The sequence below is a fragment of the Aotus nancymaae genome, unplaced genomic scaffold (genome assembly GCF_030222135.1).
Source record: "Aotus nancymaae isolate 86718 unplaced genomic scaffold, 86718_ANA_hifiasm-v0.15.2.pri h1tg000002l, whole genome shotgun sequence".
Classification (NCBI taxonomy): Eukaryota; Metazoa; Chordata; class Mammalia; order Primates; family Aotidae; genus Aotus; species Aotus nancymaae.
In genome coordinates this window covers 9,077,017-9,184,768 of record NW_026988413.1, presented here as the reverse complement: position 1 = coordinate 9,184,768, position 107,752 = coordinate 9,077,017, and the positions used below count along the sequence as shown (strand labels likewise).

The 107,752-nt window shown below is 47.1% G+C and overlaps 3 protein-coding genes and 1 pseudogene across 4 annotated transcripts; 3 read left to right on the top strand and 1 right to left on the bottom strand.

Annotated features, from left to right (window-relative positions):
- The first annotated feature begins 4,679 nt into the window (after positions 1–4,679).
- On the top strand, positions 4,680–36,784 carry ZNF398 (zinc finger protein 398). Its single transcript, XM_021665239.2, has 6 exons — positions 4,680–4,727; positions 11,468–11,863; positions 23,665–23,791; positions 24,324–24,437; positions 30,419–30,532; positions 32,589–36,784. Exons 1-6 carry the CDS (start codon positions 4,704–4,706, stop codon positions 33,743–33,745), a joined length of 1,932 nt encoding a protein of 643 aa, XP_021520914.1. The 5' UTR covers positions 4,680–4,703; the 3' UTR covers positions 33,746–36,784.
- A 7,501-nt stretch (positions 36,785–44,285) lies between these two features.
- Positions 44,286–72,777, top strand: LOC105711294 (zinc finger protein 282). Its single transcript, XM_064372404.1, is given in 9 exon segments — positions 44,286–44,502; positions 47,099–47,518; positions 57,973–58,099; positions 58,631–58,750; positions 62,269–62,388; positions 64,500–64,613; positions 65,813–65,926; positions 71,947–72,190; positions 72,192–72,777. Coding segments are annotated over 9 exon segments (2,010 nt in total). The 5' UTR covers positions 44,286–44,337.
- Positions 72,778–86,518: 13,741 nt separating this feature from the next.
- On the top strand, positions 86,519–104,794 carry LOC105711072 (zinc finger protein 212). Of its 2 annotated transcripts, none has more exons than XM_012443665.2 (5): positions 86,519–86,667; positions 99,439–99,828; positions 99,962–100,088; positions 102,630–102,719; positions 103,479–104,794. In XM_012443665.2, exons 1-5 carry the CDS (start codon positions 86,644–86,646, stop codon positions 104,324–104,326), a joined length of 1,479 nt encoding a protein of 492 aa, XP_012299088.2. In that variant the 5' UTR covers positions 86,519–86,643; the 3' UTR covers positions 104,327–104,794. The 2 variants fall into 2 exon arrangements, with proteins under 2 accessions (XP_012299088.2, XP_012299091.2); XM_012443668.2 differs by having other exon boundaries at positions 86,579–86,667; positions 103,482–104,794.
- Positions 98,437–99,106, bottom strand: LOC105711090 (probable ribosome biogenesis protein RLP24; annotated as a pseudogene).
- Positions 104,795–107,752: the final 2,958 nt, after the last annotated feature.

The window sequence follows — 107,752 nt, the reverse complement described above, 5'->3', positions numbered from 1 at the left end:
TAGAGAACCTGAAGTCAGGAGTTCGAGACCAGCCTGGTCAATATGGCAAAACCCTGTCTCTATAAAAAGTACAAAAATTAGCCAGGTGCCCGTAATCCCAGCTACTCTATTAAAAATACAAAAAAAATTTTCTGGGCGTGGTGGCGGGGACCTGTAATCCCAGCTGAGGCAGGAGAATCGCTTGAACCCAGAGGCAGAGATTGCAGTGAGCCAAGATCGTGTCATTGCATTCCAGTCTAGGCAACAAGAGTGAAACTCCATCTCAAAAAACAAACAGCCAAGTGTGATGGGCTCGGGCTGGTAATCCCAGCACTTTGGGAGGCCAAGGTGGGTGGATCATGAGGTCAAGAGATAGAGACCATCCTGGCCAACATGGTGAAACCCTGTCTCTACTGAAAATACAAAAATTAGCTGGGCATGGTGGCGTGTGCCTGTAATCCCAGCTACTCGGGAGGCTGAGGCAGGGGAATCACTGGAACCTGGGAGGCAGAGGTTGTAGTTAGCCAAGATCTCGCCACTCCACTCCAGCTTGGCAACAGAGCAAGACACCATCTCAAAAAACAACAACAACAAACAATTAAATTGGTCCATAGTCACATTTTTAGATCCAAAGTTTTAGGACACTTTTTTCTCTAGTGATTATATATAGCGGCAAGAACAGACAAAAGTATTATAAATTAAAAATAAGTTAGTCCAATAACCTAAATCTTCTTCTGAAAATATTGTGCATCTTCTTTAAAGAGTACACAAACCCAGCACAGTGGCTCATGCCTATAATCCCAGCACTTTGGGAGGCTGAGGCAGGCGGATCACTGGAGGTCAGGAGTTTGAGACCAGCCTGACCAACATGGAGAAACCCAGTCTCTACTGAAAATACAAAATTAGCTGGATATGGTGGTACATGCCTGTAATCCCAGCCAGTTGGAAGGCTAAGGCGGGAGAATAGCTTGAATCCGGGAGGCAGAGGTTACAGGGAGCTGAGATTGCCCCATTGCACTCCAGCCTGGGCAACAAGAGTGAAACTCCGTCTCAAAAAAACAAAAAACAGTGCACAAAAAGCTCCAGTCAGTGAAATTGCTTAATGAAATGCCAGTACCATCCAAATAATTTTTAAGGCCAAGAATTAAATAGGAAGAAAGTCTTGTCTTAATAAGTTCCTATTCGAGGAAGGACCATTTAATAACTTGGTGGTAATATTACCATATTAAGGCAGAGGAAGGCTTGCTTCTCCATGGAGCTCAGTCGAAAGTGTCCTATTTAGTAATACAAATATCCCTGTTAAATGGCCATAGGAGCATCTAACAGAAATCTTCGTTCTTGCCTTATAACATCAAACTTGAAAACTTTACTACCTTTTTTTTTTAGAGATGGGATGTCAGTCTGTCACCCAGGCTGGAGTGCAGTGGTGTGATTATGGCTCACTGCAGCTTCAACCTCCCTGGCTCAAGTGATCTTCCTACCTCAGCCTGCAGAATAATTGGGTAGACAGGTGAGCACTACCCCTCCAGGATAATTTTTGTATTTTTTGTAGAGACAGGGTCCCACCACGTTGCCCTGACTGGTCTTGAATTCTTGGGCTCCAGCAATCTGCCCGCCTTGGCTTCCCACTGTGCTTGGCAACTACATTTTAAATAATAAAATTACACAACATAATTTTCTTTCCAAGAAAATTCAGATTATTATTAATTTTTTGTAACCTGGTCATATTGTGATTCAGAGAATGGCAATTTTAATCATTTATTGTTGGAAACGGGTTTATAACGTAGGGAAAAATCCTCACTGAGACAATGGATCACTCAGCAAGGCTAGTTTACTTCCTGCAGGAAGGGTGCAACACTCCGCAATCTTGCCCCGAGAGCACACCTGAACAAAGGAGGCAGGGACATTTATAACTTTCATAACTTGACACAATCGCCCTACTGTTGTGTCGTTTCCATTGGCCAGAATGGGACCACACATTCTATGCTTGACCCAATTGGCTAAAAACTTGGAAATTTTCTAAAGAGGTGAAGGCAGAGGAGAACAAAGAAAAAGAGGAAGTAACTTGAGGAATGCTTAGAGAAGCCATAACATTTCCAAATAAGGAAGGAGAATAAGCTGTGACCTAAGATTTGCCTGGGCTTGTTCGACATGTCAGGGCAAATACCTAGATTAAAGTGTAAGAACTAAGAACACGGGATGCACTTATTTCTTTATTATGACTAACGGCTACTTTAAGATTATTAGCAACAGCTTTAAAGTAAATTAGCCTTTGAAGAAACTGTTATTTGTTTGTAATGAACTAGGAGGAAAGCTTTGAAGAGGAACCTTTTATTTACTCTTATTTTCCATAATTACTAAACATTCACCATCTGACCAAATGTATATTCAGGTAAATCCCAAATTATGGACTACATATGGTAGCCACAGGTTAAAAGTAACTTAGTCTGCTCAAGAGCAGTTGCCCCAACAGGATGGTTCTCATACTTTTGTGATTTACATAGTTATACTGTTACGGGCATTAACTTGATTTATGTGTTGAAATACAGGTTTGGCAGGGTTTGATTCATACATGTTTGAAATGAAGACTTGCTGGAAAACCAGGGTCATGTGCTTATCCTATCACAACACACAAGAAACCATCCTACAGGGTTGACAAAAATTGCTTGCAGGTTCTGGACAGAAATATAGCTATAATTAAGCATTAATCAGGCTGCACTCAGCCCACTTCCTCGTTGCTAACAGTCACAGTGCACTAGATACTGACATTTGCATCTCCATTGTTCCTAAGGATAGGATTTCAGACATCAGGGCCATCAGACTAAGAACTGATTTGCATCCCTGTTCCTGTAGACAGGATCGCTGACATTAGAATCATAAGGCTTTTGTTTAAGAATCACTTAAGATGTTTCTCAGACTACGAATTCCAATGAAACACTTGATTTCAACCAGTTTGAAGACCCCCCACAGAGGAATGGGATGAGCATGAGAATGTAGTTTCTTCTTCTCCCAGTACCATGGCTGCACCCAGCACTCTCCTACCAATCAATCATCTCCATTACCCTTACAAACCCTAACCCTAAATTCCTAGGGGAGATGGAAGTGAGGTTCCTTCCTGTCTCCTCTTTAGGTGACCCTATGATTAGACATCTTTCTCTGTTGCAACCTGGTGTCGCAGCGTATAGACTTGCTGTGTGCATTGGGTAAGGAACCTATTGCAGTTACACACACTGTTGACCTGAAATACACAATCTCCCTAGATAACACTTTATTGTCACAGGTCCTTTAGCGCATACGCAGCAAACGGTAACCTCAAGCTCCATCTCTGCTGCTCTCAGGAATTCCACTTCCTCCAGCTTGGGCAACATAGCGAGATGCTTTCTACAGAAAACAATAAAAATAAAAATAAATAAAACATTAGCTGGGCTTGGTGGCCGCGCCTGTAGTTCCAGCTGCTCGGAAAGGCTGAGGGGAAGGATCCTTTGAGCCCAGGAGTTTAAGGCTGCAGTGAGCTTTGTTCGTGTCACTGCACTCCAGCCTGGACGACAAAGGGAGACTCTGTCTTTAAAGAAATAAATAAGGCCGGGCGCGGTAATCCCAGCTCTTTGGGAGGCCGAGGCGTGTGGATCATTTGAGGTCAGGAGTTACAGATCAGCCTGGTCAACATGGTGATACCCCGTCTCCACTAAAAATACAAATAATAATAAAATTATCTGGGCTAGTGGTACACGCCTGTAATCCCAGCTACTGGGGAGGCTAAGGCTGGAGAATCGCTTGAACCCGGGAGGCAGTTGCAATGAACCGAGATCGCGCCACTGCATTCCAGCCTGGGCAACCAAGTGAGAGTTCGTCTTTAAATAAATAAATAAAAATTAAGAACCCCATTTCCAGACCAGGCCTCAGAGAGTCAATAATCCGAGATGTGAAGGAGACCTTAAGAGTATTATTTCATCCCAACACCGGCCACCTGGGACGTGAACTGCCTCACCTTGGCAACCACATTTGTAATTTCCTCAAATGATCTATATCTTCTTCATCCCATAATTGTGCCTATCGGTCACTCACTCCACCCACAGGCTCCCTTCGGCCCCTTCCCGGTTACCCCGCACATTTCCACTTTTCTAAATAGGCTTGCCGTTCGGCAAAGCTGTTCCCTGCAGGCGGTGCCTGCCTATCGAGGCTCCGTGAAGAAAACCACTCCCCAGAATGAGCCCGGCTTTGCTTCAGGGTCCTAAACTGTGGTCTGCTGAACCTTCTCATGGGAATGTGAGAAAGCAGAACACACGTGGGCCCCAAATAACAACTCTCCCCCTCCGAAGCCCAGGAGCCGGGGAAGGGCGGAGGCGACGCGGGCGCCGCTGGCCGCCGGGACCGGCAGGGGGCGCGCTGGCCGCGGAGGGCGGGCGGCGCAAGCCTGCGGCGCGTCTAGGCCCGCGCGGTTCCCGGTGCACTCGCTGCCCACAAAGCGCCAGCTGGGGGGCCGCTGCGGGCGAAGTGCGGCGGAGCCTGTTTCGCGACCCCAGCTTGACCCGCCGCCTGCCGCCCCGTGCCTCTGCCGCGTCCCTGCGCTCCTGAGCCCCGACGGCCGCGTGAGTCCCGGCAGTGCGGGGAAGGCAGGGCCGGGTCGGCGCCGCCTGTGGAGAGGACCCAGCGGCGGGGCCTTCGTGGGGCCGCGCGCGGCGGCGGCGGCGACTCCCGAGGCTCGGATCAGACAGCGCAGGGCCATGGCTGAGGCGGCCCCGGCTCCGGTAAGGGCGGCCGCGCGCGAGTGTTGTGAGCTCCCGAGGGTATCAGCGACCCAGACCCCGAGAGAGGAAGGCGGGCGGGCGGGGAGCGGCCAGGCACAGGCGCCGTCCTCGGATCTCCGCGGCCACGTCGCCTGTCGCCCCGGGCTTGGCGGCTGCAGCCTCGTGTGAGAGGACTTGGCGGGTGGGTGTGAAGCCGCCCACCCGGGGACACCAGGCTGGGGCGGGGATCTGAGGAGACGCGCAGGCGGCTGTGAGGCCCGGGGCCCCGCAGTTGGGTTGAAGCCGAGGGGGTGCCCGCTGCGTGTCAGCCCCACGCCTGCCTGCCAGACGCTGGAAGCGGGATTGGGCTTGGGAGCCGTCAGCCATTCTCGCGGCTGCAGGAGCAGTCGTCACCAGCAACCTGAGAGGTGGCGCGGGCGGCATTCAGTGTGCGGAGGCGCCCTCTCGCCACGCTGTGTGTCGCCCGGGCTCCCGGACCCCAACATGGGACACGCGGGAGGCCCTCCGGAAATATCTGCCGAATGAATGACTGGTGCGGACCCCGAGGCCGGAGTGGCCTCGCGTGCGTGGCGGTTCATTCGCGGGTGTTTGCCAAGGCCTGAGGGGGGCCGGCAGCGGCCTGTTGCCTGGGCGACCGAGGCCACTGGGCCGCGCCTGTACGCAGCCCCGTAGAATGAGCAGGGAACGGTCAGGCGGCGGGGAAAGCACTCATCGCATTTGCCACCCAAGAGGCCTTTGGTCACCTCTAGCAAAGCCATTGTACTGGATCAGGAGCCACACTGGCTCACGCGGGGTGACTGGGAAAAGGAGGAAGCAGAGCAATGGGTGGGGGATAGAACAGAGGGGAGTGCCACCTCCACTCTTGGATCTGTTTTCCTTTTTTTCCAACATGTGTGTGTGTGTGTGTGTGTGTGTGTGTGTGTGTAGGTGGTATGGTAGATGATCCTGTGTCTCTGCTAGCTCTGGCCAATAAAAAAAGCTGCATACAAAACTCCAACTCAAGCTTGTCCAACCCACGGCCCCAGGCTGCATGTGGACCAAGACTGCTTTGAATGCTGCTTACAAATTCATAAACTTTCTTCAAACATTATGAGATTTATGCATGGACCGTTTGTTACCCAGGCTGGAGTGCAATGGCGTGATCTCGGCTCACCGCAACCTCCGCCTCCTAGGTTCAGGCAATTCTCCTGCCTCAGCCTCCTGAGTAGCTGGGATTACAGGCACACGCCACCACGCCCAGCTAATTTTTTGTATTTTTAGTAGAGACGGGGTTTCACCATGTTGACCAGGATGGTCTCGATCTCTTGACCTCGTGATCCACCCGCCTCGGCCTCCCAAAGTGCTGGGATTACAGGCGTGAGCCACCGCGCCCGGCCCATCGTTTGTTTTCTTTTTAAAGCTCATCAGCTATCCTTAGTGTATTTTATGTATGGCCCAAGACAGTTCTTCCAATGTGGCCCAGGGAAGCCAAAAGATTGGACATCCCTGCTTAAATTCTCTAGAAGTCACGTTTAAAAAGTAAAAAGCCGGGGCGTGGTGGCTCATGCCTGTAATCCCAGCACTTTGAGAGGCCAAGGCCGACGGATCGCGTGAAGTTGGGAGTTCAAGACCAGCCTGACCAACATGGAGAAACCCCATCTCTACTAAAAATACAGCCAGGCGTGGTGGCACCTGCCTGTAATCCCTGCTACTCAGGAGGCTGAGGCAGGAGAATCGCTTGATTCAATTGCTTGAATCCTCTGGGAGGCAGAGGTTGCGGTAAGCCAAGATTGTGCTGTTGCACTCCAGCCTGGGCAACAAGAGCGAAACTCTGTCTCAAAAAAGAAAAAGACAGTAAAAGCCAGGCACTGTGTTGTGCATGCCTGTAGTCACAGCTAGGCCAGGGGCTGAGGCAGAAGAATGGCTTGAGCCCAGGAGTTCCAGGCAGTCCACACCATGTCTCTAAAATTAAAAAAAAATACTTTTGAAAAGTTAAAAAAAAAATAGAAATAGGTCGCTGGGCATGGTGGCTCACGCCTGTAATCGCAGAACTTTGGGAGGCCGAGGTGGGTGGATCATGAGGTCAGAGGTTCAAGACCAGCCTGGCCAAGGTAGTGAAACCCCGTCTCTACTAAAAATACAAAAATTAGCTGGGCATGATGGTGGAACCTGTAATCCCAGCTACTTGGGAGGCTAAGGCAGAGAGTTGCTTGAACCTGGGAGGCAGAGGTTGCAGTGAGCCAAGATGGTGCCACTGCACTCCAACCTGGGTGACGGAGTGAGACTCTGTCCCACAAAATAAATAAATAAATAAAATAGGTGAAATTAATTTTAATGATATCTTTATTTAACTCAATATACGCACAACATTATTTCACCATGTAATCAATTTAAAACATTAATGGCCGGGCGTGGTGGTGGCTCAGGCCTGTTATTCCAAGCACATCAGGAGGCTGCTGTGGGAAGATGGCTTTACCCCAGGAGCTGAAGACTAGCCTGGGCAACCTAGGGAGACTCCATCTCTACAAAAAGACAATTTTTTTTTTTTTTTGAGACAGAGCCTCGCTCTGTCACCCAGGCTGGAGTGCAGTGACATGGTCTCGCTTACTGTAACTTCCTCCTCCCGGGTCAAGCCATTCTCCTGCCTCAGCCTCCCAAGTAGCTGGAATTACAGGCACCCACCATCACCAAGCTCAGCTAATTTTTGTATTTTTGGTAGAGACGGGGTTTCACTGTGTTGGCCAGGCTGGTCTCGAACTCCTGACCTTGTGATCTACCCACCTTGGCCTCTGAAAGTGTTGGGATTACAGGCGTGAGCCACTGCGCCTGGCCAAAAATAATTTTTTTTTTTTTTTTTTTGAGACGGAGTCTTGCTCTGTCACCCACTGGCGTGATCTCGGCTCACTGCAACCTCTGCCTCCCAGGTTCAAGCAATTCTCCTGCCTCAGCCCCCTGAGTAGCTGGGACTACAGGTGCATGCCACCACATCCAGGTAATTTTTGTATTTTTGGTAGACAGGATTTCACCATGTTGGCCAGGATGGTCTGGGTTTCTTGACCTTGTGATCCATCTGCATCAGCCTCCCAAAGTGCTGGGATTACAGGTGTGAGCCACTGTGCCCAGCCAAAAAAAATTTTTTAATTAGCCAGGCATGGTGGTACTACCTGTACTACCAGCTAGCTACTCAAGAGGGTGAGGTGGGAGGTGCTTGAGCCAAGGGGGTGAAGGCTGCAGTGAGCTGTGATCCTGCCACTACCCTCCAACCTGGGCAATAAAGTGAAACCCTGTCTCAAGCAAGTACACACACAAATAAATAAATAAATAAAAATTTTTTTCATCCTCAGTCTTCAAAATCTCATGTATTTTATACTCATAACACATCTCAGTTGAACTAATCACATTTCAGGTGCTCTGTGGCCACATGTAGGTAGTGGCTATGGTATTGAACAATGCCAGTATACCTTATGGAGAAAAATCAGGAAACAGATGGATACTAAAAAAAGAAAGTAATACCGGGCTTGGTGGCTCATGCCTGTAATTTCAGCACTTTGGAAGGCATAGGGGGCCAGATTGCCTGAGCTCAGGGGTTCGACACCAGCCTGGGCAACACGGTGAAACCCCGTCTCTACTAAAAAGACAAAAAATTATCTGGGTGTGGCATTGAGTGCCTGTAGTCCCAGCTACTACTTAGGAGGCTGAGGCAGGAGAATTGCTTGAACCTGGGAGGCGGAGGTTGAAGTGAGTGGAGATCATGCCACTGCACTCCCAGCCTGGGTGACAGAGCGAGACTTCGATTCAAAAAACAACAACAACCTACCCAAAAAGGTGGAAGGGGTTGGCATAAGTGAAGCAAATGTGGAGAGTTAAGATTTAAATAGGATGAAACTTTCTTAGGAAGTAAAGAATAAAGCTTAGATTAAGTTACTGATAAGTTTGAAGGGAGAAGGAATATGAAGAGAAAGTTGAATGAATTTAGGTCTGATTAATTTTCTTCTTAAAGTCAGAGGCTATGTCATCTGAGAGTGGGGGCTGCGGCTGACAAATCTTACTACTCAGTGTCAGCATCACCTGGGAGTTTGTTAAAAATACGGGTGTGAACCACTGTAGAATCTCAGGCTGTGAACTGTGGCTCATGCCTGGAGCACTTTGGGAGGCTGAGGCAGGCGGATCACTTGAACTCAGGAGTTTGAGACCAGCCTGGGCAACATGGTGAAACCCTGCCTCTACCAAAAATACAAAAATTAGTGGGGCATGGTGGTGTGTGCCTGTGGTCCCAGCTACTCAGGAGACTGAGGTGGGAGGATCGTTTGAGTCCATGAGATGGAGGTTACAGTGAGCTGAGATTGCACCACTGCACTCCAGCCTGGGTGACAGTGAGACCCCCATCTCAATAAAACAAAAACAAAACCCAACAGAATCTCAGTTTTCCTCACAGACCTACTGAATCAACATCTGTAGTTTGACAAGATCTCCAGGTGATTCTTATGCATGTTAGTTTGAAGACAACTGTACTAAAAGCTGAAGGACTGTGCTGAGGCTTTGCAGTAGCCACTTTATGGAATGGGACAAGCAGCACGGAGGGCACAAGTCAGTGTTGAGGTTCCCACTAAGCTTAGAAACCATTAGTGTGGGGTGACAGCAGTTTACCTGGTGATTTCTTCTAGTCACACTTACTTGTCTGCTTACTGGAATGGAGAAAGAATGATTGGACTGATTCAAGGCCAGAGATTAGCTGAGCAGGTGAGACAGAAAGACATTAGAGAAGAGGGGTTGGAAGTGATTGAAGTGATAACTGGTGAAAAAAAAAGAGGCCAGGAACAGGTAGATAAACCAGGAGTGAATGGAATGGTCAAAGGACTAGGTGAAATGAGAATAAGGTAGTGGGTGAGCTGGAAAGATGGGAGGTTGTGGTCAGAGAGTAGCTTATCAAGTTCATAGAATTAGAAGGCTTTGTATAGGTCATCCTAGTCCAACCTCCTATTTGTTGTAGGAATTTCTTCCCTTTATACTACCTTTGTTTCAAAGTAAATTATTTTAGAGCAGCCTTTTATTTTCTTGGAAAGATCAGGAGTTCTAGGTTACAGTGAGCTATGATCATGCCACTGCATTCCAGCCTGGGTGACCCTGTCTCTAAATATTAAAAAAAAAAAAATTAAGCTATAGAAGACAGCCCTGAAGTAGCTTGTTTACATGCAAGCCTATTTATTTATTCATTCGTTCAACAAAAATTTTCTTTTTTATTGAGATGGAGTCTCGTTCTGTTGCCTTGGCTGCAGTGCAGTGGCACAACCTTGGCTTACTGTAACTTCCGCCTCCTGGGTTCAAATGATAAGTGGATAATATTTAAACTGTCCCTCTTAGACTCTAAAATCATGTATAAAATAATGTGATTTCTCTTAAAGATTTTTTTGTTTGCTCTTGTTGCCCAGGCTGGAGTACAATGGCGAGATCTTGGCTCACTGCAACCACCACCTCCCAGGTTCAAGTGATTCTCCTGCCTCAGCCTCCTGAGTAACTGGGATTACAGGCATATGCCACCACCCCCTCCAGCTAATTTTGTATTTTTAGTAGAGACAGGGTTTCTCCATGTTGGTCAGGCTGGTCTCGAACTCCTGACCTCAGGTGATCTGCCCACCTTGGCCTTCCAAAGTGCTGAGATTACAGGCATAAGCCACTGCACCCGACCTCTTTTTTTTTTTTTGAGACAGAGTCTCCCTCTGTTGCCCAGGCTGCAGTGCAGTGATGCAGTCTTGGTTCACTGCAGCCTCCGCTTCCCAGGTCAAAGTGATTCTCCTGCCTCAGCCTCCCGAGTAGCTGGGATTACAGATGTGCACCACCATGCCCAGCTAATTTTTGTATTTTTAGTAGAGATGAGTTTCACCATGTTGTGCAGGCTGGTTTTGCACTCCCAACCTCAGGTGATTCACCTACCTTGGTCTCCCAAAGTGCTGGGATTACAGGCATGAGCCACCCTGCCTGGCCAGAATTTCTTTTTTTTTTAATAGTTCAATATTTATTAGTGGATCACAGTGGCACACACCTGTAGCCCCAGCTACCTGGGAGGTTGAGGCAGGAGGATTGCTTGAGCGAACAAGTCTGGGCAACATAATGAGACCCTGAGACCCCGTCTCTAAAAGGAAATCAAAAATGTATTTATTGTAGGCCAAAGTTTGCCTGCCTGAAAATTTCCTTATGTTGGTTCTAGTTCTGCCCTCTGGAGTAACATAGTATAAGATTAAATTAGACTGTTCTGCCTTCTGTTTTGTAATCCTCAACTATTTGAAAACAGCTCTGATGTTTTCTTCAGATTCAAGATTCTTTGTTTATTCAGCCATTACTGAATGGTGTGTTTGTGGTTTGTAAACAGGGTGATTGACGGGGCTGGAGCATAAGTCTATAATGGATTTATCAGAGGGCACTGGGTTAGTGAGGCCTGGAAAGGATCTTTGTGCACATTTGCCTTTAGAGGATGCTGCAGCTACCTAAGCTAGACCTTATATCGGAGGAAATATACCAGACTAGTTCAAGAGCCAATTTCATTAATTCACTGTCTTACCCAATCTATCCCTGAACCACCAAAGCAGGTCTCTTGGCTGTTGATGCCAGTGAGCTCCAGAAAGATGAGGCATACACAGGCAGTACTAAAACTATATTCAGATTAATCTCTGCTAGACAGTTAAGCAGTCCTTATCTGATTTTAGTTTGGAGTTAAGGTTCCTTCTAACGATCAATGTCTTGTTCCATCTTTCCACTGCATGCAGGCATCTGAATGGGACTCTGAGTGCCTTACATCCCTGCAGCCCCTTCAGCTTCCTACACCCCCAGCAGCAAATGAGGCACATCTGCAGACAGCAGCTATCTCTCTGTGGACAGTGGTGGCTGCCGTGCAGGCTATAGAGAGGAAGGTGGAGGTCCACAGCCGGCGACTCTTACACCTAGAAGGCCGGACAGGGACAGCAGAGAAGAAACTAGCCAGCTGTGAAAAGACAGTGACTGAGCTTGGGAACCAGCTGGAGGGCAAGTGGGCTGTGCTAGGAACCCTACTGCAGGAGTACGGGCTGCTGCAGAGGCGGCTGGAGAACTTGGAGAACCTGCTGCGCAACAGGAACTTCTGGATCCTGCGGCTCCCTCCAGGTATTAAGGGAGATATCCCAAAGGTAATACCTTCATTTCTAGATGTAAAGTGGTACTACCAGAACTTACACTAGTAGTAAGGGATAGTCTTGGTCATTCAGTTATTTTTATTTTCTTTTAAAATTTCTTTAAAATTTCTTAAAATGTCTTAGACTGAAAGAATCATGAAGTTGTTTTATGTTTATCTATTTGGGAAGCATTTTATGTTCAATTTAATACCCAATTAGAGTGCCAAGATTCAGATTGGAAACCTCTTTTCAGACCAAAGTTGGCTATTTGATAGATGGATTTTTTTCTCTTTAGCTTTCTCCTATCCATTACCTATGAACTGCTTCCTTCTTCATTAACTTGTGTGCCAGGATCTTGGTGAGGAAACTACATAAACGTCATTTAAATCAGTCAATTTGAGGCCAGGTGCAGTGACTCACATCTGTAGTCCCAGCACTTTGGGAGGCCAAGGCAGTTGGATCACCTGAGGTCAGGAGTTTGAGACCAGTCTGGCCTCAAACTCAGTAGAGACATGGTGAAACCCTGTCTCTACTGAAAATACAAAAATTAGCCAGGTGTGGTGCACATCTATAATCCCAGCTACTTGGGAGGCTGAGGCAGGAGAATCGCATGAACCCAGGAGTTGGAGGTTGGTGAGCCGAGGTCATGCCATTATACTCCAGCCTGGGCAACAAGAGCAAAACTCCTTCTCAAAAGAAAAAAAAAAGGATCTGGTGTGGTGGTTCACACCTGTAATCTCAGCACGTTGGGAGGCCGAGGCAGGTGGATCACCTGAGGTCAGGAGTTCGAAACCAGCTTGGCCAATGTGGTGAAACCCCATCTCTACTAAAAGTACTAAAAATTAGCTAGGCATGGTGGCCGGCGCCTGTAATTCCAGCTACTCGGGAGGCTGAGGCAGGAGAATCACTTGAACCTGGGAAGTGGAGTTTGTAGTTAGCCAAGATCGCATCATTGCACTCCAGCCTGGGCAACAAGAGTGAAACTGCCTCAAAAAAGAAAAAAGAAAAATGTTCTAAAGCTGTGAGGCCAGACGTAGCACACCTGGAATTCCAGCACTTTGGAGTCTTGCTCTGTCGCCAGACGCCAGGCCGGAGTGCAGTGGCGCAATCTCGGCTCACTGCAATCTCCACCTACTGGGTTCAAGCAATTCTCCTGCCTCAGCCTCCCGAGTAGCTGGGACTACAGGTGCGCGCTACCATGCTCAGCTAATTTTTGTATATTTTAGTAGAGATGGGGTTTCACTATGTTGGCCAGGATGGTCTCGATCTCTTGACCTTGTGATCTGCCCTCCTTGGCCTCCCAAAGTGCTGGGATTACAGGCGTGAGCCACTGGGCTCAGCCTGGTTTCATATTTTGAAAGAATCCCTTTGGCTGCTTTGTGGAGAATGGATCATGGGGGCAGAAACTGAAGAAGGGAGGAAATACTAAGACAGGGAGGGATGTAAGTGGCTTAGGTGAGGGTAGCAGTAGTAGACATGGAGGGAAATGGACAGATAGAGAATGTTTTGGTGGTAGAATTGACAATAAGACTTACTGATGGGAATTAGGAAATAAGGCATTAAGAATAATAATTATAGGCCGGGCGCAATCTCAATTTACTACAAACTCTGCCTCCTGGGTTCAAGCCATTCTCCTGCCTCAGCCTCCCCAGCAGCTGTGATTACAGGTGGCCACCACTGTGCCCAGCTAATTTTTGTATTTTTAGTAGAGAGGGGGTTTTGCCATGTTGGCCAGGCTGGTTTTGAACTCCTGAGCTCAAGTGATCCACCTGCCTTGGCCTCCCAAGTGCTGGGATTACAGGAGTGAGCCCCTGTGTCTGGCCTCATTGTGGCTTTTGTTTGTTTGTTTTGAGATGGAATCTTGCTCTGTAACCAGGCTGGAGTGCAGTGTCGCGATCTCAGCTCACTGCAACCTCTGCCTCCCAGGTTCAAGCGGTTCTCCTGCCTCAGCCTCCCGAGTAGCTGGGATTACAGGCGTGTGCCACCACGCCCAGGTAATTTTTGTATTTTTAGTAGAGATGGAGTTTCACCATGTTGGCCAGGCTGGTCTCGAACTCCTGACCTTGTGATCCGCCTGCCTTGGTCTCCCAAAGCGCTGGATTACAGGCATGAGCCACCGTGCCTGGCCTCATTGAAATTTTGATTTGAGTTTTCCTGATGATAAATGACATTGAACATTTTTCATATGCTTGTTGGCCATTTATATGTCTTCCTTTGAGGCATGTCTGTTCATTTGCTTATATTTTAATTGGGTTATTTGTGTTTGGCTATTAAATTGTTTGTTACTTGTATATTCTGGATATTTCTTTTTTAAAAAATATTTTTATTTTACTTTAAGTTCTGGGATACATGTGCCCTGGATATTAATTTCTTGTTGGATGTACAGTTTGCAAATGTTTTCTCCCATTCTGCAGATTGTCTCTGCACTTTTTTGATTGTTTCCTTTGCTATACTGAAGTTTTTTAGTTTGATATCTCATATGTCTATTTTTGTTAATTTTTATTTTAGCTATTATGCATTAGATTTTTAATATTTATGTTCTCCCATTTTTACATTTTTAAATTTTTTATTTCTTTCTGTGAACCTATAGATTATACTGAATTTTTGCTTCTAGTTTAAAGCAGCCTAAATATCTTTTTTTTTGGAAGGAATATCTGCTCAAATTTTGCTGAGAATATATATTAGAGGTTTGTTTGTGGTTTAGCTTATTTTCTTCCCCCCTCTGGTATTATTTGTAGTGTTTTTTCATCTTGCTTCTCTTAGTTTTTTTCAAATATTGAGTAATCCTTGGTGGTTTGATTATATTCACAACTGAAGAATTAGATTGATTAATAGTTAATTACAGGAAACTTGCATGTATGATTATTATAGGAAGCTGGTATGTGTCCTCTGCCACCATGCAGTTCTCTAACCGAAAGATCTTTCCTTTGCAAAAGAGGGCCAATCTCCATAGGTGCTCCATATAGATTCACTTCACTTTAAAGTGCCCTGGCATGGAGCAATTAGGCAGAACAAGGACCACCTAGAGGCCAGAAGTAGGGCAGTACTTTAAGTTCATCATCTTTGCTGGGCTTCCCTAGCATTAGTAGAGGGAAACCAGAAGTAGAACCAAGTCATCCTTCCTCTATAGAAGCCTTCCCTATTTCAGACAACTCTGAGCTTCCTATTGTACTTGCTCATTCAACAAACGTTTGCTGAGCACCTATGTGCCAAGCACCTGTGCTGAGAGCTGTGGAGGCTGACAGGATTCACACACGGTCCCTCCTTTCCACAACATCACATCCTGTGACTGTTTCTTGGTCTGGTCTCGTCTGTTGCTTCCTTCCCACTGCGGCTGCACCCAGTCAGTCAGGTAGGTCCTCACTGGCTCTTCCTTGGTCTCACTCGAAACCTTTTAACATACCCCATGCCCTAACCCCCCAAAAAATTACAGTATAATTCTTATTAGTATTCCCAAATCACACCTAGAATCAGATTACTCTTTTGCTCAAAATTCTTCAGCTCCCCATTACCAACTCAATAAAATCCAGACTCCTTGAAGCCTGACCCAATCCTAACACTCATTGCTCTCTTCTCACACCCCACCCTCCCCAAATTGGATGAACTCCTCTTCTGTACCTGCCCCATCATGTCTCCTGACTTGGTCATGTTGCGTCCATTTAGAATGTCCTTCCTCCCATCCTTAAAGGGCAATTCAAATACCACCTATCACAAAGCCTTCCCCAATGTCTGACATCTAAAATCATTGTTCTCTGAGTCCTTATAGCCTTTTACCCTCACTAATCTGAAGACATTACTATTCTATCCCTTTAGCAGCCTGTAAGTCCAAGAGCAAGATTTATCCTTGTACGCACCTCTGTAGAATTCTGCACAGGGAGGATACTCAGATATCTGTGAGTGAACAAACTCTAAGATAGAATGGAATACTGCTTCATTATAATGTTATGGGACCATCACTGTTGTATACATGGTCTGTCATTGACTCAAATGTTGTTATGTGGCAAATGACTATATATTGGTTATAAGGAGTCTTTTGTTCTCCCATTATCCTTTTTCCATAGCATCTTGTATGTATGTATGCATTTATTTATTTACTTTTTTGAGGCAGGGTCTTGCTCTGTCCCCAGGCTGGAGTGCAGTGGTGCGGTCTTGGCTCACTGCAACCTCTGCCTCCCGAGTTCAAGTGATTCTCCTGCCTCAGCCTCCCGAGTAGCTTGGATTATAGGCACATGCCACCACACCCAGCTAATTTTTTATGTTTTTAGTAGAGATAAGGTTTCACCATGTTAGCCAGAATGGTCTTGATCTCCTGACCTCGTGATCTGCCTGCCTCAGCCTCCCACAGTGCTGGGATTATAGGCATGAGCCACCATGCCCGGCTGTATCTTGTTTTTATTTTATGGGTGTAATGGCTTCTCAGATATTATGGGATTGCTAATTAGAGAATTTACTTTTTAAAAAATTCTATTCCCTAATTATTTTTGTTTTTTTTTGTGGTTATTTTTTTCCTCCTTTTATTTTAGTTTTTCTTGTTCGTATCACAGCCTTTCTCTAAATGGTCATGGATACTTGGTAGTTACTTCATATTCAAGAATCAAACTGTAGAAAGCTGCCAGGTGGGAGGAGGTAGAGCCGTTATGATAAACAACTTAAACACCATGATGAGGAAAGCTTTGTGTTATATGATAGTGTCCACACTGAGTACCCCTCCCCTCTCCTCCCCTCCCCTCCCCTTTCGCTCTTGTTACCCAGGCTGGAGTGCAACAGTGCAATCTCAGTTAACTGGAGCCTCAGCTTCTCAGATTCAAGCAATTCTTCTGCCTCCGCCTCCTGAGTAGCTGGGATTACAGGCTCCCACAACCATGCCCGGCTAGTTTTTGTATTTTTAGTAGAGATGGGGTTTCACCATGTTGGTCAGGCTGGTCTCAAACTCCTGACCTCAGTTGATCTGCCTGCCTCAGCCTCCCAAAGTGTTGGGATTACAGGCATGAGCCACCACACCCAGCCGAGTATCTTAATTTTTCTAGAAAACGCTTATATTTCTTCACAGAAGAACTTTTCCATTTTTGCCTAGGGATAAGCACCTAGCTTTAGACCAGTCTATTCTAGGAAGTGGGATTCTTTTCCACATATGGCCATTCCCTACATGCAGTCTTAACCCTAACTAGGCAGAATTTACAGTTTTCCTCTGAATGCACTCTTTAGTTTCCCTTGCTTGAATGTTTTCTCCATTCCCATTAGGGCTAGCCAAAGTTGCATCTCTTCTTTTTTTTTTTTTTTTTGAGATGGAGTTTTGCTCTTGTTGCCCAGGCTGGAGTCCAGTGGTGTGATCTCAGCTCACTGCAACCTCTGCCTCCTGAGTTCAAGCGATTCTCCTGCCTCAGCCTCCCTAGTAGCTGGGATTATAGGTGCCTGCCACCATGCCCGGCTAATTTTTTGTATTATTAGTAGAGACGAGGTTTCACTATGTTGGCCAGGCTGGTCTCAAACTCCTGATCTCAGACCATCCACCCGCCTTTGGTTCCCAAAGTGCTGTGGGATCACAGGCATGAGTTACCATCCCCGGCTTGTCACATTTTTTTTTTTTTTTTTTTTTTTTGAGATGGAGTTTTGCTTTCGTTGCCCAGGCTGGAGTGCAATGCCATAATCTTGGCTTACCGCAACATCCTCTACTGCATTCAAGTGATTCTCCTGCCTCAGCCTCCCAAGTAGCTGGGATTACAGGCATGTGCCAGCATGCCCAGCGAATTTTGTTAGTTAGTTAGTTAGTTAGTTTGTTTGTTTGAGATGGAGTCCTGCTCTGTTACCCACACTTGATCATGCAGTGGCATGATCTTGGCTCACTGAAACCTCTGCCTCCCAAGTTCAAGCAATTCCCCTCCTCCAGCATCTCAAGTAGCTGGGATTACAGGCATGCGCTACCATGCCTGGCTAATTTTTTTGTATTTTTAGTAGAGACGGGGTTTCACCATGCTGGCCAAGCTGGTCTTGAACTCCTGACCTTGTGATCTGCTCACCTTGGCCTCCCAAAGTGCTGGGATTACAGGCATGACCCACTGCGCCTGGCCTGTATATTTTTTTAGTAGATTGGGGTTTCTCCATGTTAGTTAGGCTGATCTCGAACTCCTGACCTCAGGTGATTGCCCGCCTTGGCCTCCCAAAATGCTGGGATTACATGTGTGAGCTACTGCGCCCAGCCTCGCAAGCCTTTTAGAGTCATGTCAGCCCTATTATAGATCTATTTCTAAAATGTCTTATCCATGTCATTAGTTTGTGGATAGTCATATTCCCCTTTGGGGCAGAAACCATATTTTAATTATCTTAATGCTTAGAGAAAACCTTGTATGTAGTGGATACTCAGAACGTTTTCTTTTGTGAATTAAATACTGCTTTGTGACTGGGTGTGGTGGCTCACTCTTGTAATCCCAGCACTTTGGGAGACCGAGGCAAGAGGATCACCTGAGGTCAGGAGTTTGAGACCAGCCTGACCAACATGGAGAAAACCCGTCTCTACAAAAAGTACAAAATTAGCTGGGTGTGTTGGTGCATGCCTGTAATCCCAGCTACTCAGGAGGCTGAGGCAGGAAAATTGCTTGAGCCTGGGAGGCAGAGGTTGCGGTGTGGCGCGGTCATGCCATTGCATTTCAGCCTGGGCAACGAGCGAAACTCCTTTTTCAGACTGGTCTCCAAAAAAAAAAAAAAATACTGCCTTGCATTTGTATCTAACTCTGAGTAACTTTAGAAGTACTGTCCTCCACTCTCCTGAAGCTCATAGCTTTAGAGTTTATCACCTTTATTCTTAAAAACATTGTGAACTCCTACAGGTTGGTCTGTGTCTTATTTTTTCTGTATCCTTTCAGTACCCCATAAAGTTTTTTGCAGTCAGTAGGCACTTAGTCAATAGTAAAGAATTTTTGACTGAGGGGGCTGGCGTGAGGGTGGGCTGCTGGCTGAGGTGGTGTCTCTGCCACGCATCCCAAGGAGGCCTGTCAGGAGGAGGTGGGCTTTCCCTAATGCTGCCCTCTTCACCTTTGGAGCTCTCCCTGGATTACTCAGATTTCCCCACTGCCCCTTCGGCACTGTGTCCCCTCCTCTTTGTCCTGCCTTCTCCCTGCCCCACCACCACCTCTTCACCCTGTCTCTCCTCTTCACCCTGTCTCTCTCCCCTTCTCACCATGTCTCTCCCTCTTCTTCATCCTATCTCTCCCTCCTCCTCTTTGTTCTGTCTCCTTGCCAACAGGACGCTTTCCCAACTTTTTTCTTTCCTAGTAGAGACAATGAGCTGACAAGTTCTCAATCTGACTTATAAAAAATATTAATTGATGGAAGGTAAAAACTAGTTTTTAGGCCAGGTGTGGTGACTCAAGCCTGAAATCCTAGAGCTTTGGAAGACTGAGGTTGGAGGATTGCTTGAGGCCAGGTATTGGACACCAGCCTGGGCAACATAGCCAGACACATCCCTACAAAAATTTTGTTTATAAAGATTGACTAGCCATAGTGGTGTGCGCCTGTGGTCCCAGCTACTCAGGAGGCTGAGATGGGAGGATCACCTGAGCTCAGGAGGTCAAGGCTATAGTGAGCCATGATCACATCACTACACCCTAATCTGGGTGACAGAGTGAGACCCTGTCTCAAAAAAAAAAAAAAAAAAAGAAAAGAAAAGAAAAAGAAAAACAACTAGTTACCAGATTCTGAATGCCTAACACACAAGCATACAAGGTGGCAGGATGAGTACATAAAGTTGCAAAAAGTGCTCAAGTGCCTATTAAATGAAAAACAAACATACCAGGAAAAATTTCAGCTCCTGCTTGAAGAACTAAGACGGGACTTAGTAGAAAAACTAAGGACTTAGAAGAAATGAAGCTGTAGGTATTAACTCCAAAAAAATAAATTGGAATTGTTAGGAGCCCAAATATAACAAGAATTAGAAACTCCAGTGTTTTTCCAATTGGGATGAAAAAGTAGAAAAGTATAGAGCTGTAAGCTTTGCTATAAACATGGATTTCTTAAGTCAGAATCCAAAACACTAGGAAGAAGAATTTGCATGTAGTTTAGGAAAAAACCTAAAATTTGAATCAGAGAGTTTTTTTGTTTGTTTGTTTTTGAGATAGGGTCTTGCTCTATCATCCAGGCTGGAGTGCAGTTGTGCTATCTTTACTCACTATAGCCTTAAGGCTCAAGTGAGCCTCTTGCCTCAGCCTCCTGAGTAGCTGGGACTACAGGTATGCAATACCACAGCTGGCAAATTTTTAAATTTCTTTGTACAGACAGGATCTCACTATGTTGTCCAGGCTGGTTTCACTCCTGAGCTCAAATGATCTTCCTGCCTTGGCCTCCCAAAGTGCTGAGATTACAGGCATGAGCCAGTACACCTGGTCTGAATTATAGATTGCAAACCTGGGGAAAGATGTAGAACTATATAACTAGCTGCTTAGTGTTGATCTCACAAAAGACAGCAAATAAGTGGAGGAAGAACTTGTTTGAGAAAAAGTCCATTTGTTTTAGAAATTAAAATATTCGGAGGCTGCAGTAGCAGATTTAAGGGCTGAAAAAGAGAATTCTGGTGCTCAGTTAGAAAATATCCTGAGAATACAAGTGTGGCAGTTGGCTGAGATGCAGACAGATCAGGTCCCAGGAGGCTGAAAAAGTCAGCTAACCTATAGGTTAAGTGCTTGGAAAAGAGCTACAATCGCCGGGCGCGGTGGCTCAAGCCTGTAATCCCAGCACCTTGGGAGGCCGAGGCGGGTGGATCACGAGGTCAAGAGATCGAGACCATCCTGGTCGACATGGTGAAACCCCGTCTCTACTAATACAAAAAAAATTAGCTGGGCACGGTGGCGCGTGCCTGTAATCCCAGCTACTCAGGAGGCTGAGGCAGGAGAATTGCCTGAACCCAGGAGGCGGAGGTTGCGGTGAGCCGAGATCGCGCCATTGCACTCCAGCCTGGGTATCAAGAGCGAAACTCCGTCTCAAAAAAAAAAAAAAAAAAAAAAAAAGAGCTACAATCAAGCAGTGAACAAAATATCTTTTTTTTTTTTTTTAGGTAGAGTTTCACTTTTGTCACCCAGGCTGGAGTGCAGTGGCACGATCTCAGCTCACTGCACCTTCGCCTCCTAGGTTCAAGCATTTCTCCTGTCTTAGCCTCTGAGTAGTGGGATTACAGGTGTGTACCACCACTCCCAGCTAATTCTTGTATTTTTAGTAGAGACGGGGTTTCACCGTGTTGCCCAGGCTGGTCTCAAACTCCTGACCTCAGGTGATCCACCTACCTTGGCCTCCCACAGTACTAAGATTACAGGTGTGAGTCACTGCGCCTGGCCAAAATACCTTTTTAATCATTAAAGGTTACATAAAACTGAACAAGAAAGAAATACACTGACCAGGCTGGGCACAGTGGCAGTGGCTCACACCTATAATCCCAGCACTTTAGGAGGCTGAGGTGGGTGAATCTTTGAGGTCAGGAGTTCAAGACCAACCTGACCAACACGGTGAAACCCTGTCTCTACTAAAAATAAAAAAAAATTAGCCAGGTGTGGTGGTGTGCACCTGTAATCCCAGCTACTTGGGAGGCTGAGGCAGGAGGATCACTTGAACTCAGGAGTCGGAGGTTGCAGTGAGCTGAGATAGCATCATTGCACTCTAGACTGAGTGACAGAGTAAGACTCCATCTCAAAAAAATAAAAAAAATAAAAAAAAGAAGAAAAAGAAAGAAATACAACTGACCAGTAAAGTCAAAGAACGAAACTTTCAAGCAAGCTAGAAATAACAACCATGAAACTAGAAGCAGCAAGAGTGAACTAGAAAGGGAAAGGACAAAGATTCAATGTGAACTGATGGTTTACAGTCAGACAATGAAATTCTCAGACCAGCTCCTGAACACTACAAAGTACCCTCAGTAAAAAAAGATCATGTATTAATATGTAAGGCACCTAATGCCAAGGAAGAAGGTTATAAAAGACTAGTGGTATTACAAGATGAAAAGCTAGAATTTGCTGGGCGCGGCGGCTCATGCCTGTAATCCCAGCACTTTGAGAGGCCGAGGCAGATGGATCACGAGGTCAAGAGATGGACACCATCCTAGTCAACATGGTGAAACCCCGTCTCTACTAAAAATACAAAAAATTAGCTGGGCACGGTGGCGCGTGCCTGTAATCCCAGCTACTCAGGAGGCTGAGGCAGGAGAATTGCCTGAACCCAGGAGGCAGAGATTGCAGTGAGCCGAGATCACGCCATTGCACTCCAGCCTGGGTAACAAGAGCGAAACTCCGTCAAAAAAAAAAAAAAAAGAAAAGCTAGAATTTGAGCACAAGTTAGCAGATAGAAAATGAAGGTGGGGCCGGGCATCATAGCTCATGCCTGTAATCCCAGCATTTTGGGAGTTGAAGGCGAGTGGATCACCTGAGGTTTAGAGTTCAAGACCAGCCTGGCCAACATGGCGAAACCCCATCTCTACTAAAAATACAAAATTAGCCAGGCATGGTGGTACACACCTGTAGTCCCAGCTACCTGGGAGGCTGAGGCAGGAGAATCGTTGGAACCCAGGAGGCAGGGTTTGCGGTGAGCTGAGATGGCGCCACTGCACCCCAGCCAGGGCAACAGAGCGAGACTCTATCTCAAAAAAAGAAAATGAAAGTGGAGCATGATATATGGAAGCAATCTGAAAAGTATCAATGTGAAAAGTAATTGTGGGCTTCACAGATTGTAGAGAGTCAGCTGGAAGGGAGCTTTCAGGCATTAGGTTCAAACTTCAACAACTAATTGGGAACATTGAAAATGCAGAGGAAGAATAAAATGAAAATTCTGACCTGGAATACTAAGTCAATAGTTTTCAGATCCAAGCAACCTCACTTGCAGAGTCAGACAATGACTTGCAGAGTTCAAACCAAATGCTGAAGGAAATAATGGAGACATTAAAACAGGAATGCTGAAATTTAAGAAATCAAGCTGAAAAAGTCTAACTAGAAGTTGAAAAGACATTGGAAAGGGAACAGAAAAGCGGTTAGAAGAAAAGCATAAACTTCATGAATGTATCACAGAAAATTGTATAGTGAAGCTAAAGAGAAATTGCAGTGAGCTGCAGTTGCCCAGAAAAAGAGAAAATCTTGCCGTGAAAACAGATCGAAGAGATTGCAGGACAAGGTATAAATCTTGGAGGCAGGTAGAGAAGAACTGGAAACAGAAAATTGGGTTTTAAATAAACAAAATGTTCTATTTGAAGACTATACAAAGCTTCAGAAAAGACTAAAGTTACACAGAGAAGAAATTATGAATTTTGAAGTTTAATTTTTTTCCTAACATGCCTCCAACATCAATCCTGTTAGCTTTCAGTCATCAACCGTGATATTATCCTTTCCTCCTCATATGCAGGATGAACAGCATCAAAGGGAACTCTGTACTTGGCAAAAGACTGGAGGAACTAGAAACAACACAAAGAAAACAAATAGAGGAATTTGGATCTCCTGGAGAGTGATGTTCTTAGAGAAAAGGCATTTTAAAAGAGGTGAAATCAAAGACTCAATAAAGGTTGAAGTTTTAACATATGCGGTACTTAGATATTTTATTACTGCCTGCCAAAATACTCTAATGTGCCTCAATAAAAGGTACCAGCTACATGCTGTATTGCATGAGTATTAGGATTTTAGGATTTACTAATGACAAGTGAAGCATTAAAAGAAAGAGTTTCAGAGATACTTAGAATATTTATTGACTACCCTATGAAAATGTAAAAAAAAAAAGGAACTAATTCAAAGTAAAGAGATTTATTGAAATGACTGAATTGTAATGGGAGGGACTAACCCATGTGATTGTAATTTTAGGTGCCTGTGGCATTTGATGATGTCTCCATCTACTTTTCCACTCCAGAGTGGGAAAAGTTAGAAGAATGGCAAAAGGAACTTTACAAGAATATCATGAAGGGCAACTACGAGTCTCTCATCTCCATGGGTGAGGCTGAGTTGACACCTTTTGAATGAAGTGACGTCAGCTCCGAGAAGGCTCAGAACAGTCCCTTTTCCTCCAGTGACCTCATTCTCACTCTCTATCTTCACACACTTTAGATTCTGATTTCAAGCCAAAGATGACCAATTCATGCTTGCTACTTAGAAATAATAATCTCTCCTTTTGCCAAATTGTAGGAGAGAGAATGAAGTTCAGGGTTATGGGTGTGACAACTGGTGGTTTCCATGGGTATCCTTCACTTGGCAAGGAACTTGACTTCTCCGCCTTTGAGGCACATTGTCACTCTGAATGAAAGCAGTGCTAACCTAGCACATGTGCTTTCCCCACACATTACCTCTCCACTGCCTGCTTTCCTGAATACCCACAGTTGAAGGTGGATAAATGGGAAGAAGTGATATGAAGTCTAAATGAAATTCCCTGAGACTGTGACCACAAAGCTTCAGCTTGGCCTTGATGACAATTAGTTGTTGTCCTCATATATCTCTTTGTCATACCCTCTTCCTTTTTCCTCTCCTAGATTATGCTATAAATCAACCTGATGTCTTATCTCAGATTCAGCCAGAAGGAGAACATAATACAGAGGCCCAGACAGGGCCAGAGGAAAGTGAGATTCCCACAGACCCCAGTGAAGGTAAGTGGGAGAAGAGATTATCTACTCCTCGTCTCCCTTTCCTGGTCAGAGATGGTGACTCAGAATTAAGCAGTGCTTATGCGCTTCTAGAGCCATTCATTGCTAAAGCAACTAGATTTTGAATGGGTCATCAGGCTCACTGTAACCTCTGCCTCCTGGGTTCAAGCCATTCTCCTGCCTTAGCTTCCAGAGTAGCTGGGATTACAGGTGCCCACCACCATGTCTGGCTAATTTTTGTATTTTTAGTAGAGATGGGGTTTTACCATGTTGGCCAGGCTGGTCTTGAACTCCTGACCTCAGGTGATTCACCTGCCTTGGCCTCCCAAAGTGCTGGGATTACAGACGTGAGCCAGCGCACCCTGCTGAAATATATTTCTTACATAGTAAGACTTCAAAGTAAAAATTACTCCTTGACCTGTGGGCTGTAGAATGGATGTTGTTTTAGCAAGGATGAAAACAACATTCAACTCCTTGTTCATCCACGTCAGAGCTTGTGGATGACCAGGTGCATTGTAAATGAGCACTAATATTTTGAAAGGAATCTTTTCTTCTGATCAGTAGTTCTCGACAGTGGGCTTAAAATAGTCAATAAACCATGCTGTAACTGATGTGCTGTCATCCAGGCTTTGTTGTTCCATTTCTAGTGCACAGGCAGAGTAGAAATAGTGTAATTCTTAAGAGCCGTAGGATTTTCAGAATACTAAAATGAACACTAGGTTGAAGTCACCAGCTGCATCAGCCTCTAACAAGAGAGTCAGCTTGTCATTTGAAGTTTTGAAGCCAGACATTGACTTCTCTCTAGCTGTGAAAGTCCTAGATGACAACTTCTTCCAATAGAAGACTATTTCTTATACATGAAAATCTGTTGTTTAGTGTAGCCACCTTCATCAAGTGATTGTAACTAGATCTTCTGGATAACTTGCTGCAGCTTCTCTATTAGCACTTGCCGCTTCACTTTGCACTTCCTTAAACCTTGTCAATCCCACTTCTGCTAGCTTCAGACTTATACGGCTTCCTCACCTCTACCAGCCTTTATAGAACGGAAAGATGTTAAGGCCTTACTCTGGATTAGACATTGACTTAAGGGAATGTTGTGGCTGATTTGATCTTTTATCTAGAGTACTCAAACTTTCATCATATCAACAATAAGGTTGTTTTGCATTCTTAGTCGTGTGTTTACTGGATTGGCACTGTTAATTTCTTTAAGAACTTTTCCTTTGCATTCACAACCTGGCTAACTGTTTGGTTCAAGAGACCTACCTTTCAGCCTATCTCCCGTTGGCTTTTGACATGCCTTCTTTGCTAACCTTAAGCATTCTAGCTTTTGATTTAAAGTGAGAGATGTGTAAACTCTTCCTTTCACTTAGAGGCCATTGTAAAGTTACTAACTGGCCTAATTTCAATATGGTTGTGTCTCAGGGAATAGGGAGGCCCTAGGAGAGGGAGGAAGAGAAGCAAGGGAACGGCCCAGTCATTGGACCAGTCAGAACAACACATAAAACATTTATTGGGGCTGGGCACGGTGGCTCACAGCTGTAATCCCAGCACTTTGGCAGGCCAAGGCAGGTGGATCATGAGGTCAGGTGTTCAAGACCAGCCTGGCCAACATGGCGAAACCCATCTCTACTAAAAATACAAAAATTAGCCAGGTGCAGTAGTAGGCGCCTGTAATCCCAGCTACTCGGGAGGCTGAGGCAGGAGAATCACTTGAACCCAGGAGGCAGAGAAGGTTGCAGTGAGCCAAGATTGTGCCAATGCACTCCAGCCTGGGCGACAGAGTGAGACTCCATCTCAAAAAGACAAACAAACAAACAAACAAAACATTTATTGGCTGGGCACGGTGGCTCATGCCTGTAATCCCAGCACTTGGGGAGGCGGAGGCAGGTGGATCATCTGAGGTTAGGAGTTCAAGACCAGCCTGGTCAACATGGTGAAACCCTATCTCTACTAAAAATATAAAAATTCACCAGGCAGGATTGTGGGCACCTGTAATCTCAGCTACTTGGGAGGCTAGGCAGGGAGAATCGCTTGAACCTGGGAGGTAGAGGTTGCAGTGAGCAGAGATCACACCATTGCACTTCAGCCTGGGCAACACAGCGAGACTCTGTCTCAAAACAAAACAAAACAAAAAAACAACCAAAAACATTTATTAAGTTAATCATCTTATATGGGTATGGTTTGTGGTGCCCCCAAAACAATTACAATAATTACATCAAAGATCACAGATCACAGGCCAGGAGGCATGGCCCATGTCTGTAATTCCAGTGCTTTGGGAGGCCAGGGTTAGAGGATTGCTTGAGCTAAGGAGTTGGAGACCAGCAGGGGCAAAATGGTGAAACCCTGTCTCTGCTAAAATAAAAAAAATTAGCTGGGCATGGTGGCACCTGCCTGTAGTCCCAGCTACTTGATAGACTGAGGCAGGAGAATCGCTTGAACGGGAAAGGCGGAGATTACAGTAAGCCAAGATCGCATCACTGCACTCCAGCTTGGGGGATAGAGCCAGACTTTGTCTCCAAAAGAAAAAAAAAAGACCACTGATCACAGATCACCATTATTTTATATCTATAAAACATATATAATGATAATGAAAAAAAGTTAGGAATATTATAAGAATTACCAAAATATGCCAGGCACGGTGGCTCACGCCTGTAATCCCACCACTTTGGGAGGTCGAGGCGGGCAGATCACAAAGTCAGGAGTTCGAGACTAGCCTGACTAACATGGTGAAACCCCGTCTCTACTAAAAATGCAAAAATTAGCCGGGTATGGAATCCCAACTACTCAGGAGGCTGAGGCAGGAGCATCGCTTGAGCCCGGGAGGCGGAGGTTGCAGTGAGTAAAGATTGCACCACTGCACTCCAGCCTGGGCAACAAAGTGAGACTCCATCTCAAAAAAAAAAAAAAAAAAAAAAAAAAAAATTACCAAAATGTGACACAGAGGTAAAAAAGGAGCACATGATGTTGCTGCTGATGGACTTGCCTCAGGAAGGGTGCTACCTCACCTGGCCAACATAGTTTTTAAAAATTAAATTTAAGGGCCGGGTATGGTGGCTCACATTTGTAATCACGGCACTTTGGGAGGCAAGGCAGGCAGATCATTTGAAGTCAGGAGTTCGAGAACAGCCTGGCCAACATGGTGAAAAACCGCATCTCTACTAAAGATACAAAAATTAGCCAGGCGTAGTGGCTTGCACCTGTAGTCCCAGGTACTCGGGAGGCTGAGGCAGGAGGATCACTTGAACTCAGGAAGTAAGACAAGATCATACCACTGCACTCCAGTCTGGGTGGCAGAAGGAGACTGTCTCAAAAAAAAAAAAAAATTAAGCTTAAAAACATCAACTAAACCTAACTGTGTATCAGTTGGTGACATAGATACATAGAGAAGATTGATTTCAAATTACTTTAAAACATAGTATTTAACGTAATTAAATATATCCTTAAGATATATATATCCTAAGGACTAAAAGAATCACACAAGGCCAGGCGCAGTGGCTCACTCCTGTAATCCCAGCACTTTGGGAGGCCGAGGAGGGTGGATCACCTGAGGTCAGGAGTTGGAGACCAGCCTGGCCGACATGGAGAAACCCTATCTCTATTAAAAATACAAAATTAGCTGGGTGTGGTGGTGCATGCCTGTAATCCCGGCTACTTGGGAGGCTGAGGCAGGAGAATGGCTTGAACCCGGGAGATGGAGGTAGCAGTGTGCTGAGGTCATGCCATTGCACCCCAGCCTGGGTAAGAAGAGTGAAACTCCATCTCAAAAAAAAAAGAACCACACAAAAAAACTTGAGTTCATATTTTTGTTGTTGGTGGTATTAATTGGAAACATACATTTAATTAAAGCAAAGATTATGTTAATGTGATTAAGAACCGAGATTTTCAGTGTAAGAGAGAAAAGATACAAAAATCTATAGATACAATAACTATAGAGAGCCTCAAGGTACTCTCTCGAGCCTGACGAGCTCTCTTGTCAGCTTGCCAGCTTGCCAGCTTGTTCATTTAGTTCAAAACAAAAAGCCCTATAGGCCTGGGTTGGAATAGCTAGCACAGCTCTTTTGGTACTGATCAGATGAGACATAGTCTGTGCAAAGCCTCTAGAGGCTGTGTGCTTTTTCTTTCAAAAAGAACCTCCAAGACTGGAAGGACTTGCAGATACTATATTCTTCTTCCTCCCAGCATTAGGAAACAATGACTTGTATCATTTAATAGACAAAGGTAATATATTAATATTTAATAGACAAAGAAGTTTGAAACCAGCCTGGCCAACATGGTGAAACCCCCATCTCTACTACAAATACAAAAAATTAGCCAGGTGTGCTGGCATGCTACTGTAATCCCAGTTACTTGGAGGCTGAGGCAGGAGGATCCCTTGAACCTGGGAGCTGGGAGGTGGAGGTTACAGTGAGCCCAGATCATGCCATTGCACTCCAGCCTGGAAGACAGAGCAAGATTCCATCTCCAAAAAAAAAAAAAAAAATTTTTTTTTTTTTTTTTTCTGTATTCTTGTTTCTTTTGGGTTTTTTAATTTGGATTTTTTTTTGTTTTTGTTTTTTGTGTTTTGAGAGAGTCTCACTCTGTCTCCCAAGCTGGAGTGCAGTGGAGCGATCTTAGCTCACTGCAACCTCCGCCTCCCCAGTTCAAGCAATTCTCCTACCTCAGCCTCCTGAGTAGCTGGGATTACAGGTGTGCATGACCATGCCTGGCTAATTTTTGTATTTTTTAGTAGAGACAGGGTTTCACCATCTTGGTCAGGCTGGTCTCGAACTGCTGACCTCGTGATCTACCCGCCTTAGCCTCCCAAAATTCTAGGATTAGAGGCGTGAGCCACCGAGCCTGGACTTTTGTTTTGGTTTGGTTTTTGTTTGGTTGGTTTTTTTTTTTCTTTTTTTTTTTGAGACGGAGTTTCACTCTTGTTGCCTAGGCTGGAGTGCAATAGCAAGATCTTGGCTCACCACAACCTCTGCCTCCCAGGTTCAGGCAATTCTCCTGAAGCCTCCGGAGTAGCTGGGAATACAGGCACAGGGTGCCACATGCCTTGCTAATTTTGTATTTTTAGTAGAAACAGGGTTTCTCCACGTTGGTCAGGCTGGTCTTGAATTATTGACCTCAGGTGATCCACCCTCCTCGGCTTCCCAAAGTGCTGGGATTACAGGCGTGAGCCACTATATCCGGCCTCTTTGGATGTATTTTAAAGTAAACCTTTGATAATATGGCGTTTCACTGTAAATCCTTCCTTATTGGCAATTTAATTTCTATAGGCCTCTCTACTTAAATGGAGAAAATATTTCTTACTTTGCTATTTCATAAACAAGCTGGGAGAGAAAAAAAGTGAAAATATTTTGAATGTAAGAGTGCTAATGAAACAAAATATACTGGTGATTGAAGATTATTTCAGGGAGTCATTGCCAATATAAAAACTGTGATTTGTTTTAAATGGGCTCACTAAAAATAGAGAATCAAACTGAGTATATCATATAAAACTACATAAATTTGTTTTCATTTTGAACTTGCTCCTCTAAAGTTTGTGTGCTTTCTTTTTTTTGAGATGGAGTCTTGAGGTGTCGCTCAGTCTGGAGTGCAGTGGGGCAATCTTGGCTAATTGAAGTCTCAGCCTCATGGGTTCAAGTGATTCTCCTGCCTCAGCCTCCCGAGTAGCTGGGATTACAGGCACCTGCCACCATGCCTGACTAATTTTTTGTATTTTTAGTAGAGATGGGGTTTTGCCATGTTGGCCAGGCTGGTCTCAAACTCCTGACTTCAGATGATCCACCCGCCTCAGCCTCCCAAAGTGCTGGGATTACAGGTGTAAGCCACCACACCCGGCCTATATGCATTTTTTAAAAGGCTAGTTCTGTGTTGTTGTTATAGTTATTTATAAATAAATATTTGGGCAAAATATAGCATTCAACAAACCAACATGATTATTTCACCTTCTCATTCAAGTTCCTGAATGCTGTTTTTTTTTTTCTCCCACAAATTAGAGCCTGGTATTTCAACATCAGATATTCTGTCTTGGATTAAACAAGAAGAAGAGCCTCAGGTTGGGGCCCCGCCGGAGTCCAAGGAAAGTGACGTTTACAAAAGTGCTTACGCTGGTGAGTAAGAAATTGAAAAGTTGTTCACGTTCAAATCCAGCTCATACCAGGACTGACTGAAGAAATAGCAGGTGAAATGGGTTTGTAGAGGCAAAGATGTGGGAGAAGAATGAGGGAAAGAAACAAAGACATGCTCAAATACATTATAAATGAAACCAAACAGTCACTAAGATTAATTTTAAGTGAGTGAGAAAATTTACATACAAAGACAAATGAGAATTGTCAGAGGAAGAAAAATAAGTGCATACAGACAAACCAAAATTATGGGAATGGGGAAAGACAGAAGAACATTTGAAAATCATGTAGAAAAGGTAGAAAAAGGGGGAGTGGGGTAGAGAGACAAGCCCCGGAGACAGAAATGGCATTGGAAAGCTGTAAATGGAAATTTAAGTAAGAGCCCTCCCTCAGTGAAAAGAAAATCAATGATGCGAGAAGAAACAGAAGTATCTAAGATACTTTTGTCATTTGTATTCTAGAAGAGAATCTCAAGATCAGAAGGATCTCAGTCATTTATACAATTTAATGCAGTCTGGTTTTTTTTTTAGTATTTTCTGTGCTCCGTGTTCTTTTAGACTGGGAAACACAAATGCAAAATAAGACAGTTTCAGCTCTTGAAGAAACTTACACTAGGCACATACATATTAGTACTAGGCAAGTCTGTTAAGTGTCAAGGATGATTAGAGTGGATGACTTATATAAATGAATGAGAAGTTTCAAGAATATGCATCAGGTTGGGCTTGGTGACTCATGCCTGTAAGCCCAGCATTTTGGGAGGAGGTTGAAGTAGGTGGATCACTCCCAGGAGTTTAAGACCAGTCTGGGTAACATAGGGAGACCCTGTCTCTAAAAAATAGAGAACATGCATCAGTTGTAGTTTAGGTATTTAAATAAGACCTCAAGAACGGCATACAACCAGAATTATGGCTTAAAAGATTGGTATGATATGGCTGGGTATAATTCAGGAAGGTGGAGAGAGGGGGGAAGCATTCTGCAAAAGCAAGGACAGAATAAGTAAAGATGCATAGCAGAAATGTGTACTCTGTTCTCAGGGGAAGTAGAGACAGCTGACCACTGAGACAGATTGATCTGATAGAATAGAGAGAAGTAGGAGTAGATAATTACATGATTTTAGGCTTTGTCATAACAGATAATAGAGAAAGTTCTTGAGCAGAGGTAAAACATAATGAAAGTAACATTGGGAAGATTGATGCCAAGGATTTTCTGTTTGTTAACAGATAGCATAGAAGAAGTACAATAGGCCGGATGTGGTGGCTTATGCCAGTAATCCCAGCACATTGGGGAGGCCGAGGCAGGCGAATCACAAGGTCAAGAGATTGAGACCATCCTGGCCAACATGGTGAAACCCCATCTCTACTAAAAATACAAAACTTAACTGGGTGTGATGGCACGCCTATAGTCCCAGCTACTCGGGAGGCTAAGGCAGGAGAATCACTTGAATCCGGGAGGTGGAGGTTGCAGTGAGCTGAGATCACACCACTGCACTCCAGAGTGAGACTCTGTCTTAAAAAAAAAGAAGAGGTACAATATTAAATTTTCACATGAGGGCTGGGTGCTGTGGCTCACGCCTGTAATCCCAGCACTTTGGGATGCTGAGGCAGGTGGATCACTCGGGGCCAGGAGTTTGAGACCCTTGGTCCACCATGGTGAAATCCTGTCTCTACTAAAAATACAAAAATTAGCTGGGCACTCTAGTGCATGCCTATAATCCTAGCTACTTGGAAGGCTTAGGCAGGAGAATTACTTGAACTCAGGAGGTGGAGGCTGCAGTGAGCCAAGGTCATGCTACTACACTCCAGTGTGGGTGACAGAATGAGACTCTGTCATAAAGTAAAATAAATATAAAATTTAATTTCATTTTTCTTATGATTTGCCACACAGACCACAGATGTCTTGGTTATTATTGCAGCCTTCTGCTGGGTTTCCAATCTGAGCCAGTTAAGAGCTTAGAGTGATTGGTTAGAGCTGGGTAGGAATGCATGAGAGTTGCTAGTGGGACAGTTATTGATGGGTATAACCCTGGAGTCTTTTCTTTCAGATGAAGAGCTTGTCATCAAAGCTGAAGGCCTTGCTAGATCCTCGTTGTGCCCTGAGGTTCCGGTCCCCTTCTCTTCTCCACCACCAGCAGCAGCAAAGGATGCTTTTTCAAATGTGGCTTTCAAAAGCCAGCAGTCTACATCCATGACACCTTTTGGACGTCCAGCCACTGACCTGCCTGAAGCCTCTGAGGGACAAGTGACTTTTACTCAGTTGGGTAGCTATCCCCTCCCACCTTCAGTTGGCGAGCAGGTGTTCTCATGCCACCACTGTGGCAAGAGTCTCAGCCAAGACATGTTGCTGACCCACCAATGTAGCCATGCTACTGAGCACCCCTTACCCTGTGCCCAGTGCCCTAAGCACTTTACTCCACAGGCGGACCTCAGCAGCACCTCCCAGGACCATGCCAGTGAGACGCCCCCCACCTGCCCACACTGTGCCAGGACTTTTACTCACCCATCAAGACTTACCTACCATCTTCGGGTCCATAACAGCACCGAGCGTCCTTTCCCCTGTCCTGATTGCCCCAAGCGCTTTGCTGACCAGGCTCGACTCACCAGCCACCGGAGAGCTCATGCAAGCGAAAGGCCCTTCCGCTGTGCCCAGTGCGGCAGGAGCTTCAGCTTGAAAATCAGCCTCCTGCTCCACCAGCGGGGTCACGCGCAAGAGCGCCCATTCTCCTGCCCTCAGTGTGGCATTGACTTCAATGGCCACTCGGCCCTGATCCGCCACCAGATGATCCATACGGGTGAGCGTCCTTACCCCTGCACTGACTGCAGTAAGAGCTTCATGCGCAAGGAGCACCTGCTGAACCACCGGCGGCTGCACACGGGTGAGCGGCCCTTCAGCTGTCCTCACTGCGGCAAGAGCTTCATCCGCAAGCACCACCTCATGAAACACCAGCGCATCCACACTGGGGAGCGGCCCTACCCCTGCTCCTATTGTGGCAGGAGCTTTCGCTACAAACAGACACTTAAGGACCACCTGCGTTCAGGCCACAATGGAGGCTGTGGAGGTGATAGTGACCCATCGGGTCAGCCACCCGACCCACCAGGTCCTCTCATAACTGGGCTTGAAACTTCTGGCCTGGGTGTCAACACTGAAGGTCTAGAGGCCAACCAGTGGTATGGGGAAGGGAGTGGAGGGGGAGTTTTGTAAATCCAAATCTCTGTGGCTTCATGGTTGTATATGCTCACAGCAGGGCACAAAATCCAAGAGAAAGCCTGTGAGCCTCATCTAACACCCATGGTAATTATTATCTGGCACATCAATGAATTTGGGGTCCTATACACTTGACTAGAGACATACTTGTGTTTTGGAACTTCACACCATTACAAGAATACCACATTTTGAAACCCAGAAAGACTTGGAAAGGAGCCCAGCATCTCCATCTTTTCAAAGATACAGCAAAAGCAGAAGTTACAAGAATATTGCAGAGAGGTTGGAGAACAGCAGGTTGATGGTAGATTATGTCTCTAGGTAGAGACAGGTACATGGGAAGAGCCTCCAAAACTGGAATCCCATTATGAGGCATGAAAATGTTTAAAGCCTTTTATTAACTCCTTGATAGGTAAGATGATTGTTGGAGAAAGTGGTTAAGCCACTGTTTATGTTGCTGCCTCCTCTCTCAAAACCAGCCAAGATCTGTTCACATGCCTCTGTGGCTGCCTTTCCCTGAAACTTGGTAATTCAAGACTGCCTTCCTATGTTTCTTAGATTAATTCTTGACATAAATTTTGTTTAATATTGGGTGAACAAGGAATCTGACTTTAAAAGATGATTAAGGAGAACATTCCTTAACTATACTGGCTTGATTTGAAACAGGCTCTTACTGGCATTTAAACTGCCAGAAACCTTTGCCAAGGTCCTGGTTAAAAAATTGGAAACAGTTTTCTCAGTCCCAGCTTTAAAAGCTACAGATCTCAGAGAAATAACTGGCTTAACAAAGACAGAACAGCCTAAAATTTGTGCCTCCACCATGTTCTTAGAGTCGTTCACATCAAATTCTTCCTTATCTTTCCCAAGCCAGTGAGTTGGCTTCTCCATTCCTGGTGTCTGATGTTCTTGATCATCATCAGCAACAAAGATCACAGCACTTTGCAGAAGCATGGAGCTTCAGAAAGTGCCAGTGAACTCTTGATCCTCAGTAGTGAGATGATAACAATGTTGTAATGCGCTTTCTTGAGCCATCAGAGAGAGTGTATGTTCACCATATCTGGCTCTATCTCATTGGCAGTGGACAGATTGAGCAACTTCCTAGATCACTGAGAGCTAAGCACAGCAAACTGACAATAGTTTCTTCCTGCTTGTATTGCTTTTAGGGACCTTGACTACCATGTGTTCTTTTCTTGGGATCATTTAATCACCTGGGAGTATCTGAGCCTGCTCCTAAGTGGCTTTGCACCTGGGCATAAGTTCCATTTCCTTTATGGATTTTCATCTGCAAAATGAGACTGTTGAAAAGAAAAAAAGAAAGCCTCTAGGAATTATTTTAAAAAAATTCCTGTGATACATTCCTTTTCCTGCCAAAATTCTGTCTCTGTCTTTGGCTTCTGTCCAGGCAAAGCTAAATAAGACAGCAAAGTCAATGCAGATAAATTCTTGCTGAAACTTGACTAAGATTTATTTGATTTGTTGTTTTACTCCTGCTTGGAAGCCTGAGGTAGAAGACAGAATGCAAAAGTCTTACATCTTGGGCAGAAAATTCTTTGTTTATTCCTATACTCTCTTGTTTCCTCTGCTTCTTCCTGAGGTGCCCAGAACAAGGTCTGGAAATGTTTAGACAGGACATTTTCTTAATGAAGTGATAAGGAAAGGACCATTTTTTCCTTATCACCTAGCCCAACCCTTACTCTCTAGTTATACATAACAACACTAGGAAAAGTATTGGCCAGCTAACTTTGCTTCTGGGAAGGCTGTGTCTGAACATGTTGCTTTGTAGGATAATCACACTTACAAAACATCTGCTCTGTGACATTCACAATACCAGGACCATGGGAGACACAAGAAATGTGTGTGAGACCTAGACTGCTGTCATAACTTATAGTGAAAAAGCCCAGTAATACAGAACAAGACATGATGGCCAGAATCCTAGCATATTGGTATTAAGAGCTTTCTAGCCAGAATCTGGACCTATACCATGGGAAAATTTAGGGGTTCTGGGAGTCCCAAAGCCAGGGTTCTGGCTTCATTGGCAACCCACTAGGAACTTGAGTTGAGATTCAGCTCTAGTTTGTACCTTGATTTCCCCAATGAAAAGGGAGAAGAGTCAAAGTCTTGTCTAGATGGTGAGTTCCCTTTTCTGAGTGGATTTCAAGCATTTACCAGGGTATGCTGGAGGGTATTTCTACAGTAGATGAGAAGTGGGACTAGGTAACACTTTAAATTCTTTTTTACTCAAAGATTTGCCAAGGACACAGCTTACTAATGAAAGAGACCTGTGGATTGAAATGTTGCAGATAGATCCCACAGTCCCTTCTGGAAGGAACTGTGTAGCCAGCAGGGACCTAAACTTTGGCAAAAAGTGAGCACAATTCAAATACAAGTGAAGCAAGAGCCATACCTCTGAATGAAAGGGGATGTATGAGGCCATCCCAGAAAGAAGGAAGCAGATGTGATCCTAATCCTCAGCCTGGTGTAAAGTAGAGGGTTCAACTATTATTTTCTTTCGTCAGTTCCCTATCAGGTAGAACTGCAGGCTAGCTCCAAGGAGTGTTTGCTGAAGATTCAAAATTGGTAACTAAAATAGATCAGTGGGAAGGATAAGGTGTCCAGTGGAAAGTGTGGAGGAGAAACTCAGCCCATCAAGTGCAACTGAGAGAAACCATGCATTTAACTCTGCAGTTAAAGAAATATGTGAGAACTGCCTGTCATGACCAGACAAGATAGGGAAGGGGAAACCCCAGAAACATGCTCTTCATCTGTCAGCCCTTTGGACCAAGAAGCTGTTATTATCACACACAGGCGCCATTCCCTTAGAGTGGATCCAGGTGTTGACTATAACCAGATTTACTCTTTGCTTACTAGGTTTTTCATTGTCACCATTGGATGAAACTCTGGTTTAGCCACAGTTGTGAAAATAAATGGAAGTTGGTTGATTGTCTAGAAAGTGAAAGACAATGACCCTGTTCCTTTTCTGCTGAACATTGGAAACTCCTACTTCCCTCTTCATTAATAATAAAGTGTGCAAGATTCCTATGGGGCGGGGGAGGTGCTGGGCTTCTCTGAAGCATATCTGAGAAATGATGTTCATGCCTATCTCAACCAGGACCAGACCCTGTGACTTACTAATTCATAACAGTCCACAAAAACCTCGTTGATAAAAGGATCTCATTCCAAATAGAAAGAGAATCCCAAATTTCTGCTCAAATTTTCTCTGAGGAGGGACAGACCACCCTCCCTTCCTTCCACGTCTTATCTTCTTAAACAATAAAAAGCATCCTCAGTTGCTGCCTGAGGGCAGTTCAGTAGCCATGAGCAAAAGCGTCTTATGGACAAGGACCTCTGATGTCACCAAATACGTTTTTTTGGTTTGTGCCTGATGGATACTTCTAACGTTGTTCTCTTTAGCCCTGTTTGTTTGTTTTTGTTGTTTTGTTTTTTCTGTTTGTTTGTTTTGAGACAGAGTCTCGTTCCGTCACCAGACTGGAGTGCAGTGGCATAATCTCAGCTCACTGCAACCTCCTCCTCCTGGGTTCAAGCAATTCTCCTGCCTCAGCCTCCTGAGTAGCTGGGATTACAGGTGCCTACCACCACGCCCGGCTAATTTTTGTATTTTTATAGAGATGAGGTTACACTATGTTGGTCAGGCTAGTCTTGAACTCCTGACCTCATGATCTGCTCCCCCTCAGCCTCCCAAAGGGCTGGGATTACAGGCGTGAGCCACTGCACCAGGCCTTTTTTTTTTTTTCTTAATTTTTTTTTTCTTTTTTTTTTTAGAGAAGTCTGTGTTGCTGTGTTGTTCAGGCTGGTGTTGAAGCAATCCTGCCAAGGCCTCCCAAAGAGCTGGGATTATAGGTGTGAGCCTCCTTGTCTGTCCTAGCTCCGGTTCTTTATCAGTAGCAAAGGAGTAGTCATTTCTCACAGGGTTTATATACAGAGGCCTGTTCTTTGTTTTAAAATATTTCAGACTCTTATGGGCAAAAGATACTTTTGCCAAATTAGATCAAATTGGTGGGGGCAGGGTGTGTGCAGGGCCTTAACAATGATGCATCGCGTATGTTAGTACAGCTTAATGGTTATGAACAAGGACTCTGGAGTCCTCAATTCAAGTCCTTACATAAGTAAACTAACTGATGTATTATTTAAACATCTTGAGACTTATGAGATGGGGATAGTAATACTTGTGTCTCAGAGGTGTTAAGGCTCAGGAGGAAACCTATGTAGTGTTTAACACAGGACCCTGACAGACAGGAGGTGTTCAGTACAATAGCTACCAGGAAAGATTTTGTAGGACCAATGGGGCGGGGAGATGGGGGAGTTCATAAAGCCAGGCTGAATTTGAAGTGAAAGTGCCAAGGATGGAGGCTGCTCTGCAGAAGCACATGGTCACCGGGACTCAGCTTGTTGCCACTGTCTTTTGCTTCCTTTTAACCTGTTTTATCTTTTCTGTACCTCCTAGCTCCCACAGGTTTCTGTGTGCCATGACGTCATCTGGCTCTGATTCTCTTGGCCTCTTCGTTCTGTTTCTATTTTTGAGACAGAGTTTCACTCTTGCCCAGGCTGGAATGCGGTGGCATGATCTCAGCTCACATCAACCTCTGCCTTCCAGGTTCAAGCGATTCTCCTGCCTCAGCCTCCCGAGTAGCTGGGATTACAGGCGCCCACCACCATGCCCAGCTAAGTTTTTGTTTTTTTTTAGCAGACATGGGATTTCACCATGTTGGCCCGGCTGATCTTGAACTCCTTACCTCAAGTGATCTGCCCACCTCTCTTGGTTTTTCTTACTTCAGATTCAACAGTGGGGAATCTGCCAGGCCACAGAAGTTTCTAGCCAACCCTTGCATTGGCTGCCCTGGGTTATGTGCTCATCCTGGTTCAGTCAGCTGGAGTTGGCAGGGGAAGGTCCTGCACCGGGATCTGTGGGCCTTGTAACTTGGGAATGGGCAAATGTGGCACAGTATATAGCATTTCTAGTGCTGTCAGGATAGAATCTCTCTTTCTACTTTGTAAGCAGTATCGGGGCCAGAGCATATTGTTTCTTGCGGAAAGCACCTGGAGGGTTCTGTGTATGTATGTTGCAGGAGTCATTTGTCACTTTCTAGGATGTTATTCCTCCCTTCTGGCCTTGTTTTAGTTTCTTTTTAAATGAGTAACTCTGGCCACAATCATATAATATATACACACATACACAATGACTTTTCTCAACTTGGTCAATTAAATTGCCTCTTCAAAAAAAAAAATTTCACCCTTAAAACCAATTCCCATCAAAGAAGACAGATAGTTATAGCCCAGAGATGCCTCAAAAACAGTGTGATGCAATGCTATCAAAAATTGCCAGGTTACAAAAATCGCCAGTTTTTTCAAATAAAATATTTGATAAAACCTCATTGAGTAGCTGGGCGCAGTGGCTCACGCCTGTAATCCCAACACTTTGAGAGGCTGAGGTGGGTGGATCACCTGAGGTCAATAGTTTGAGACTAGCCTGGTCAACATGGTGAAACCCCATCTATACTAAAAATACAAAAATTAGCCAAGCATGGTGGCAGGTGCCTGTAATCCCAGCTACTCAGGAGGCTGAGGCAGGATAATCACCTCATAAGAAGACTGCGTTTATGTAGTAGTTGCAGGAGAATTACTTTTTAGCTAGTTAAACAATATCCTGAGTCATATCGACGCTTCTCTTCATTCAAGACTGGGCAGAGGCTGGGTGTGATGGCTCAGTCAGTCATGTTATCCCACTACTTTGGGAGGCCGAGGCAGGAGCATCACTTGAGCCCAGGAGTTTGAGACTAGCCTGAGCAACATAGTGAGACCCCGTCTCTACCAAAAAATTAAAAAGTAAAAAGCTAGGTGTGATGGCACATGTCTATAGTCTCAGCTACTTGGAGACTGAGGTGGGAGAATCCCTTCAGCCCAGGAGGTTGAGGCTGCAATGAGCTGTGATTGTGCTACTGCACTTCAGCCTGGGTAACAGAATGAGACCTTGTTTCAAAAAAAAAAGCGCAGTAGTTTGTTTCCAGTTTGCCTGCCTGTGATGAAAAGCTAGCCCAATATTGCAATTTGGGGAATAATAGCAGAAGTGGAAGTATGCATGGAAAGAGATGAAAAATTCAATGCCAACAATATTAGGTTTACATGTATAGTATATTGAGTTCTATCAGCAACTTTTGTTAACCACTTTTTTGTATAGAAAGAATCATAACGTCAGGAAGACAAGATGTTACTGGAGAGAGTTGACTAAACCAGCAGGATTCAGAATTAAGGATGTACTTATGTACATCAGGTCAGTTCTTGACCTTGAGTTTATAATTTTAAAAAATTGTATAAGACAGTACCTACAAGCCACCCTCAGTGAGTAAAGAGCAGGATAAAAACAAGAATAATTACACCAATCATATTTATGTTATTAGCCAAGAAAGTAGTCATTTAGGATGTTTATTTTCCCAGATGATCTCGTGGGGCCAAGACAAGGAGATGAGTAGCAGGAAGATTCTGTTGCACTAGTTTCTTTTGTTTTTTTATTTTTTTATTTTTTTTTTGAGACAGAGTCTTGCTCTGTCGCCCAGGCTAGAGTGCAGTGGCACGATCTTGGCTCACTGCAACCTCCACCTCTTGGGTGCCCAGCTTGTTTTTGGCTGAACTTTTAGAATAACTTGGGGAGTGGCTGGGCATGCGGTGGCTCATGCCTGTAATCTCAGCACTTTGGGAGGCTAAGGTGGGCAGATCATGAGGTCAAGAGATCGAGACCATCCTGGCCAACAGGGTGAAACCCTATTTCTACTAAAAATACAAAAAATAGCTTGACGTGGTGGCACAAGCCTGTAGTCCCAGCTACTCGGGAGGCTGAGGCAGGAGAATTGCCTGAACCCGGGAGGCGGAGGTTGCAGTGGAGGTGGAAAGCTGTGACCAAGGACGTGCCAGTGGGGGAGGAAGCCTGAGCAGCGGAGCAGCCTTCCTTTCCCTATCCTGTTGACCACATTGGCAGTTTGTAGCCTGCTCATTAAATTAGGTATGGGGCAAAAAACCAAGATAGGAGTGCAAATTTGGTTGCCCTCTTCGCTTAGCTAACAGCAAGTCTAGATGTTTTGTTCCTCAAATAAAGCTTTATTGTAGTTGTTGAAAAGACGCAGAGCACCAGAAATCTTTAGGAAATAGTAGACATAAATGTTCTGGTGTTGATGCATCCCCTCTCCTGTATTCTTTAGTTCGGCATCCATCACTTCAAATATCCTGTCCAGAGCAGTAACAATAGAATTCTTAGGGGAGGGGATGAAAAGCAGTCAGTTCCCACCTGAAAGACTGAGGGGCCAGGCGCAGTCCTTCCCTAACAAGAAACGTGTATTAACTATGCTGTATACTTGGCATTTATAATCCACTTGATCCAGTTACTCATTCTGCTCCTCAGGATGTGAGATAACTGTCTCCTAGTTATCCAGTGATTTCTGGAAACCAGTCTTATGACTGGACACCTCTCCCAATGCAGGATCTCTCACTCTTGGGTATCTCTCTGTCTCATCAGCCCGTTGATCATGGGAGGACGTATAACTGGGCCCATAGCCTGTGCAGCTACAGCAGCTTCCTCCTCATTCCCTGCTTGTTTTCCTTCTGGGAAGTTCTCCTTAATCACTCCCTTCACTGCCCTCCTGCTGATAGCCACTATGGCCTTTTATAGCCTGTGGTTGCCAGGCTTGGTGGTTATAAAATAACGCTAGTACAAAAAGCCTGTGCATTTAAATTCTGTTTGAGTTAAGAAGCTTTGCTCATATATCTTAACAATGAGGCCAGTCACAGTGGCTCATGCCTGTAATCCCAGCACTTTGGGAAGCTGAGGCAGGCAGATTATGAGGTCAGGAGTTCGAGACCAATCTGGCTAACATAGTGAAATCCCATCTCTACTAAAAATACAAAAAATTAGCTGGGTATGGTAATGTGTGCCTGTAATCCCAGCTACTCGGGAAGCTGAGGCAGGAGAATTGTGTGAACCCAGGAGGGGGAGGTTGCAGTGAGCTGAGATGGTGCCATTGCACTCTAGTCTGGGCAACAGTGCGAGACTCTGTCTCAAAAACAAACAAAAAACAACGACGACAATGACAACAACAACAAACCATGAATGGGACCTCTAGCTCTGAGCTACTACTCTGGTCACAAAGCGTGAAAGTGTTGATGGCTGCATGAAAAGCCACCCTCTGTGAAGGAAAAATGTGAAGCAGACACACTACAGTGATGTCTTATTGTGTAACAAGGGACATCATTATAACTAAGTGCTTAGGAAGGGAAGTCATTTTAAAGGCTTTATACTGAAAAGATAGCATAAATGTTTGGGACTAACCTAGTCCTCCTTTTATCACTTCTAGGAAAAAGGAAAAAGAGTCAATAATCTATAGTGCAGAAGATGTGTTCTGCTGGAAATTAATTTGCCTAGAGCTTTTCAGACTGGACCTGCCTGGTTCCTCTAATAAAAGTGAATGTGTTATTTACAATCAGGGCCAGGAAACAGGGAAGGAAACCACTGACTTCTGGGAGCATGGCCTCTACCAGCCTGTAAGCTCCTGGAGGATAATCTTAAGTCTGTGAAGTACTCATTTCTGTATCCTAGAAGTGTACCTAGCAGATAACTGTTATTCTGAATATGGCCCTCGAAGCACATGTCTCACATAGGCCAATAATGTCCTTTATTTTACAAAATGCAGTGGAAATCAAAGGTACCAGCAGGTCTGCCTCTGCACGGGGTGATGAGCCTTAGAGATCTCTTCCTTAACAAGACAGGGACTGGTCCTTTAGAAAAACAAAGTAAATACTATTTTGAGAATAATTACAAAAACACCTTTTGGGGGGCAACTGTCTTTGCAGAATTGCTCACTATGTGCCAGGCACGATTCTCATCTAATTTTACAACATTAAAATAGAGTAGAGTTGGCATTATTTTTTTCATTTATATATGAATAGAATGACTGAGGCTCAGAGAAGCTAAATAAGTTGCTCAAAGTCATAGCTAGTGAGTGCTGATTTTGGGATTTTAAGCTCAGGTGTATGTACCTGCAAAGCTCACCCTTTTCCTAAACAGCACCTGGCACACAGTAGATGTTCTATAAATAAATTCAGAATGATTGAATGAATTTCCCCCTTCTTCATCTTCATCATCTTACACTGGCTTGTCCCTAGTTCCTCCTCTGACCTGGCCTGATGTTTCAAAGTGACATTGACTTGTCCTTAAAGGGTGTTGTTTGTAGAGAAGGGGTCTTGCTGTGTCACCCAGGCTGGTGATACAGCTGGTGAACTCCTGGCCTCAGCCTTGGCCTCCAAAATGTTGAGATTACAGGTGTGAGCCACCATGCCTGCCCAATTTAAAAGTTTATTTATTTGACACAGGATCTTTGCTATGTCATCCAAGCTGGAATGCAATGGTACAGTCATGGCTCACTACAACCTTCAACCTTAGCCTCCCAAGTAACTAGGACTACAGGCATGAGCCACCATGCCCGGCTAATTTTTATTTCTTATTTTATTTTATTTTTTTGACATGGAATCTTGCTCTGTCACCGAGGCTGGAGTGCACTGGTACAATCTTGGCTCACTGCAACCTCCGCCTCCCAGGTTGAAGTGCTTCTCCTGCCGCAGCCTCCAGATTAGCTGGGATTATAGGCCCACACCACTATGCCTGGCTAATTTTGTATTTTTAGTACAGACAGGGTTTCCCCATGGCCAGGCTGGTCTCGAACTCCTAACTTCAGGTGATCCACCTGCCTCAGCCTCCCAAAGTGCTGGGATTACAGACGTGAGCCATCGCGCCTGGCTGATTTTTATTTTTTGTAGGGACCAGGTGTCAATGTGTTGCTCAGGCTGGTCTCAAACTCCTGGGCTCAAGCCATCCTCCCGCATCAGCCTCTCAAAGTGCTCAAAGTGCTGAGATTACAGGTGTGAGGCACCACGTCCAACCTAATTTCAAGGTGTTTCAAGAGGCCACTGTTAAAATGCACTGAACCTTACTTGGGAGAAAGAGCTCAGCCCTCTTTCGACACCTTAGCACGAGTCACTTCTCTGTCATCCATAACAGTGCAAAAGCTTTAGGATGGGTCCAGGTAAATCTGGATTGGGAGGAAAGGGAGTCGCGGGTAAAGCCTGCAAAGGAGTGAGGGAAGGCAGAAGGCCAGAAGAATATGCCTGAAGACAGAATGACTCTTGCAAAATTTTCAAAAGGGTCAGGCACTGTTTTCTCCCGGGATGCCCAATACATTGGCAGAATTAACAGAAATCAAGCCCACAGTCCAGGTCCTCACGTAGTTTGGGACTTTAAGGTCGGCCATCCCAGACTGAGGGGGCCTGACCTTTGGGCCAAGCCGCCGCCTCTCAGCTTTGGGGCGGCGGCGGCCCCAGCCCGGGAGTGGCCCCGGCCGTTCCCCGCAGGCGGGCAGGAGCTCCGAGGCTATTGGCTGGCGCGCGGGCTGCGGAGGGGCGGGGAGCGCCGCCGAAGGGGACTGTTTGCTCCTACGGGCTGTAGATGGAGCTGTCCGGCCCCGGCGAGGGGGAAGGCGCCTGGAAAACGTTCTTCTTCTCCCTGGCCGGCCCGAGCGGGGAACAGCACTCCCAGGATGCAGTTTGTGTCAACACGGCCGCAGCCTCAGCAACTGGGCATCCAGGGCCTGGGGCTGGACAGCGGGAGCTGGAGCTGGGCCCAGGCTCTGCCCCCGGAGGAGGTCTGCCACCAGGAGCCGGCGCTGCGCGGGGAAATGGCCGAGGGAATGCCGCCCATGCAGGTGGGAGAGCCCCGCCGGCGCCATGGCCGCGCTGCCGTGGGGGCGGGGCGCGGGCTGGGCCGCGGGACCGGGCCGCACCGTCCTCCGGGAGCCTCGCGGCGCCCTCCCCGCGCCCGCGCCCGCGCCCAGACGAGGCCCGAGGCGGGCGGGGCAGGGCCGGGCTGCGCGGCAGGCAGGGCGGAGCGGGCCCGACGCAGGCCCGGAGCGGCAGGCCTGGCCCGCGCGGCGCGGAGCAGCGATCGCCGGGCCCGAGTGCGGAGGCCCCGAGTGTGGGGCGGGGGCCGGGACCGCCCTTTCCGGGACCCGGCGGAGCCCTGACCCCCGTCGCCGAGCCGGGGCCCGGGGCTCCCTTCGCGCCCGCCTGGCGGAGGGCTTCGCGGGCTGTGCTTCTGCCCGGCCGCAGGAGTGAATGCCTCGTCCGTGTTTACACGGTGGCCAGTTAGACGAAGAGATTTTTAAAATGTTTGATTGCCACCTTTCACCAAGTGTAGTGAGTAATTCACTTTCCTCCTGCATCGAGTGTGAGCCAGGAAGGGGGCCTTGGAGAGGTGACCGTGGGGTCTTTCCTGTGGTTGGCAAACTTGGCCGCAGGTTGGAATGGCCTGGGCAGCTTTTAAGACTCCTGAGTCCTCGCCTCGTCCAAGAGCTCAGGGTCTCTACCGGGTGAGAGTAGCACAGGCTCCATCCATGATCTCCGTGGGCAGAACCAGTGCTCCAGAATTGGGTATAAAACCAGGGGAGGTGGATCCTCAGAGAGGCCTGAGAGCTTCCCCAGGGAAGAGCCTGGGCCGACCCTGGGCCAGGGCTCCTCAGGAGCCCCTCTGCTCACCACCGGCCTCTCAGCTGGGTGCTAACGAAGGAGCCAGGGGCTGCTGTGCTGTGTTTGATAATTTTCAGAGTTAGGTCTTCAAACCTGAGAAAACTAAACTGGTCCCTGGACTTTCTTAACTTCAACTGTCGACTCTGTCCCCTTCTGTGGGCTAGGGTGGAGTGGAGCCTCCCTGATGGAGGAATGGATGCTTTTGATGGAAATACCAGCACCTCTTACTCAGCAGGGCCTGGCGATCCTAGGACCCTGCTCTCCACTCTGCTCTTCACTCTGCCCTGTCCCAGAGCAGGTCTCAGGAAGCTGGGACTGTGTGGCTGTTGCTGCTGCTCTGAGTCAGAGAGGGGGGCTGGCCTGTCCAGATTGCCTCAAGCAGCAGGCCTCCCCTTTTACCAGCCCAAGGGGCCTCTTCAGCAGCCATCGGGAGGACAGAAGATGACACCTCCTCCTGTCCCAGGTGTGAAGGAGAGTTGGTTCCCAGCCCACGCAGTCCAGTGAGCCCTGAGTCAGACACCAGGTCCTAGATGACCAGTGAACTGTCTGTCACCACCCTCAACTGGTCCCCCTTAGCCATAGGGCTCAGCTCCCAATCTGCACCTATTAGCCTACCTTTCCAGGGTGAGGTCTCTACTGGAAGATAAAAGGGGGAGTCCCCAGGCCATGGGGTACCCCTTCCTCAGGAAGCAAAGAGGGGTCCTGGAGGAGTTTCTCTCTTAGTCCTCTTGGGCGTGAGGGACATCCCCTTTTCACCTCTAATGAGTGACCTTTTTCAGTGAACCTATTTTCATTTTGGAAAATATTTATGAAACAATGGTTGTATGTGGGGGAAGGGAGCTGCTTTTCTGCCCTAGCTTGGACTCTCTGGTCTTTCCTTTCACCGCAGCCCTGGTGGGAATGTGGTGGGGTTTTTTTTTGTTTGTTTGCTTGTTCTGAGACAGAGTCTTGCTCTGCCACCCAGACTGGAGTGCCGTGGTGCCATCTCAGCTCACTACCACCTCCACTTCCCAGGTTCAAGCAATTCTCCTGCCTCAGCCTCCTAGGTAGCTGGGATTACAGGAGCCTACCACCATGCCTGGCTAATTTTTGTGTTTTTAGTAGAGACAGGGTTTCACCATGTTGGCCAGGCTGGTCTTGAACTCCTGAGCTCAAGTGAGCTGCCTGCCTTGGCCTCCCAAAGTGCTGGGAAGGTGTGAGCCACCTCGCCCCACCAGGAATGTTTTTTGTTACCTGCAGCACCTGGAGTGCTTCAGCTGGCAGTGCAGGGAGGCGCTTCGGAGTGACCAGCCGCCTCCCTGTGCCTCAGTTTCATCATCTTTAAAGCAGAGATCATCATTCTTGCCCTAACCTGCTGAGAGATTGCTGGGAAGATTAGCGTCAGATAACTTACATCAAAGTTCTTGGAAACATAAAACACTAGGCAAATATGAAGGTCATCATTAAGCCTAGCCCTGGAAGAAATCAGTTGGTCTATTCAAAGAAAGAAAGTGGCCTGTGACATTTTAGGCAGGAGTCACAGCCGAAACTTGCTAATGGTCAAGGTAGGTGAACTAGTGACTGGACTGACTCACCTAGGCAGGAGATGGGAGAGTGGTGAGTTGGGTGGCTGGGTGGGTAGCTATTGCTGGGAGCATTAGTATAGCCCAAGGTACAGGGGCTTGGCAGAAGAAAGACACCATGTAGCATTTGATTACTTGACCCTTGTTCCCAGCTGACTTCCCCCACTCATACAAGGTCTCATCCTGGGTTATCACTTTCTCCCTCTGCATACAGGCTCAAGAATGGGACATGGACGCACGGCGGCCGATGCCTTTTCAGTTCCCACCCTTTCCAGATAGGGCACCTGTCTTCCCCGACCGCATGATGCGAGAGCCCCAGTTGCCCACAGCAGAGATCTCACTCTGGACCGTGGTGGCTGCCATCCAGGCTGTGGAGAGGAAGGTGGATGCCCAGGCCAGCCAACTGCTGAACCTGGAGGGGCGCACGGGGACAGCTGAGAAGAAGCTGGCGGACTGTGAAAAGACGGCTGTGGAATTTGGGAACCACATGGAGAGCAAGTGGGCCATGCTGGGGACCCTGCTGCAGGAGTACGGGCTGCTGCAGAGGCGGCTGGAGAACCTGGAGAACCTGCTGCGCAACAGGAACTTCTGGGTCCTGCGGCTGCCCCCGGGCAGCAAGGGGGAGGCCCCCAAGGTATGTGGCGGTCCCCAGGGCAGGGATGGAGGTGAGGAACAGTATAGGTGAATAAAATCCTTGATTTCATTTTGTCAACCCTTCTCATAAACTTCTCTGGCTCCCTGTCATCCAATTTCAGTGCCTTCTTTTTTTTTTGAGATGAAGTTTCGCTCTTATTGCCCAGGCTGGAGTGCAATGGCACGATCTAGGCTCACCGCAGCCTCTGCCTCCCGGGTTCAAGTGATTCCCCTGCCTCAGCCCCCCAAGTGGCTGGGATTACAGGCATGCACCACCACGCCCGGCTAATTTTGTATTTTTAGTAGAGAGGGGGTATCTCCATGTTGGTCAGGCTGGTCTTGAACTTCTGACCTCAGGTGATCTGCCCACCTCAGCCTCCCAAAGTGCTGGGATTACAGGCATGAGCTGCCCCACCCAGCCTCAGTGTCTTCTTAGGGCCTGTCTCCACTTAAACAACCTGGTGTTGAACATTCTACCCCAGCAAGGCTCACCTCCACTCATTCCCCAGAGTCTGCATTTCTGTCTTGGACCCTTTGCTCTTGTTCTTCCTAGACCCCTTTGAGTTGCCTGGTTGTCGGCAAGTTTCTGCACCTCTTCACTCCTTGGTTTTCCCACTTGACGCCTACCAGCGACCATGTGTCATTGGCTGTCTTGGTGTATGCCCACCTGAATGTGGCTGGAGTCACATCTCAAATCAGGCTGCCTGGGGCTGCTTTCAAGTCATGGTCACTGACCTCAGGGGGACCCTTCTTCAAGTTCAGAATCCACGCTCTGTTTCTTATTCTGTTTCCTCTCCTGCTTTCCCCTCGGATCCTCAATGCTGCTTTTCATTTCATTGAGAGAACGGAGTCACTCAGAAGAGGCGTCCACATGCAGCCAGCTTGTTCTTCCATCTGCTGCTCCGTGGCCACAGGTTCTGATTTCCCTTGTTCCTGTGGCTTGATGTCCCCTGCCCACCCCAGGAGCTCACCCCAGCATCTCTTTCTTTTCTCCTCTGAGTCATCAGCTCTCCCCTCTCTGCTGGGCCGTTCTCAGCGGCATGTGACTGTTCTGTCCCGCTCTCCATCTCTAACAGAAAACCTCCCTGGGCCCCGCATCCTCCTGTATTGGTGCCTCATTTCTCCACTCCTCTTTAGAGCAGGATCCCTTGAAAGTGTTGTCTGTACTTATCTCCAATTCCTTCTTCCCCATTTTCTCTCCTTCCCTCCCATTTCCCTTTCTCTTTATTATAAAATATTCAAAGAAAAGTAGATAGAATAGTATAATGGGCCCCCATGTACCCACCATCCGGCTTCATTAGCTGTCAATTCTTGGCCAATCTAGTTTCACCTAAATCCCTGTCCACTTCCCCATTCCCATTTTATTTTGAAGCAAACCCCAGAAATCAGTAATTTCCTTTGCAAATATTTCAGTATTAGCTTAAAAGGTAAGGAATTTTTTTAAAAAGTGATAACCTCAATGTTATTACCACCACTACCATAGGAAAAGCTTGAGCCTAGATCACTATCTAGACAATGATTAGATTTTTAGTTGTTTCCATTTTTTATTTTGTTTTCTTTTTTTATCCCCCTCCTTTTTTTTTTTGACAGTCTCACTCTGTCGCTCAGCCTGGAGTGCAGTGGCATGATCTTGGCTCACTGCTACCTCCACCTCCTGGGTTCAGGTGATTCTTCTGCCTCAGCCTCCCAAGTAGCTGGGACTACAGGCATGTGCCACCACGCCCAGCTAACTTTTTTTATTTTTCATATAGACGGGGTTTCACCATCTTGGCCAGGCTGGTCTCGAACTCCTGACCTCATCCACCTGCCTCGGCCTCCCAAAATGCTGGGATTACAGGTGTGAGCTACCATGCCTGGCCCTCCGTTTTTTAAAAAAAGATTTTTGTTTGAATTAGGATTTAAATAACATCCACACATTATGTTTGAGATGTCTCTTAAGTCTTTTTAAATCTGCAGGCGTCTCCTCCATCTTTTATTTTTCCTTTCAGTTTATCTGGAAGGAATTGGGCCATCTGTCCTGTTAAGCATCTCACTGTCTGGATTCTGCTGATTGCGTCCCCTGTGGTCTCATTTAACATGTTCCTCTATTCTCAGTATTCCAGCTGATTGGTAGCTGGATCTTTCTCTCTGGAATGCACTCTGATCAGGCCTTTGCTTACTCTTTTTTTTTTCTCTTTATTTCCCCCAAGTATGCCCTACATATTTACAAGGCCTTTGCTTACTAATGATGCTCGTGGGGTTACAGCCAGCGGTTGCCTCTTAGTCTTCATTTTCCCTGCCCAGTCAGCAGCATTGTGTGTAAGTGACCACTCTCTCCTTGAAACCCCTTGCCATGGCTTCTGGGACACCTCTCTCTCTTGATTCTTTTCCTACCTCACCAGCTTCTCTGTCTCACTGTTTGCCGATTTTGCCTCCTTTTGCCAACTTCCTAATGCATGGTGTGGGCCAGAGCTCCATCTTGGCCTTTTGCTCTTTATTCACTCTGCTTCTTCATGACTGCGTCCTATTTCACAGTCTTTTTTTTTGAGAAGGAGTCTTGTTCTTGTCGCCCAGGCTGGAGTGCAGTGGTGCTATCTTGGCTCACTGCAACCTCTGCCTCCTGGGTTCAAGTGATTCTCCTGCCTCAGCCTCCTGAGTAGTTGGGATTACAGGCACCCGCCACCATGCCTGGCTAATTTTTTGTATTTTTAGTAGAGACGGGGTTTTACCATGTTGGCCAGCCTTGTCTTGAACTCCTGACCTCAGGTGATCCTCCTGCTTTGGTCTCCCAAAGTGCTGGGATTACAGGTGTGAGCCACCACACCTAGCTGTTCTCACAGGATTGGAAGCAATCTGTATGCTGTCACCTCCCAAATAGATTCTTTTCCTCCCATGCCCCCTTTCTTTCTATATCTTGCCCAGCTTTCTTTCTGGAATGCCAGATTCACAGTCCTACCTATTAATTCATTTGGATGTCAGTAAATCTCTTAGATTTCACATGACCAAAGTGAACTGCGGATCTCTTGCCTGAGACCTGTTCTACCTGAAGTCCTCATCGCCGATGATGACGGATGGTTCCCTCCTTTCAAGTGCTCAGGCCGAAGCCTTGGAGTCATATTTGTCTCCCCTCTCTCTCATACTCTACATCTAATCTATTAGTAAATACCATCTGATTTTTCTTCAAAATGTATCCACAACCTGGCCATTCCTCGCCACCTCCACTCCCATGCCGTCGTCTGATCTTAGGCACCATCGTCTTTCATCTGATTTGTGCCATGGCCTCCTGCTGGTTGTCCTTGTCTTCATCCTTGTCCCCCCACCCATACAGTCTTCTCAACACTGCAGCCAGAGTGATCCTTTGAAAATGTGAAGCAGTCATATCACACTTCTGCTTAAACCTCCCGAATAGCCGGGCACAGTGGCTCATGCCCGTAACCCCAGCACTTTGGAAGAAGGCTGAGGCAGGCGGCTCACTTGAGGTCAGGAGTTCAAGACCAACCTAGCCAACATGGTGAAACCCCGTCTCTACTAATTAGCTGGTCTCTACAAAAATTAGCTGATCGTGGTGGTGGGCACCTGTAATCCCAGCTACTCAAGAGGCTGAGGCACGAGAATCTCTTGAACCTGGGAGGTGGAGGCTGCAGTGAGCTGAGATCATGCCACTACACTCCAGCCTGGATGACAGAGCAAGAATCTGTCTCAAAAAAACCAAAAAACACCTCCCAAATGGCTTCCTATCTGATTAGAATAAAAACCCATGTCTGTTTATGACCCGCACTCTCTTCCCCTGCCTCTCTGACCTCCTCTCCTCTCCATCTGCTCCTTCCTGCCTGCTCCCATCTGCACTGCTCTGCCTGCACACCACACATGCCCCCAGCTCAGGGACTCTCGACTGAGAAGTTCCTGCCCTGAATATCTGCATGGCTGTCTTCGCCCCCTCTTCCATCAGGGTCTGCTCAGGTGTGACTTCTTCAGCGTGCCCTTCCATGGCTATCCAATATAAAAGAATCACATCCCTCCAGCATGCTCTTCTCCCTGCCCCTACTCACATTTTCTCCAAAGCACTTTTGCCATTGGCATCTTAAATATTTAAAATGTTCTTTTTTTTTTTTTTTTAAATGAGACAGTTTCACTCTGTCACCCAGGCTGGAGTGCAGTGGTGCAATCTTGGCTCATTGCAACCTCTGCTTCCCAGGTTCAAGTGATTCTCCTGCCTCATCCTCCCGAGTAGTTGGGATTACAGACGTGCACCACCACGAGCAGCTAATTTTTGTATTTTTCTTTTTGAGACAGAGTCTCGTTCTGTTGCCAGGCTGGAGTGCAGTGGTGTGATATCTGCTCACTGCAACCTCTGCCTCCCGGGTTCAAGCAAATCTTCTGCCTCAGCCTCCTGAGTAACTGGAACTACAGGCGTGCGCCACCACGCTTGTCTACTTTTTGTATTTTTAGTAGAGACGGGGTTTCACCACATTGGCCAGGATGGTCTCAATCTCCTGACCTCATGATCCTCCTGCCTTGGCCTCCTAAAGTGCTGGGATTACAGGCATGAGCCACTGCACCCGGTCTAACTTTTGTATTTTTTAGTAGAGATGGGGTTTCACCATGTTGTCCAGGCTGGTCTCAAATTCCTGACCTCAAGTGATCCATGCACCTCAGCCTCCCAAAGTGTTGGGATTACAGGCGTGAGCCACTGTGCCTGGCTTTAAGATATTATTCTTGGCTGGGCGTGGTGGCTCATGCCTGTAATCCCAGCACTTTGGGAGGCCAAGGCGGGTGGATCCCAAGATCAGAAGTTTTAAGACAAGCCTGGCCAAGATGGTGAAACCCCGTCTCTACTAAAAATATGAAAAAATTAGCCAGGCGTGGTGGCGGGCACCTGTAATCCCAGCTACTCAGGAGGCTGAGGCAGGAGAATTGCTTGAACCCAGGAGGCAGAGGTTGCAGTGAGCTGAGATTGCACCCCTGCACTCCAGCCTGAGTGACAGAGCGAGACTCCATCTCAAAAAAAAAAAGATATTATTCTTAAATATAATATTCCTTTTTTGTCTTCTTGGTCGGTTTCCCCCAACCAGAGTGTAGATTCTGCTTGGTTATCTGCTGTATCCCTGTGCCTGGAACGGTAACTGGCTTTGGCTTGTATGCCAAAAATGTTTGTGGCTGTCTCTCTCCAACTGGAGAGCTAACAGCTTCCTGGCAGGGACCGGGTCTTGTATGTCTCTGTCTGCTGAGGCAACCAACCCAGTGACTTTGCCAGAGGAGTTGTTTGACATTACTTATGGAGGCTTCAGAGAACTTAGTTGTAACGGTGGCTCTGGCTCCTCTGCAAAACACTTCCTGGCACTACAGCCACAGAGGCTGGTTTTTAGGGTGGTCTTGCGTATGTCGCTTGTCTAGCACCATCAGCATCTTCGCACACACTGCCCTGTCTGTACTGTGTGTCTCAGCTCATATCTTTGTGGAGCACCGTGATGTGTTCTGTGCGTTGGATTAGGCGTTAGAGGAGACTTGACAAAGGCTCTTACGGAATAATGAAATGGTTTTAGGGTCTGGAATCAGAGAACTTGGATTTAAATCCTGACTTGGCTACATACTGGTTTTCTTTTTTAGTTTTTTGGGACGGTCTCACATTGTCGTCCAGGCTGGAGTACAGTTGTACAATCATGGCTCATACAGCCTTGAACGCCTGGGCTCAAGCAATTTTTCCACCTCAGTCTCTCAATCAGGACTACAGGCACATGCCACCACATCCAGTTAAGTTTTTGATTTATTTTTATTTTTTGTAGTGACAGGGTCTTGATATGTTGCTGAGGCTGGTCTTGAACTTCTGGGTTCAAGCTGTCTTCCTGCCTGGGCTTCCCAAAGTGCTGGGATTATAGGCTGAGCCACTGCATGAGGCCTGCTTATACTGATTTTCCTATCATTAGTCAAAAGTGTTTTTTGTTGTTTCTGAGCCTCCTCAATTCCTCTTTTGAAGAAAGTGAAGTATAAACAATTGAGTAAATTCCCAGCTGGTTTATCTGAATTTCAGGGTTATTATCAATAAAATGAAGATGATAATGTGCTTACTTCATGGAGTTGTGAGGATTAATTTTGTTTGTGGGAAAACATTATGTAGATTATTGTGTTAGTTACCTATTGCTATATGACTACCCCAAAACGTAGCAGCCTAGCCTAAAAAAATAACTATTTATCATCTCACTGTTTCTGTGGGTCACAAATTGGGGAGCCCCTTAGGTGAGTGGTTCTGGCTCAGAGCCCCGTAAGATTACACTCACACTGTTGAGTGGTGCAGCAGTTATCTGAAGGCTTGACTGGGGCTGGAAAGCCTGATTCCAGCATAGCTCACTCACTTGGCCATTGGTGGGAGGCCTCAGTTCCTCAGAATGTGGACCTCCCCCTAGGACTGCTTGAGCATCCTCATAGCTTAGCAGCCAGTGCTCCCCATAGGGAGTGAGTCAAGAGGGAGAGACCAAGATGGAAGCTGCAGTGTCTTTTATGACCTTGTTTCAGAAGGTCCACACTGTCACTTCTTCATTGATTTGTTAGAAGCAAGTCACAAATCTTGCCCACACTGAAGGGGAGAAGAATTAGGCTCTACCTATTGAAAAGACTTTCAGCCGGGCACAGTGGCTCATGTCTGTAATCCCAGCACTTTGGGAGGCTGAGGTGGGCTGATCACAAGGTCAGGAGTTCAAGATTATCCTGACCAAATGGTGAAACCCCGTCTCTACTGAAAATACAAAAATTAGCCAGGCATGGTGGTGGGTGCCTGTAATCCCAGCTACTCAGGAGGTTGAGGCAGGAGAATCACTTGAACCCGGGAGGCAGAGGTTACAGTGAGCCGAGATTGAGCCACTGCGCTCCAGCCTGGGTGACAGAGTGAGACTCCATCTCAAAAAAAAAAGAGACTGTCAAAGAATTTGTGGACATATTCTTCTACAATCCTTTTACCTCAGTCTCTCAATTAGTTAAGACTAGATCTAATTAAGGACCACCACAACCATAGAACACCACAAGAATGTAATTAATCTTGCTAGCAGAGCTATAATTCGTGCACTCTTGGGCAAGCTAGATGCATTCTCTTCATCTGTCAGACTGAAGGAAGCACAGTGTTCCAGATCCTTTGTGCCTGCTGGATTCTGTTGTATCTGTTGATTGATTGAGTCATAGCTAATTCGTGGATATTCTTTTCTATCCAGCTAGACCATAGGCTCCCTGCAGTCTCAGACTATATCACAGATTTCTGCTGCATCCTGTTACAGTGAAGTTTTTTTTTTTGAGATGGAGTCTTGCTCTGTCACTCAGGCTGGAGTGGTGCCATCTCGGCTCACTGCCACCTCCACCTCCTGGGTTCAAGCAATTCTCCTGCTTTAGCCTCAGCCTCCCAAGTACCTGGGACTACAGGTACCCACCACCACACCTGGCTAATTTTTGTATTTTTAGTAGCGAGGGGGTTTCACCATGTTGACTAGGCTGGTCTTGAACTCCTGATCTCAAATAATCCACTCATGCGCTTGAATTCCTGGCATGAGCCACTGCACGTGGCTCACAGTGAAGTTTTTTAAAAGTGGTGTCTGTTTGTAGTGGTAAGAATGTGATTCCAGAGTTTTACTCCTCTATAGAACTGGTGAAATGAGGGATAAGAGTTGGGATGTTGGAAAATATAATGGACCTGGGCCAGGCAAAGTGGCTCATGCCTGGATCTCAGTACTTAGGCAGCTGAAGCAAGAGAATTGCTTGAGCCCAAGAGTTTGAGACCAGCCTGGGCAACATGGCGGGACCCCCATCTCTATAAAAAATTTAAAAAATTAGCTGGGCACAATGGCCCACACCTGTAGCCCCAGATATTTGGGAGGCTGAGGTGGGAGGATCACTTGAGCCCAGGAGGTCCAGGCTGCAGTGAGCTGAGATCCTGCTACTGTAGTTGAGCCTGGGTGATAGAGGGAGACCCTGTCTCACAAAAAAAAAAAAAAAAAAAAAAAAAGATAGTGAACCTGGCTTTAAATGCATTTAGTCTGAGGTACTTAAAGATGATTAAATGGAGCTACTCTGAAGGCTGTGGAACTTTGAAGGGAGCAAGGAAAGTTGAACGGTGTCATTTGCAAAGTAATAACAGCTGAAGTGAAAGAATGAAATTGCCAAGGGAAAAGTGAAGAAACAGGAAAGGGTGAGGACAGAGTCTTGATCTTGGGGGAGGAAGAGGAAAAAGTAAAGAAGACATGTGCCAGATGGACAGGAGGCAACATAGTTACGGGAACCAGGCAAGAGAAAATTCTAGAAAGACGATCTGACCTTTCAAAGAGATCAGAAATGGTGAGGATTTCAACAGAAGGTCACTGATCATCTTCCAGGGTGTGGTTTCAGAGAATGGAGGGTACAGAGGCAGAGTCTAAGGGGGTAAAGAATAAGTAGATCATGAACAGGGAAAAACAGACTCTGGAAGTTCCCAGTGAAGTGGGATGGCAGGGTGAGCCGAAGGAGCAGCGTTGAGGGAAGGTTTTTCTGAGGTTGGAATGACCCTGAAGGGCCGGAGCTGGTGGAGAGGGAGAAACTGTCAATGTAGATGAGGAAGGATTGTTTGGATTAAGATTCACAGGCAGGGGGTGGAGGACAGGTGAAGACCACATACCAGCAGCCTTGGATTTGACAAGGAGAGGGGAAGGAAGGAGTTTGCTGGTGCCTACCTGAGATCAAAGACAGACAGATGTGGGAGGTCACTTACAGGTCTGGGAGAATGTAACGTTTGAAACAAGCCCCCCGGGGAACATAGCAAGGTGTCAGCAAGACACCAACAAGAAGCTTCTGAAGCAGCCGTGAGACAGCGGTATGAATTGGTGGTGGGTGTCTTCTGCGGAGTTCCAGCAACAGAGAATTCAAGTAAAGAAAGGGGGCTGGGTGCTGTGCCTCATGCCTGTAATCCCAGCACTTTGGGAGACTGAGGTGGGCGGATTACAAAGTCAGGAGACTGAGACCATCCTGGTCAACATGGTGAAACACTGTCTCTACTAAAATACAAATAAATAAATAAATAAATAACTGGGTGTGGTGGAACCCCATCTCTACTAAAAAAAACAAAAAACAAAAAAAACTGCTGGGTGTGATGGTGCATACCTGTAGTCCCAGCTACTTGGGAGGCTGAGGCAAGGGAATCACTTGAACCTGTTAGGCAGAGGTTGCAGTGGGCTAAGATCACACCATTGCAGTACAGCCTGGCGACAGAGCAAGACTCTGTCTCAAAAAATAAAATAAAATGAAGAACAGGATCTGTATTAATTTTTCCTGGTTGGGGCTTTGCCTGCATCTGATGGAAGGTCCAGGAATTACAGGTTCTAATTCTGATTGGAAAGGTGGATGGTGAGTCGTCAGTCCATACAGATGGGGCCATGGCGCTGAGGTTTAGGCATCGCACCTGCGCAGGGCACCCTCAGAGTTACAAGCACCTGGTAAAAGGGCTGACATTTCTCGGTGCTCCCCGCTCACCATGCTGAGTAGCGGTAGCCGTGCTCCTGACTGGGCTGGCTGTTTCTAATTCACCCCCAGGTACCATACAGGCCAGCTCTGGCCCTGTAAATGCAGATTTGTGATGATGGGATGGGGGAGGACTGAGGGGTTGGATTTCAGGGTGAGAGTGAAAGGCTGGTTTAGTCAGAATGCAAAAGTGGTAAGAGGGAAGCATGTGTGTCCACAGAAGGAAGTTTAGTTATCAAAGTCATGGAAGTGAAACGATTTTGGGCAATTCGGTCCAAGTTGAGGTCGTGCTGGCGAGTGGCTGAAGTGAGTGTGGATGCAGATCTTTGCAAACTGAAATCAGCTTTCTGTAACTGATCCCAACACACTTGTCATCAGTCTGACAAGTGACTGACACCACGCAATGACTCGGGCTGCAGTGGGGCTTCCTGGTATTGGCACTCACTGAACAGCACACTCGAGTTCTTATTGATTCTCTACTGTGTGCTCCTTGATGATCGAGTTAGAGCAGTGAATGAAGTTGACCCAGGTCCTGAACCTTAGCACAGGCCTTTAGATTTTACATGTGTTGCCTACAAAGAGGTAACTGTGTACACAGAGGTGACCTGACCTGAAATACAGGTTTGGTAACCAGGTTTTACTCTACCTGGCTCATGGATACCCACTCTGAGAACCTGCCACCCCTCTGTCACCCTGAATACCAAAAGAAGCACATTGACTGCTCTTTACCCTCAGGTATCCAGTTGTCCTAAAAGAGAAATAATAAAGGAGGCGGCTAAATGCTTTTTCTAAAATGGCAGAGTTGACCATCCATGTTATTGAAAGCACAAGAAGGTCTGGGACAGAGAGGACTGATTCCATTGAGATGGATGTTCAGAACTGGGGAACCACGGAGAGCAAAGGCCGGGCTCTGGCGGGGAGTGGGTCCTGTGGCCCGCAGGAGAAGAGGAGGGAGGTGGCGGGAAGGAGCAGGCAGGAGGCGCTAGATTAACCCGCTTGTTGACTCAGGTTCCAGTGACTTTTGTCGACATTGCTGTGTACTTCTCCGAGGACGAGTGGAAGAACCTGGACGAATGGCAGAAGGAGCTTTATAACAACCTTGTTAAGGAGAACTACAAAACCCTGATGTCCCTGGGTAAGGACACCCTCTCTTCGGTGAGCTGTCTCTGCAGAGAGTTGTGAAATGCTTGTCAGTCCACGTTAACACTGCCGGGGCAGGTTGTTTCATGTTTTTACGTAATGGAAACTCAGGAAACCTTTTGCTTACCATACTAGTAGGATAGAACAGTTTACAGTAGGATAAAAATGTAAAACCCAGTAACAGGGCCCATTGCCATAGAATTCAGCATTACGCCCCTACCATGCTGGATTACAGTAACACAGCACGTGCACCTCACCATGCACCACATCCCAGCAGCCCGGGGTAAGCCATAGTCGGTCTGTTGCTGGCTTCCAGAGACCAGGTCTTTCTACAGTAGAAACGTAGGAATCTGTCAAGTCATTTTCAAGGTTCTTTATAAGAGGTTACCCACCTAACTCGCATAACTGCTGAAGAGGGACACTCAGGTGGAGGGGGGTGTTGGGGTAGCGGAGAGTTCTCCCGTCCCCTTGCTGGACGCGTTGGTCAACTTCACACAGTCCTTCCCTCCCTCCTCCTCACTTCTAGATGCGGACGGCCCAGTCCCCAAGCCAGATGCTCCGGCCCAGGCTGAGCCCAGGGAAGAGCCGTGTGTGTGGGAGCAGCGCCACCCTGAAGAGAGAGAAATCCCAATGGATCCTGACGCAGGTGATGGCAGTGGAAGTAAGTGCGGGGTCCAGGGAAGGCAGGGAGAGGAGAGCCGGCTGCCCACATGCTGCTGTGGGAGGCACCCCTGTGTGTGCACCACGGGGCGAGGCTCTTGGGTGGCTCCCAGGGGCCAGTTCGGCTGGAATTGAAATTCAGTGGTCACTTACAGGGAGAGATCTCAGGGCTCAAAATAGCACCATGGATATTTGTCTTTGGGTTTGTTAAAGCCACGTAGCTCTGGACTCACAGGTAAGCTGAGTGGAGAGACAGGAAGGGCTTAGGCTAATGCTATCGCCCAGGCCTGATGTGGAACTGCAGAGAGAGGCCCCGGGCCTGGGCTCAGAGAGGCTGACAGAGGAGGTGAAAAGGAGTGTGAGGCAGATGCAGGGTTTCGCCCTGACCATTGCTTAATGCTTGGCCTAACATGCAGCATCATCACCTCATTCTTCGGCCAACACACGCGGCTCACCTGCAGGCTCACCTGGCAAGGCTCTGGCCTCACCGGAGAAGGAATCTTAGCCTGAGGAAATTGGGGCCCTGAGCACATCACACTTGATGAGCTTTTTTTTCTGAGATGGAGTCTTACTCTGTTGCCCAGGCTGGAGTGCAGTGGGGCGATCTCAGCTCACTGCAACCTCTGCCTCCTGGGTTCAAGCAATTCTCCTGCCTCAGCCTCCCGAGTAGCTGGGATTACAGGCGCGCGCCACCACGCCCAGGCTGGAGTGCAGTGGGGCGATCTCAGCTCACTGCAACCTCTGCCTCCTGGGTTCAAGCAATTCTCCTGCCTCAGCCTCCTGAGTAGCTGGGATTACAGGTGCGTGCCACCACACCCAGCTAATTTTTGTATTTTTATTTTAAATTTTGTATTTTTGGTAGAGACAGGGTTTTATCATGTTGGTCAGGCAGGTCTTGAACTCCTGATCTTGTGATCTGCCCACTTCCCAGAGTGCTGGGATTACAGGTGTGAGCCATCGTACCCAGCCACACACTTGAGCTCTTGCTGGGGTGGAAGGCACTAGGGTTCTAGGCCTGCCTCTGCCTTGGAGATCTTTCCTGGGGCCCTGTCCTCCTAAGCATTGTTGGACTAGGTGAAATCTGGTGCTCAAACTGTGTTCTCTGCCTCATTGGAGGAACTTTTGCCTGTCTGGGCCCTCTGTCCTCCCTTTTTTTTTTTTTTTTGTCTGTTTTTTGTTACTTTGAGATGGAGTCTTGCTCTGTCACCCAGACTGGAGTGCAGTGGTGGTGTGGTCTTGGCTCACTGCAACCTCCACCTCCTGGGTTCACGTGATTCTCCTGCCTCAGCCTCCTGAGTAGCTGGGATTACAGGCACCCACCACCATGCCTGGCTTATTTTTTGTATTTTTAGTAGAGATGAGGTTTCACCGTGGTTGCCAGGCTGGTCTTGAACTCCTGACCTCAAGTGATCCACCTGCCTTGGCCTTCCAAAGTGCTGGGATTACAGGTGTGAGCCACTGCACCTGACCGTGTCCTCCTTTGTTTTTTTTTTTGAGACAGAGTTTCTTTCTTGTTGCCCAGGCTGTAGTGCAATGGCACAGTCTTGGCTTACTGCAACTTCTGCCTCCTGGATTCAAGCGATTCTCCTGTCTCAGCTTCCGTAGTAGTTGGGATTACAGGTGCCTGCTACCACACCCAGCTAATTTTTGTATTTTTAGTAGAGATGGGGTTTCACTATGTTAGCCAGGCTCGAACTCCTGACATCAGGTGATCCACCCACTTCGGCCTCCCAAAGTGCTGGGATTTTAGGTGTGAGTCACCGCGCCCAGCCGTCGTCCTCTCTTGTTTTTAAGTGGAGAACATTTTCATGAAACTCACCTTAGAAAGCAGCTCTCAAGGCCACAGTCTCCCCCACAACCCCTGTTCCCAATCTTTCCTTTCTATTGAGATTTGATTTACAGACCATCACATTTACTGTTTTAAAGAATGCAATTCAGTGGCTCACAGAGTCATGCAACCAGAATCACTATCTAATTTCAGAACATTTCTATCATAAGAAATCCCGCACCTGGTCAGGCACAGTGGCTCACACCTGTAATCCTAGCACTTTGGGAGGCCAAGGTGGGCAGATTACGTGAGGTCGGGAGTTCAAGACCAGCCTGCTCAACATGGTGAAACCCCATCTCTACTGAAAAATATAAAAAAATTCGTAGGGTGTGGTGGTGTGCACCTGTAATCCCAGCTACTCAGGAGGCTGAGGCAGGAGAATCGCTTGAACCCAGGAGGCAGAGAGATTGCAGTGAGCCAAGATCGTGCCACTGCTCTCTAACCTGGGCTACAGAGGTAGATCTTATCTCAAAAAAAAAAAAAAAAAGAAGAAAGAAAGAAAAAAAAGAAACTCCACACCCATAAGCAGTTCCTCCCTGCTCCCCTCCCCACCAGCCCCTGGCAACCGCTAATCAACTGTCCGTGTCTATGGGCTTGCCTGTCCCGCACGTTTCCTCTCAATGGCTCCTTTCTTGTCTTCATAAAGCGCTGCAGAAGTTTCAGCTCAGCAGTGGTGGTGACAGCACCTAGTCTTATGTGGTAGCTTTTTACATCAGAAGCAGTGTAATCTCAACAGTTTCAGTTGGTTATCAAACCATCACTGAGCATGAGATAGACTAGGGATCACTGTGTCCTTTTTGTAGATGAAAAGAGTAGACCAGAACCCAGAGAGGTTGAATGACTCATCCACTGAGTTGGTGGCAGAGTTGAAACCAGGATCCCAGTCTTCAGAATCTTTGTCCTATCTCTTTCCTGGTGCCAGAGCCTCCTCTTGCAGCGGCCCTGTTTGTTGCATGCTGGGCTTCTGTGCAGAGGCTGCGTCATTGTCTTTTACGCACCGTGAGTCTTCACTTCATGTCATTGATGGGGTCTCTGAAACTGTGGCTTTGAAATGACATAAAACAACCAATTTTTCTTTCTTGTCAGTGTCATAACTAAACGCCACAGAAGGAAATGACGTTATTTGAGGATCTGCCATGTGTCATTTCATTTGAACTCAGTTTCCAAGAACCTGTTGGTGACTGTGAGACTGACTGTGTAAGGAGGCTGTGCATTCTCTCCAACAATAGAGCTTGGTTGTACCTTGTTGCCCTGCCTGGCTTCTTACAAATCATATATATATACACGTGTGTGTGTGCATCTGGCCTTAGCCTGGCCAGCTCTTTCTGATGGCGGTGACAAACAAGGACTAATTACTCCCACAGAGAGGTCCAACTTGTGGCCCAGTCCTGATTAGCACCCAGCTCGTTACACAGCTCTGGGTTATTCCTGAATCCTCTGTTCAGCCTCATCACCCCTCATTTTGCTGCTTGCCTAGCCCTTTTTCCTGAATGTTGGCTGTCTCTCTGCTCCTGAGATCTTCTGCTCCTCAGGGATCCCCCCTGGCTCTAGCAGGAATCTGAGACCCCCATACTCTCCCCTGGCAAGGGCTGTCAGCCATGTTCCTGAGCCCAGAATGTCCTGGTGACCAGCACGCAGAAAAAAAGACACAAAGCAATGTGATTCTCTGTCCCCAGGAGCAGAGCCCCTGGTTCCTGCACAGGATGCGTCCTCCCAGGTGAAGCGCGAGGAAGCCCTGTGTGTCCGGGGTCAGCGCAGCCTGGAGGAAAGAGCTATCCCCACGGAATCCATTACTGGTGAGTGAGCCAGGCAGCCGTCCACACCAGGGAGGGGCGGGGAGAGGGTTAGCATGGTCCGCCAGCCCCCAGAGTTAGCTGTCGTGTGTGCCAGGCCAGAGGGCTGAGCTCAAAATGGAAGGGCTGTGCATCCAGGACTGGGCTGAGCCAGGATTCCTCCAGGGACACAGACGTGGCAAACAGCATTGACAATTTGCTGGTATACCTAGGGTCAGCATGTTCTGTTTCCTCTCTTCCTCCTATTATCCATTTTTAACTATTCCATCTTCCTCTTTAGAAACAATATCCTGGCAGAAGTACTAAGTATAAGGCTTCATGGGTGGGGGAACAGGGAGGTCAGGAAGATCTGTTGTTCCCTGACCAGGAAGGCCTTTCATTTTTTTTTTTTTTTTTTTTGAGATAGACTTTGGCTCTTTTGCCCAGGCTGGAGGGCAGTGGCGTGATCTCAGCTCACTGCAACCTCCCCTTCCTGGGTTCAAGCAGTTCCCTGCCTCAGCCTCCCGTGTACCTGAGATTACAGGCACCCACCACCATGCCCAGCTAATTTTTGTACTTTTAGTAGAGATGGGGTTTCACTGTCTTGGCCAAGCTGGTCTTGAACTCCTGACCTTGTGATCCACCCACCTCAGCCTCCCAAAGTGCTGGGATTACAGGCATGAGCTGTAATTATGGGCTGCCACCTCTGTGCCAGGCACCCGCATACCTGCGGTCCTGTGAGGGAGCTCTCTTAGCTGGCATTGCAGCTAGACTCTGTTGTAGGTGAGAACTCTGTTAGAGCAGATGTGTGTATCAGAGTTCTCCAGAGAAACAGGACCCATAAGGGTGTGTGGTGTATGTGTGTGTAAAAGAGAGATTTATTTTATTTTAAGGAATTGACTCGTGATTGTGGAGGCTGGCAAGTCCAAAATTTACAGGGCAGGCCGGCAGGTTAGAGACCCAGGGAAGCGCTGTTGTGGCCGCTCGAGCCTGCAGGCGGGGAGAAGGTCCATCTTTTTCCTTAGGCCTTCAGCTGGTTGGATGAAGCCTGCCCATTTCATAGAGGGCAATCTGCTTGACTCGAAGTCCACTGACTTACATGTTCAATCTCAACCTTCATAGAAACTGCTAAATAATGTTTGACCAAATATCTAGGTACTGTGGCCGAGCCAAGCTGACACATAAAATCAGCAATCATGAGACATGTTAACATACTGTAGCCCTTTACTTATCCCCAGGTTAGAGCTCCACAAACCTCATCCCCCCTTAGTCAGAGCCTCACACCCACAGGTAAGTGATCACAGTGTCTGGGTAGAGGAAAGCCCATTCACTTGTCATCAGGCATGATCCTTGAAAGCATCACAGTATTAGGATCTTTAACGAGGTCTTTAAGAGATAAGAAGGCAGTAAAGGGTAAATTAGGTTTCAAAGACTCTGCAGAAGAAAGAAAACATAGGGTCTTTTTCTTACTTCTATACTCCATAAATATATACAACTATAGGCTGGACATGGTGGCTCACACCTGTGATCCTGGCATTTTGGGAAGCTGAGGCGGGTGGATCACCTGAGGTCGGGAGTTCGAGACCAGCCTGACCAACATGGAGAAACCCTGTCTCTACTAAAAATACAAAATCAGCCGGGCGTGGTGACACATGCCTGGAGTCCCAGCTACTCAGGAGGCTGAGGAAGGAGAATCGCTTGGACCCAGGAGGTGGAGGTTGTGGTGAGCCAAGATTGCACCATTGCACTCCAGCCTGGGCAACAGAGTGAGACTGTGTCTCAAAAAAAAAAAAAGGCTTTCTGGAACATGTCATCTTTCCAGAGGAAATACCTCTTTCCATTGTAGTCTTAGCATCAGAATGGGAACCTCGTTCTAAGGAGATTCGAGTTGCTGCAGCACAGAAAGACTCTTCCTTAAAGTCACTGTGATGTCACTCCCCTACAGTATCCTCTTATGTACAGCAAAAGCTCCATTAATTGGGGCCAAGCTGACTGCAACCTGCAGTTAATGAGACTTCCATAATTGTACCTGATGTTTAGGATAATTGCATGAAATCAGAGATTTACTCAAAACACAAACTTGCAGGCAATTTCGCATCTTCTAACACCTTTGCCGCTCTTGTTCCCACGACTAGACTCCCCAATTTCTGCCCAGGACCTCTTGTCTCGGATTAAACAGGAGGAGCATCAGTGTGTGTGGGATCAGCAGGATTTGGCAGACAGAGATATTCCCACAGATCCCAATTCAGGTGAGAACAAGGCCAGAATGAATACTGAGATCAACCAGCATTTTTTCAAAAGGAATCATTAAATTAATAATTTGTCATGTCTATGCAACTGATACTAAAATCACTGGTTTTTTGAGATGGAGTCTTGCTCTGTTCAGGCTGGAGTGCAGTGGTGCAATCTCAGCTCACTGCAACCTCCACCTCCTAGGTTTAAGTGATTCTTAAACCTCAGCTTCCTGAGTAGCTGAAATTACAGGTGTGCGCTACCACACCCTGCTAATTTTTTGTATTTTTGGTAGAGTTGGGGTTTCACCATGTTGGACAGGCTGGCCTCAAACTCCTGACCTCAAATGATCTGCCCGCCTCAGCCTCTGAAAGTGCTGGGATTACAGGCATGAGCCACCGCACCCAGCCATTCAACACTGATTTTTGAACAATAAAAACAACCAAAAAACATCTAGAAGCTGTGTTTCTGTGTCGGAAAATTATTTACATTTTCTGGAATTTCTCTTGAGTGAATACTAGTTAGAAGCTTCCCAAGAAAGTTGGGAGGGTCCAGGCATTCAGGGAGGCATAAGAAAACGGAAGCTCCACTTGCCCGTGGCCTGTGTGTGTCTGTGTGTTTGCGGAGCTGAGAAGTCCAGTGTCATCGCCTGGTAGTTAGGACACAAGTCTCATCCTACGCACCATACCAGGGAGAGAGGATGAGAAGCTGAATCTAGGATTCCTTATACTTTGTCAACTTCACCATAGAGAAATTGAGGGGACCCAGAGCAGAGGGAGTGTGGGGCCTTCCTGCTTCACTATGGTTCTTATCCATGACCTCTGGTTGCGGCCTCTGCCATCGCTGATTTCTGAGTCATACCCGTTAGCCATGGCCCTGTGGGCTGTTATCTGGGACTTTCCTCTGGCCTGTCCCAGCCCCATGTCTTCCTCTGGGGTTAAGTGGCAGAGTCAGGAGATCTGGGTTTTAATCCTGGCCCTCGCACTGCACAGACCTTGGGCTGAGCCTGCTTTTGGCCAACTCGAAATGCAGCGAGGAGCGGAGTCCATTTAGGAAGGGACTTAACGAGGGTAAGGAGGATGGCCTGGAAGTGCAACACCGATCCCAAAACATGCCCTGCAGGCTGCAGCTGCTGCGTGGGAGGGTTTTCAGACCTTTGATGGGCGGCCCAGTAGGAATGACAAAATCTAAGACTGCCTTCTTTCTATGACAACAGAGTCTCTCATCTCAGCACATGACATTTTGTCATGGATCAAGCAGGAGGAACAGCCGTACCCATGGGGACCACGCGACTCAATGGACGGGGAGCTCGGATTAGACTCTGGCCCTAGTGAGTATCGTGCCCACCTGGACCCCAGGGTTTCTCCTCGAGTGGAACAGCTGAGGCCTGGACGAAGGCTGGTGCTTTTCTTAGCTTACTCCTCGCAGGGTGATGTTCTGTTGATGGCAACCTTTCAGAGTTCTGCACCAAAGTGCCCCGGTTCTTTTTTTTTTTGGAGACAGAGTTTCGCTCTTGTTACCCAGGCTGGAGTGCAATGGTGCGATCTCAGTTCACCACAACCTCCGTCTCCTGGGTTCAGGCAATTCTCCTGCCTCAGCCTCCTGAGTAGCTAGGATTACAGGCACGCACCACCATGCCCAGCTAATTTTTTGTATTTTTTAGTAGAGACGGGGTTTCACCATGTTGACCAGGATGGTCTCGATCTCTTGACCTCGTGATCCACCCGCCTCGGCCTCCCAAAGTGCTGGGATTACAGGCGTGAGCCACCGCGCCCGGCACCCCCGGTTCTTTTTGGAGTGTGATATTGTATTAGTTCCCAAGGGCTGTCATAACAAAGTGCCACAGGCTGGGCAGCTTAAACATAGAAACGTATTCTTTCACAGTTGCACAGGTCAAAAGTCCAAAATCAAGGGGTGGGCCAGGCCCTGCTCCCTCTGACGTCTGCAGGGGAGTCCTTCCTCGCCCCTCCCAGTTTCTGGTGGGTGCCAGCAACCTCTGGTGCTCCTTGGCTTGTAGATGTGTTTCTCCAAGACCCCATTGTCACATGGCATTGCCTTGTGTCTGTTCTCACATGCGATCTTTTTTTTTTTTTTTTTTTTTTTAGACAGAGTCTTGCTCTGTCGCCCAGACTGGAGTGCATTGGCATGATCTTGGCTCACTGCAACCTCCGCCTCCCAGGGTCAAGCAATTCTTCCACCTCAGCCTCCCGAGTAGCTGAGATTACAGGCGTGTGCCACCATGCCCAACTAATTTTTGAATTTTTAGTAGAGATGGGCTTTCACTGTGTTGGCCAGGCTGGTCTTGAACTCCTGACCTCAGGTGATCCACCCACCTCAGCTTCCCAAAGTGCTGGGATCGCGCGCCCAGTCCTGACATCTTGAAAGTGCTTAAAATCCACTTAGGAGAAGAGGGACATGGGTTGTTTCTGGTTCTGAACAGCCATTTCAAACTCAGGCAAGCAGATCACACTCTCTGTAAGACAAACTTAGTTCTGGAAGAGCCAGTGTGGGCCTGGAGGAATTGGCAAGAATGAGTTAGGAACAACGGATGTCTCTATTTCAAATAGAATTGAAGCGATCCTCTTTGTAACTGCTGGCTTGGTGGGATGAGAGGGGGAAGCCAGGAGGCTGGCGGTGAGTACCAGGAAAAAGCCGGGTCCACCTCTTCCTCCATAGCTGGTAGGCTACCATTGCTAGCTCTGGCCCTGACGGCATAGGAACTAGAGCCTCTAACCTGGGGCCAGGAAATTCTGGCCAAACCCTTTTTTGTCCCTCAGTGCTATCTTCTGATTCTTCTAAGTTGGCTAGGAGTGTGTGGGCCTGGAGGAGCCTTTTCTTGGGGACCTGTGCTGTGTGGAAAGCAGTCTAGGAAGGCCCATGGAAAACTTGCAAGGATTTGCAAAGGACCCAACCATTTTCCTTCTTAAGTTTGGATATGATGGCTCCTGGAATGATTTGCTTCGTCGTCGTCGTTGTTGTTTGTTTGTTTAAGACAGGGCCTCACTCTGCTGCTCAGGCTGGAGTGCAGTAGTGTGATCATGGCTCACTGCAGCCTCGGTCTCCTGGGCTCAAGTGATCCTCCTGCCTCAGCTTCCCAAATAGCTGGGACTACAGGCATGTACCACTGTGCCTCACTAATTTGTTTAAATGTTTTATAGAGACAGGGTCTTGCTATATTACCCATGCTGGTCTGAACTCCTGGCCTCAAGCAATCCTTCCACCTTGGCCTCCCAAAGCTCTGGGATTACAGGCAGGAGCCACCAGGCCCAGCCCATGTTATTTTATCTTTGGGAGGCCTTTGAACTGTAGCATTTGGGAGGAAATGCACAGAATTTGGGAGATAGGAGTATCTAGAAATGGTCCTCTTGCCTGCCCAGTCACAAAAGCCTCTTGCCAGAACCTCTGTTCTTTCTCCCAAAGTGAGCCTGCTTCCTACTTATCAGTGTTGAAATTTGACACTGGCATCTCATCTGTGGTTTCTTTGAGGTTTAAAACTAACCCTAGTATTGTGGTTGCCAGGGATAGCTGGATGATAGACCTGATATTACGTGCAAGAGTCTTCTGGAAAGGGAATGGAGGGGAGAAGAGTTGGGGTACAGAACTCAGTGCAGACCCTGCCGACTTCCTTCTCCACCCTGGGATATGTAAGAAGGAAAGAACTGGTATCTGTTTGACTCGAAGGCAGACCTCAACCCGATTGGATATTACATTCATGTGAAAGGGACTCCTGCATTTATTTATTAATGAGTGTGTACTGAGCGTCTGCTCTCAGCCAGTTAGTGTAAGACAAGAAGATTCAGTTTTCCCAAAGTTAATGTGCATCAGTGCCTCCACTGAAGCAGGAAGTGTGTCTAGGCTCTGGAGTCCAGTGGCTAACAGGTGCTTCTGGAGTGAGAGGTGGTCAAGATCCTGAAGCTGGCCACCCTTCCCAGGTGCCAGCGCCCACAGAATATGACGTGGAAGCACCCTCTTGAAATTCCCAAATTATTCACTGCATTAGGTTAAAACAGTGGTTCCAACCTTTCATAGTTTCTATATTTTTAGCAGGTATTTACTTAGTGCCTGTTGTGTGCTATACAGTATTGTAAGCACTTAGAATCAGCAGTGAAGGGCCGGGCGTGGTGGCTCAGGCCTATAATCCCAGCACTTTGGGAGGCCAAGGCGGGTGGATCACCTGACGTAGGAGTTCAAGACCAGCCTGGCCAACAGGGTGAAACTCCATCTCTATTAAAAATACAAAAACTAGCCAGGCGTGGTGGTGGGTGCCTATAATTCCAGCTACTTGGGAGGCTGAGGCAGGAGAATTGCTTAAACCTGGGAGGTGGAGGTTGCAGTGAGCCGAGATTGTGCCACTGCACTTTAGCCTCGGTGACAGAGCAAGACTCAGTCTCAAAAATTAAAAGTTTTTCAGTGGAATGGCAAGGGTGCATGCCTCATTGGAATAATCTGAAAAGAATGGCAGGTGAAGAAGTGGTAAGGGCAGGTGCGATGCTGTTGATGAATCTTGCTATGAAAGGGAATGGACATGAGATGAGAGGAGCTGGGGCAGGGGCCACACGGGCTAGGGAGGGGGTTCTTTTAAGATGGGAGATAACTAGACCATCGTCTCTGGTCGGATGCTTTCAACTACTTTAGAACCCGGATTCGAACTGCCTTAAAGAATAGAGAAATTTCTTCTCTTACCTAACTAGAAGTCCTAAGGTAGGTCAGGTTCAGGCTGATTCAAGGACTCAGCATGTTTGCAAGGACCCAGGTTCTTTCCAGCTCCTTGCCTGGCCATCGTTGGTGTGGCTTCATCCCCAGGCTGGTAGCACGGCAGCTGCAGCTGCTCCAAGGGTCACATCCAGACATGAGTGCACAGGAAAGGCCACTCTAAGGAGTAAGGAAATCTTTCCAGAAGTCTCCCGGCAAACTTCTCATACACCACTGAGCATAGCTAGGTTACCTGCTTGCATATGAATCACTTACCAGCAGGGACTGGAAGGGAGAAGCCCTCCTGGCCATGCCTGGGGTGGGGTGGGGCGGGGTAGAGGAGGAAGGATGATGTAATCATTCCAGAGTGGAAAAGTAAAACCCACTAGAGACAGGGCCAGGTTGCCAGGCTGTGTGGAGGCCCCTCGAGGGTTTTTTTTTTTTTTTTTTTTTGAGACAAGGTCTCACTCTGTCACCCAGGCCGGAGTACAGTGGTGCAATCACCACTCACTGAAATAAATGATCCTCCCACATCAGTCTTCTGAGTAGTTGGGACCACAGGTGTGTGTCACAATGCCTGGCTAATTTTTAAATGTTTCTTGTAGAGATGGGGTCTCCCTAGGTTGCCTAGGCTGTTCTCAAACTCCTGGGCTCAAGCAAACCTCCTGCCGTGGCCTCCCTGCATGCCAGGATTATGGGCATGAGCCACTGTGCCTGGCCAGCTTGTGTGGTTTTTCAGCCACCTGAGTACAGTCACAGGACTGAAGTTCTCCAGGCAGGCACAGCAGAGGAGCAAAGGCAATCACGGTGCTCTAGCAAGCGCCTGTGTGACCGGGCCTGGGGAGCCAGGTTGGGTCAGGCAGACAGAAAAATGTTGGAGGTTGAAAATGTGGATTGAGGCTCATACTGGGCTGGAAGAATGATCAGAGTAGGACGGTCTGTGGTTGGTTTCCTGGGAAACAGCCCCTGGGAGTTTATGTGCATATGGTTTCTTTGCAAGTCCTCTGGGAATACACCTGGGAAGGAGTGAGAGTAGCAGGACTGGGTAGAGGGAGAAGCAAAGGCCCTCGTGCCATGCCCACAGAGGCCACAGCGATCTCCTGGGATGCCCTGGAGCTTGGATACCCCTTCCCAGGCATCCCGCACTGAGGTGATGAGAATTCTTTTGGCCTCTGCACCTGGCCAGTATCCTGCAGAGATGGTTCTCTGCCAGGTCGATTTTGCTTGAGACAAAGAGGGAGGGCTGGGCCCAGTCTATTTAAGAGTATCGCATAAGGACAGGTCTCAGTCAAACAGCAATGAATATAGGAGGATTGGGTGGAAGCATGGCAGATGCAGCCTGAGAAGTGGCCCAGGAAGCAGCTGGACCCTGGGCAGAGGGGTGTGACCACGGAGAAGAGAAAAGGATGCTGAGAAGAAGTGGGAGGGTCACAAACCCCTTCTTGAGAGCTCTTCCGCAGGCTTTCCCTAAACTGGGAGCAGGGCTCCTCTAAGGAGGAAAGAATTCCAAATGAAGACCAGGGAGGTGATGGAGTGTGAGGCCTAAGAACCACTGCGGGCTGGCCACTGGGCCGGGGTGGGGAGGAAGGACTGGGTCTGACGTCACTGTTCTGATGCTCAGAGCCTGGGCTTTGTCTCCTGCCACCCTAGATGGTGGAGAGCTCCAGGCACTCATGGCCTGGAGGACTTAGAATGCAAGGAAATGGGGCAAGAACCATTTCCTTGGGGTGCTAGGCTGGGCGGCCACTGCCTCGGGTGAAAGGAGAGCCTGTCATGGTGCTGCCAAGGTCCAGGTGGGTCAGGTGCAAGGGTGGGACTCACATGTCCCAGCTGCCCACACCACCCTGCCCAATCAGATGCCCACATGCTTAGTGGAAACATGGCTGCCAATCCGTGTGATGCTTGTTTCCAGCTCCCTGCATTCCATTCCTGTGGGCCTCTAGATGCTTTTCACCTTGGATAAAATTCTTCCTTCCCATTGAGAGACTTGCCTGAGATAAAAGTTAGCATTGTCAATGTGTGTGGTGGCTCACATCTGTAACCCCAGCACTTTGGGAGGTCAAGGTGGGAGGGTTGCTTGATCCCAGGAGTTGGAGACCAGCTTGGGCTACGTAGTGAGACCCTGTCTCACAAAAAAAAATTTTTTTAATTAGTTGGGCCTGGTGGCGCATGCTTATAGTCCCAGCTACTTGGGAGGCTACGGTGGGAGGATCACTTGAGCCTAGGACATCAAGGCTACAGTGAGCCATGATCTTTCCAGTGCACCACAGCCTGGAGGACAGAGCGAGACCCTGTCTGGAAAAACAAACACACAGAAAACATTGTCCATCAGACTGCAATTAAGTCTTGTTGTTTCTGGGCAATTTTACTTTCCAAAATGACTTCTGGACAGCAGGTCCCCTACCCCTTAGCCCTCAGCATTCCGGAGGGACTTCCTGTCCTTGCCGTGTGCCACCTGCTTGACCGTTTCTGGGCTCCACAGCAGGGCAGCTTCGGGCAGGTGGAAGGGCCATGTAGATCGTGGCCCAGCACCTTGTGCAGTCCCTCGTAGTTAGTGGAACTGAGGCTCAGAGCGCACGCTCCCTGACCCTTCCGGGAGCAGCGTAGGGTCCCGGCTGAGAGCCCCTTTCCACCTGTCACTTCTTCCTGTCTCCCCAGGTGACAGCCTGCTGATGGTGAAGAACCCACCCTCGGCCCCGCCGCAGCCTCAGCCCCAGCCCCAGCCCCAGCCGCCGCAGCCGCAGTCGCAGCCCCAGCCGCAGAGCCTGGCCCCGATAGCGGTGGCCGAGAACCCTAGCGGGCCCCCGACCCGTGGGCTGCTGGACGACGGCTTCCCCGCGCTGCCCGGGGAGCGTGGCTCGGGCGAGGCGCCGCCGGGCGGGGACCGCAGCACCGGGGGCGGCGGGGGGCGATGGGGGCGGCGGGGGCGGCGGCGCGGGGACTGGGGCGGGTGGCGGCTGCGGCAGCTGCTGCCCGGGCGGGCTGCGGCGGAGCCTCCTCCTGCACGGCGCCCGCAGCAAGCCCTACTCGTGCCCAGAGTGCGGCAAGAGCTTCGGCGTGCGCAAGAGCCTCATCATCCACCACCGCAGCCACACCAAGGAGCGGCCCTACGAGTGCGCCGAGTGCGAGAAGAGCTTCAACTGCCACTCGGGCCTCATCCGCCACCAGATGACGCACCGCGGCGAGCGGCCCTACAAGTGCTCGGAGTGCGAGAAGACCTACAGCCGCAAGGAGCACCTGCAGAACCACCAGCGGCTGCACACGGGCGAGCGGCCCTTCCAGTGCGCGCTGTGCGGCAAGAGCTTCATCCGCAAGCAGAACCTGCTCAAGCACCAGCGCATCCACACGGGCGAGCGGCCCTACACGTGCGGCGAGTGCGGCAAGAGCTTCCGCTACAAGGAATCGCTCAAGGACCACCTGCGCGTGCACAGCGGCGGCCCGGGCCCCGGCGCCCCACGGCCGCCCCCGCCGCCGCCCGAGCGAGACTAGGGCCGGGCTGGGGGAGGGCAGGGCTGGACGGAGAGGGCCGGGGGGGCAGCCCAAGCACCGACCACCCTGCCCGGTGTCCTCGGCCACCGACTGGAAATTGGCAACAGGCATTGCACTCCCTCCCGGGTGGGGCAGGGGTCCCCCAGATCTGTCTGGTCTAAATGGACGCCCAGCTTGTCTCTAGGGTGGACCCACGGGCCAGGGAAGGCCCCGGGGGACTGCGAGGAGCTGAGCGTGCTCGGGCACCGCCCTCACACCCTCTCGGGTGCCCTGGGGCCACCGGGCCACAGATGGTCATCAGGGGAAGCCACCAAGGAGTCCCGAAGCCCTTCCAACATCAGGAAATCAGGTCCCAAGGTTAGGAGATGCCCTGAAAAAAAGCGAAGGCTGAGGGATGTGCTGGGTAACGCCTTCATCATGACAACACTGCCTCGCGTTTCAATAGCGCTTTATACTTTTTTAGAAGTGTTTTCTATCCGTTATCCAGTTCACCCTTGGCCTATCCCTCTGAGATAGGTGGGGTAGGATTTTCTTGGTGACTGAGGAAAGTGAGACGCAGGTGAGATGGTTCATCCAATCACATGGGAAGAGGTGTGCGCGGCCCCACCACGCTTACCGCCTACCTCCGCTGCCAGGGAGGCCGCCGGCCTGGCCCTCCTGGTCTCCCTTTCCTCTCTCTCACCCACCAACAAAATCAGAAGCGACAGGAGGCCAGCTACTGGGGTTCCTGGGAGCGGAGAACAGATTGGCTACGAAACACCCCGGGATGTGCTTCCAGAGGGCTCTTCCTCCGTGGGAGCTCCTGGTGCCCCCTCCCCGCCAGCCTGTCTCTCCCGCCTCCAGCCCCTCAATCTGGTGCAGTAGCATCTTGACACTGCACGACAGTGGCCTGATCCCCCACAGGCAGCTGGGGCCCCAGGTCAGTCCTCACCGTGATGATTTGTTCCAGTTTTCCCAGGGCAAAGGGGCGAGGGAGAGGCTTTTGCTGAGAGAGCAGTCGACACGTGTCTCTTCCCCGGAGCTCCGGGCAAGTGGGTGCTAGAGTCTGAGCCTCAGGCTCTCCTGCCCTGGGCCTCCCAATTGGTGCTATCTGTTACTGCCCGTGCTCACGGACATGGACACAGACCCTGCTATGCTCCACACCCTGCAGGCGCCTCGGGAAGCGCCCAAAGGACTCCCCTTCACGTTGGTGCACCTGCTCCATGGCTCCGGGCGCTGCGACCCGAGGGGCCACAGTCTCCATTTCAGCGTCTTGCATGGCCAGGCACCGGGTGGGGTGGCATGCACCAGGACCCTTGTTTGTGTCAAAATTGACTTCCCCTGCCCCTGCCGTGGGTCCCGCATCCCTCCCAGCTGGGAGTGCAGTGGGCAGCCGGCACCTGGCACCACTTTGGTGAGCACCCTGCTTCCGCCCTCGCCCTCATCTACGCTGCTCCGCTTTCCTCAGACCCCTTTTTGCCGAGCAAAGGGAATTCTTGAAATTAAATAAAAGGTATCCAGATTGCAGACTGCATGTTCACAGAGCTGGAGGGTTCTCCAGCTCAGCCTACAGTAAAGCCTCAATGAACTGGAATCCAATTCACTGGGGTATATATATTTTTTCTTCATTCTGCTTTTTGAAGGAGACAAATCTTAAGAAAGCAAATTGAGATGAGAAATTAGGGTTCAGTAGAGTTTTGTTAGAGCAGAAGGGACCCTCCAGTGCTCAGTTGCTGAGGGAGGGGGTAGTGTGCCACTTTTCAAAGCATGTGCAGGACGTTTTCCTAATCTAGATCATGGGAAGGTCAAAATGTTTTTTGGTTGTTGGGAGGGTGAGGAAAGGGGAGATGTCACTGTTGAAACATGGGTTTAAAACGCCTGAACACGAGGCTCAGGCTGATCCCTTTATTTTACCCTCAAGGGGCTGATTCCCAAGGAGGCCTAGTGACTGAGCTAGTGAGATCCAAGCCTGTCTGCTTTCCTGGATTCTAGGCTGGTGGATGCCACTGCACCAAGCACCGCTCAGCTACACCATGAGTCGTCCCAAGCCCTGGCACAGGTTGCTGGAGAGTCCCATAGTGAGCCTGATCCCCAGAGCTGATCAGAGATGGTGATACTCAGGATGTTGCCCCCGCTGGCTCCCAGGCAGCAGGGATCCTCAGCGTAGACCCTGGAGTCCACACCCCGAAGCAGGACAGGGGTCTTGCTTTGGGGGTGGATTTTAATTTTCCTTCTGAGAAAATGTAATTTGTGTATTTTTATTTTATTTTGAGACGGAGTTTTGCTCTTGTTGCCCAGGCTGGAGTGCAATGCCGCTAACTCTGCTCACCGCAACCTCCACCTCCCAGGTTCAAGCAATTCTCCTGCCTCAGCCTCCTGAGTAGCTGGGATTACAGGCATGTGCCACCACACCTGGCTAATTTTGTATTTTTAGTAGAGATGGGGTTTCTCCATGTTGGTTAGACTGTCTTGAACTCCCAACGTCAGCTGATCCGTCCACCTTGGCCTCCCAAAGTGCTGGGATTAACAGGCGTGAGCCACCGCGCCTGGCCCAGTTTGCGTATTTATTTAGAAAGAAGGTCTTGCTCTGTCATGCAGGCTGAGTGCAGTAGTGCAGTCTTGGCTTACTGCAGTCTCTACCCCTGGAGCTGAAGCAATCCGGTTGGGCATGGTGGCTTATTCATGTAATCCCAGCACTTTGGGAGGCTAAGGTGGGAGGATTGCTTGAGAACAGGAGTTTGAGATCACCCTACCAACATAGGCCCCTGTCTCTAGAATAAAGAAAAATAAAAGCAGAATGTGGGCATGGTGGCTCACGCCTGTAGTCCCAGCACTTTGGGAGGCCAAGGCAGGTGGATTGCCTGAGCCCAGGAGTTCGAGACCAGCCTGGGCAACAGTGAAACCCCATCTCCACTAAAATAGGAAAAATTAGTCAGTCATGGTGGTGTGCACCTGTAATCCCAGCTACTTGGGAGGCTGAGGCAGGAGAATTGCTTGAACCTGGGAGGTGGAGGTTGCAGTGAGCTGAGATGGTGCCACTGCACTCCATCCTGGGCAACAGAGTGAGACTCCATCTCACAAAGAAAAAAAAGACAGGGTTTCACTCTTGTCCAGGCTGAAGTGCAGTGATTCAATCATGGCTCATTGCAGCCATGAACTCCTGGGCTCAGGCAGTCTCTTGCCTCAGCCTCCCCAGTAGCTGGGACTACAGGCATGCATGCATCACCACACCTGGCTATTTTTTTTTTAAACTTTGTAGAGATAGAATCTTGCTGTGTTGCCCAGGCTGGGCTTAAACTCCTGAGCACAAGTGATCCTTCCACCTCAGCCTCCCAAAGTGCTGAGATTACAGGTGCGAACTGCTGCACTCGGCCTATTTTATTTATTTATTTATTTTTATTTTTGAGATGGAGTCTAGCTCTGTTGGCCAGTTTACAGTGCAGTGGTGCCATTTCATCTCATTGCAACCTCTGCCTCCTGGGTTCAAGTGATTCTCCTGCCTCAGCCTCCCAAGTAGCTGGGATTGTAGGCACCCACCACCATGCCCGGCTAGTTTTTGTATTGTTAGTAAAGACAGGGTTTTGCTGTGTTGGCCAGGCTGGTCTCAAACTCCAGACCTCAAGTGATCTGCCCACCTTGGCCTCCCAAAATGCTGGGATTACACCATGCCCAGCCCAGGCCTATTTTTTAAAATTAACTTTTTTTTTTTTTTTTTTGAGCCGGAGTCTTGCTCTGTCTCCAGGCTGGAGTGCAGTGGCACAATCTCGACTCACTGCAACCTCTGCCTCCTGGGTTTAAGCAATTCTTCTGCCTCAGCCCCCCAAGTAGCTGGGACCACAGGCACGGGCCACCACGCCTGGCTAATTTTTTTGTATTTTTAGTAGAAACGGGGTTTCACCATGTTGACTAGGATGGTCTTGATCTCTTGACCTCGTGATCCCCCTGCCTCAGCCTCCCAAAGTGCTGGGATTACAGACATGAGCCACCGCACCCGGCCTAAAATTAACTTTTAAAAATTAATATGGCTGGGCATGCTGGCTCACGCCCGTAATCCCAACACTTTGGGAGGCTGAGGTGGGCAGATCACTTGAGTTCAGGAGTTCAAGACCAGCCTGGCCAACATGGTGAAACGCTGTCTCTACTAAAAATTCAAACATTAGCCAGGTGTGGTAGGCACCTATAATCCCAGCTACTTGGGAGGCCAAGACAGGAAAATCACTTGAACCAGGGAGTCGGAGTTTGCAGTGAGCCCAGATTGTGCCACTGCACTCCAACCTGGGCAACAGAGTAAGACTCTGTTTCAAAAAAAAAAGAGTAAACAGTGAAACCTTTCCTATCAGACTTCTGTTGAGAAGTATCCACTGCCGAGAGCTGCATCTGTGTCCTTCCAGACCTGTGTTCAACTTCCCAGACATTCAAATTACTTCCTCACTTCAGGATATGCTTTTCTGGGCTTTCTGTCCTCATCAGCCTAGGAAGTTCTAACATTGACATCTGGATTGTAGCGTTCCTTCCTCAGCACTGTACCAGATGATCAGGTACAAGCTGTACCTGTAAAGGTTGCTGCTCCGAAAAGCTCAGCGAGGTGGAGCAGATCCTGAGGGGTGGACAGCTCAGGGAACGTCATGCTTAGGGTCTCAGTTTGTGCCTTACTTTACGGAAAGGGGAAGGCAGGGACAATGAGATTGAGGATGGATGGGTGGCTGCATTGTTACTGTTTCGTGAACACCTACTAGGGAAAAATGACGTGTAAGACCTAGTCCTTGCCTTCTGGGAGCCTGATGTCTAATAGGAGGAGAGAAGGTATTTGTGGGAACAAAACTACTAGAAAGCCTATGACTGCATGAGGGTGGGGGCTTGTGAAATACACGCCTGATCTCCTCCTGGAAGGCTCGCTGCAGGACATCTCGCCGGGAATTTCGGAAGTACTGGTCTATAGAAGCCATACTGAGCTGGTGATGGCCAAGGCTGAGCCTCCGGTTTACTGGGTCCTGGGCTGGGGGCTCTACTAGTGCCCCTCAGCTATACCATGAGTCACGCCAGTCCCCAGCTCAGGCCCTAGGAGAGTCCCATAGGGAGCTCTAACCCCAGAGCTGATCAAAGATGGTGACACTCAGGATGTGGGCCTCTGCACTTTGTTCACTTAGGTACCTCTTTAGTATTTAGCACGTGTCTAGCCAGGATGGGCACTATAGGGGGTACAAATGATTGGAGGTGGGAGGGAGACGTGAAGAGGAAACTGGTAATCTAAGGCAGTCCAGTTGCTTGACAGCAGAGTTGATGCGAGGAGTTGGAGCTCACGATATGATAAACATGGATGAACCTTCATGGAGAAGTCAGGGATTGAAGGATGAATTGGATGGGGCAGAGGGGAAGGAGGGAGGAGGCAATGTGGAGTGAAGGTAAAACACATTGGGGAGACGGGAACTGGGATTGTCAGGCAGGAGACTGGCGTAGCCAGAGGCCGTGGACCAGCTGCCGGTGGTCTGGGCCCCACACAGCTGAAGCCCCTTTAGAACTCAGGAGCAGGGAATGCATAGCGCTTAAAGGAGGCGAGAGAGGATGAAATGGAAGTCTCAAGAAGGCAGCTTGAAGCCAGGCATCACCAAAAATGGAAACATCCCAACCCCCACAGGTAAAGGCGGTTATCTTATAATCAAGGATTTGGGCACCATGACCAGCCCTCTGGCATCTGGGCCCTGAGTATTGGGTATTGGCAGGGAGTAAAGGGGAAAAGCAGGAAACTTCATACCAGGCCCAAGCTTAGCCAGCCTGTGCTTATAATTTCACAGCATTGGTCCATCTAGCTGCTATTGTAAACATGTGAAATAGAGAAGCCTAGAGGCCCAAGTCCTGTTTTGGTAGAGCATAGGACAGCTTGGGGGAGGCCATGGCTATCATTCCGTCCCACACTGGCTCCTAGGGAGTCATTAAGGCAGCATATCTCTCTTTCTTTCTTTCTTTTGTTCTTTCTTTCTTTTCTTTACTTTTCTTCTTTTTTTTTAAGACAAGCTTTTTCTCTGTTGCTCAGGCTGGAGTGCAGTGGCATGATTTTGACTCACTGCAACCTCTGCCTCCCAGGTTCAAGCGATTTTCCTGACTCAGCCTCCTGAGTAGCTGGGATTACAGATGTGCACCACCATGCCCAGCTACTTTTGGTATTTTTAGTAGAGATGGGTTTTCACCGTGTTGGCCAGGCTGGTCTCGAACTCCTGGCCTCATGTGATCTACTCACCTCAGCTTTCTACAGTGCTGGGATTACAGGTGTGAGTCACCACACCTGGCCAGGGCGGCATATCTCTAAACTGGTAATTCTTGAGATGAGAGGTCCTGGATATCTGTCAGAATCATATACAGCCCCCAGCCCACCCTGGGAAGGGTCCCAGATGTCTCCTTCCATAAGAATCACTCTCTAGTGAGATGCTGGCACTGTATTTCAAAGGTTGGGAACCTCTGTTCAAGCTTCTTTAGATGTATTTTATTTTAAATTTAATTTAATGTGTTAATTTTTGAGATAAGGTCTCGCTCTGTCACTCACTCTAGAGGGCAATGGTGGGATCATGGCTCATTGCAGCCTTGAACTCCTGGGCTCAAGCGATCCTCCTGCCTTGGCCTCTCAAAGTGCTGAGATTACGGGTGTGAGCCACTGTGCCTGGCCTAGACATATTTTAAATCTATATCACCCCTCAGCATGATAATTTCTATAGGTTTACCAGAAGACTCTCTCTGTTATAAAAGACTACCTTTGATGTCTCCCATTCAAGGTTCAAGTCCTGTATCTAGTATTAGAGGTGTAAGCCAGTGTTGACTACTGGGTGTCTCAACACCTTTCATTCTGATGATGTCAATATCCGTTAACTGAAAAGTATCCTACATATAATGTCAAAGCCAGTGCCCCTGCCCCACACTTCAAGTATTTGGGGATGAGGAGTGGTTCATTTTCTTTTGCTAATTCATGCTTCACTTTCCTGCTTTCCGGATTCTGGAATTCACACATCTTCCTTCATGCCGTGGTCTCTGCCCTCTGCTCTGCATTAACTCAGATAGGGGAGCTCGGTGTGTTCTCTTTGTCTGATTTCTCCCTATAAGATGCTCATGTGTAGGAGACATTTATACTTCAGAGGTTACAGGAAGGATCTCATCTTAGGCTAGGATGCCAAATGACCCAAAAATTAGACCTAAAATATTAGCCACCCTATTCGTAAAAAGATTGTGAGCCATCTCACCGTTGGGAATTTCTCAGAATTTGCTGTGTCCCCTGCTCGAGCTTGTATCTTTCCTGCCTCTAAACAGAAACTTTCCTCCCCCATTCTACACCCAGAGAAATCCCCACATTCTAAGTTATTATGGAGAGCAATTTCCTGTTATCTCTGTTCATCTCTGCCTTCCAAGCCATGCTCCTAGACCTCTTTTTCCACAATTAACGTGGCTCTTGCTAAACGAAACACTGTTCTCTCCCTCGGATGAATTCTGCCCAGCTTATTTATTTACTTGAGACAGGGTTGTGCTGTCTCATCCTGGCTGGAGTAAAGCGGCATGATCAAGTGTCACTGCAGCCTCAACCTCCAGGGCGCAAGCTATCCTCCCACCTCAGCCTCCTGAGTAGCTGGGATTACAGGAGCGCCATACACCTGGCTAATTAAAAAAAAAAATTTTTTTTTGTAGAGGTGGGTACTGCTATATTACCCAACATAATGCACCAGCTTTTAATCAATTAATTAATGAAGTTTTGAATAGATTTTGCATTAGTACATTCAAAATTCAAAATTTATTAAAGGATACACAGTAAAACATCTCCTTGTTGGCTGGGTGCAGTGGCTCACGCCTGTAATCCCAGCACTTTGGGAGGCAAAGGCAGGCAGATCACAAGGTTAAGAGATCGAGACCATCCTAGCCAACATGGTGAAACCCCGTCTGCACTAAAAATACAGAAATTAGCTGGGTGTGGAGGCATGCACCTGTAGTCCCAGCTACTTGGGAGGCTGAGGCAGGAGAATCACTTGAACCCAGGAGGCAGAGGTTGCAGCGAGTCAAGAAGGTACCACTGCACTCCAGCCTGGCGACAGAACGAGACTCCGACTCGGGAAAAAAAAAAAATCTCTTTGTCACTCAGTCACCAGGTTCCCCAATGTGAAAGCATCCCAGCTATCAGTTCTTGTATATACTTGTAGACTATACAAACAAATACATATAAATATTCTCATTATCCCTCCTTTTGCTTTGCAGAAATAGTACAATACTGTGTACTTTGTTCTTCACTTTGCTTTCTTTGTAAATGAGAGATCGTTTTGATCAGTACATAAAAACTTCCCCTTTCTTTTGCCAGCTTTGTAGTTTTCATTGACTGGACCTAATTTATTTCACCAGGTCCCCACTGATTGCCTTCAGTTTTGAACAGAGCATTTCTTTCTTTACACTGCACCTATGATGGCAGCACAGACATTTAGCCCGTCAGTGGACGCTCCTTCTGCTCTACTGCCTACTACACAAACTTGCCCAGCTGTGCTCAACCAGGCCTGCCTTTCCCTCCCTCCCTCCCTCCCTCCTTCCCTCTCTCCCTCTCCCTCTTTCTTTTCTTTTTTCCAGGCTTTTGCTCTGTCACCCAGGCTGGAGGACTGGAGTGCAGTGGTGCAATCATAGCTCACTGCAGCCTCGACCACCCAGGCCCAGGCAATCCTCCCACCTCAGCCTCCCAAGTAGCTGGGACCACAGATGTGTGCCACTATGCCTGGCAAATTTTTAAATTTTATGTGGAGATGAGGTCTTCTTATGTTGCCCAGGCTGGCCTCAAGCTCCTGGGCTCAAGGGATCCTCCTATGTCAGCCTCTCAGGGTGCTGAGATTACAGGCTTGTTTCTTGACCACTTCCAAACCATGCCCTGTTTTTTCCCACTTTTGTTCTCCAGGGGTCCTGGGCAGGGGAGCTGTGTCCAAGTCCTGGTCTCTCAAGCCCCAGCTCTGGTTCCACTTTGTCCCTGAAGACTGCTTCACCACTCTAGGTCACACCCTCCCCTGACTTCCCACAGAGCTTTTAGAAGTATCTCCAGGTCCAAGAAACTGTGCGGCTGAGAAAGACACAAAGGATGGGAGGTGCTCCTTGCCCTCCGGACCTTCCATTCGGTTTGGGTAGACAGAGAGCCATCCTTCCTTCACTAGTCAGTGTGCTTCCGGTTGCAATCAACAGAAGCTGATTGAGAGAAAGGGGAACATTCTGGAAGGAACCTGGAATCATTCACAGACTCAAAGAAACAATTGAAGAACCAATCTTGGATACTGAGAAAAAATGTGTCTCTCATTTCTGTTTGTTTCACTGTATTGGGATCATTCTTTCAAACCAATTTACTCTAAATAAATGCAGAATGGCCGGGCATGGTGGCTCATGCCTGTAATCCCAGCACTTTGGGAGGCCGAGGTGGGTGGATGAATTTGAGGTCAGGAGTTTGAGACCTGGCTAACGTGGTGAAACCCCCGTCTCTACTAAAAATCCAAAAATTAGCGAGCCATGGTGGCGCATACCTGTAGATCCAGCTACTTGGGAGGCTGAGGCAGGAGGATCACTTGAACCTCGTGGCTCACTCGGTTGCAGTGAGCCAAGATCGCGCCACTGCACTCCAGCCTGGGCAACAGAGCGAGACTCCGTCTCAAAAAAACAAAAAAGTTTTTAAAAACGGGCTATGTCAAGATTTGAATGTCAGTGGGAAAAAAACATGTGTAGCTTCTAAGAGACACAATGAAGCCACATTTATCCTGCTGAATTCATTGCAATACAAGGCTTGGACCTTGCGAAAGTAAATCAGGAAGAAGAAATTGCCTGTTATGGAGTGCTCGCTGTATGCCAGGCACTTGACTACATACGCACTTTACATCAATTATTTCTTTGAGTTCCATCAGCAACCTTAGGTTGAGGTGTTCACATTCTCGGCAGAAGACAAGGACACTAAGGCAGCGTGAGCATAAGCCAAGCACTTAGTAAGTGAAGAAGCTGGAACTAAATGACAGTAATGACCATGAGTACTCCTTGAGCTCTTACTCTGGGCCAGGTACTGTTGTAAGTACTTGACTTGAATTCACTCATTTAGTTCACACAACTCTGTGAGCTAAGTACTGTTATCTATTCACCAATAATAACGAGGAAACAAGTACTAAGAAGTTAAAGACCCGACCAAGATTCACATCAGTAAGTGGCTGTGATGGTTAATACTGAGTGTCAACTTGATCGTATTGAAGGATGCAAAGTACTGGTCCTGGGTGTGTCTGTGAGGGTGTTGTCAAAGGAGATTAATATTTGAGTCAGTGGGCTGGGAAGGCAGACACACCCTTCATCTGGTGGGTGCCATCTAATCAGCTGCCAGCGCAGCTAGAATAGAAAATAAAGCAGGCAGAAAAACCTGAAAAGACTAGACCGGCCTAGCCTCCCAACCTACATCTTTCTCCTGTGCTGGGCCCTTCCTGCCCTTGAATATCAGACTCCAATTCTTCAGTTTTGGGACTTGGACTGGCTTTCCTTGCTCCTTAGCTTGTAGATGGCCTATTGTGGGACGTTTTGATAGTGTGAGTTAATACTCAATAAACTCCCCTTCATATATAATATATATATATATCTCCTATTAGTCTTCTCTCTAGAGAACCCTGACTAATATAGTGGCAGTGCTGGGCTAGGGACCCAGATGGTCTCACTCCTCAGCCCCACTTAGCAAATCACTGTGCCACACACCAGCCCAGGGGCCTGCAAGCCTGGTGCCTGGTGCTGCCTCCTTTGCAGGCTGGAAATTTGATCTGAACCTTTTTCCAGACTTCCAGGCTCAGAGTCTGAGATGCTGACTCATGATCATTTTCAAGAGACTGAGGTATAAGCCAGAGTGTGGACCTATGCATCAGCCTCACCTGCCTGTTGCCTCCCAGAAGCTACCTGGGAACATGCAGCGTCAGAAGGTTGCCTCGTGAGTACAGAAGCAGAATAGCGGGAATGAGTTCTGTGACTGAACTGTTTAATGACCTCAGCATCCTGTGTTCTGACGTTGTGCCTGTGAAAAATAATTTTTTTTATTATTATTTTTTGAGATGGAGTCTTGCTCTGTCACCAGGCTAGAGTGCAGTGACACGATCTTGGCTCACTGAAACCTCTACCTCCTGGGTTCAAGTGATTCTCCTGCCTCAGTCTCCCGAGTAACTGGGACTACAGGCACGCGCCACCATGCCCGGCTAACTTTTGTATTTTAAGTAGAGACAGAGTTTCACCATGTTGGCTAGGATGGTCTCCATCTCTTGACCTTGTGATCCGCCTGCCTCAGCCTCCCAAAGTGCTGGGATTACAGGCATGAGCCACTGCGCTGGCCACATTTTTATTTTATTTTATATTATTTTTGAGATGGAGTTTGGCTCTTGTTGCCCAGGCTGGAGTGCAATGGTGTGATCTCGGCTCACTACAACCTCCACCTCCTGGGATCAAGCAATTGTCCTGCCTTAGCCTCCCGAGTAGCTAGGATTACAGGCATGTGCCACCATGCCCGCCTAATTTTTTGTATTTTTTGTAGAGACAGGGTTTCTCCATGTTAGTCAGGCTGGTCTCAAACTCCTAACCTCATGATCTGCCCACCTTGGCCTCCCAAGGTGCTGGGATTACAGGCATGAGCCACTGCGCCTGGCCTTTATTTTTATTTTTTAGACTGAGTTTCACTATTGTTGCCCAGGCTGGAGTGCAATGGCATGATCTTGGCTGACCACAACCTCTGACTCCCAGGTTCAAGTGATTCTTCTGCCTCAGCCTCTCGAGGAGCTGGGATTATAGGCATGTGCCACCTTGCCTGGCTAATTTGCATTTTTTTTAGTAGAGACGGGGTTTCTCCGTCTTGGTCAGGCTGGGCTTGTACTCCCGACCTCAGGTGATCCACCCACCTTGGCCTCCCGAAGTGCTGGGATTACAGGTGTGAATCACCGCTACTGGCCCATTTTTATTTTATTTTTAAATACAGGGTCTTAGTCTGTTACCTAGGCTGGAGTGCAATGGTGCAATCATGTCTCACTGCAGCTTTGAACTACTGGGTTCAAACGATCCTTCCACCTCAACCTCTTGAGTAGCTGAGACTACAGGTGTGCACCACTACTCCCGGCTCATTTTATTTTTGATTTTAATTTTGTAGACACAGGGTCTGGCTACATTGCTTAGGTTGGTCTCAAACTCCAGTGATCCTCCTGCCTCGCCCTCCCAAAGTGCTAGGATTACAGGCATGAGCCACCTCACCCACGACACATTTTTTTTTTCTGTATCTGACACCAAATGTTTGTTGTTCTAGAGAGTAGGTCAGACCCTCTGGACAGGATCTCCCTGACTGATTGGTTTCTTCAGGCTGGCCCATTCTGTCTCTAGATTTATTAATGATTTAGTGAAGTGCCTGTCGATCTAGTTGCCCTGGAAATCATGCCTTCTGTTTGAGATGACATTTCATATCCTTACTCTCTGATTCACCATTCAATCATTTACAAATATGAACACTTCTGTGCACAATGAATGGAGGATACAGTAGACAGACGTTTCAGTGGAAGAGATACAGATATTAACATGTAAATGAGTGAAAAAATGAGATTACTTCAGATGGTGATAAATGCTATGAAGTTTCCGGCAGGGTAACGAGACTGAGTATGAGATGGAGGATGGTGTGGGGCTGTCGGAAGGGTGGGCTGGGGATGTCTCTCTGAGGATGGAGAATCTGAACTGAGCCCTGCATGTGAGGAACGAGCCAGTCATGGTCTTAAGAGTTTGTTCTCGGCCGGGCGCGGTGGCTCAAGCCTGTAATCCCAGCACTTTGGGAGGCCAAGGCGGGTGGATCACGAGGTCAAGAGATCGAGACCATCCTGGTCAACATGGTGAAACCCCGTCTCTACTAAACATACAAAAAATTAGCTGGGCATGGTGATGCGTGCCTGTAATCCCAGCTACTCAGGAGGCTGAGGCAGGAGAATTGCCTGAACCCAGGAGGCGGAGGTTGCGGTGAGCCGAGATCGTGCCATTGCACTCCAGCCTGGGTAACGAGCGAAACTCTTGTCTCAAAAAAAAAAAAAAAAAAAAAAAAGTTTGTTCTCAGAGGAAGGAACTCTTCCACTCACGCACCTTGCGAAGTGGAAATTCATTGCTTGTCTCCAGAAAGACAATGGTATCAATTAGGCAGGAATGGTTGCTGTGGCGTTGCGGGTATTGGGGCTTAAGTATATGACGATTAAATGGTAATGTGGCTGTGTTTCCAACAAAAATTCCCAACACATCGTCTTACAGGTAGCGTGAGGACTGGAAATATTTGAAATCAGGGTTATCTTGGACTTTCCAAGGCACGTGATTACCGTAATTAACAGGCTACAGAGGGTTGGCCTGAGCCCACATTGTTGGTATGGAAACTGCTCCCAGTTCCTAAAAAGCCAAAACAGGTGAACTTCTGGAATAAAATTACTTGCCCTTTGGAACCAAATTTCTTTTCCCCAACAACATTACATGTTCTTTCCTCAGCAAAAAGTCTGGGTTTTCACATTTTTGAAGCCCTCAAAGCATTTAGCAGTCTTGGGTATACAGAAGACAGCAGGGTCCAGTGGCTCTGCCTGAAACGCGGAACCCGGTCTTGACTTTTGAGTGACTCAGCCCTCTTGGTGTCGCACTCTGGCCGGGCCTGCCAAGCGGCGGTTCTCCCTCCCGCCGCACGGGGGCGCAATGGGAAGCCGGCGCAGTGAGGAAGAGAGGCTGGAGCCGGTCTTGCGCCGGGAAGGGCGCCGCTCCCAGAATGCATCTGGCATCAACACGGCGGCGGCGGTTGCTTCTAGCAGGCTTCGGGGCGCCCAGCGGACTGGCACGCAGCCCGGGGACTCTGACGCGGGGTGCAGGTGTTGAGGGGCGACTGGAGCCATGGCGGAGTCGGCGCCTGCTCGGGTAAGAGGCTCCGGCGCGCGGGCTCGAAGGCGCGTTGGGGAAGGCGGAGCCCCCTACCCGGGGCGGAGCTTCGCGGTTTGGACGCAGCCGGGGTTTTGGTTTCCCCCGGCTGCCGCTGACGCGGGTGAACGCGGACCCTCCTCCCCGCGACCCAAGTGTTCTGCCCTTTTTTTTCCCTCCGCTTCCTTCTGCGGAGGGATTGGAGCCTCAGCGCCGTGCGCCTTTGCCCAGAAACTTCTTCGAAGCTTGTTTTATGTTGTCGGATTTGTGACCCTGCCCACACATTTTCTCTTTCGTGCCAAAAGAGATCCCTTTCCCAGGTTGGAGCAGTGACGCAGGTTGGAAACGGTCTCCGTCGCCACGAGTGAGCTCTCCAGCTGCCCCAGAGACCCCTGGACTTGCCTCTCTGCGACCACTCCTGGTTGGTCCGATGTATTGCCCGTTTCTCTCGTGCCGCGGATTGCTCTCCTGGAGTTGCGGCCACAGGTTGAAGTCAACCTGGGCTTCCTCTCTTTAGGGACGGGTGTTACCTACAGTGTAGTTGCTGCATTTTGTTTGTAGACCTGTCCAAACTCTCCTTCACTCTCCCTTCTCCGGACCTTCCCCATTCTGGGAATGTCAAGATACGGAGCTTGTCGTGGGGAGATTCCTAGCTGTGGAGTCACGAAGCGAGTTCAGCCGTAATTCAGCTCTCAGCTATCGATTTGGGTGATTTTAGGCAACCGTGTTTGCCTCCCTGGGTCTCTGTTTTGTTCTCCTAACTGTAAATCGGGAGTGTTGGAGTAGTTGCTAGATGATCTCTAAGGTTCCTTCCAGCTCTGACATTCTCATACTTTTCCAAAGTAGTGGTTAATTTAATCACACAAGAAGGTTTGCAAGGCAAAGGGCAGCTGGAACTGAATTGATTTTTAGTGAAGTGTTCCTTGGTCCAGAAAAACTTTGAGAATCATGTTAGATCTTTGTGTGAATGGAGGGCTAAGGAGAGTCTGTGGTGAAAACTTTACCGTGACCAGGATGCACTGTATTTGATTCTTGTAGCAAGTGGGTAAAGAACTAAAAACGGAGGGATTGGAAGACTTAGAGAACACAGTGTTTGCTTTCAAGGAAGTTAAGAGTTGAATTGAGAAGACAAGACACAAAGGTTTACAATATTTACTTTGTCTGACTCCTGTAAGCTAGACTGAGCGAGTCAAAGACCTGGCTTTTCCACAAGGTCTAGTTCGTGTTAGAGTCAGGCAAGAGGACTCTGCCATAGTTCTTCCTGCCAGGTCACTCCACAGTTACCTACATGTCATCAGTAGACCTTGTTAGGAAGAAGCTTTAAAGGTCCATCACAATCCAAACTATGCCTTAAATAATGTGAATTTGTCGTAGTAGAACTTACTCAAATTGTTCTGGAGCCTATTTCTATTCTCAGACGTCTCTTCAGGTGAGGATTCTGTGCCTCTCATTTGACAGGCCGAGTAGGTGCCCTGAAAACACAAGTAAAAATGCTGGAAAAACCCCCACATAAATGCATTTGAAATGTATGTTAGTAAAGAATACTTGGAGCCCCAAAACTAAGTGAAAGAGGGAACTGGAAAGTGATAGAGTTCTGAAGCCAACTTTGAGGGCAAAGTTGCTGAACATTCATCTTTGGTGTTTCTGACTCAAGGGACCTACAAAATAGAACACAAATCTTAAGAGCCTAAGACGGAAAGTCTAAGAAGCTCCCTAACCCAATCCTATGAAGCAGAGACTTCAAAGGGCAACATTCTGTGTAAGGGTGAACTGAAAGTTAAGGTCTGACCTCCAGATGATTGCAAAAAAAACCTGTTAAACCTTGGCAGTGAGAGATGGATATGAGGTGCCCCTTGAGAATTCATAGTTACCCTTATGTGAGTTTGTTACTGAATTCATACTACTTGGATGGTTCAAGGAACCTGAAGCCAAGAGTTTAAAGTAGAGCCCTCAGCTCTCTATCCAAAATAAACACTAATCTTTTCTGGAGGAATCTACATGTAACTCAGGCTTCTCATAGATAATGTGAGTTCATGATAAAAAATTACTGGCCGGGCACAGTGGCTCATGCCTGTAATTCCAGCACGTAGGGAGGCCTAGGCAAGTGGATCACTTGAGGTAAGGAGACGAGCCTGGTCAGTATGGTGAAACCCCATCTCTACTAAAAAAAGAAAAATTAGCTGGATGTGGTAGCGCACGCCTGTAATACCAGCTACTCAGGAGGCTGAGGCAGGAGAATCTTATGAACCCAGGAGGCAAATGTTGCCGTGAGCCAAGATCATGCCACTGTGCTCCAGCCTGGGCGACAGAGCAAGACTCTTGTCTCAGTAAAAATAAAATAAATAATGGACAACTCTCAACGTTTCAGATATTAGAGTTATTGGACACAGAATATAAAATAACCATGTTTAGTATATTTAAAGATTAAAAAAGGGAGGGAAAATATGAATAAAGGCAAAGAGACTATAAAGATGACCAAACAGATTTGAAAAAGAATCAAATAGAGTATCTAAGAATGGAAAATATAAGGCCGGGCGCGGTGGCTCAAGCCTGTAATCCCAGCACTTTGGGAGGCCGAGGCGGGTGGATCACGAGGTCGAGAGATCGCAACCATCCTGGTCAACATGGTGAAACCCCATCTCTACTAAAAATACAAAAAATTAGCTGGGCATGGTGGCGCGTGCCTGTAGTCCCAGCTACTCAGGAAGCTGAGGCAGGAGAATTGCCTGAACCCAGGAGGCAGAGGTTGCGGTGAGCCGAGATCACGCCATTGCACTCCAGCCTGGGTAATAAGAGTGAAACTCTGTCTCAAAAAAAAAAAAAAAAGAATGGAAAATATAATTAACATTGAGAAATCAGTAGTAAGCTTTAGTTAGCATGTTAGACATATAAAAAGGGAAATGGGCAACTGGGGTGGTGGAGCTAAATAAATTATCCAGAAAGCAGCACAGAGTTTAAAAAATGGAAAAGAAAGTAAGAGATAAGGAAGATGGAATGAGAAAGTCTAATAGTCATCTAATTAAAATTCCAGAGGGAAAACACACAGTCTGGAGTCTATATTTCTTGAGTAGCTGATGGTTGATGATATTGTAGGGCTGATACAAATACCAATACATAGAAACTCAGTGGACTCCAATCAGGACAAACAAAAAGAAATCTCTACCTAGACACATAGTGGCAAAAATGTGGAGTACAAGGCAGAGGGAGGTTTTTTTTTTTTTTTGAGGCAGAGTCTCGCAGTGTTGCCCAGGCTGTAGTGCAGTGTCGCGATCTCAGCTCACTGCAACCCCCACCTCCCGGGTTCACGTGATTCTTGGTTTCAGTCTCTCAAGTAGTTGGGATTACAGATGCACACCACCACGCCTGGCTAATTTTTTGTATTTTAGTAGAGACAAGGTTTCGCCATGTTGCCCAGGCTGGTCTCAAACTCCTGAGCTCAGGTAATACACCAGCCTCGGCTTCCCAAAGTGCTGAGATTACAGGCATGAGCCACTGTGCATGGACTTTTTTTTTTTTCTTTTTTTTTTTTTGAGACAGAGTCTTGCTCTGTTGCCCTGGCTCAAGTGCTGTGGAGCAATCTTGGCTCATTGAAACCTCTGCCTCCTGGGTTCTAAGTGATTCTCCTGCCTCAGCCTCCAGAGTAGCTGGGATTACAGGCATGTGTCACCTTGCCCAGCTAATGTTGTGTTTTTAGTAGAGATAGGGTTTCACCATGTTGACTGGACTGGTCTCAAACTTCTGATCACAGGTGATTCATCCGCCTCAACCTCCGAAAGTGCTGGGATTACAGGCATGAGCCACCGCACCTGGCCTAATGCAGAGGGCATTCTTAAAAGCAACTAGAGAAAAAAGACAGACTACCTTGAAATGAAGTACAGTAAAACTAATGGGGACCAGCTTCTCAACAGCAACCATGGGAGCCAGACAACAGGAGAATGATATTGTCAATAGGCTGAAAGAAAGTAACTATAATCCCAGAGTTTTATATGCAACAAAAATATGTTTCAGAAACAAAGATACAATGAAGACATTTTCAGACAAATTAAAAATGACAGTTTGCTACCAGTACACTTTTAGTAAAGGAAATTCTAAAAGATATACCTCAGGTAAAATGAAAATTATCCCAAATAGAAAGTAAAGTCTGAGAAGATGTGATGATGCATGAAAATGATTAAATGTGGCCGAGCATGGTGGCTCACATCTGTAATCCCAGCACTTTGGGAGGCTGAGGCGGGTGAATCACAAGGTCAGGAGTTCAAGACCAGCCTGGCCAAGATGGTGAAACCCCGTCACTACTAAAAAAAAAACAAAAAACAAAAATGAGCCGGGCGCAGTGGCAGGTGCCTGTAATCCCAGCTACTCGGGAGGTTGACGCAGGAGAATCACTTGAACCTGGGGGGTGGAAGCTGCAGTGAGCTGAGATTGCACCACTGCACTCCAGCCTGGGTGACAGTGAGACTCTTATCTGAAAAAAAAAAAGAAAAGAAAAAGAAAAGAAAAAAAAAGAAAATGGTTAAATGTAAAGAAATGACTTAATGAAACAATAACAATTTTTTGTTATGTTGAAAACAATTAATATACATGATAGCATTGATGTAAATGTTAGGAATAGATGATCAGAATTAAAGTGTTTAAAAGTCTTTGTTAAAGGGCTTTCTGTGTATGTTTTCCATAATTTCTAGGATACTTGCTAAAGACTAGAAATCGTCTGTATAACTTAAAAATTAGAAATGAGGATAATAGAACAAGAAAAAAATTAATGTAAAAGAAGGCAAGAAAGTAGAGAAGAAAGATGAAGTAAATAGTACAAAAAGGGTAAAAATAAATCAAAATGAATGAACAATTACAATAAATGTAAATGAATGAAATGTTCAAGTTAAAAGGCAGAGATTGTCAGGATGGGGGGAAAATCCAGCTAGATGGTTTAAAAGAGATACAACTAAAAGATAAAGATACAGAAACAGTTGAATATAAAAGGACATGAAAAAAATATACCAAGCAAATACTAATCAAAAGAAAGTTGGCTTAAATATATATGATATCTCTAGAGTTAGAAGGCTACTACTACTTTTGTAATGGTAAAAGACTCAATTTACCAGCTAGATACAAAATTTCTAAACCTACATGCACCTAATTATATAGCCTCAAAATATATAAAACAAAATTGACGGAACTACAATAAAGATTCACTATTATAATAGGAGACTTTAACACAACCTTAGTATTTTATCAAACAGAAAAGAATTATAAGGGTGTAGTACATCCAGTAGAACTTTCCAATATATTAGAAATGTTCTGCTCTGCACTGTTTAATACAATAGCAACTTGTCACATGTGGCTTTTGAGTACTTGAAATGCTAGTTAGTGTGATGGGAGAACTGTGTTTTTAATTTAATTTAATTTTTTTTTCGAGACAGAGTCTCACTCTGTCACTCAGGCTGGAGTGCAGTGGCGTGATCTTGGCTCACTGCAACCTCTGCTTCCAGGTTAGAGTGATTCTCCTACCTCAGCCTCCCAACTAGCTGAGATTACAGTTGTGTGCCACCACATCTGGCTAATTTTTGTATTTTTAGTAGAGACAGAGTTTCATCATGTTGGCTAGGCTGGTCTTGAACTTCTGACCTCAAGTGATCCACCTACCTTGGCCTCCCAAAGGGCTTGGGGTTACAGGCATGAGCCACTGCACCCAGCCAATTTTATTTAATTTTAACCAGCCACATGTTACTAGTGGCTATTATATTAGAAGCACAGGTATAGAAATGATTATTTTTTATCCATATATCTATCAGTATATAATATCAATGTGTAGAGACAAAATGAAAACAAAGAGAAGAGGCAAAAAAAAAACTATTAGGAATGAAAATGTGTACCTTCACATGTCTATTGGTTGATGGTGGCATGTAGACTGAGACCATAGGTAAGGCTATTGCACAGAACACCTCATGCACCCTCTTCATGTGGCTTGGGATTTCTCAAGGGATTCCAGCACCTGGCTGCCTGTGATTTGCCTCACTTGACAGAGAGTGGAGCAGAGACACATTCTCCATGCCCTACCCTCCTTTAATTGCAGATTCATGTGGAAAGTAGATGATGATGTCTTCAGCCACTAAATTTGGGGATTATTTGTCATAGGAGTGGATGATTGGAATAGATACCTACATTGAAAGATATTAAGAATGGAGTCTCAAAAGTCTGGGCATGGTGGCCCATGCCTGCAATCCTAGAACTTTGGGAGGTTGAGGTGGGCGGATCATTTGAGGTCAAGTTTGAGACCAGCCTGGCCAACATAGTGAAACCCTGTCTCTACTAAAAATACAAAAAAATTAACCAGGCGTGGTGGCATACACCTATAATCCCAGCTACTTGGGAGACTGAGGCAGGAGAATCGCTTGAACCTGGGAGACAGAGGTTGCAGTAAGCTCTGCACTCCAGCCTGCAGTCTGGGCGACAGAGCAAGAGACTCCATCTCAAAAAAAAAAAAAAAAAAGATTCACATACTGTGTTTATGAATTGAAACATTTTATCTTAAAGATGTCACTTCTCTGTTAGGTGGGGTGACTCATGCCTGTAATACCAGCACTTTTGGTGGTTGAGGCAGGAGGCTTGCTGGAGCCCAGGAGTTCGCATTTGCAGTCACGTATAATTGCGTCACTGCCCTCTAGCCTGGGCCACAGAGTGAGACCGACCGTGTCTTTATTTATTTATTTGAGACTTGAGACAGAATCTCTCTCTGTCACTGGAGGTAAGTGGTGTGATCATGGCTCACTGCAGCCTCAATCTCCTGGGCTCAAGCAATCCTCCCACTTTAGTTTCCTGAGTGGCTGGAACTATAGGCACATATCATCATGCCTGGCTAATTTTCTTGTCTTTTTGTAGTGATGAGATTTCACATCACTACAAAAGAGATCTTTCATCTTGCCCAGGCTGGTCTTGAACTCTTGGGCCCAAGCTATCCTCCCTGCTCAGCCTCCCAAAGTGCTGGGATTACAGAACGTGAGCCACTGTGCCCAGCCATAGATTCCCCAAGTGGGATTGCTAGGTAAAAGGGTTTTTAATGACTTGAAATTTTTCTTCCCCTATGAGTGCGTAGTATTTTTCATTCCTTCTAGGAGTGTTATGAGTGTCAGTTTACTACATTATAGTCAGCTCTGAATGTTATTCTTTGTCTCTGTTTCATGGAGGTGAAAGTGGTTTCACTTAGTTATGTTTGGATTCCTGATTGTAAGGTGGTTGTGTTTTCATTTGTTTATTGACTGCCTGTATTCCCACTTTCATGAATGATTTATAGTCTGCAGTTTTATTTTGGGGTTATTTATCTTTTTCCACTTTATATTCTGTTTGCAAATATTCTCTCCTTGTTTTTAGACTTTGTTTATTGTATCTTTTATTACAGCTAGCATTTTCTCCTTGCTTGACATTCTAAGACCCGTTTATTAAGGTACCATTTACAGTAAAATTTACTCTTTAAGCACATAGTTCAACAAATTTTGACAAATGTGTAGCCAGCATATTACCAAGATAGAGAATATTTCCATCATCCAAAAAAGTTATTTCATATCCCTTTATAATCAGTCTTTTTCTCCTAACCCTAGGTTTTGGCAACCACTGATCTGCTTTCTGTTCTATAGTTTGCCTTTTTCCAAACGTGTAAATGAAACACAAAGGTAGCCTTTTGTGTCAGAATTCTTTTTTTATTTTTATTTTTTTGAGATGAAGTTTCCCTCTTGTTGCCCAGGCTGGAGTGCAGTGATGTGATCCTGGCTCACTGCATCCTCTGCCTCCTGGGTTCAATAGATTCTCCTGCCTTAGCCTCCAGAGTAGCTGGGATCACAGGCATGCGCCACCACGCCCAGCTACTTTTGTATTTTTAGTAAAGACAGGGATTTTCCATGTCGGTCAGGCTGGTCTCCAACTCTTGACCTCAGGTGATCTGCCTGCCTTGGCCTAAGAAAGTGCTGGGATTACAGGCGTGAGTGACTGTACCTGGCCTTTTTTTTTTTTTTTTAAAGTGGTCTCACTCTGTCACTCAGGGTGGTGTGCAGTGGTGCGATCATGGCTCACTGCAACCTTGAACTCCAGGGCTCAAGTAATCCTCCCATCCTCAGCCTCCCAAGTAGCTGGGACTACAGGCATATGCTGTCACACCTGGCTCATTTTAAAAAGTTTGTGGAGGTAGGCATCTCACTTTATTGCCCAGGCTGGTCTCGAACTCCTGGGCTCAAGTGATCTTCCCATTTCGGCCTCCCAAAGTGTTGGGATTATAGGTATGAGCCACTGTGCCTGACCTGTGTCTGATTCCCATCACTTAGCATGTTGTTATACATGTCATTGATTTTGGTTCCTTTTTATTGCATAACAGTAGACTTGGTAGGCGAAAGAGTAGTCTACTACTAAGTAGTAGGCTTAGTAGTCTACTAAGCTATATATATATAATACACTAAACATATAATATGCCATATAATAAAGTCTGTTATAGTGTATCAGTTTCCTAGGGCTGGTGTAACAAACTGAGAAGCTTAAATAACAGAAATTTATTATCTCACAGTTGTGGAGGTTAGGAGTCTGAAATCAGGATGTTTGCAGGGTTGGTTCCTTACGAGGTTTGTTCTTCTCTCCTGGCTTCTGGTGGTGCCATGTGTTTTCTTGGTTTGTGGCAGCATGACTCCAGTCTCTGCCTTAATCTTGACATGGCCATTGTCTTAGCCTATTATGTATTGGTGTAACAGAATACCTGAGGCTAGGTAATTCATGAAGAAAAGAAGTTTGCTCATGCCTGTAATCCCAGCACTCTGGGAGGCCAAGGTGAGTGGAGCACCTGAGGTCGGGAGTTCAAGACCAGCCTGACCAACATAGTGAAACCCTGTCTCTACTAAAAAATATACAGAATTAGCTGGGTGTAGTGGCGCATGCCAGTAATCCCAGCTACTCGGGAGGCGGAGGCACGAGAATTGCTAGAACCTGGGCGGCAGACATTGTGGTGAGCCGAGATCGCACCATTGCACTCCAGCCTGGGCAACAAGAGTGAAACTCCGTCTTAAAAAGAAGATTTATTGGGCTTACAGTTCTAGTGGCTGGAAAGTTCAAGATTGGACAGCTGTATCTGGTGAGGGCCTCAAGCTGCTTAAACTCGTGGCAGAAAATGGAAGGGGAGCAGGTATGTGTAGAGATCACATGGTGACAGAGGAGGCAAGAGAGAGAACCAAGGAAGTCAGACTGTTTAACAACCCACTCTAGTGGTAACTAATTCATTCCTGCCAACGACAGCTCACCCCTGTGGGAGCGCATTATTTATGAGGGATCTGCCCTCATGACCCAAATACCTCCCACTAGGCTTCACCTCCCAACACTGCTACTTTGGGAATGCAGTTTCAACATGGGGCTTGGTGAGGACAAACCATAGTGGATACCTTCTTGCTGTGTGAGTCTGCACGTTGTCTTTCCTCTGTGTGTGTCTCTGCATCTAAAGGTCCCCTATTTTAAGGACATCAGTCATTGGATTAAGGCCCACCCTAATGACCTCATTTTAAACTGATTTCCCTTGGAAATACCTTATTTCCAAGTAAGGTCACATCCTGAGGTACTGAGGATTAGGGGTTTATTGTATTATTTTGAGGAGACATAATTTAACCCATAATATTAGATGGATCACAATTCTTTTATCCATTCACTGGTTGGTGAACATTTGAAATGTTCCCATCATGCTAGATAATTCAAAACAGAAGAAAAGAAGAAACTTAGTTTAGCCATTGTTTTTAACCTTTTACTATGTGGAGGAGGAGGGGGATCAATCCTTTGAACAGATTCTGACCTATGTTCCTGTCAGGAAAAAGTACTAGTAAGCACAGAATGCTGGGCCACAGAAAGGAAAGAGGAGACTCCCAGACTTAACCGCAAAAGCAAAACAAACATGATGGCATGCATTTATCCAGTTTAATGTTTTGTTTTGTTTTACTTGCATTTGTCTTTTATATTGAACTTTTAATCTTTTGTGGGAGGATGTATTTAAGCTTTTGTCCCATGTGTTCCACGATGAATTAACTGACTTAGTAACTAGAGTAGGTCATGGCCAAACTGAAATGTTCAGTGTTGCCCCAGTCAGTTTCCTTTTGTCCCATGTTTCTCTTGCCCACGACCCCTGGCCCCAGCAGCTCTTTCAGAGATACTTCCTCTCAGTGTCTTGGTCTTGGTGGCCTCACTGTGGTTAGAGAAGCAGCCTTGAATAAAGTGTGCACCATGAAAGAATATGAGGTTTGTAGAGGGGCTAGGACTGACGTGAACGTGCAGGGAGACAGCGGGGACAGCTTGGGGAAGACTTCCCCAGTGTTGGTTTCATGAATTGTAGCTTCAATGACAGCAATTTTCCTACTGTCAGAGACAGCTCATTAAAGTGAAAATTATAAGGAAAATGTCAGTAGACTTAGTCATATCATTTCAGTAAATATCTTTTAAGTATTTATTCACCATCCCAGCTGCTAGCATGCAAAAATGAATGAATTAGGTCTCGTAGGTCCTGCTAAGGAATTTTGTCTCTATTGTGGGGAGCCATTGAAAGGTTTTCAAATGGGTGACGTGATCAACTATGAAGTCTGGCAGGGATGTGGAGGCAAGATGAGATGTAAGTGACATCTTTTATCATATTGTCCGAAACATTAAATAAAAATAGGTTTAAAAATGAACACTGATACAGGAGTCTCAGAATATGCTAAGCATAAAGCATAGATAACAAAACATACACACTATAATTTCACTTTTGTTCAAAAAAATAAACTAAAACATAAGAAAACCTTATAGGAAATATACCAAAATTCAAGCAGCTTTTTTTTTTTTTTTTTTTTTGGAGACAGGGTCTTCCTCTGTTACCCAGGCTGGAGTGCAGTGGCACGACCTTGGCTCACTGCCGCCTCAACCTCCTCCTGGGCTCAAGCCATCCTCCCACCTTAGCCCCCAAGTACCTGGGACCACAGGCATGTACCACCATGCTGGCTAATTTTTTGTATTTTTTTGGAGAGACAAGGTTTGCCTTGTTGGCCAGGCTGCTGTCAAACTCTTTTTTTTTTTTAACTTTTTGAATGGTTTTATTTTATGTGCAAATAATGAACAGATGTTGTACCCATAAATTCTACTTTCCAAAAACAGGAGCTTTTTAAAAGAAAACCACATAACTTTTAAAAGGCATTGGGATTCCTCTGCTTCTACATCATTGGTAGGCTAGAAAAATAAAGTTTGTTCTACTAGGAATCACAAGTTGGAACTGAGTATTCTCCAAAGTGGAAATTCTAGAGTGTAGTGTCACTCCAGGCAAAGATTATTCAGTTCTCATCCCCAACATCCAAAACTACCTATGAGAAGGGTTAAACCAGGTCAAAACAGTCCAGCACAATTCGGCTTCATCAAACAATATCATTATGCTCTTCTGAGATGCAAATAAACCAAAACAGGAAATACTAAAATCAAAATAGTATTTGACACTGTCAAACAAATTGTTACTTCCTTGTCATATCCCCTCTTCTATAACATTAATAAAGGGAGTATTTTACTGCAAAGAATATTTTATTTTATACATCACTAACCATGAATTTTTGCCATTACTTATTATACAAAGGCTACCCTGTGCCATTATCCAAATGGAATAAGCATTTTACATCCACAGTTCACTTCTACAGTTATAAGCAGAATTTTCATGATTTACATAAGTACATCTGTCGGTGAAGATTTAACACTGAGATGCAATGTAACATCAGTAATATCTGATGTTTTATAGACGGCAATGTAGAAAAGATATATTTTAATCACTTTTCATTTAAGTGACCTTATGTAAAAAATAAACTAATAATTTAGCAGTTCCAAGTGTCCAAAGGGCATTTTCAAATGCACATAAAAGAAATGGTTACAGAGATTTTTAAGAAGCATCTTCCATATCCACATCCTCTTGCAACTGCTGTACCATTTTCTCTTCCAAATGCTTCCCTTTGCCTGCAAGAGGGGCTCGGATGAGATGGATGTTTTGCTTGACTTCTTTGATATCCTGAACTTTCTGTAGCTCTTTATTTTTCTTCAGTCTGTTCATTATAAATTTAGCTTGGCGTTTCTGTTTGATCTCTTCAACTCTCTTCATTGCATCAATAATTTTATTCCATAGCTCTCGCTGGTATTTGATAGGTTCATTTCTACAGGCTTTTCAAATTCAAATGAATTATCCACTGTAAGCTCTTTACCAGCTGCTTTCCGGAATGCTTTGGTCCACCTAACTTTGTGAGGATTGCGCTTCTTTTTAAAGTTTTTATGACATTTAGATTTACAAAATCTGAACACCTTGCAATCGTTGCGTATGAACATCATCCCGTGGCCAGGGTAGATGGGCCCGGAACAGAAATAACACTTCTTGATACGCATGTTGAACCCGCGTGGGTCCCCACTGACCAAACGCCAAGCTTCGGAGGAAGTCTGGTGTCAAACTCTTGAGCTAAAGTGATTCAGCTGCCTTGGCCTCCCAAAATGCTGGAATTACAGATGTGAACAACTGCGCCTAGCCCTAACAGCTTATTTCTGTGTGAGAATACTTTGTGTAGTATTTTGTTTCTGTTCTTTGGCATTTTCCCAACATCATCATTAATACAATGTCTACATGTAATTTTTAGTATCAATAAAAGACATACTTTTTTTGTTAAAGAAGAAACTAGATAGCTTTGAGCACGGATACACTTGAATGTTGCTTTCTTTACTTGATGTCTGGAAGTGACATTGTCTGACTCTGTGTCTTTGATCGTTCAGCACAGGAGAAAACGACGCTCCACACCTTTAACTTCTTCCACACTTCCTTCACAAGCAACAGAGAAAAGCTCCTATTTTCAGACCACCGAGATCTCACTGTGGACGGTAGTGGCTGCTATTCAGGCTGTGGAGAAGAAGATGGAGTCCCAGGCTGCCCGGCTACAGAGCCTGGAGGGACGCACGGGGACAGCTGAGAAGAAGCTGGCTGACTACGAGAAGATGGCTGTGGAGTTCGGGAACCAGCTGGAGGGCAAGTGGGCCGTGCTGGGGACCCTGCTGCAGGAGTACGGGCTGCTGCAGAGGCGGCTGGAGAACGTGGAGAACCTGCTGCGCAATAGGAACTTCTGGATCCTGCGGTTGCCCCCGGGCAGCAAGGGGGAGGCCCCCAAGGTAGTCTCATTGAGAATTAAAAGTTAGGAGAGAAGGGGGAGCCCAGCCCTTTAATATCTAAGGACCTCAGTTGCTGACTCTTCTGTCATAACTGTGAGTAGAGGCACTCACGGTGTGCCATTGGTGATTCCAGGTGTCCAGGTCCCTGGAGAATGATGGCGTCTGTTTCACTGAGCAGGAATGGGAGAATCTGGAGGATTGGCAGAAGGAGCTCTACAGAAACGTGATGGAGAGTAACTATGAGACACTGGTCTCTCTGAGTGAGTAGCACTTTTCTCCTTAGAATTCTGTCTCAGACATACTATGATTCCTAGCCAGTAGCTTGTGATTCAGACTACACCTGTGGCCCTTGTGGCTGTGGATCCACAAGAGCCATGTGTTGTTGGCTTGCACAGGTGGAGAAATGGAAGTCTCTAGGTCTTCCCATTTACAGAGACTTTTGGAAAGCTCTCAGCATTGTGCCTTTTGTGTTTCTTTTCTGTGGTCACATAGTCTATTGACAGTGTTTTCTTTTTCTCTTTTCTTTTCTTTTTCTTCTTTCTTTCAAGGTGGAATCTTGCTCTGTCACCCAGGCTGGAGTGCAATGGCATGATCTTGGCTTACTGCAACAACCTCCACCTCCTAGGTTCAAGTGATTCTCCTGGCTCAGCCTCCTGAATAGCTGGGGTTACGGGCATGCCACACCACACCTGGCTAATTTTTTTGTGATTTTTGGTAGAGATGGGGTGTCACCATGTTGGCCAGGCTGGTCTTAAACTCCTGGCTTTAAGTGATCTGTCCGCCTCAGCCTCCCAAAGTGTTGGGATTACAGGCGTGAGCCACTGTGGCTGGCAATAGTATTTTCTAAAAATAAGGTGTTACATTCACTACAGTGTGATATGGCTAGGGTTCCTCATGCCACTTTTAAATTTATTTTGTCATTTTTTTTTTGAGTCTGTCACCTAGGCTGGAGTTCAGTGGCATGATCTTGGCTCACTGCAGCCTTGACAGCCTGGGCTCAAATGATCCCCCACCTCAGCTTCCCAAGTAGCTGGGATTACAGGCACATACCACTGTGCCTGACAAATTTTTAAATTTTTTGTAGAGACGTAGGTCTCACTATGTTGCTCAGGCTGGTCTTGAACTCCTGGGCTCAAGTGATCCACCGCCTTGGCCTCCCAAAGTATGGGAATTAAAGGCGTGAGCCACTGTACCTGGCCCCTTATGCTGTTTTTAATATTTAAGACTACTTGAGATAGGTGTGGTAGCTCACATCTGTAATCCGAACACTTTGGGAGGCCGAGGTGGGAGGATAGCTTGAGGCTAGGAGTTCGAAACCAGCCTGGACAACATAGTGAGATCTCTGTTGCTTTAAAAAAAAAAAAAAAAAAAAAAAGATGATTTGACAAGAAAGTCTGTGTTACCTTGGATGAGGCAGGCAGCACAGGCTGATCAAAAGCTTTAAAGCTTTTTCTTGATTTTCTTGGCATTTGGCCAGAATTAAAGCTGGTCATTGTGGTCTCAATGATTATTTGTTATTGATTAGAAGTGCTGCTTAATAGGTATACATTTTTTTTTTTTTTTTTTTTTGAGATGGAGTTTTGCTTTTGTTGCCCCGACTGGAGTGCAGTGGTACAATTTCAGCTCACTGCAACCTCTGCCTCCTGGGTTCAAGCAATTCTCCTGCCTCAGCTTCCCGAGATTACAGGTGCCCGTCACCACGCCCAGCTAATTTTTTTTTTTTTTTGTATTTTTAATAGAGATGGAGTTTCACCATATTGGCCAGGCTAGTCTTGAACTCCTGACCTCAGGTGATCTACCCCCGCCTCGGCCTCCCAAAGTGCTGGGATCACTGGCATGAGCCACCGTGTCTGGCCAGATATAAATCTTTATATGCAAAATGTTACCTATTACATAATAAATGCATTTTGTTTCGTAGACAAAGTCTTTTAAAACCTAGCTATATAGAGAAGTGTCAAGAAGGCCATGTGGCTGGGCATGGTGGTTCATGCCTGTAATCCCAGCATTTTGGGAGGCCGAGGTGGGTGGATCAGGAGGTCAAGAGATTGAGACCATCCTGGCCAACATGGTGAAACCCCATCTCTACTAAAAATACAAAAATTAGCTGATTGTGATGGTATGCATCTGTAGTCCCAGCTACTCTGGGGCTGAGGCAGGAGAATTGCTTGAATCTGGGAGTCGGAGGTTGCAGTGAGATGAGATCACACCACTGCACTCCATCCTGGTGACAGAGCAAGACTTTTACCTGAAAAAACAAACAAAGAAAAAAACCAAACAAAAAACGAAGGCCGTTGTACCTAGAGCAGAGTAAGAAGTAAAGGAAGTAGAAAATGGGCCAGAAAGTGACCTTGTGAGCTTGGTTGGGTCTCATGCTCTAATTGTGACTATTTCCTTGTCTGTCCCAGTGCCCATCTTACCTTGCAGTGCTTTAGCAAGGATGAAATTAGATCCCCTGAAAGGAAGCATTGGCAAGACTTAAGCTGCACGCGTATGGAGAGGCAGTGGTGGGTGGTGGTGCTGTTGAGGGCAGCGGTGGCTCTGTAGCCTGCCTGCCTGCGCCACAGACCCTTTAAAGGAGGAGCACTGGAGGCAGCAGCCAGCCAAATGAGTCATTAGGATTGGCCAGAATTTTATAATTGTCCCAAACTGCTAGGGGAAACTGACAAGAACAGTAGCCTTTGAATCTGTTGAAGTTTCAGCATTTCCTCCCTGCCATTGATCACCTTGGTCATTGGCAGCTGATCAGTGTGCAGTGAGCTTTTGCTCTCTCCTCGGCTCACACTGTGCTGTTTCCCACCCAGAGGTCCTTGGCCAGCCAGAGGGAGAAGCAGAGTTGGGTACAGAGATGCTGGGTGACTTGGAGGAGGAAGGTCCTGGTGGTGCCCACCCAGGTGAGTGACGTATTCTGGAATATTCTGTTCCCCTCCCGTAGCCCTCTGCAGCCTAGAGTGAGCTTTCCCACTGCTGAACTGTCAGATGCTGACTTGGTAACTTCATCTGGCATTTGTTCGTTCTGGACTCCTTTATGATTGTCGTTAGTTCAGCTGTTATATGTGCCTCAACTCCTACCACCCTCTGGGGGCTTTAAGACTAACGCCACATCACTCTTCTTCATGCCCTACACAGTAGACCACCATACTAGGCTGTAGTCAAAACCTGCTGGAGATTGAGCTTGGGCACGTCAGAGCTTCAGGAGGGAAGACAGTGCAGGAAAAGCGCTTGTCAGTGGGTCATTTGGGAGATTATGGAGGAAGAACAGAGCTGGATACATGAATTTTTAAGCTGCAGGTTTAGTTTGTCTTTAGTCATTCATATTTGTTATTTTAACACTCTTAATTTAGTATAGTTGTTACAGTGTATTCTGTCATTTTCACAGGGATTAAATAAAAATTCGTAGACAAGCCTGGAGAACTGTCATTTACAGTATTGTTTTATAAGAGTAATACATTCATATTTCTAGTCAACATTGGAAAAACTATACATGAATATAGTTTTATGTAAGTCTTGGAATCTAGCCAGTGTCATCCTCCTCCTTGTTGTGCCAATTCACTTATTCCTGGGGTGCTTCTGAAATTCACAGATGTTTGCTCCTGAAGAAACCAAAGGTACTAAAATGTGATCTTTTTTGTTGATCTTCTTCCTGTTTGCAGCAGGTGGGGTCATGATCAAACAGGAGCTACAGTATACACAGGAAGGCTCTGCAGATCTTCCTGGTGAGTTCTCGTGCATTGCTGAAGAGCAGGCTTTCCTGAGCCCGGAGCAGACTGAGCTCTGGGGTGGTCAGGGCGGTTCTGTCCTCTTGGAAACAAGTCCTGGGGCCTCGACTCTGGAGGAGCCTGTTGGTAGTAGAGATCCTAGCAGCGGCAGAACCATGGGCTGCCCGAAGCAGAAATCTCATAGGCAGGTACAGCTGGGCCAGGAATGTGGGCAGGGCCTGAAGCTGAAAAAGGACACTTCCCGCCCCTACGCATGTTCTGAGTGTGAGATCACCTTCCGCTATAAGCAACAGCTGGCCACACATCTACGCAGCCACTCAGGGTGGGAGTCTTGTACACCTGAGGAGCCAGTGGAGAGCCTTAGGTCCAGGCCACGGCTGAAACCACAGACCAAAAAGGCCAAGCTGCATCAGTGTGACGTGTGCCTGAGGAGCTTCAGCTGCAGGGTGAGCCTGGTGACCCATCAGCGTTGCCACCTGCAGGAGGGGCCCAGTGCCAGTCAGCATGTCCAGGAGAGGTTCTCACCCAACAGTCTGGTTGCCCTGCCTGGCCACATCCCTTGGAGGAAAAGCCGGAGTTCCCTCATCTGTGGTTACTGTGGCAAGAGCTTCAGTCACCCATCTGATCTGGTGCGGCACCAGCGCATCCACACGGGCGAGCGGCCCTATAGCTGCACCGAGTGCGAGAAGAGCTTTGTCCAGAAGCAGCACCTCCTGCAGCACCAGAAGATCCACCAGCGGGAGCGGGGCGGGGAGCCCGGAAGGCCCAATGGCCTGCTTTAAGGGTGCAGCCCCTCGCCCGTCCGGGGGGCGGAGGGGGGTGGCATTGGTCCCCCCGAAGAGACTGCAGAGTCAGGAACTGACTTCTTCCTGAGGGCAGTTGTGTCTGATTTGCCTTCCCTTGTTCCAGTACCAAGCCAAGCCCAGAGGCTGTCCTAAAAACCCTGTGGAAGAAGAGTCCAGGCCAGGTCTTTACCTTGCTGCTGAGTTTGCTGTTTCTTGGCACCTTCAGACCTCTGGTTTTCTCATTCATGCTGATACTTGTGGGCTGGGGTTGGTGTTCTGACCCCATAGGGACTGGTGGCTGGTTCCAGGGCTTGTCCTGGCATTTCATGTCTTCCCACAGGGTTGAGTCGGGTCATAGGGGTGAGCAGCTGCCTGGAAGAGTTCTGGGAAGTGTAACCCTCCATTTTTTCTTGTTTTGTAATCTCTGTTAATAACAAGTAGAAGTAATAATTTAAATGAACTGCTTACCCTGCTCTGAAGAACCTTTTTTGGAATTAGATTTTAGTTGATTTTTTAAAGAACACAGCCCGACACTTGTTTTTTACATTTTAAGAGTTGTAGAAGTTGTTCCTAACTTGGGGACTGGGCCTACCCTCTAGGAGGGAATTGTTAATGGGGCTCTTTTAGCCCACCGATGCTTACTTAGGCCAGAAGCAGGGGACACAGTGCTAGGTTCCCTTGTGGGGTGCTTGTCTCAAAAGGACCAAGAGGAAAAGAGTCGGAGGGATAGACACCGCAGCCCCTGCTGAGAAGAAAGATTCCAGTCAAGCGGCCGATGGTGTGGCTGTGGTCTGGGACTTGCAGTGTCTCGGCATGCGCCTCTCCTCTTCCCACCTCCTCCTGGCTGTGTGCTGCAGCCTCCCAGAGTAGAGGACTACTTTGTTAAGGTTGTTCACCTTGTACCAGTGGTTGAGTTTGTTCCTATTATACCAATCCTTACTTGAGGTGGTTCAGATTATAGTTTCCAAAATCATTCTGGGATTGACTATTCCAGAGAAGGTAGAGAAAAAGCACACAGATGCTTGTCTCAGGAGTGTTGAATGTGTGCCCCGCTGCTGTCTGGGGGGATGGGAGTGGGCTCTGGGGTCATTTGTGAACATCCCCTTGGATGAATTGCAGTTGCCTAGAATAAAACTTGTACTAGAAAAAAAAAAAAAAAAAAGGTTCATACTAGATGTTTTTCTCCGTTTGTCGAAACACTCTCCTGGGGCCAAGTTGGAGAAGAGGCACCTGACCTGCAGTGATGACAGGGAAGGACTGATGGCACAGCCTAACTTGCAGTTTTATTAAACCTAGGCCAGAAGACAAGAATATTCATTGGTCAGAATATTCAGGGGACCATACTTATGATGGCAGAGAGCTGGAGACAGTCTGGGTGATGGCTATTGGAAGTAGAAAGAGTAGGTGGAATGTGGGTACACCAGGGAGTGCCAGGCAGCTGTTAGGAACATTGGCTTAGATATATGTGTAGCCATCTGGATCCACTGAAATACCATGCTGAGGGGAAAAGGTAAGAAACTGAGATCTATAATATAACATCATTTATATAAATTAAAAACGCATGCACACAAAACATTTTGTAAGAACACATTAGACCGAAGGTGACATGTCAAAGACATTACAGTTTTCCATGGGGAGGGTGAACAAATAAATAGAAAGAATCTTTGCTCGCTATAAGGCAGAGGTCCCTAACCTTTTTTGGCACCAGGACTGGTTTCGTGGAAGACAATTTTTCCATGGACAGTAGGGGATGGGATGGTTTTGGAGTAAAACTGATCATCAGGCATTAGATTCTCATAAGGAATGCACAACCTAGATCCCTTGCATGCATAGTTCACTATAGGGTTCATTCTCCTATGGGAATCTAATGCTGCTGCTGATCTGACAGGAGGCAGAGCTCACCTGCTGTGTGGCCTGGTTCCTGACAGTCCACAGACCAGTACTGATCATAGCCCGGGGGTTGGGGCCCCCTGCTATAAGGTATGGGATTTTCTTGTTACAGAAACTGAATGTGGAGGCAGTCATCGTAGGGCTGGCACTGTGCAAGGTGGTAGCTTCATCAGGAAAACCTTCGGAGTTCCTTTCCTGTTTCTTCTGCAGTCTTTCCTTATCCTTAAGCCTTTGCCTTACAGATAACCCCTCTGTCCATCCCGTCCTTAGTTATTCTTACTTCCTGGTTGTTGAGCTTTTTAATGTGACCAACCTTGGGCCTTGCATAGTGGGGAAAAGCGAAGCACAGAATATGGTCCTACTTCTCCAATAAAGTTACGTTTTCCTTGAGGCTTGGAAATGTATCAAGCAATTGGACTCCTGCTGACACTTGTTGAATACTTGTGTGCTAGGCACTATTTATTTCCATGAAAACAAATCCTCATGCAGTTTTGCTTGGTGAGTATGATTTTACCTCGTTTGCCATATGAGATGTGGGAGGAGACTTGAGAAGTGAAGTAAGATGGCAGAGGTGATGTAAACCCAGGCTATCTTGCTTCAGAACCACTCGGCTGTGGGGTGCTATTGCTTCTGCAGTAAGAACTCAGTGCCAAAGCTGGATTCTATGTCCCGAAGTGTGGGCTCTGCTGGTGGCAGCAGCATCCCCTGGGAGTGTGATGGTGCAGACTCCGGCTCCACTCTAGACCCCCGAATCATAATCAGTGTCTCAACGAGCTCTCCAGGTGATTCTGTGCATGCAGAGGCACTGTCCTAAGGAACACGAAAGATTCGCCTCTTTTTGCCTGCTTCTGCCATCCTTCATTGAAAGCGTGCTCTGCTGGGTGCTGAGGAGAAAACAGGAAATGGACGGTCAGAAAGGACGGGGATGATCAAGTTAGACAAATTGAAGTCAACACAGGAAGAATTAAGTATCAAATGTTAGTGACTCTCATCTATCCTGCCTTTTCTATCCTTCCTATTCTCACAGTTAAGGTGCTAGTCATCATTCACCCGAGCTTTTCAGTAACCAGTAAGTCTTCTGCTCTTAATCACATCCTTTCTGATTCCAGAGTTACTGTCCTTGCACACAACTGCATGTAGACTTTCCTCAAAACCTTGCAGTGGCTTTCAGCAGCTACTGATAATGAGCAATCTTTTTAGTATAGAAGTCAAGACTCTTGACAATGTGCCCCACTCTGCATTTTTTCTCCTTTCACTCTATGCTGCTGCTACCTTGGACTTCCTGTCATTCGTTCTTTTTTTTTTTTTTAATTTTTGAGACGGGGTCTCACTCTGTTGCCTAGGCTGAATGTGCCATCATGGCTCACTGCAGCCTTGACCTCTTGGGCTCAATGGATCCTCCCATCACAGACTCCCGAGTAGTTTGCGCTACAGGTGGCACCAACCATACCCAGCTGATTTTTGTACCTTTTGTAGAGACAGGGTCCCACTATGTTGCCCAGGCTGGTCTCAAACTCCTAGGCTCAAGCAATC

What these genes read in the sequence shown, in the direction of transcription:
- LOC105711072 (XM_012443665.2), top strand. Translation starts at nt 86,644, where the DNA reads ATGGCGGAGTCGGCGCCTGCTCGG. An exon ending in GCAAGGGGGAGGCCCCCAAG is followed by an intron (nt 99,829 to 99,961) that starts GTAGTCTCATTG and finishes TGGTGATTCCAG; the next exon opens with GTGTCCAGGTCCCTGGAGAA. An exon ending in TCCTGGTGGTGCCCACCCAG is followed by an intron (nt 102,720 to 103,478) that starts GTGAGTGACGTA and finishes TCCTGTTTGCAG; the next exon opens with CAGGTGGGGTCATGATCAAA.
- ZNF398 (XM_021665239.2), top strand. Translation starts at nt 4,704, where the DNA reads ATGGCTGAGGCGGCCCCGGCTCCG. An exon ending in TTAAGGGAGATATCCCAAAG is followed by an intron (nt 11,864 to 23,664) that starts GTAATACCTTCA and finishes TTGTAATTTTAG; the next exon opens with GTGCCTGTGGCATTTGATGA. An exon ending in CGAGTCTCTCATCTCCATGG is followed by an intron (nt 23,792 to 24,323) that starts GTGAGGCTGAGT and finishes TTCCTCTCCTAG; the next exon opens with ATTATGCTATAAATCAACCT.